Here is a 105,492-nt window from a genome sequence, read left to right as displayed (position 1 = left end):
GAAGGGGAAAGTAGGGGCATAAAGTATGTAAACAGATTTAAAATGAATATTAATAAATGTCTAAAAAAAACTAGAAAGGGAACAAATTAAAAATCCCCAGTTAAAAACTAAATTAGAGATTATAAAAATCAAAGGAGAAATCAATAAAATTACAAAAAAATAAATAAAATTGACAAAGTACTGATCAATCTAATTTTTAAAAGGGAAGAAGAAAACCAAATTATCAGTATCAAAGATGAAAAGGGAGACCTCACCTCTAAAGAAGAGGAAATCAAGGCAATCATTAAAAACTATTTTGCCCAATTATAAAGCAATAAATATAGCAATATAGATGATATGGATGAATATTTTTTAAATATATATATAAATATATAAATAGCCTCGATTATCAGTAAAAGAAATAATCTCATGTCAGAAAAAGAAATTGAACAAGTCAGCAAAGAACTCCCTAAGAAAAAATCCCCAGGACCAGATGGATTCACAAGTGAATTCTATCAAACCTTCAAAGAACAACTAATGCAAATACTATACAAACTATTTGACATAATAAGTGAAAACGAGGTTCTATCAAACTCCTTTTATGACATAAATGTGGTACTGATCCCAAAGCCAGGTAGAACAAAAACAGAGGAAGAAGATGATAGATCAATCTCCTTAATGAACATAGATGCAAAAATTTTAAACAGAATACTAGCAAAAAGACTCCAGCAAGTGATCATGAGAGTTATTCATTATGATCAGGTGGGATTTATACCAGGAATGCAAGGATGGTTCAATATCAGGAAAACCATTCAGATAATTGACCATATCAACAAGCAAACCAACAAAAATCACATGATTATCTCAATAGATGCTGAAAAAGCCTTTAGCAAAATACAACACCCATTCCTATTGAAAACACTAGAAAGTATAGGAATAGAAGGGCCTTTCCTAAAAATGATAAATGGTATATATCTAAAACCATCAAAAACATCATCTGCAATGAGGATAAATTAGAAGCCTTCCCAATAAGATCAGGAGTGAAACAAGGATGCCCATTGTCACCTCTATTATTTAACATCGTACTAGAAACACTAGCAGTTGCAATTAGAGAAGAAAAAAAATTGAAGGTATTAAAATAGGCAGTTAGGAGACCAAGCTATCCCTCTTTGCAGATGATATGATGGTCTACTTAAAAAATCCTAGAGAATCAACTAAAAAGTTAGTGGAAATAATCAACAACTTTAGCAAAGTGGCAGGATACAAAATAAATGCACATAAATCATCAGCATTTCTATATATTTCCAACACATCACAGCAGCAAGAGTTAGAGAGAGAAATTCCATTTAAAATCACCCTGGACAATATAAAATACTTAGGAATCTATCTGCCAAGACAAACAGAGGAATTATACGAAAAAAACTACAAAACACTTTCCAAACAATTAAAACTAGATCTAAACAAATGGAAAAACATTGATTGCTCATGGTTAGGATGAGCTAACATAATAAAAATGACCATCCTATCCAAATTAATTTACTTATTTAGTGCTATACCTATCAAACTACCAAAAAAACTTTTTTACTGAATTAGAAAAAACTATAACAAAGTTCATTTGGAAGAACAAAAGACCAAGAATATCAAGGGAAATAATGAAAAATAAAAATGAAGGAAGGTGGCCTATTAGTACCAGATCTTAAACAGTACTATAAAGCAGTAGTCATCAAAGCAAAATAGTATTGGGGGCAGTTGGGTAGCTCAGTGGATTGAGAGTAAGGCCTAGAGACGGGAGGTCCTAGGTTCAAATCTGTCCTCAGACACTTCCTAGCTGTGTGACCCTGGGCAAGTCACTTGACCCCCACTGCCTACCCTTACCACTCTTCTGCCTTGGAACCAATGTGCAGTATTAACTCCAAGAAAGAAGGTAAGGGTTAAAAAACAACAACAACAAAAAACAAACAACATGGTACTGGCAAAGAGACAGAAGAGAGGATCAGTGGAATATACTAAGGGTAAGTGACCTCAGCAAATAGTATGGTAGAATGCAAAGGATTCAGTCTGGGACAGCTGGATCTATAAAGATTTCAACACAATTTCATCCAATCAACAAATATTTATTAGGCGCTTCCTGTGTGCAAAGCACTATGTTAGATGTTGAACGAGAAACACATTTTAGAGAAGACACAACCCCTGCCCTGTATCAGGCTCACAATCTAATAGTGTGATATGTCACACACAAAAAAATCAACGTGTGCCTCTTAGTCTGGTTGATCTCAAATCTTCCATCAAAACAGAAACAGGTGTGTCTTCTCTATGACGACACACCAATTGACTCCCAACTGGTCTCTTTTGATGAATGGTAAAGGCCAAACTTGAATAGAACTGGAGGAAAGAGAAAATTGACTCCCAGGCATTGGAGTCTTTAAGAACCAAGCCATTTGGAGCCACAAAATTAGGCATTTATATAATGCTTTAAATTTCACAAAGGGCTCTACATGTTATTTCATTTGATCCACAACCCTGTGAGGTAGATGCTTATTATTCCCATTTTACAGATGAGGAAACTGAGGGTAACCGAGGTTAACTGACTTGCCCAGAGTCACACAGTTAGTTAAAAATCCGAGGATGTATTTAAACTCAAGTCTTCCTGACTCTGAGTCCAGCACTTTATCCATTGTGCCACAAAGGGTAGGAAAAAACATTCTTCCCACACTCTCTATTCCCCCACCCTCATCAAGTAGCCCAGAAGGGTCAACTCAGTGAATATGGGGAAAGAGAAAGTGTTCAAAGTATTCTTCAGCAGAGACCTTGGACTTCCTACCTAGAGAGGGGCATCTCCAAAACTTCTCTCTTAAATAAACGGAACTTTCAAGGGCTTTAGGAAATACTTCATAGGCTAAAGATTCCCAATTCCCTTTGGCATGACTACCCAACCGGATACTACTGACCTAAGATTAAAGATCTCTAAGTCAACAAATCTCAAGCAAATGAGGAACTCTCAACTTGCTCAGGTTCTTTCAATTTGAGCTAGTGGCTTCAGTATTAGCGAGTTAGACAGCCTAGCACAGGGGTCGGCAACGTATGGCTCTCAAGCCATATCTGGCTCTTTTGAAGACCAGATATGGCTCTTTCTGCAGGAGCCATAAAGTCAATTTTTCTTCAGGCGCTGTTAGAGGAGCGCACACTGTGAGCACTGTACGGCTCTCACGAAATTACATTTTAAAAAATGTGGCGTTTATGGCTCTCACGGCCAAAAAGGTTGCCGACCCCTGGCCTAGCAGAAGGAAATTTCAGGTCTCTTTCTTCCACCATCTCTTCCAGATTTCCTGGGAGGCTTGTTGAAAGGAAGCCACAAATATGGGCTGTGTTCTCTCCACACAACCCAATCAGGGGGGCAGCTGGGTAGCTCAGTGGATCGAGAGCCAGGCCTAGAGACGGGAGGTCCTAGGTTCAAATCCGGCCTCAGACACTTCCCAGCTGTGTGACCCTGGGCAAGTCACTTGACCCCCATTGCCTACCCTTACCACTCTTCCACCTATAAGTCAATACACAGAAGTTAAGGGTTTAAAATAAAAATTAAAAAAAAAAAAAAAAAAAAAAAAAACACAACCCAATCAGAACATAAAGCCATATCATTCTAGGCAGCTAAGGCTCAAAGTTATTAAAATCCACAAGCATAGAAAGGCAGGATCTCTTTCACCATTCTCAGTAAATACCAATGACCCAAAACTCACTGGAAAAATAAAAAGACATGGTGTCATCACGAGAGCACTGCAGTTTAGGTCCCAGTTTGGCCACTCAGTTAGCTGAGTTTGATTTTGAGAAAAGACACCAAGCCTTTCAGAGCTTCAGTTTCCTCCTTTGTAAAATAGAGGCAATGTTTGTACTACCTACCACTTTATAAGGTTATCATGAAGTCGTGTTAAATCAACAAATATTAATGAAGTTCTTACTATTTGTCAGGCACAATGCTAAGCACTGAGGATATGAGTAAAAGCAAAAGACAGTAAAAGAGTTTAGTAAGCCTTAAATGACTATTTAAACACAAGATTTTATTAAAATGCACTTCTGTGGGCACCTAGCTGAGATATCTCTTTTCACATGTCCTCTTCCTGAAGCTGCTCACAAAGAGAACACTCACACCTAAGAGATTCTGAGAACGCCTGAGCCTGAGATTCTGCCTAATTAGAGCTGCACCTGCCAATGGGTCATGTTTGGAAAAACACTGAAGGGGGGGCTGCCAGCTTAACCAAGGAACATGAATCACATGAAGGCTTCCTGGTATGCCCAATCACGCTAGCCTGAAAGTCACAGAACCCAGATTCTAGCCTCAGTCCTTGCCCTATTGAGCTGTCTGACCTAGGATTTCTTCATCTGAAAAATGGAAGGATTGTATTAGATGAGCAAGTTTCTTTGTAGTTGTACAAAAGTCCTGGGATTTTAAGAAGGAGTGGTCTCCTTCCAGCTGCCACGACTCAGCATATTCTATGGGTCAAACAAGCTAAAAGGAATGTGTTGTTTGGATTGGTTTTTAATTTTAACAAAAAAGAAAAAAAAAACCCTGAATTTTGGCAGCACGATACAATGTATTTGGGTCCTGACTCCTCTGAATTGCAGTTTAACTAATGTAACCCATTTTATTCCTCTCTAAAATGAAGAGGATATTGGTCAGTCTCTTCTAATTCCAATATTCTAAACACACACCACAGTATAAAACAGAATTAAGTTTTGGGGGCATGCTATTCCAGATACAGAAGGGAGAAATCAAAGAAATCTCTGGAGATGTCTTTATAAGCTCCAAAGTGGCCCATTTAGGACCCCTCTGTCAAAGGAAAGAGCAGCAGCCCAGGTGATCTCAAAAAGGATGGGAAGTGGAACCTGATTGTGGCCACTAGGTGGGGCATATCCATTAAAAACTTAGCTAAGCGAAAAAGACAAAAAAGGAAAATGATAAATGCTGAAGAAAATGGGGAGGTGTGAACTGATTCAACCATTCTGGAGAGCAATTTGGAACCAGGCTGAAAGGGTCATAAAATTAGGTATACCTTTGGACCCAGCAATACCACTAATAGATCTATATCCCAAAGAGCACATATAAAGGAAGGAAAAGGACCTACATATACAAAAATATTTATAGCAACTCTCTTTGTGGTGGCAAAAAATTGGAAAGGGATGGCCATACATTGAGAAATGGCTGATCAAGATGTGATATATGGTTATAATGGATCCAAAAGATCCAGTCAACAGGATGTTTTCAGAAAAACTTGGAGAGACTATTTTTTTAAGTTACTCAAGGAGGGGATAGCTAGGTGGCTCAGTAGATTGAGAGCCAGGCCTAGAGATGAGAAGTCCTAGGTTCAAATCTGGCCTCAGACACTTCCTAGCTGTGTGACCCTGGGCAAGTCACTTGACCCTCATTGCCTATCCCTTACCACTTTTCTGCCTTAGAACCAATACATGGTATTGATTCCAAGATGGAAGGTAAGGGCTCATAAAAAAATAAATAAAATAAAAAATAAAGTTACCCAAGAAGGGGGGGGGGGGGGGGGAAAGGAGGAAGCCAGAAATTGTTAGATGTATGATTCTTCTCTGTTTATAAGAGGATTCTGAATCACACCAACATCATTATCACTGAGTTAGGCTAAACTTGATGGGCCATGGGGCTTGTCCCCATTAAATATGATCCAGCTACATGTGGGAGCCTGAAGCCAAAAAAATCTATAAGGCATCATAAAAAGGAATTAAACAAAATGTACATAGGCATGGAGTCCTGAGTGCAAATATTGGCATTGGGACAGTACTGTAATGAAAATAAGGGTGTAGAAAGTGGAAGGTGGAAGGAGGAAGGGAATATGCATTTAACTTAGTGCCTGTTATGCACTATGCTAAGGGCTAAAAATATGCATATATGAAAATACATATTTCCATTTGACTCTCATAACAACCCTGCCACTAGCAGAACCATTGTAAATGTCGCTCAATATGAAGCCCCCCACATATCTCAAGTGTGACATATAGCTCCAAATAAACTTAAAAATAAGGTTTTGAGGGTTTTATTGTTTTTAATCACATTGATGCATCTATTTTAGCATTCTAGTCTTCACCAGTTCTGCTGCTTAATACCCAAAATCATAGCTTCTTATTAGGAACAAAAATTTGATTTAAAATCAGAAAAGCCTTGGGAGGTAATCTCACCAAATCTCTAATTTTACAGAGAATAACACTGAAGCTCAAGGTTACACAAATTATAGTTTGGCATTCAAACCCAGGTCCTCTCTAATTCATCCTCCACAAAGCTGCCAGTGAGTTTCTTAAAGCACTAGTCTCACCACGTTACCCCTTCAATAAATAATTCAATAAATTCCAATGGTTCCATATTGTTTCCAGGAACATATATAAAATTCTCTGCTTGGCATTTTAGGTTTTTGATATCCTGGTCCCTCCCTATCTTTCCAGTCATCTTAGAACCTGTACCCTCCTTCACAAAGGGATTCTATGATAGCTGTATTGACCTATACTTGCTGTTCATAGCACCTGCCATCACTAACCCTTCCCTCTCTGTGCCTAGACTACTTTCCCTCCCCCATCTCTGTCTTTTGAATCCCTGGCTTCCTTCAGGAGTAAATTTGAAAGGCCACCTTCTGCAGGAGTCCTTTTTGTATCCACCCAAGATGCTAGAGCCTTCCCCTCTTTTAAGTTTTGTCATTCATCTATTGTGTGTGTGTGTGCGTGCACGTATATCTTGACCAGACGTATTTATATCATCTCACCCCTGAGACCTTAAACTTCTTGAGAACAAGCACTGCCTTTGCCTTTCCTCAAATCCTCATCGGTTAGTCCAGCACAAGCACCTGATAAAAAGCATGGTTATTTTAACTTGTGAACCCCAGCACCAAGCATAGTAGATTGTATGAGGTAGGTACTTAGTTTTTAAATTGAAGTAAAACAATTTTAGAAGCCCTTGATGGACTAGAGATGGAAAACTAGCACCCAGGAAAGTCAAGTGATTTTTCTAAGGTCACACAGGTACGATGTTGACATGAATGGGATTAGAAGTCAGTAATTTTTTTATTGTTGTTGCTGCCTCCAATATCTGGATCTTGTTCAAATTCCTTGCACTTAGAGTTATGTTTTTTTAACTCAATCTTGGGTGTATCTGTGTGTCTGTGCTTACACATATGCATACACATACACATATAGACATACATGACTATTTGGGTAGAATCCAAAGTTCAGAAAATTAGTGTGATTCTCAATGGTTTGGAGTTACTTGCTGGGTTCATGCCAAGTGTTCATGGTAGACTCAGCACCATAATCTAAGCAACTTCCTTTTTACTATTTCTTTAATCCAAGAGATTCTTGACTCTTTGGGGTCAGACTCCCTTCACAGGCTGGGAAAGTCTATAGATCTTTACGTAGAAGCATGTCTTATATTTTTATTTATTTGTTTGTTTGTTGGGTTCAGAAGCTTACCTTCCATCTTGGAATTTATTCTGTATATTGGTTCTAAAGCAGAAAGAAGAGTGGTAAGGGCTAGGGTTTAAGTGACTTGCCCAGGGTCACACAGCTGGGAAGTGTCTGAGGCCAGATTTGAACCTAGGACCTCCCGTCTCTAGGCCTGGCTCTCAATCCACTGACCTACCCAGCTGCCCCCTAGAAGCATGCTGGATTACAAAAGAAACTATACTGAAATAGTCATCCAAAATTTTTTTTTTAGAAAATTGTGTCCTTCTTGGGGGGTACCTAAACCCTCAGGTTAAGAATGTCTGCTTTAACTCAAAGCTTCATGGAGGGACCAACAAGTTTCTAAGTGGCACCGATTCTTGCTGTTTGATTGAAGTAGCACCCAGGCAAATGGTAAACACCAGAAATTAACTCTGAGGAATTATCTTAAGTAGGAAAAATGAGTTCTATGGTTCCAGTAGAAACTCAAGAATTGAAATAAAGGTTGAGAATCATAAGCAAAGGGGTTGGCTTGGCTTAGATTTGCAAAAGAACATCCTAAGCCAAGAGTAGGAAGAGCTGGTTTCTTCCCATTTAGCAGCATGTGGGTTTGAAAAAGCCCCTTAATCTCTTTGGGCCACAGATTGCAATTTGGTCAAGGGACCACCTTGCCCTGCCTACCTCAAAGGGTTGGCATGAAGCTCAAAAGAGATGTCTGTGAAATCTCTTTACAAACCTGTGATGTTAAGGGAGAGGACATTCATACCTCTCCTGTCTTCTCTATGAGAGCTCAGATCTGCTAAGGTCACTCTCACACTCACACAGAGGTTTAATTACTGCTTCTCTGAACACAACCAATATAAAGGCAAAGGAAAGGGTCGATTCCTTTTGATCACATCTTTATTTACAGGGAAGGACAGAATACGCATAGGCAAGAGTATTTCATCACTAATAACAAACAGAAAAGGCAAATGTATAAATTTAAAACAAACAAACAAAAAAAATCTAACCCCTCATCGAAAACCCAACCCTAATTCTGAGGAGATACTGGCAGCTACTGCCTCTATCACTTACATAAAGGCAGAGAGTTCTTGAATTAGCAAGGGCAGGTTTTTAACTATTTGCCCCATACAGAGGAAAGTGACCACTCACTTTCCCTCACCAATGGGTAAAGAGAACTTCAAGCTCTCAATTCATTTCAACAAGTTTCTCTCCTGACCAGAAACTGCTTGTCACCACCATTCCTGCTAATAAAACATGCTTTGCCTAGTGGAACCAAAAAAAAAATTTTAGGAGGGTCAATTAAGATGGCAGGCATTCAATAAGTCCTTTTTGTAAAGAGGTCCAAACGTTATGGACTCAGCTTATAGTCTTCATGGGCTAAAATATATCCAACCCATTTTGGGGATTGGAAGATTTGATGTGCAAAAGGTGGGGTGCTGAGCTGTAGGACACGGAAGAACACTTGCTACTTACTAACCTCCCATTAACTGAGGTCTTTGTTGCCAGACCAAGAGGGTTCTTACCAAGAGGTTGCTTATTTGTGTACAATACTGAATGGATTTAAGGAGTCTAGATTTCCTTTTGAGCAAACAAAGACATTCCAAATCCCCCAGGCAATTGTCTGATCTAGAACCCATTAAGGGGCAGAAAAACATGTTCCTGAGGATCAACCACCCCCACCAGAGACCAGGTGGCTATAGTGAACCCTTGGTAGTACTTTGGAGGTACAACTGCTACTTTTAGTTGGGTTGGACCCAACTACATTCCCAATAGCATCCAGTAGTTCTCCTACTAATCCTTAGCCCACAATTCATCTTTCCTTGGGTTAACTGGGATATGAATGATGGAGGAGGCAGTTCTGTTTCAGGGGTTAGGGTGAAGCCAGATTTTCCTTGCATTATATAATCCTGGCTACCTGAGTTTCAAGGCAGAAATTTAGCACCTTCTAGTGGTGAATCTGAAGGAACCCTCCATGGATGCTCATCTTTGTCCACATCCTAAGATCCACATGGGCACAAGAGTTCAAGAGAAGGTCAATGAGGGAATCTGCTATGCCTATAGATGATGGCACACCATGCCCAGGACACTCAGGGACCTTGACCATGCCCCTGAACTTCCTGATTTGCTCCAATATGGCAATCCCTGCTCTGTGCTATTGTTTGGGGGAGGTCCTCTTTGGATCCTGCTCAACCCTGGGAAATACTGCCATCAAGTGACAAGGAAAGGCCAGCGGCCATTGTCAAACTGGTGGAAGGTAGAGCAGTAGTGGAGAGAGAAGGACTGCAGGGATGAAGGAAGGGGGAATTATGTGGGTTGTGTGGAGAAAAGAACCTTCTCAGGGGATGGCCTTGGTCCCAATACCACAAGTAGATGAAGAAGCAACTAAGTAAAAGGGTTGGTGACAACAGAAGAATCTGTCTTACAAGGCAGTGGGATAGGCAGCCAAGGCACTAAATGGTTTGGCACCTGGGAGCTTCAAGTAAAGGTAAGCATGATACCCGCTGCAAGGCAAAGACTCTGAGACAGACACTACCCATGGGCAGAGCCTGCCCTCACCTAGGGATAAGGCTCTGCCTGTCCCGAGGCTCCTGGGCCTCTACTTTTCCTCTTCTCCCAAGCCTCAGAGCTCTTTGAGGTGTGGTATAAAGGAATGTGACTGAATCTAAGGATAAAGATTCCAGAACTTCTACATACAAAGGCATGTCATTCTCTTTCAAAGGGGACACTTCAGAGGCTAACACAATGAATCATTGACACTTCCATGGCTTAAAACATTCTGGGAGCTCCTCTCTCTTCATCTGCCCCCAGGGAGCCCTTCTCTCCAGAGAAAATGGATTTTTTCTTTTCTTTTCTTTTCTTTTTTTTTTTAAAGTGGCACCTTTTTGGAGGACTAGCAGATCTGTGTCCTTGGGAGTAAGTTCAGTTTTGAGAAGTATCAAAGTCCCTTGGAGCCAAGTCTGGTGAATAAGACAGGGTGGGGTAGACTGAGTCGGATGATACCATCTGGGGTTAAAGGACAAGTTGTGGCCAAGTGATGAGACTAGTTTTGTTCTGTGACTGATGACCACTTACAGAGTTCCCAGAATGCCAGAATAGTCTTCCCCCTATCCTGATCCACCCCAATACCGCCAGGTGATTACTTAGAAAGATCATACAAATTTTGGATAAAGACAATCAGGCAAGTATAAAAAAAAAAAAAACCAAAATCAAATCAAATCAGTCATGTTACTTTAAAATCATATCTCATAAATCCAGTAGTTCTGATCCCCTACCCCCCACCCCAAGAAGTCAGCTGGGAATCTCTGTTGCAGGAAAGAAGGCATCACTAAGAGAATCTTTAGGGGATTGCCTGGTTGGGATTTACCTCTCTGTAATTGAAAGGGAATTCCATTTATTAATGATGGAAATACATTGTCCCCTCCTAGCACCTCTAAGGCACAGGATGGAGCTGTACCTTTTTCTGTGGTAACAGCAATTTTATCCTAGTTGTCACATGGTAAATGAAAATCATTGATGGGAAGGAATCTGGTTTTAGCATCCTTTTTTGGGGAGAAGAGAAAGGAAACAAAGCTAACCCCTCTGTCAGAGAGGGAAATGGTTTAAGTTTCTTGTACTGGCTCTCCTATCACTGAGATCATTGAGAGCCCAAGTCATTAATCAAAAAGGAAATTCACAGAAGCCTAGATCTTTTCCTTGCTGTTTAACAATAGGATGCGGGTACCATCACTCAATTCTTTCCAGAAAGCCATCTGAAACCAGTATCTAAAGAGATCCCACACACAGTAACAAACCTGCTCCTGTTCTACACTTGCTCTGCCTCTATGATAATAACAATCTCAAAAAATTTCTACTTCATTGGCAGGAGCCAGAAGCAACCTTGTCCTCACTAAGAAGACTGAAAAAGAAAAAATAAAGGGAAATAGAAAGACCAAATGGATGTAGGGTAAGGGGAGAGCAAAGAGAACGTTCAAGATTTACTCTCTTCTGCAGGTCACTTCCTTCCCTGAGTATGATTTTGGGGTCTTCCCTCATTCCCAACCAAAACAGAGTGAGCCTAAACAAACTAAAACTTCTCATATCCTTAAGGACTAGCCCCAGAAGATGGCATCTGTCAGAAGAGAGCAGCACTGGGCAGGAAAGAAAGGGGGAAATATGAGAAGCCAATCCTTTCCAGAAATCCTCCAGAACCTGGGACAATTTATCAGCTGTCCTTCTCTCTGCATCTCCCCTCCTTGACAGAATCTGGAACTACTGGCTTTTTCTATCTGGAAATGTAAGAAATAAATGCCCACTGCCAGGGCTAAAGCACCTACCCCAGAAAATACAAGCACGAGCTCTCACAATATCCCCTTGGAAAATACTCACGGCAAACAGCTTTACATTATTCTACATTTACACAAAAATAGATTTTTATATATATATGTATATATTTATAACTGGTTACACGATGGACTCATAAATTCAGCATCACCGGTATCTCTTGGCACAGTTTGTCACCTAAACTCGGGTCATCTTCCATCTCATCCTGCCCATTCCAAAAGTACAAAAAAATCAAAGGCATTTCCTCTCCAAGGGTAGTTTCTTAAATACAGTCCTGTCACTGGAAACACTATATACACAGATCAGCGATGCCTCCTCCTCCTTGTCATCGTCTCCCATGTGAGTAAGGGATAGGATTCGGGGCATGGATGCCGCATCGGGCACAGGAGGTCAGTGGGGTCGGCTGCTGGACTCTGAGGCCTGCCTCTTGCGGGAGGGGGTGTAACCATTGAGACAGTTGTTGGTCTGGCGCTTGGTGAGGCCTCCATTCAGGATGTCTTGGATGTGCTGAACGATGAGGTTGATGGCCACTGGAGGGGCAGAGAGGATAATAAAAAAGATCAGGAAGCTCAGAACAGTGTCTAAAGCAACATGGCAGCATATCCTGAAAACTGTTATGTGTGATTGGGAAAATAAAATATCTTTGAATTTTTTAAGTTAAAATTTTTAATTTAATTTTAGTTAAATTTTAATTTAGTAAAATTTTTAAAATTGGGGATTATAAAATCTTGGAATGTTTTAAAAAGTTAAATTTTAATTTAATTTAGTAAAAATTAAAAAATTTGGAAGAGTAAAATATCTTGTTTTAATTTAATTTTTTAAATAAAAATTAATTCAATACAATTTTTAAAATTAAAAAAATATGTCTCCTCCCTTTACCCCTCTGTCTCTTGTCTCAAAGGACATGACTCACCTATGTTATCCACACCTCTGGGAATAATCACATCAGCATATTTCTTGGTCTATGAAAAAGATTTTTAAAAATTAGCATGATGGAAGAATTCAGAATCATATTATGGAACATGACTTACTCTCTGAGCATAGAATGTAGAGATTCCAGAGTCTATGGACTTCCACTTCTTAATACCTGTGTAGTATTGAGTAAATGCATTCCTTAATTTCTCTGGGCCTTGGTTTTAACATCTGTGAAATGAGGGACCAGGTGATCTTCCAGCTTTATAACCCATGACCTTATAATGAGTTCTTAGGCAATAGTTTCTTTGCTGCAAACTAAGAATTTTACAGTTTAAAACCCTAAGCTTTATACAGGCAAATTCTGGCCACTCATATTATATTAACTGATTCCAGAGGAAAACATACATTTTGAATGGACTTTATAAATAGATCAATGCTGATGGGAGTGAAAACATTGGTTTTAAGTGCTCTGTCGATGCAATTTGCATTGTAAGCAACTCATTTCACTGAGGACATTGTGAAATATCACTGGTTGTACATAAATTATGTCTATAATTTTAAAAGTTTATGGCAGACTGCTGGGTTTATACCCCAAAGAGATCACAAGGAAAAAGACTTGTACAAAAATATTTATAGCTGCACTCTTTGTGGTGGCAAAAAATTGGGAAAATGAAGGGATGCCCTTCGATTTGAGAATGGCTGAACAAATTGTGGTATCTATTGGTGATGGAATACTATTGTGCTCAAAGGAATAATGAACTGGTGGAATTCCATGTGAACTGGAAAGACCTCCAGGAATTGATGCAGAGCGAAAGGAGCAGAGCCAGGAGAACATTGTATACAGAGACTGATACACTGTGGTACAATCGAACATAAGGACTTCTCTACTAGCAGCAATGCAAGGATCCAGAGCAAGGCTGAAGGACTTATGAAAAAGAAAACAAGCTACATTCAGAGGAAGAACTGTGGGAGCAGAAACACAGAAGAAAAACAACTGCTTGATCACGTGGGTTGATGTGGATATGATTTGGGATGTAGACTCTAAGCGATCACCCTTGTGCAAATATCAATAATATGGAAATAGGTCTTAATAGATGACACGCATAAAACCCAGTGGAATTGCACGTAGGCTATGGGAAGGGGAGGAGGGGAGGGAAAGAACATGAATAATATAGCCATGGGAAATTTTTCTTAATCAATAAAAATTTTTCAAGAAAAAAGTTTATGGCAGAAAAAATCAAGGTAGCTCAGTGGATTGAAAGTCAAGCCTCAAGACAGGAGGTCCCAGGTTAAATTTGGATTCAAGATTTGTCCCTAGCTGAGTGACTTTGGGAAAGTTACTTAACCCCCATTGCTTAGCCCTTACCACTCTTCTGACTTAGAATCAGTACATAGTATTAATTCTAAGACAGAAGGTAAGCATTTAAAAAGACCTCTCTAAAAGTTAAAAAAAATGTCATGCTTGGTAGAAACTGATTGATAGGAGGTAATTTAGAAATAAACAGTGGCTGAACAAAGAATTAAGAATTTCATTTGATTTTATCTGGCTGCCCCAATCAATGAGATAGCTTTATATAAAATACAAGTGATTGATTTTTTTTTTAAGTTACTTTGGGGAAAGTATGAGAGAGAGAGAGAGAATATGGAAGACAAAAAAATTTAAACGAATGGATTATTGTTTACATAATTGAGAAAAGAATAAAATACAAATTAAAACTAAAAAAAAGTCAAGTTTAATGACCTATACTCAAATCGGCTAATTGGCAATCTCTTGATTTCAAGTTAATTTGGCCCAATCTCTTACTCTCAAATTAATTATTGACATTTAACACTGTTTACACATTCATTTGCTATGCACATTAGAATTCAGCATAGAAAGACAAATATTTATCTCACTAACAGATGATTTGTGGCCAAAGAAAAATGTATAAACTGTCCAGTAAAAAAAAAAAAAAAAGGACAAACAAGGGGTGAACCATTTTGCTTAGGATTTCACAATGCAAGAAGAAAACAGAAATAACAGTTTCTTCTCTTAAGGCAAGAAATAGTAGGAAGTGGGGGACAAGGCTGTGAATAAGGGCTGTGAACATGAAATATTGTATTCATCTGGAAGCTCTAAAGCATATTCTGAAACTAAGTATCAGTGATTTTAGGTTTTTACCTGCCCCCAAACCCTTCTAGTTTTGTGGATGGCTATAAGACAATTATTTTAACAGGAGATTTATGTTCCCAATTACTTTCTGCTCAGACTCACACAAAATTCAACAGGGAACAAAAAGAAAAAAAAGAAAAAAATGCTAATTTCCTAATTGAAAAATTAATTATGTTTTATCTGAGTTCCAAAACTAAACAGAAATACACTTTCTCTGTGTGTTTTAACTCAACAACAAGGATCCATCCAAGCAATAACAGCATCATCTTTTCTCCATAGACTAGACCATAAGTTCTTGAGGGATGGAACTATACACCCTTCAGTACATATGTTGTTCTTTACACATAATAAATAGCTACTGGTTGTAACTAATTGTACATTTGATGCTTGGACAAAAATGGAGAGTGAGGGTTGTCACGGTATAAAGATCAATGAGAAACTCCCTGAAAAACAATTTGAAGCAATAATCCTAAAAGGTCTACAATAGACTCTAAGACTGCTGAATTAGAATTATATTATATAAAAATCTTCGCCAGCCACTCTTGAACCAAATTCAACAGACATTCTATTTCCTTTCAGTCCCAGGCTTACAATAGAACATGCTGGCTTACCTTGAGTATTTAATAGCTAAATGGGAGGGAAAAAAGAGTTGGGTGGCTGGAGAAATGGACTCAACCAAATTCTAAATTTCACCCATGTGCCTGGCAAACAAAACAACCCAGAGTTTAACTCTACTCACGTTAAGAAATATAGCAGCTAGGCTGGCTCAGTGGATAGAGAGCCAGACCTAGAGACGGGAGGTCCTGGGTTCAAATCTGACCTAGACACTTCCTAGCTGTGAGACCCTGGGTAAGTCACTAAACTCCCATTGCCTAGCCCTTATCCCTCTTCTGCCTTAGAACCAATATGCAGTATTAATTCTAATTAATTCTAAGACTGACGATAAGTCAAAAGGGAAAAAAAAATGTGGTCAATTTATGGAGGAGAAAGGAACAAATATTCCCATGGGCTTCAGTTATTACATCTGTAAAATATGGGCCTAGGTGTCCTCTCTTAGCTTTATAACCACAATCCTATAATGAGTTTGTGTGTAATATTTCTTTTGCTGCTAAGAATTCTACAGCTTAAAAACAAAAGGCTTATACAGGCAAAACTCTGGCCAGCCATGTTAAATGATTCCTTGAGATTTTCCCTATTTCTGATCTGACACTGGAAATTACAACTGGTTTGTGGTGATTTTCTAGAAGTTAACTGGTATCTCTTTAATCAAACTTTAAAAACAAGATTTTTTTTTAAACAAAGTTTTATGAAAGGGAAGTGAGGGTAAAGATAAAGACTTTGTGATTCATTCTCTAAAGGGATAAATAAATAATAAAGAGTCACAAATATTGGCTTCACAGATCAAACAGCTTCATCACTCTTTAGAAGGATGGATGCCTTTCAATTAGCTCCCAAGAGATGTCACTCAGGAGCTAGGCCAAATTGCCATCCCAAAACGGATTGAATAAAATAGAGCTAGAATGGTTAGAAACAAAATTTTATGGGTTTGTTTTTTGTTTTTCCTCCAAAGCCAATCAATATCTCTACTAGGATGGATAGGGGAAATCTCTTACACCAAATACTTGTCTTTCCAGATCACTCTCATCCCATCACTCCCTTGTGTACCAGGAAGGTGAGTACACCTCCAGGGTTGAGTTCCAGTTCTACAGAAAAAAAAAAAAAAAAAAAAAAGACTTTCTTCTTGAATGCTTTAGTCAGTTCCTTCACTGCCTAGTTGGAGAATTCACAGGACTTGTCCACGGCTAGAATTGCCAAAGGACTAGTCAATGGCTCTGTGCCAAGGGGGAAGCAGGGAAATTTTTGAAGCAAGCCCCATGGTACAAAGCTTATTTCTCCTTCCCAAATTTAAACCATCTGCTTTAGAACATCAAGTCAGAACCAAAGAAAAACAAACCTGCAGAACTCATTAGGGAAACAGATCAATATGAAACTGAGGAGTTTAATGTAATTATCCTACTGATCTTCAACTGAGTGAATAGAAGAATACCAGATCCCCCGCCAAAGAGGTGAGAGATCAAGTGACACCCAAAATTCCTCTTGGGGTGGATACATTCAGCCTTGCCAGTCAAGAAACTGGTGGAGAGAGAGGCCAGCATGTGAGTGGCTTTGTTTGCATTATTAAACTGTAATTCATAATTCAGAGAAGGGAGAAGGAGAAAGCAAGAACTTACTGGCAAGCAGAATTCCTCAAAGGCAGGTTTGACGAATGTAATGTACTGAGATAAGATCTGTTCAAGGTCCCTCCCTCTTTCGCTGATGTCCCTTAACACTACAAGAGAAAGGAAAAACAACATAATCAAGTCAATGCTGCACTGGCCAACCCTTCCCTCCCTTCTCCCTCCCTTCTCTGTGAGGCCGGATGGGCTCTGGCACATGGGGAACATTAGTGTTCAAAGAATAATCCAGGTGCAATTTGAGAAAAACTAAATTTGCATTTGATGTCTTAGAACCAAGAAAATCCCCAAATAATAATAAAAGAGACCTCCCAAGGTGGAACAAGCAGCCAAGTGTATTTCTGCAACATTCTTCATAGTTTGCAATATCAAAAATGACCCGTTTCAGACAGTTGGGACTCTGTTCTGCTAGAAAAGTAAAGAGCTACTCCTGCCTGCACATGAAAGCCAGGCAAAGGGGCAGAGAGAGAAGCTGTGACACACACTTTCTGTCTCTCTCTTTCCTCTCTCCCTCCATTTCCTCTTCTTCCCAGCCCATCCCCAGCCTGGCCCCATAGAAATCATTCATCCTCAACAACCCCTCCTCCAAGAATTTCCTGACACCAATGACAAATCCATCACTATTCTGCCCTCCCATCAACACCATCATGGGCAGTTTATAATATCTTGTCACACAACACAAGCTTTGCTCAAAGGAAGCAATTTTTGACACCCCAACATCATTCCTTCTGAGGGGGCATGTTATAAAAACAAGCTTTCAGCTATCCACATATAAGAAAGAAATATAGGAGTCGAAATCCAGAAGAAAACATGATATATCACTTGTTTATATGGGTATATGATTTGGGGTTTTGATTTTAAAAGATGACTACTACAAAAATGAATAATATGAAAAAAGAATGAGTGATGATAATATATGTATAACCCAGTGGAATTGCTTGTCAGCTCTGGGAAGGGGACGGAGGAGGAGGGGGGAGACAACCAGAAATCATGTAATAATGGAAAAAAGATTTTAAATAAAATTAAATTTAAAAAAAAAGCAAATGTTCACAAATATACTTGATAAAGGAAAAATTTAAGAGAACTAAGTCAGGTGAACCTGTGGCTGGGGGGCATTGGGAAAGGAAAAGATAAGGCAGGGAGAGAAAAAATGCTTTTTTATTAGAAAATAAAATAAAATGAGAAACTGATGCATTAAAAAGATCCTCGATGGATAGAGGATGGGATTAGGGTGGGGGCACACTAGTCTAAACTTTACTTTTGCTAAATTGCTTTTCTCTCTTTATTCCAGGAATTATTCTAGGGATACAATGGGAAATGAAGGCAACTTTATTTTTTATTTTATTAAAACCCTACCTTCTGTCTTAGAATCAATCCTGGGTATCAGTTCCCAGGCAGAAAAGTGGTAAGGGCTAGGCAACGGCGGTTAAGTGGTTTGCCCAGAGTGACTCAAAGCTGGGAAGTATCTGAAGTCACATTTGAACCCCAAGACCTCCCATCTCTTTGTCTGGCTCTGAGCTGTGTTATTTTTTAAAAAGGAAGTATGAACTGTTCAGAACTGCCGACACTGCCAAATACAACTATGATAAAGCAAATGACACTTTCCCATACCAATTAAATGTTTACAAAATCCTTTTTCCTTATAACAATCCTGTGAAATAAGAGGACTTCCCCCATTAGAAGCATGAGAACACAAAACTGGCACAATCACTTGCTGCTCAATATGCCCCTTCCACCTTCTTGTTCTAACTAATCTGACTAAATTTGAAGCATCCTGAGGTCACCAAGTAGTGAAAAGAGTAGACTCAGTAAATGTTTGTTGAATAAAAGAATCCTACAAGGAAACTTTATCTCATTCTCAAGTCTAGATCCCCAAATGGTTGGAGGGTGAGGGCACTTTAAGCCCTGGGTTCATCAAAATGTCAATTCATATGCTTTCCCTGACTACCTTATTAAGTCAGCTTTCATGGAGGAAAAGAAAATTGGGAGGGAGAGAGAAAAGAGGTGGAAAAGATCAAAGAATAAGATTGGTTTGTGTTGCTCTTTGGTCCTCCTTTTTCCCATAGATTAAAGGTAGCATAGAGAAGACCACAGAAAATTTTTGATGAGAGTCCCAAGGCACCTCTGACTAAACCTAAACAAACTTCTCTTTTATTTAAGGGATTCATTACCTTCTGTATATGTTTTCATATTGATATTTCACTGAAATCCACTATCACTTAACAAGATATCTAATTTCTCCCAATAAACGCCTATAAGGCACCACTCTTATTGTAGAGCTCAAAGTCAGGCTGTGTTTCACTGGAAACAAACCCATGTAAGAGTTAAATAAAAACAGAAATGCATCTGAATGATCCTGTATGGAGAATGGGAGACATAGAACAGAAGCGTGAGGGAAGAAAGGATAAAATGTCCCCATGTATCACTTTTGAATTCCTACAAAAAAAAATTTTTTTTCCTAGCTCAAGATGGAAGGTAACAGGGAGCTAGATTACTCAGTGAATAGAACTCAGTCTAGAGAGAGGAAATCCTGGGTTCAAATCTGGTCTAAAATATTTTCTAGTTGTGTGACCCTGGGCAAGTAATTTAACCCCAGTTGCCTAACCCTTACATCACTCCTCTGCTTTGGAACCAATACTTAATATTGATTCTAAGACAGAAGGTAACAGTTTAAAAAAAGGGGTGGAGGGGTAAAGTGATTTGTCCAGTTGCATACAGTCAGAATAGAAGATGCAGGGCTTGAATCTAGATCTCTGTGGCCACATAGTATAGATTCTAAGAGAGAAGGTAAAGGTTTAGAGTTAAAAAAAGAAGAAAGGTTAACAGACCCAGAAATATCCATGAAATGTAGCAATTTTCCTGGCAGAATTCAACAGCCAAGAAGAAGAGGAATGAATAACTGCATCTGCTGTTTGGACCCAGTCCTTTCTGGTCTGATAAAATGTACAAGATTTAAAACATGAGATGGCCATCAAGAAAGTCAACATATACCCTCAAAAAGGTTGTCATTTTCTAGGTCTTTCCAGATTTGTCCTCAACTCTTCTTTATCACATCTTCAAAGTATAGGACATCCACATAAAAACTGAATCCTCTCTAGAATTTCATTCTGGAACTTCCCTCATCCTCAAATATTCCACCACTCCTGCTGCCTCCTCACTGGAATATTCCTCTATCCCTGCTTCCTCCTCACCCTCATCCTTCCATCCCTGCTGCCTGCTGAACCTGGTATATCTCACTATATCTCCTGCCTGGAAATATCCCCCTACCAAGTGATGCTTCTTCATCCCTCCTCTTTCTGGTGAGTTCTAGTCTATTTTCATTCTTCTCCTAACCCTGTTTCTGATTTCCTGGACTTCAAGCCATGCTATGTTCCCACAAAGTACTTTCATCTTACTCCCCTTGACAGAATGTCATCTTCTTCCATTAGAATATAAACTCTCAAGGGCAGAGACTTTTTTTTTTCTCTTGTATTTGTATACTCAGCATACTGACTGGCATAGAGTTCATATTCAATAAGTACCTGGTTCTCTCCTTTTTCTAGAATTAATAGATTCATAAAGAGTAAATGCTTTGAACACAGCAAGAGGATGTCAGGGAGAATACAGCAGAGAGAATCAGTCAAGTCATGATGAGTATCCTGTTCATTGTAAAAATATTCTGTGTTACTTGGGATATGGCATTCAAGCTTTCAATGACTTCCTCCAAACAGCTATTCATTCATTCAAATATTTAATAAGAGGTTACTCTCTACAGAAAGAGAGTAAATATAAAGAGAGATATAAAGCTTGAAGACATGAGCTTTGCTTACATTCATTCGAGTAGGAGAATAAGACATAAAAACAGTTAACTACAATATAGAAGAATAAAGTTTTTTCAGGTCCAAAAAAGAGGGCTGTTATAGACAGAGGGATCAGGAGAGGTTTTATATGAGTAGTATTTGAAACAGGCTTTAAAAGTTAACAGAGGCTGCATGAAAAGAAGGTAAGTCTGGGAGTCAGAGAACATGAGTTCAAATACTGGCTCTGTCATTTACTAATATTGTCTATACCAGTGATGGGCAAACTATGACCCGCGGGCCAGACAGGGTCGCCTAAAATGTTCTATCTGGCATTATTTCTAATCTGATGAATATAATTAGTAGGATACAATACAATGAAACTTCGAAAGAGTTGCCTTAGAAATAGACTGACCGATGAGCATTTCCTTTCCTTTGGTTCCCTCTTTAAAAGTTTGCCCATCACTGGTCTATACCAATGGCAAATTACTTTATTTCTCTGAGTCTCCATTTTCTCATCAGTAAAATCAGAGGGTTGGACTAGATGACCTCATGTCCTGGAAGCTCCATACATGTGCACAGTCCTGCTTATGATTCTCATTCTGTCCCATTCAAGATGGCAAAGGAAGAGAAAAGTAAAAAGAAATAGTAGAATATGTAACAAATTTTATATTTATGAAGTCAGTAGTTCGAGAAAAAATACTACAAGAATTGGATCCAATTCCATGCCTTGCATTCTGGGGAAGGGTTCAGAAAGAGTCAGATTATTATTAGTTTCTTTAAGTCTAATTTGGCTCTATTCATATATCCTTAGACAAGAGATATCAAGGCAAGAAAGTAGAAATACAATTGCAAAATCATTAGACAACAAAGACTGTCACTAGACAACAAAGACTGGAATCAAGTTACAAGTTCCCTATGAGTTTGTTTCATGTAAATTCTGAAAAGTTATTGAGAGATATTCTAATAGGTTGATGTGAGAAATTTAACTATATTTGATACTGTATTAGGAACAGGTTAACCTGAATTAAATGTTAAATACTTTCAAGTATTTGCTTTTAATAAAAGGTGCAATTAAATATTGTCCTCTTATGATTTTTAAAAAACCTCAGGTCTTTCTTTGGAAGTCTAGGAAAACACACGGTTAGGTTTAAAAACAAAAAAAGAAAAATGGAGGAAGAAAGTGAACTGCTTCTTCCCGCCCTGTAAACACTCCTACACATACCTTCTATCCTATGTTGCAAAAGGCTGTTTCAGAAACAATAAGCTGGAAAATATCACGTACACACTGGAAAGATATTGTGCCAATGGATGAATCATAAAAACTATGTGCAAAGGGAAGGATTAAAGAAAGGGATCCAAAGTCTATTCAAAGAATAAGCTAGATGAGGAAGGAAAAATTCTCAGTTGTCTCACTCAGACAATTAAGAGCTGGAGGTAACTCAAGATATTGTCATTTTCAGGCTACTCCATCATTTTAACAAATAAAAAAAGTAAGCCCTGAAGAAATTATGAGATTTGACCAGACTCATGTGACTAAGATGGCACAGAATTGGAGATTCCAGATTTCTTGCTTCCAAATCCAGACTCTGCTTAAGACTGAATGGAGACATCCAGAAAAGGCAACAGATACAAAATTTAGTCAAAGAGAGCCTAGAAAGAATAAAAAAAAGAGGAATAACAGATGAAACAACATTTTTCAGATATATTTCTCTAAGGAAACATGCAGGAGGTGGAAACCTAGAAAGCATCAAGGAATCATTTTACAAGATAACTTGGGAAGAAAAGAATACCAAAAGAAACTAAAAAATAAATTGGGGGGGGGGGGGGGGGACGGGCAAAATCATTATCCTCTTACCTCACAAAAGGAAACTGGAAAGACACTACACTGCCAGCTGTACTCCCCTTACCAAATCAGTTTGAGTAAAACAACAAAAAAAGATTTGACTCAAGAGGACAAGGTAGCTTTAGAGTTCTCCTCCAACACTGGATCTCTTGTGCGTGTTAAGCTCATACAAGATTCCTTGCTACTTGTCAACAGAAATTATCCTGTTCAGTGACCTGATTATTCCTTTCAAGTATAGCATAAAAGAGATCTGGGTCTGTTGGACAGCATGCTCACATGGTTATCTGCTCTTTGAATGGAAACGCTAAGGTCACTTTCACCTCTAACATTGGGTAACCCTATGATTATTCTTCATTCATCCCCTTCTCTGAGGCTTTGACTTCAGCTCCAACCGCATGGGCTGGGCTGGCAATGACATCAGCCAGAGCCCATGGTCACCCAGCCCAATATTATGTTCGGTAACATAAGGGAATTTACCCTGGTGACAAATCCAATGACCTCAGGACATAGCAGGGTGGGGAGACAGACAGGCACATCTATACATGCAAGTTTGCAAACACACACACACACACACACACACACACACACACACACACACACACACGACTTCTTAAACTGCATGTTCTCTTTTAGCAGAAGAGACCCAAAACATGGCACCATCAACCATCAGGAAAGATATAACTCAAGAAACTTTCTAACTCTCCTGCTAGGTAGTAGCATCACTAAGAAAGGGCACCTTCTCTTCCCCCTAAGCAGTATGGCTTTAAAATCAGCAAATGTTAAAGTCAGAAATACCTCATTTTACAGATAAGGAAACTGAGGCTCAATAAAAGCTAAAGAGTAGCAGAGCCACGACTAGAACCCACGGCTCCCAACTCTTGCTATAGCACACTGCTTCCTCTGGAGAGTCACCTATTCCTGATTCTAATGCAGGGGAAAATCATGTATTTATTTCCCTATAATCCTCTATCCTTCTTCCCCACCCCACATTTGGCTACTAAATTTAATAATCTTTGCAAAAGCAGGCAGCATGGCTCAGGGATAAAAAACATGGGCTATCTCTTAAATACCTAGATTCACATACCCCTGATGCGTGCAGTATTTGGGAGACCTTAAGGTTTCCTCGTGTGCAAAATGAATGGGTTAGACTGAATCCCCTTCTAGCTGGAGGGCTATGATTCTCTCCACATTTCATCTGCCTAAAAAGCAAACTGAATAGACCCTGAGAACTAGAATGACAGATTCAGGGGCTACCGACAACTCGGTGCCTGGAATTATTAAACTCATAGAAAGCACTTTAAAAATCAACAAACAAACAACACACATCCACTACATGCCAGGCATTTGTGCAAGGTGTGAGGATACAGAGGGGAAAAGGCAAATTTTTTCCCAAAATAGCAAAAGAAAAGTGTACATGTAGTTAATGCAAGATCATTTTTGAAGAGTGGGGCACTAGCAGCTGAGGGGAAAACCAGAAAAGACCTAACATAAGAGATGGTAAGCACACAGAAGAAAAAAAAAGGGGGGGACTAAACTATCCATACCCCATACAAAGAATATCTCAATTACACCAAAATATTTATAGCAGCATTTCTGTTGTAGAAAAACAAAATAACAGAAATAAAGCTGATTAGTAATAGCTAAATAAATTGTAGCATATAAATGTAATGGAATATTACTGTATGTTTTAAAATGATAATTATAAAGGCTACAAAGAAGCAAAAGATAATTTCTAGGAAATGATACAAGCACAGCCATGGAAACATCCATTTATTACAACAATGTAAATTGAAAGAATAACTTAAAAAAACCTTTTATATTATGTAATTATAAAGACTAAGCTTCGTGCCAAAGAAGAAGTGCAAAGAAGGGTGTGCCTCCCTCCTCTTCTTTATAGAATTGTGAAGCACTCCTGGATTTGGCTGATTTATCAATCTGTATTGCTTAACTCTACTTCCCAACCCTTGGACCCTTCTTTGTTGTTGTTGTTGTTTGTTTGTTTGTTTGTTTGTTTGTTTGTTTTTAAAAGATGATTTGGAAAAAAAATTGATATAGGAGAAAACTTGCAGAACTTCTCTCTAGTCAATGTTTAGGGGACAAACTGTTCTTGATTCAAAACACCCTGAAGCTAAATGTGCTGATCTTACTCTGATATTCCCATTAAGGACACTATTGGGAATGGACTATTTAGCACAACCCCTTTCTTGTAGGCCCAAATGCCAGCTTCTTATGTTACCAGGCAATGACCTCACAGGGGATTTATCATTCTGTACAGAATGACTGATTAATCTCATCTCTAATGTCACCAGAACCATTTCCCCACAAGGACACTCTGGAATAAAGAAGGCTCTTCTGCCTGCAGGTGAGCACATCCAAGCTATGCACTCCTGGAGGGAAGAAAATAGGTTCCTTAAGTCTATAACCCTTATACTCAGTATGAAGGAGAGGCTTTCAGACCTACCTCTGCGGGAGAGTCGAGTATCTGCATCTGTGTCCACAAAGAGCTTCATCTGGAAAAGGTCTCGTACCTCCTGGGAATAGAAAGCCAGGATCCCTTCAAAGAGCACCACATCAGCAGGATACACAGTCACTGTCTCCTCTTTCCTGCCAGGCACAAGGCAGACCATGAAGCAAGGTTAGACAAAAAGAGAGAATCAAGAAAAGGGTATTACAGGATCTAACTAGGAGTTGAGACCCTACATTTGGTGACTGTTCAATTGCTCAAGTTGTGTCTTGACTCTTCATGGCCCCATTTGGAGTTTTCTTAGCAAAGATACTAGAATGGTTTGTCATTTCCTTCTCCAGCTCATTTTACAAATGTGGAATCTGAGGCAAACAGGGTTAAGGGATTTGCTCAGGATCACACAGCTATTAAGTGTCAGAAACCAGATTTGAACTCATGAAGATGAATCTTCCTAGTCTCAGTACAATCTACTGAACCCACCTAGTTACCCAGTCTGACATGTATAATTTAAGAGAAGGAAATATACTTTCAGTAATTCAATAATCAATACACAAACAGCAATAGAACCAATATAATTGTGAAGATGTTTGTAGCTTGAAAATCATACAGTATATGTACTACCTTAGTGGTACATGACACTATATAACCCACCTTAGAGATCAGATAAACTTAACTCGCAAATTTTATGGAGCTCATAGACATTAAGTGACTTCCAAAAGATCACAACATCAAGGTAACAGCTTCAAGAATGGAACCACCAATTATTAACTCAACATACTTTCTGTCACTCTCCACTATAAGACTACTGCTTCATTGCTAATAACTAGTTGCAGTAGCTAAGCATTAAACACTGTAAATTAGCAATCAACAGTTCAATGAGAAGGATTCAAAAGGAACAAACTAATCCATAAAATTTTAAATTAGGAATTCATTTCATGTTAGCATATAGGGAATGCTAGTCAGATTTGGCAAAGGAAGGATATCAATCATCTACACATCATCTGATTTAATCCCTTTATTTTACAGATGAGGAAAGAGATGAGACTCAGAGAAAGTAATGACTTACTTGCCCAAAATCATTCAGGTAGTAATGAAGTTGGAATTCAATCAGTTAATTATAGTTTTGGAGCAAAAGGAAAAAAAAAAAGACTTCAGCAGCCATCTAGTCTAACCCTATCACTTTTATAGATGGAAAATTAAGGAACTTGCTCCTCAAAGTCAAAGGATCCCTTCAAAGATAGACAAAGAAATGGCAGAAATAGGATTCAAAGTCTCCCAAATGGAGTGTTATTTCCACTGAACAATACTGCCGCAAGTTTTAAGAAATTTAGTCTAGATAAATGAATGATATCAGCTCCCATAGATTTAATTATCATCTCTCTGCAGATAAACCACAAATCTATATAGAGCCCCACTCTTTTAAAACCTGAGTTTCAATCCTGTATCACAAAATGCTTTTTGGTCATTTCAAAACAGAAGTCTATTACCATCTTCCTCAAAGCCACTTACATTTCAAAGTCATTGATATCTATCTATCTATCTATCTATCTATCTATCTATCTATCTATCTATCTATCTATCTATCTAAGGTTTATCCTACCTCTCCTTCTTGCTTACAATCCTAAACCTTGTTCTTTGTCTGTGACCCTCAATCCTTCCACTCCTCAGTTCTTTCCCAGATTAACAACCCTGTACTGGCTATGCCATCTTCTCTTGAGTGCCATGCCCCCCCTCCCTGTCAATTCCAAAGTTTTAGATTAGTCTCACTATCCATTGCCTTTATTCCTACTTATACATTGACAAGCAAAGCTGAAGAAAATCATGAAACCAAATTGACTGGGTCCACTACAAATTGATACATAATCTCAACTGGGCTTTCACCATGGCAAAGCTTCCTAAGTGATTCACTATCCCATTGAACAAAGAAGCTCTTATAAAACTTAAAATCATCCCTCAAACCTCCCATATCCCTTGCCCATATAGCTAGGAATCTTGCCTCAGGGGGGCAGCTAGGTGGCTCAGTGAATTGAAAGCCAGGTCTAGAGATAGGAGATCTTGGGTTCAAATGTGATCCCAGACACTTCCTAGCTGTGTGACCCTGAACAAGTCATATAACCCCTACTACCCTAGACCTTAGCCATCTTCTGCCTTGGAGCCAATAAACAATATTGATTCTAAGACAGAAGAGTTAAGGGTTTTATAAATAATAATAAAAAATAAATGTTTGAACTAGAATAGTGATTCCCAAAGTGGGCACTACTGCCCCCTGGTGGGTGCTGCAGCGATCCAGGGAAGCGGTGATGGACACAGGTGCATTTATCTTTCCTATTAATTGCTATTAAAATTAAAATTAATTGCTATGGGGGCAGCTGGGTAGCTCAGTGGATTGAGAGCCAGGCCTAGAGACGGGAGGTCCTAGGTTCAAATCTGGCCTCAGACACTTCCCAGCTGTGTGACCCTGGGTAAGTCACTTGACCCCCATTGCCCACCCTTACCACTCTTCCACCTAATAAGTCAATACACAGAAGTTAAGGGTTTAAAATTAAAAAAAAAAAATTAATTGCTATTAAAATTTCCAGGGGTCTAAGTAATATTTTTTCTGGAAACCACTGGTTCCCAAGCTTTTTTGGTCTACCGCCCCCTTTCCAGAAAAAATATTACTTAGCTCCCCCTGTTACATACTATCACCATCCCCTTACAGTTATTCACCACCCCCAAATGCACCTGTGGTCATCACCGCCCCCCTGGATCGCTGCAGCACCCACCCTGGGGTGGTGGAGCCCACTTTGGGAATCACTGAAGTAAGTTTTAACTAGGGAAATGTTCCACCTGGGTAGTGTTATTAGGCTGCCGGTGGCCAGAAAACTAATTACTTAGCGAACTAAAATAAAAAGCTCTTATTGATTTAAGAGTTTATATGGTGACCCTATGCTTTGGAACAGCTAAAAAAATCAAAAGAATTAAGTCCCTAATCTGATTAGGAACTCTATAGTTCTTAATCAGATAATTAAGGACATGTTACTTTCATTGAATAGATAGGACAAGCCCAAGAAACTAATTATTATTATTAATAAAATATTTATAGTTTACTAATGCTTGCTATGTGCCAGATACAATTCTAAGTGCTTTATACATATTACTCAATCCCCATACCAATCCTAGGGGGTAGAGATTGTTATTATCTCCCCCCCCCCTTTTTTTTTAACCCTTAACTTCTGCGTATTGGCTCCTAAGTGGAAGAGTGGTAAGAGCTAGGCAATGGGGGTCAAGTGACTTGCCCAGGGTCACACAGCTGGGAAGTGTCTTGAGGCTGAATTTGAACCCAGGACCTCCCGTCTCTAGGCCTGACTCTCAATCCACTGAGCTACCCAGCTGCCCCCTATCTCCACTTTTTAGATGAGAAAACGGAGGCAGACGAATTGCAGGTCTTAGGAATAAATGTTCATTTCTATGACCCCACCACCATACACACACACACCAGTTTTAGGCAGAGACAGATGAGGTCCATTGCTAATGTGCCCACAGCAAACAATGAATATGTCCCATTAAAAACCCACCCATGAACCCTTTGTTTCTCATTCTTAAACTCAACCCACAGGAGGCAGTACAGGTCCAAGAACTGCTTGCCCACTGGGTACTCGGAGGAAGGGCAGAAATCCCCTGCCAATCAAGGGCTAGAAGCAGGAGGACGAAGTCTCTTACCGGGAATGGGAAACAAAGTCGTACACAGGAATCTGCACTGTCTTTCCTTCTGTAATTTCTTTGAGAGTTTTGAAGATGAGCTCATTGTCGAAGGCATCTAAGGAAAGAGAGGTGCTCCTGGCTCAGCCCCACACTCCCATTAAGCCTTAATCATATTTTAAAATGTTATGGATACCCACAAGTGTTGGGCATTTACTGACTCTTCTCCCCATGAGGTGCTCAGGAGACAAGCATGCAATAACCAACACTGAAAAGAGGGGCCTGGCTGTATCCCTCTCCCCCACCCTGCTTCTGGGCAGGTGCCGTGAGTGTGGAAACTGCAGAAGAACATCAGACTTCAGGGATACACCAGTTAATCTGGAACATTTCGTTGCTCTTTTTAAAATTCCAGCTTTTCTTCCCTTCTCTACCAGCTAGGAAATAGGGACATTGGTGTGGCTAGATAGCAATGGGAGGGAGGCCTTTGAGCACCTCTGATCTGGAAGAAATCTGGATGTCTGCTTTGCTAATCAATTCTTTTCTATCCTGGTCTGCTGGGGTAAGACTTATTGGAGGGCCTGAATGTGGCTATGAGCACATAGGTAACACAGGGTTCTTCCCAACCAACCTCACACATGTGGGAGAGGGACTCTCTCTCTCTTTCTCTCTCTCTCTTTCTCTCTCTTCCTCCTTCCCACTTTCTCCTCCCATCTCATCCCTCCCTCTCCTTCTCTGTCCCTCCCTCCCTCCCTCTTCTCCCCACCCCAACTCCAAACTAACCAATGCCACTCCCTTACCTGGGTGGTCAAAGTTGAACTGGCCCTTCAGGGCTTTGGCCTTCTGTTCCATGGTCAGCACCCGGTAAAAGCTGTCCTGACTCAGGATAACCACCTGCTTCTGGTGATAATCTACCTCATTCTGACCCAGCAGCTGCACAATTTTGGAGCACACTGAAGACTGCAAAAGGAGAACAAAAATGTGCTGGTTAGGTCACAGAGGAGAAAATTTACAAAGGATGAGAGAATCTCATCTCATTTAGCTGGAAAGCAAACTAAAGGGTGCCAAGAGGATCTTTGTGGATGCTTCTAATTCTCTACTTCATTAGTTTATACAGATCTCAATAACCCATAACAAAGGTGGAATAGGTTAAAAGCATAAAAATTTTTAAATTTTCATTTTGGCTTGATTGACTTCCTTTTATCTTTGTTATCTCCTCAGCCCTGGTGTAAGATATAAAGACAATGAAGCTGTACAACAGAGGGCAAAGGCAATAATTTACACGCTGCTTTGAGATTTGCAAAACAGTTTTTCCTCATAAGAATTTGGCTGTTCTATGGTCCCATTTTTCTAGGTGAAGAAATTAAGAGGTCTAGACTTTCTTGGGTTAAAGTGACCTGATATGACAAGTCAATTATTAAATTCTAAGGCAGAGTTTAAAACCCTAGATCTTTTGACTTCCCGTTCAGTATTCACTGACAGTATGCTACTTCTTTCCCAGAAGGGAGGGATGGGCAAACTCCCAAATAATGTGCTAACTGAATAATCGACCCTAGGTAACCAGGAAATATAGACCCCTCTCTGGAACATTTTTACTCTTCTCCTTGATAATGCAGCTGGATGATTCTTTTATGCTGTTAAAAGCCCTGTGTTTGTGAGGTCTAACCCACAATGTCATCCTCTATTTAAGCCTATTCCTTTTTTTTTTTTTTTTAAACTCTACCTTCTGTCTGCCAATACACAGTATTGACTCCAAGATGGAAGGTAAGGTTTTTAAATTTAAAAAAAAAAAAAAAAAAAAAAAAAAAAAAAAAGGCATTTTAAGCTTTGTTTTCTGTTTCCTTGAATTTATGAATCAATGACCTCACAGCCAACCCCACTAGCCCCCCCAAACCCTAATTAGGAACCAGAGCAAAGTAAAAAGAACCACTGCATCTACAGAGTTGGAAGATATAAGATTGGATTAGGGATCTGCTAACAGTGTGCCTGAAGGAGAGCCACTCACCTAACTGGCCCTTAGTTTAGTTCCTTGGTTACATACATAAAGGGGATGACTGAGCAAAACTTTGGGGAATTGGACTAAACAGAAGTCCACTGAGCCTGCCTTCAAATCAGTGACTAAAAACCTGAGTGAAATAAAAGGAGAGAAAGAGAAACCTGCAAAAAATCAAGTAAAGTGTTTTATTAACATCTTTCCACTAATATATGCACATTCTTGCCTGTAAATTTTTACATTGGGTATCTCCCTATGTATTTAATTCATTTAATTATTCTCCTCTATAATGTACATAGAGGACTATGTTATTTTGAAGGTAAAAAGAAGCAAAAACCACATAGTTCAGTGTCTATTAGTAAGGGGAGCTTTTTAAGTAAGATATTTTATCAGACTCCTCTAAACAATAAATGGAGAAAATATAGAATATTTATCTCCCAAAGTCTTAAGCAAAGTTTTAAACTTTCAATACCACCTCTTCTCTCCCACCCACCAAATATTCCATTTAGTTGTTGGGATGCCCTATATAAATGATTATCTAATAAGCCTATGCTACCTGACCCTTGCTCTCTAGAGGATACTTGAAAAGACAAACTTCCTCATTTTGCATACAAGGAAATTTGAGTCTCAGAGAAGTTACTCAACTTATCCAATATCACAAAAAGGTAGTTGTTGGAAGGGTGAAAATTTTAACTCAGATCTTCAAATCTATATATTCTATGTCTGTGGTTTTTTTAAGAACCAAATGTAAACTTGTATATACTAAGAGTCAACTTCTTTGAAGAACATGGATTCATAGTTTAATAGTCTCTATTTCTAGGATGCCAGGATGGAGAGAATGGAGACAGTATGAATATAGTAACCCTCTAGAACTTTTAATTTTATCCCTTTTCTAAATGAAATTAAGAATGGAACAATATTATTTTAATTAATGAAAAAGTTCAGTTCAGTCCACAAATGTGAAATTCAAAAAGTGTTTTTAGATTAGTTCTCTTGCTACAACTGGAATGCCACCAATGAAATTCACTTTTTTATTAGTAAGTTAATCAATCAAATGTTTAAAGGCATCCCTGAAAGACAGGAGTTATTCTCAGAATTGTATCATAAATTGAAGAGAGAGAGAGAGAGACAGAGAGAGAGAGAGAGAGAGAGAGAGAGAGAGAGAGAGACAGCATTTTATAGTGAGGAAAGTAATAGGCACACATACAGCCCCCAGAGAGGTCAAAAGAAAGAAAGAATGGCCCTAAATATCAAAGTATTTCTAGAAGGACTTTTTGTGGTTGCCCTTTACTTGGGAATAGCTGAACAAATCATGATTAAAGGTCATGGCATATTACTATGCTGTAAGAAATGCCAAATATGAGAAATTCTAAGAAATACAATGACACTTTCATGAACTAATACAGAGTAAAATAAAGATGAGAATATGAACCTCAATGACTACACTAATGATAAAAGGAAGCCAAATTCTGAGTAACTGTCATAAACAATTTTGATTCTAGATAACAATGAAGCATGGACTCCTCAATAGAAATATGAGGATCAACAAGTTTCATAATGATAACTTTCATGTTTCATAATGAACACTGCCAAACATGGTCACTTTTTATGAATTTCTTAACTTTCTCTTTATTATAAGAATTCCTTTCTAGGCTGGGGTAGAGAAGAGGCTCTCCTAAACTAGATCTGAAGCTCCATGTGTGTTTAAATCTCTACTTTGCCTGTGATCTGTGCTTCATCTGTAAATAGATGAGATGAATACTACAGTGACTTCCCATTCTTCTATCACAATTCAATCATCAGTTCCACTTTATAGACAGAAAGTTTAATGACACAAACATTACCCAAAGAAAGACAAATAAAGGCTAGGAGAGGATGAATTATGAGATCTCTAGCTACATGTTGAAGATGTCAGTATACCCTCTATCCTCTGCTGTACCAATGAAATTAAAAAGTCCAAATCAATTTCATATATTAATATATGGTTAAATACATATTCGTACACAGACCAGTAGTAGTTAGGCAGCTTGATATATAGTGAAGACCTGAATTCAAAATTGGACCTTTTAGACACTTATTAGCTATGTGACCCTGAACAAATCATTTAACCTTTGTTTGTCTTAATCCAGTGGATTAAGTTCCATGGGCAACATTAGGGTATTATGTCCAAAAGGTAATGAAGAGTTGGACACACCTGAATGGCGGAACTATATGTATAATTATTTATAAAGCCATTATATTATAATATCATATATACAATAATGTTATTTATAGTATACATATATAAACACATTCAGACAGAAACACATACATTCCCATAAATGATATGAAATATATGCATACTTTTGGTATCATACACATAAAAATGCTATGTTTGTCCACAGTGGCTAGTACTACCTGGAAACACAAAGAAGCCAATTTTCACAATGTGTACCAAGCAAGGAACACAAATTGCTGTTCCGTTCCAAGTGTCAAGCCTTTGTAAATGACAAAAGAACCTTTATTGTCCCCTAAGCAGTATTGTTTCTGCCAGGTTCTTATTCTATTTGTTGAATAAGGATCATTATCTCACAATCCAAAGTAGTTTCCTCTAGGGAACCAAATTCAAACACCTTTACTTGGCCAGCAAGGCATTCCAAAACACCTTTCTGGCTTTATTTCACCTAGCACTCTCCCCTGACTCCAAGGAATGTCTCCCCTCTCCCTTTCCACCTGTTCAATGCCACCTCCTCCACAGACCTTCTTGATCTCCCTTTTCAATACATGTCTCTTGACAGTTTGGACTTCCCAAAGAACTTTTGTTTGGTTTCTCTGTTGTAATGTATCCTGTGGCCCTATACATCATTGTCCTGAAGCCCAATACTCTACCTCCATGATGACAGAGGACACTATGGTTTAAGTATTACATAAGCAACTGAATCCCGTTGCTAATATTTCTTGACTCAAATGCTAATTTTACTCTAAGGTACTTTTTTGGTTTGATTCTTAGTTTTCTGTTGCTTCATTTTAACTAACAAAGTATTTAGATATTAAATCTATAAATATATAATTTTATAAATTAAATAAATTAAATAGGTTAGGTAAAGCAGAGGATGGAGTGATGGGCCAAGAATCAGGAAGACTACTCTTCAGGAAAATGAGTTTTTTCTAGGATCAGGCCCTGTTCTCTATCCACTCTGTCACCTCGCTAGTCTAAACCTTAAAGGCATTATATAAAAGATCTGTTAGGTACTGTATACCCAGATAACAGTGCCAGGCCTGGAGTCAATGAGTTCTGAGTACAAATCTGTATCAGATGCGTACCAGCGATGTGACCCTGGGCAAGCCCTGTTTACTTCCTCAGTTTTCTCACCTGTAAAATGAGCTGGAGAAAGAAATGGGAACTACTCCGGTATCTTTGCCAAGAAAAATGACTCCCAAATGGAGTCATGAAGAGTAGAAATGATGCAAAACAAACAATCCACCTATTTTCTGGCTCCTCAGGAGAATGTAAGCTCCCTGAAGACAATAGTTATGTCATTTTAGTTTTTTCATCCTTAATAACTTACATAAAGTAGGTGCTTAATAAATGCTTGTTAAGTGAATTAAAGAGACCTCAGTTATTCTCAAAAAGATCTAAAGGGTGGTGGTTATCAAGAACACAGAGGAGATCTTGAACTATACTGAACTATATTCACAAGAAGGGTAACCAAGATTGCAGAGAAATAGGGAGAACATCAAGGAATCTTCTGTCACCCACCCTCCAAAAAGATCTAAAAAATACACCAGATGAAATTCTTATCAGGAAATCCAAGGGGGGAAAATCACACTAAGTCATATTTCCAGCATAGTCTCAGTTCCAAATTGCTGCCTAGCCTGAAGAGTAAAGGGAAACCACAAAGACAGGAATCTCAGATCAAAGGGAAGTATCCATTTCTATTACTCTGAGCCAAAAGAACCTTTCCAGTTGGCTGTTAGGGGCTGAGTCCAATAGTGATTTAGAGGAACTCCAAATAGAGCAAACCCACAGATATGTAGTTCAGAACCAAACCCAGATCAGGAAATCTTAAAGCTCAGATGCAAGGGTAAGGGGTGGGAATAAGACTTCCACACCACTTTGGAAGTACTTAAAATTTACAAAATTTCCAGCCTAAGTTGTCCCTGAAATCCTGAAATAACACTTTATGCCCTGAGGAAAGCAGCAGGAGGGTCAGCCCTTTCAGATCCAAAAGAATTGTACAGAACTCAGCACTAACAAAGTCCAAAGTCAGGAAGCAGGCTGGAGGAATGATAAGGCAAAAAAAGAATCCTACTACAGAAAGTTATTATGCTCAAGAGAGAAACTCAGAAAAGAATTACTCCAAAACATCTACAAGCAAAACCTCTAAAGAAATCATAGTTTGGGCACAAATTCAATTAGAATTCCTGGAAAAGATGAAACAAAGAATTAGAAGAGTTTAAGATGTTTTATCGATGAACTGAGAGTGCTTGAGGAAAAAAAAACTGAGAAGGAAATAAGAATTATGAAAGAAAAAACGGAAAGAGAATTAATGGCTTAGAACAAGAAGTACAAAATCTTGCCCAAACATCAAACTCCCTAAAAACCAGAATGGACCAAATGGAAGTCAATGATTCCATGAAGCAATAAGAAAATTCAAAGTCTAGAAGAACAGAATGCAAAACAGAAAAAATTAGTCACTTCCTAAAAGAAATCCCCTAATGAAAAAAAAAAAAAAACTCCCAGAAACACTGTAGCAAAAATCTAGTTTCCATAGCAAAGAAATAAATGGTACAAGCAATTGAAAATAAAGAATTACAAGTAGTAAGGATCCACAAGTAAGACTACACATGACTTAGCAGCTACAACTATATGGTTATGGAGAACTTGCAATATATTCTAGAAAGCAAAGAATATAGGCTTACAACAAAACTGAGGATATTCCTCCAGGGAAAAATGGACCCTTAATGAAATGAATGACTTCCAAATATTGCTGATTAAAAAAACCAGAGAGCTGTGGAGACACTGTAAAGTTCAAATACAGGAATGAAGAGAAACAAAAAAGATAAACAAAAATGATAAATATAAGGATAATGTTTATATTCTAATACAGGAAGATGATATATGTATCTCCTCTGAACCCTATCACTATCAGCAATCATAAAAGGAAGTCTAATTAGAGGGCCAGGGAGTGGCTCAGTTATGTCTTGATGGCCTTAAAAAAAATAGAATTAAAAAGGAGGAAAAGAGGAATACACTGGGAATTGGGGAAAGAAAGGGTAAGGTTAGGGGAAAAAGATCTTACATAATCAAATGCCTAAGTAGAAATCTATACAAACAAGGAAGTTGTGGGAAGAATCAGTGGCATCTGAACCACTCTCATCTCAACTGGTCAAAAGCAGGACAAACACAAACACACACACTCACCCATAAAGTCAGGTTAAAAATACAGGAAACAGGAGAGAAAGGATAGGAGGAAAAAGAGAAGATAAAGGGAAGGATTTGTCCTAACAAAAAAACAGTGTATAAAATATTTTTTGCAGCTCTTTTTAAGGTGATAAATTGGAAACTGAAGGAGTACCCATTAATTAAGTAATGGCTTTGAATTATAGTACATTAAAGAGAAGGAATATTCACTATGTGGTTAAGAAATGATAAAAGAAAAAAAGAAATGATAAAGACAAGGTAATGATAAAGAGAAAGATGGAAAGACCTGTGAACAAATAGAAAATTGGAGCAGCTAAGTTTTTGCTTTGCATACTAAAAAGCTAAAGCATTCTCTAAAATCCAAAAACTTGTCATCATCTGATGTGCCTTTCTAAAAAATGAATAAGCAGAGATATAGACAGATCAGATTCCAGCTCTTAGTGTAAACACTGTATGTAAAGAAGCATCATTTTTCATTTCGTGCAACCTGGATTTTTACTAAGTTCAGAAAAATCCAGCTGCTGGGAATTAATGTAACAAAAGAGAAGGTATCATTTGGTTGCAAAAATCTTACAGGAGGGAGACAACAAAATCTTAACAATCACAGTGTATTACTAGAAGAAAGGGAATGAGTTTTGATATTAAAAAAAGATAAAATTTGTGTTTCATAGTATACTGTGAATGTACTAAAACTAGGTACTGAGCCATGGGATGCCACACTGATGGATCAATGCTTTTCTCCATTAAGAACTTGGGAACCAGAGATCTAGATTTAGAAGATTCATTTCAAAATCAACTTCCTCATTTTACATACACTATATACCATGGAGGCAACAGAGAAGTTAACTTGCCCAAAGTTGGGGCAACTAGGTGACTCCTCTTCATGAGTTCAAATCTGGCTTCAGACACTTCCTAGCTGTCTGACTCTGGACAAGTCACTTAACCCCCATTGCCTAGTCCAATACACAGTATTGAGTCTAAGACGGAAGGTAAGGGTTAAAAAAAAAAAAAAAAAAAAACCTACCTAGGTCACAGGAACCCGCCAGTTTAGACTCAGTGTTGCTAAAGAGAACCAGAAAGAGATATGGTTGATTCAGCTTGCAGCCCTAGTGGCCTTCTTCAGTACACATGCTCTGCTAGTTACTGCTCAAGAGTGCTGACAAGGGAATCAAGTTAGCCCAGCTCAGGCATCATACCCTCAAGGGATTGTAGCCCAAGTCTGACTGTGGGAGAACTGAGTTGGCATCTCCCCTGGGCAGGCAAGGAGAGGGGAGGGGTGAGAGCTATCTAGGGCAAGGGCCAGTTTCTCTTTCAAGTGGGCATTTTCAGGATTCTGCCTGGTTGTCACACCCAGAGGGAGTTAGATCAACAGCAAGAGCTCTGTCTGATGGAGAAAAACCTTGCAACAGCATGGCTCAGGGCTTAAAATAGCCAGCCACTGTGTCGTGCTCACTTACTCTGGCTCCTTATGCCACAGATTGCAGCTTCGAATGCTGAATCGTGCCAGGCAGCCTCCTTCTTTAACCCCATCATCTGTCCTGCTGGTGGAAATGTCTCTAGATAACACCTTTACCTTGTAGCCCACTAACCCAGGTTATGCAGATATGGGGATTATGTACAAACACCTTAAGTGCAAACTAGCACTCCCTTTCTTGACTGACTATTGATTTACATAGTTACTATCTCAAAGGAAATTCAAGCCATGCTTTTTAGACATTACTTCATTCTGGCAAAGTGGGGCTATGAGGAACTTATGTGAAACTCTTATTTTACAGACACAGGGAAAAGGAGTCACCCAAAATATATGTAACTCACCAGGATCTCAAACTGCTTATCAAACATTTGTCAGCGATCAGTCCTTCCCTCCCTCCTTTTCCTTCCTTCCTTTCCTTCCATCCATCCTTCCTTCTTTTCCTTCCTTCCATCCACCCATCCTGCCTTCCTTTCCTTCTTCTCATCCATCCATTCATCACCTGCTAAGCCTTCCTAGAATAGTGACTAAACCTCTCTAGGGTTCAACTATCTTATCTTTATATGCCCCTTGTTGTGAGGAAGATTATTTATTATTAGTTACATATAGTTTCTATGGACCTAGCAGGAAAGGCTGGAGGATTCGAAGATGGAATGAAGGAGCAGGAAGTAGGGCTTGTGCTCTGAGAGAGACTCCATTAGTGGTTGGCACAAACTGTTGCTAGCCCTGGGAGATCTCTGAGTTAAGGAAACCCAGCATCCTAATTCCCTAGGATCCTGAGAGGTGGAGGCTTTCAGCAAGTGAACAAGACCTGCAGAGCTGCACCAAGTGGGAAGTGGTTTGGGATCTGGTGGACGACAACTCAAGCACACTCTCTCTACCTGGGTACCTTGGACCACCTTGGCTCTTGGCATCCTGTGATCATCCTTGGATAACCGTGAGCCCCAAAGCCACCCTCAGGCCCTTTAGCTGTGCTGGCCATGTTTGAAGCAGCCTTCCCAGTGACTCCAGTACTGTTCCTTTGGGCCCTGCCTGGCTTAGGTCAATTAGATTTAGAGTAGTCAAGTCCTCCCCTTGCCCCTGTGTTTTGCCCTTTAGGTTTTCTAGTGTAGAATTCCCTATCCCATCTTTTATTTAGTTATCCATAATTAAACTGTTAAAAACTTTTACCTTTGCCTGCTGGTTCCATAGACCCTGGCCTAGGGTGAGCTGGGTGTCCGTTGGGGCCAACTGGCATTCCTGTCAGTTAAAAATAGTGAACTCTGGTCTCCCTATCCTGGTTGGTCCTGTCTCTCCTTCAACCCAATGTGTGTACCCACAAACCATTTAAGTCACATTTTAACATCCCTGGTGCTCCATCTTTTACACCCTTCAAGGACCCTTCCAGTGAACATTCTATGATCTTGGGACCCACCCTCCCTTTTATCAGAGAGGATGGCTATTTCCTGTGAATAGCAACCAATACACCATAGCAACTTAACAGAATCATTATAAGAATATTTAATTGCTCCATACTCTTCCATATCAAGTCACCTTGTATCTATTTGGAATATGGTTTGTATCTAATGAGGGAAGATCTTACATTTGTAGTCCAGTCGTGTTTGATCCCCATTGGGGTATTCTTAGCAAAAGTACTGGAGTGGTTTCCATTTCCTTCTCTAGCTCATTTTATAGATAAGGAAACTGAGGCAAACAGGCAAAAAAAGACTTGTTTCTCTTCAAAGCTTTCCTAAGAGGTTTATTTTCCCTTGGCACCTCTCATATACATACTAAATTAAGCTAACTTTAGAACTACTGAAGTAAATTTGGACAAATTACTTAACTCATCTAGACCTAGAATGAGGAGTGGGTTCAAATGATTTCTAAGATTCTTTCAGTTCAACATGCCAGAAATCTTTAGTTGATGACAACTTAGATAGGCAAAAGGAGTTATAACAGAAAATAATAATAGATTACATTTTAGTTTTAAAATGTACAAGAACTTCCCTTATGTTACCTTTTTTTTTCCTTTTATGTGACACTAAGACCTAAAAGGATACAAGCATGATGGGGGTAAAATTCTAGAGTCACAAGTCCCTCTATCAAACTCATAAACCAGGAAAGTACTTGTTGTCTTAGTGAGTTACAGGAAACTAAATTAGAACCAAAAGGAATAACCTCCTTCAGATTACATCCCATTGTTACCCAGACTCCATTCTGCCCCTCACTCTACAGCTCTGTACTAAGGAATAATTGCTGCAATTGGTGGTATGGGTGGATTGTCCTGCCACCATGACCAAACACAGCTAGTGCAATGCTATCATGCCAAAAAAAAAAAAAAAAAACCAGGAACTCCAAGCAAACCATATTCCTGAGGCCAGACCTAACTCTCACTGTCTTGCTCACCATGTCCAATGCCACCAAGCCCTGAAACTTTCCTCTGAATTCATCTACAGCCAACCAGCTTTCAGAGACCACCAGTGGGAAATCTTTTTCTTCCTTTCCAAAAAAACAGTAGGAGAGCCCCAAGTAGGTCAGTGTTTTTGAAGTGCCTGTAGTGCTGAATTCAATATTCACTTTCAGCACACTGACTTATGATCTTTTAATGCAACATCTATGCCCAAACAGTAAAAAGTACACACACACACACACACACACACACACACACACACACACACACACAATTTCCCAAAAATGATCAAAACTGCTCACTCTGAAGTCTCAAACTCTAGACTGGTCAGCAATTACATCTGCCCAGGTTTTTTTCCTCCAAAAATCCCCTCTGGGCTCCTGGGAAAACTATCCAGCAGGCTCGTCTCTAGAAGGCAGCTAGGTGATGCTGTGGCTAGAGCCCTGCGCTTATGTCAGAAGACACAAATCCAGAGTCAGGTGCCCCTGTCTGCCTCAGTTTCCTTAATTATAAAAAAAAAAAGGAGGGAATAAAAATAGCGCCTACCTTCTAGGGATATTGTGAGGATCAAATGAGAGATTTGTTGAGGGCTTAGAAAAGACCCTGGCATATCGAAGGTACTTGTTTCCTTCTCTCCTTAACACTTAATAAGACTCCTATTATTTCCTATTTATTAATCAGTCAAAACTCCATGTAGTACAACAGGAGGTAAGGCTTTATTGTTTCTAATCCCTTACTTTAACTAAGGTAATTAATTGATTTATTTAATTGAAAAATGAATTAACTTTTATTTTATTTTTTAAATAGCCCATACCTTTATATCTTAGAATCAATACTAAGTATCAGTTCCAAGGCTAGGCTTAGGCTACTCAGGGAAGAAGTATCTGAGGCTGGATTTGAACTTGACCATCCTTTCCCCAGGCCTGGCTCTCTATGTACTGAGCCACCCAAAGAAAAGGCTTCTTAATAATTGTTGCTGATATTTAGAGGATGGTTTAAAGGTTCAGTCAAATGCTCACAGCAGCTGATCCTGCTTCCCAAACTTTTCCTCCATTTTTTTTTTCATTTTCTCCGCAACCTGAGCTACTCTACTCCCTGCCCCCTTAGTTTTGGCCCAAACAATCACAAAAGCCTCCTTCATTGGTCTCCCTTCAAGGTTTGTCACTCTCCAACTCATTTTATAGCTCATTGTTAAATTGATCTGACCCCAAAACTACCACCTGCCTCCCCAACTTAAATCTTCTCATTTGTCTGTTATGAAGCTTTGGAATAAAACACAAAATCCTCAACCTGATATTCAAAACTTGCTATGGAAACAATGGCATAGCCCTAAAACTGTGTCTTTCTGGAAATTAAATAAAAAACAAAATATATTTGTGTTTTATTTCCACTGCGTTTGGGGTTTTTTGAGAGTAAATAAGATTTAAGGTGAGGAACCCCACAATGTTTCAACTAGCTATCCAGTGAATATTTCCAAAGAGGTTAGATAAAAGCCAATGAAGGCCTTTCTAATTTCTTTCCCAGTTATTAGCATTTTCTCCCTCTTGAAATGTACTTTGTACATATATTCTAATTACCGATTTGTCAGTAGAACCATAATGCAGGGGTTCTAAACCTGGGATCTGGGAATCATTTAAAAAACATGTTTTGGACAACTATTTCAATATAACTGAATAATCCTATGTACTTAAAGTACTTTACAATCCTATATATTGTTTTTATATACAGTGTATCTTGAGAAGGATATCCATAAGCTTTACCCGGCTGCTGTGATATAACTATTATTTTTTGAGAGAGGAGACAGCCACTAAAAAATCCCTAATAGCTATAAAAAAACCTCTTTGCTGAGCTTTTTTTGCTTCCTTCCCCTAGAGTCTCCTAGCCTGCCTAATAATGCTGAACTAGTAGAGTTGTCGTTAGTTGAGGAGCCCAAAGCTATTTTTGGTGCATCTCTTTCACAGTCAGTCTTTGAAAAAAAAAAAAAGCAAAGTATTCCTCCCATTCCTGCCCTCTTCAATGATTCCAATCCTCTGCAACTTTTTTCGCCTCCATCCCCCTGGCTTTTTTTTTTTTTTCTTCTTCACTTTCTACCTCAGGCTTCCTTGCTAATCATTGCTTCCTGACCTGAAAATTTTCCCCTTGGAATTGCGAAAAGGTTGTTTTGTGATCTCCACACAGGTCTGCTCCAGAAACAATTTATCCATGAAGGCTGGTGGGTCTTCTACAAAATGGAGGTTTCATAAATGATATGGGCTAATTCATTTTTTTTTAAACCCTTAACTTCTGTGTATTGGCTCCTAGGTGGAAGAGTGGTAAGGGTGGGCAATGAGGGTCAAGTGACTTGCCCAGGGTCACACAGCTGGGAAATATCTGAGGCCGGATTTGAACCTAAGATGGACCTCCTGTCTCTAGACTTGACTCTCAATCCATTGAGTTACCCAGCTGCCCCGGGCTAATTCGTTTTTGCCAAGATGAAAGTCATAAATGGAGCCTCCATCTGCCCAAATGTATCCCCCCTGATAACTGGTAAAAGGTGAATAGTGGTCAGGCTTTCTTTTTCAGAGGTATCAAACCGCTGTTATTTTCTTCGTAGTGTTTTTGGAAGGCTTAATCTTTATGATCTTTCTCGTTTCATTCTGCTGGTCCAAAGCTTTAAGGATCTAAAATTCCTGTTCTCTATGAACTTGGGGGAAGAGTCAATCTATTTCTTCCCTTTCTGATTGCTGCGTACTTTTTTTTTTACAAAAACTCCAGTGTTTTATGTAGTGAGTGGAAAGTCCCAGGTTTTGGACCCAGGAAACTTGGGTTCCAAACCACACTAGAAGCCTACTAGCTGTGTGATCATAGACAATTTCATAACATGCATATCCATTTCCCTATCAATAAAATGCTTGTACCACAGTGAGGAAACTGTGAGAAAAGGGCTTTATAAGCTTTATAAATGCTATAGAAATAAGAAATTGTTTTTTATTATTAAAGGTAAATCTCAGAAAGATGCTTTCACCACCTCTTGCAACCTATCAACCAGAAGTTATTTGCATTTACTATGTGAGATGCATTTGAATCTCCAAATCCTAACACCATCCCTGGAATATAGTAGACGCTTAATAAATGGGATTTTGGTTTGTATTAAACATTGCATTAAATATTCCTGTTAATAAAGCAAATACAGATTACTTCCTCCAAGAATTTGCCTACATTTTAATATTTTACTTAATTAGAAACAAGATTGAACATAATTCCTTTCTTTAAGGATTCCAAAAGTCTTTTAAGGAGCATCTAGGTAGCTCAGTAGATTGAGAGTCAGACACAGAGGCAAGTGGTGGGTGGGGCATGGGTCCTGGGTTCAAACCCAGCTTCAGACCCTTCCCAGCTGGGTGACCCTGTGTCAATCACTTAAGCCCCCATTGTCTAGCCTTTACCACAGTATTTACAGTATTGATTCTAAGGAGGTAAAGGTTTTGGGTTTTTTTAAGGCATTTCAGAATATTGCAGTGTTTTATTCTCTATAATGGGACAGCTAAGCAGGCAGAGGATGGAATTCCAGGCTTGGAATCAGGAAGACCTAAATTCCAGCCAAACTAGATGACTTGCTGTCTTCTTCATCCTCCTCTACCACCATCATTCTGTCCCCCATATGGAATGGACTCCTATCCACAATTCTACTCTCTGAAGTCACTCCATGTATTACTGGAAAAAAGCATTTATTAAAAGTGTTTTCTATGGGACAGCTGGGTAGCTCAGTGGATTGAGAGTCAGGCCTAGAGATGGGAGGTCCTGGTTTCAAATCCGACCTCAGACACTTCCCAGCTGTGTGATCCTGGGCAAGTCACTTGACTCCCATTGCCCACCCTTACTGCTCTTCCACCTAAGAACCAATACACAGAAGTTAAGGGTTTAAAAAAAGTGTTTTCTATGTTCCAGGGGATACTATGTCTTTAAGTACTGGGAATACAAATGTGAAAGGGATATATGTATGTGTATGTATGCATATATATATATATATATTTTTTTTTTTCTCCCTTTATCTTCAAAGGGTCTTAACATGGAGTACATGGAGTACTTTGATTTCAAGCTATGGAAAAAAATTACATCTTTATTTGCACTAAGCTCTAACCCAAATGTAGAGTTTCCTTTATTAATTATAACAAGACATTATTTTGAGGCTTTTCCAGATTGTCCAAGGATCCACAACACACATAACTGATTTAGAATCTCTGTAATAGCAGTCAACATTTAAGAAATGATGGCTGGGAAGAGAAATTCTTTTCTGGAGAGTCATGAGATTGGGAGAGTTAATTCTTTGCAAAGTGGTTAATATTCCTTTTCCAGGAGCAAAGGTATACTGATTACTGTGCCTAGAATAAAAGGCAGAGTGGGGACGGAGGTGAGTCTGAAAGGACAGATGTTAAGTGGTGGCCAGGGGAAAAGACAAAAAAGAAGAGCTAGACAAGACACTTGGCAGAGGGGGCTAAGGAATATTTGTACTCAGTCGCATCAAGGCAGCCCTAGAGTCCCAAAGGAAGGTGGGTTAAGTGAGCAGCAGCATGAATCTAGCAAGATGGCCCCCCTAGCTACATATACATATCTACCACTTCCCCAATATTCAGCTGCAAGTGAACTTGCTTTCCCATCTGTTCCTCAAAACTCTCTCTCCTTGGCACCCGGCACATTTCGATTCACATGACAATTACTGATGCAAGTATCTCAACTTCACCTTTATAGTTCCAGGACCTAAGACAATACTTTAATAAATGTCTGCTAAATTAAGGAGCTACAGCATTGACTAGACCACTGGGTCTGGAGTCTCAGTCTCAGATACTAACTGGACCATTGGCAAGTCATTTACCCTCTGTTTGCCTCAGTCAATGATAAAAGAGGGATAATAATGGTACCCCTCTTCCAGGGTTTTTGTGAGAATTAAATGAGATAATATTTATTAGGCACTTAGCACAGTACCTGATACCTAGTACCCTTCCCTTTCCCCCTAATATGAACGGGGTGGGGTGGTAAAAACTAAAGAATTGAAGAAAACCATTTAAAAAACATTGGGAAATTTCAAGCAGTAAAAATTCCAATTTTTAAAACAATAATTATGTAAGTGATAATTTGCATCATGGAATTAGGTCCTGCTCAAAATTCTCTGGTATAATGAAAACAAGATTCCCTTTACAAAAATTCCATTTACATACGTACAATTTTCTAAATTAACCACATAATTCAAGTTGGTTTTTTTAATCCCAATTTAAAACTCATAAAAGATGTCTATTAATTTCTTTCAAAAAGGTAACCACCAAATGCACCCAAGAAACCTATACTACATGATAAAAACAAAAATAATGAACATTTTGTTCCAAAAAGCATTACTATTTATTATACTGCTTCATAGCCAGTGTTCTCAGTGTAGCTGAGAGTACCTTCAAGAAAGATGCCAAATAGCCACGTTCAATTTAGCATCCTCTACTTTTTTCTTGTCCATAATCTATTATCAGGGAGGAACATACAGGTGACAGACATACTTCTAATCTAAAATCACCATGGTGACCAATGAACTCAAAATGGTGTAGAAACATATAGATGATAGCCACCTGCCTCAGGGTAACTTCCTCCAGTGTATCCCTAAGGAAAGGAACATGCTAAAAAGCTCTGCCTCCATTCTCATTCCAGGATGAAGAAAACAGAAAACTCCCTGCCAAGGAAACTGGAGGAAGATGAAGAAAAATACCAAATAATTCCCAATTCAGCTAATACTCAGAAAAAATAAATCCTAAGTAATACCTCCAAGAAATATATTAACAGATATTTCCAAAAGTGGTTTGGTGAGGTGTGTGTGTGTCGGTGTGTGTGTGTGTGTGTGTGTGTGTGTGTGTGTGTGTGTGTGCGCGCAGATTTTACCTTCAGCTCCATTCAGATTCTCAAAGTCATTTTTACTTAGCTACAACCTTGATGCTTCTGTGTGCCCAACTGTTGATCCTAGAACAATGATGATCTAGATTCTCGAAGAACTCTTTAGGCTATGTGGAGAGAGATTAGCACAAGACTTACTGCACAGCATGGACTCAATAGTCAGTTAAGACAGACCCCCCAAAATTTGTTCCATCTGCTCCCTGTCTCTCTTCCCCTTCCCTTATCCTCTGGATGAGCAACAGTATTTTTTCCCAATCTAGAGAATAGGAAAAAACATATTACATTATATTAAATATGAAACATAGGCTAGTAGAAAGGGGTTCTCAAGTTCCATATACCCTTTTCCTTCCTCCTAAATTAGTACAGCTTTCTCACATTTAGAAAATCTAAAATTGAGGCAAGAGTAACAGCTTCAAAGCCCTGACCCCTATGGGTTACCCAAGTTAGACTTTTTGCTTTGAGATTTCTGTTAAACAAGAAATGGGAGAACCTGTTCATCTTGTGGAACCATGTTTAAGAATGGTGTTGACAATCAGGAATCATGGAATTTCTTCTATCTAATCTCAGCCATAGAATGTGCTGATGGCTAACTCAGATTCCATAAGGAGAATCTCTTGAACTGTCCATGACAAATGTTTTCTGGTATTCATGATACTCTCTGCATTGTCCATTGGTTTTTCCATAGCACTTGTGCTAGATGGGTAGGCCAAATGGTTCCCAACAGGCTAAATCTCCTGGGATGAACTTAATAAGAATAAATGAAAGATCCTAAATATCACAAAAACCAAACGCACAAACAAGTACTGGGCTATAACAATTTGTATGAGAAGACAAACGGTTTCACGGAACCATTTTATAAACTGAGAGCATGCCATGACATAGACCTTAATGCTTATGTTAAGAAAAGCAAAGACCCAGAAATATTAAGGAATCTGCCTTAAGGACACAGATAGTATCTGGGATCTGAACCAAGGTACCTCTGATGCCAAATCCAGAACTCTGCATTATTGATAATTTTATCCCCTGGAACTTAACAAAATAATCCCAATTTCTTTTTCTTCGATCTAGCAACCCTTCCAGACTAAACTTCCCCAGTTCCTTTGACCAATCTTTATATGGCATGCTCTCGGACCTTCTTTACCATTCCAGTTACCATCATCTAGACATTCTCTTTGTTTATCAATGTCCTTCCTGAAAGGTGGGAGTCCAGAACTGAACAAAATACTCAGGACATGGTATGATCAAGGCCTTGAACTGAAAGGGAGGTTAGAGCAGCTACCCTCTTATTTAGGAGAGTATTTTCCCATTGTATACATTTATCAGTGTCTTGCTTTCTGATTAATACAATGAACCAAAAAAGGAAAAAAGGAAAAGATGTTGTACCATGTAACCATAGGCAAGTTACTTAAACTAACCAGAACTCCTGGAAAAAAGAAAAGATCTTGGAGGTCATCTAGTCTAATCTATATATCAAAAGAAATACTTTCAGGGGCAGCTAGGAGGCTAAGTGGATAGAGAGCCATGCTTGGAGATGGGGGGAAATCCTGAGTTCAAATCTAAGCTCAGCTATTTCCTAGCTGGGTGACCCAGAGCTAATCACTTAACCCCAATTGCCTAAGCCTTACAGCTCTTTTCCTTGGAATGATGCTTACAATCAATTCTAAGAAGGTGAGGGTTTGAAAGAAAGAATGAATTTCAGCAGTCCCAGATTACACAACCTCCTCAATGATGGGACAACTCAGTTTCCTCATTTTACAAATGAGCCATTTGGACCAGAGCAATTGTTTACTGTGTGTCCTAGATCCCACTGACAGTCAATCTTGCAAAGCCTAGAGACTCCTTCTCAGAATCATGTTTTTAGTGCATAGGAAAGGAATATATTGGATTTCAAAAGGTGATGTACTTATCAAAAAAGACCCCAAGTTAAGAACTGTTAGAACAGCAAATTTTTAAGGTCCTGGTCTAACTCTAAATCCTGCTAGGCAGTTAGTGAAAGAAAAGAGCAAAGACTTTTGAAGTCTTTGAATCCCAATACAGTTTTTGTTTTTGTTTGTCTTAAAGAGGAAAGCCCTTGGAGTAATCTGCCCTAGGACTAAAAGGTTAAAGCCATAGCAAGAATGGTGCTGACAATTGTGAATCATGGCATTGCCTCTGGTGACCAGTCATGAATCTGCCTAAACAAGGACATGGGGTCTATCACAAATTGGACTGATGGCAAATTCAGATGTAAATTGTTACATGGGCAAATTGTTGCCCATCAGCGAGGAGAAATTGCAAGGTCTGGGACCCTGTACAAAGTTTTTCTTTTGTGGCTTGGAGCAGATGACCAGAGGTCCTTTCCATAATAACCTGCCTTAGGACATATAGTAAAGATAGAATTAGCTCTCCCTTTCACTTCCCCTTTTTTGCTCATCCTCATAAAATAGGCTAATTGTAGAAATTTCACTGAGAAACATTGCCTGAAGTCAGAGCTGAGTCCTAGAATTCTTATGGTTATCTGCCAAAAGCTAACATAAAATTAACTAGGCAGTAGCAAGAAATAGCCCTGAACTGAACTTGGGCACCCAAATTTAGAAGTGCCAAAGAAGCCAAAAATAACATGATTTTTTGACACTTGTTTTTTAATTTTTATTTTTAAATATTTTCCCGTGTTTACATGATTCATTCTTTCCCTCTCCTCTTCCCCCCTCCCAGAGCTGACAAACAATTCCACTGGGTTGCACAAATGCAAAAATAACATTTTTTTTAAAAAGGAGATTGTAAAATTTTGACTTTTACAAAACAAAAGCAAAATTTATTCTTATAGAAGAAAGCCTACTAAAGGGACAAAAGGAAATTATTAAATAGATGAAATTTTTAAATAAATGAAATAAACAAATGAGATATCAACAACCACCAGGACAGGAAAGGGGAAGAGGTAACAAGAATAAGAGATAAAAGTCTGGAACAACCGTTCCTTCAACTGCCACACTTTGTGCCAACACATATCACACTTCCCAGGGGAGCCACCCCCCATCCTAACCCTACTCCAACTGAACACAAACCACACCTGTGCAACAGCTGGCGCTGGTTCTCTCTAGGGCAAAAGTCAAGAATTCTATCCCACATGAAACCAGGTCTGTGCACCAGGCTGGCAGAATAGTAGTAACAGATTCTTGGGGCTGGAGGGGAGTGAGGAGCGAGGAAAATTGCATTATTGCATATACTGCCAAGCTAATCCAATAAATGGATCCAACATGGATAGAAATACAAACTATCCTCAACACCAAATGTAATTTCAAACTAGAAGACTACCACCCCTTAAAGTAGTATTTACCTTCTGAAAGATTTCATAGTTTAGCTTGGATTTCATTCAAACTAATCTTATCCTACCTCATTCATTATATTCTCTCATCCCCAACCATGAGAATGAAGTATATTTCATTATCTAAACAATGAAAATGGACTAGATGATCTCTTTAGTTCCTTCTAGCTCTAATCCTTCCATTTCCTAATTTTGCCCTTTAATTAGTTAGAATTCACCTAATCCCTCCTTCCACTTGACAGCCTTCCAAATAGTTAATGTCTTTCATCACTTTGTCTTCTTTTCTTCAGATTAAACATCCTTATTTTCTTTATATGATATTATTTCAAGATTCCCTTAGCATGGAGAGAACTTTCCTCTGGATATGGTCCAGTTTGTATTTCTAAACACTGGAGATGGGATCTGCCGGTGCAGAGTAGAGTGGTACTGTTATCTCCTTTGTTCTGGATACTATGCATGTACTAATGTGACAATCATATAAGCTTTGGAGCAGTCAAGTCACAATTGTTCACTCACATTAAACTCCCAACAGCCAACTTTTTAAAAGTATGATCCCAAAGAACTGATGAAGAATGCTGACTCAATATACAGAATGAAATATACGTTTTTTTAAAAACTTGTTTTCTTCTTTATTTATTGGTTACGTCAAAATTCCCAAGTAATTTCCCTTCCTCTCCTTCCCCCCCTCTCCAGTACTAGAGAAGGCCTCACTAGCCAAAAAAAAAAAAAAGATATGTAAACTTTGTGCTTCATGTTTCTGTTTACCAGTTCTTTCTCTGGAAGTAGGCATTGCCAAACTATTCTTCAAACATTAATTCAGTAGCTGTACATAATGCTCCCCTTGGTTCTACTTGTTTCACTTTTCATCATTTCATGTAGGTCTTTCCATGTTTTGTTTTAATTAACTGGCTTATCTTACAATGCGGTAGTATGGCTTGTGATGGGCATCCCCTCAATTTCCAGTTCTTTGCCACCATAAAGAGAACTGCTATAAATATTTTAGAAAATATGGTTCTTTTCCTTTTACCTTGATCACCTTGGGATACAGACCCAATAGGGGTACTGCTGGGTCTAAGGGTATATACAGTTTCATAGCTTTCTGGGTATAATACCAGATTGCAAGATACATATTTTTGGACAGAGTAAATATAGGAATTCTGTTTTCATTTGACAAATATTTGTTATAATTTTTGGTTCCTCATATTACAACCCTCTTTGGGAATGAGAAACTGATGAAAATTGATGAAGAATGCTGATTCACGAATGTAATGGACTTCTGTACTAGCAGCAATGCAATGACCCAGGACAATTCTGAGGGATTTATGGCAAAGACGCTGCCCACATTCAGAGGAAGAACTACAGGAGAGGAAACACAGAAGAAAAACAACTGCTTGAACACATGGGTTGATGCGGACATGATTGGATGTAGACTGGAAACGACCACACCAATGCAACTATCAATAATATGGAAATAGGTCTTGATAGATGAAACATGTTAAAACCAGTGGAAATGCACATTGGCTATGGGGTGAAGGGTATTGGGGGGGGGGGGTGAAGGGGAAAGTAAAAACATGAATCATAACCATGGAAATTTTTTCTAAAAAATAAAAATTTAAAAAAAGAATGCTGATTCAATACACAGAATAAAATAAACCTTTTTAAATTTTTATATGTGTGCTTATTTAAAACAAAAACAAATGAAATCCTTAATTTTCTCACATGAAATAACATTAAACTCCCCCTTTTGCCCTTTCCAATGTCTATAGTTATTCTTTTGTCTTAACCTAACACTTAACCTAAGTGTAAAATTACTCAATTCATTGAGCATTTATCAAGCAATTAATTAATTAATGATAGATAATAAGGTCATTAAGTAATTAATTAAGCATAATAACTAAGTAAGATTATGTTCAAAGGAGTATGCTAATATTGGATCTACAGAGAGAAAAATGGAAGTCTCTGCTCTCATGAGGTTTACATTTGCTTGAGGAGATATATCATGTAACAGATTAATACAATGCCACTTGATGATTGCTTATAGGACCCTATCACATCCAGATCTAGATGTCATTTGATGATGACATATGATGACAAAGAGGTTCTTAATCTGGATGGGATCCATGGAGGTTGCAGGAGGTCCATGACTTCAATGGAGAGGAAAAAAACAACAAACATTTCAATAAAACTGGTTTCCTTTGTAATTATTTTATTCTGTAGATTTAAAAATATTCTTCTGAGAAGGGATTTCCAGACTTTTTCATACTGCCCAAATAGGGAAGGGTTCATGGCACAAAAGAAAAAGGTTAAGAACTTCTGTAATAGAGGAACCTAGAAAAGCTTCTACTCCATAGCATGTATCGCCTGAGTTAAATACTAAAGGAAGGTATCATTGGTTTGAGGATTCCCCCTATAATGAGATTATTGAGTTTTTAGCATCCAAAATATCTTTGTACTATATACAATTTTAATAAGCATGCCATCCTTGCATTCCTCTATATCAGGTAAAAATGTTAAATTCAACAGGGTCAGAGACAGAAATCTCTTTTACCTTGATATCAATATATTAACTGACACATTTTGTATTTAGTCAAACCAACTATGAACTCACTTAGTTGTACCCTTTAGTCCATATTTTCCCCGCCTGGTCCTGTGAGTATCATGAAAAACTATATATTAACCAATGTAGGAAATTCTGATATAATCTAGTTAGAATCATTCCCCAGCCACCTTGCAAAATAGAGCAGAAACCATGTTCTACAGAGCATTTTACACCTTCACCCACAGAACTCCCATCCTGTGTCCTGACTGTTGGCTGCCTTACCACAATTTTCACTTCAGTCCCTCATTTTCTCTCTGACTCCCCACTCATCCCAGGTTGGACCTTTGCCTCATCCACATTCTCATCCACTTTCCAATCTCTGGAACCCAGATCAAATCAATAGTCATTTATTCTTCAATAGATGGATCACTCAATTACAGTGAAAGTTCCTTGGGCCTTTTATTCTTTCTCCTCAGCACTTGGCACAGTGTTCGCACAACTAAGCAAAGAATAAATGCTTTTTCATTCATTCATTCCTCAAGCCATGTCATCCCTTAGGGAAGAAGATGGTAAAATTCTTACTAAATATTGATTTAATAATAAAAAATGAGTGCTTGCCTTGCAACAAAGCAGTCAAGTAGGCAGTCCAAGGATTATGATATCCCTTCTTTACAGATGAGTAAACTAAGACCTAAAGAGGATGTATAACCTGTCTGTCAACCATGTGATGAGCCTCAGATCCAGGATTCAAACCTAAGTCTCCACATTCCAAGAATCTTTCCACTTCGCCCTCCAGACTGAATAGGAAATCATTTTAATTTATAATGAATGTTGATAAGCAGGAAACATGAATGTGTGGCACAGTGAAGTTTGGTGATCTTGACCTGTGGTCTGTCTCCCCCTGCCCCCAACCACCCTTACTACCAGGGAAGAATAAGTTAAGCCCTTTGGGATACCCTTTTCTCTGATTTCTTTCTTTCCCTCTGGAGTGCAGTAATAAAGTCAGGAATGTGGCCACAGGTAACAGAGATAGCAGAAAGAAGAGATTTGAAGAGTTAAATAAGAACCAATAATCCCACTGCTAGAAATGTGTCCTAAAAGTGCTACCATAAACAAGAGTTTCTTAACAGCTTTATTTGTAATTTAAAAAAGAAAACACTGAAGCAATTTAAATGGCCAGCAAAAGGAAAATGGCTAAATAAATTGTGATAATAGGATATACTAGAAAGACCCGAAGAAGGAACACATACAAAAATCTAAAAGTTCCTTTATGACATAATGCAAAAGTGAAAAGATGATTTAGGAAAATGGCATACGCAGTGAATACAATCATAAAAGAATGGGTAAAAAACTCTCAACAGGGACTTAGAGGGAATGAATTAGTTTTAATGTAAATAGTGACTAAGAAAGTTTAGTGGTCTATTCATGTTCAGTGTCAAGTCTAACAAAACATTTACTTTTTTTAAAAAAGAAGAGTCAATTCAGAAAATTCCCTAAAGCAATGACTAAATAGAGAAGACAATTTAGGCAGCAGAGGAGTAGGTTATTTCTACAGTCAGGTGAATAGAAAGAATCATAATAAGTTAAGAGGCAGGAAATCTTAAGTGTTCATCTAACCCACCCCCTCAGGCAGGTAAATCCTAACCAAAGTCACACAGCTAAGAGTTTATAATAGGGGAAGCTAGATGGGACACTTGCTAGCTGTGTGACCCTGGGCAAGTCATTTAATCCCCATTTCCTAACCCATTAGAACCAAATACTTAGTATTAATTCTAGGACAGAAGGTAAGAGTCTTTTTAAAAAAAAAAGTTTATTATAGTAGAGAAAGAGATTATCTAAATTCAGGCCAAAATGGCAATGCTACAGAATGGCACCATAAGAATTAGAGCCAGAAGGGTTTTAGGATAATTCTCTTGTGTTTTACAAATGAGGAAACTGAGGTCCAAAGTGTTTATGAAGTAACTTACTTGCTCAAGGTGTCTACCATAACTAGTAGAGTTGGGATTAATATCTTCTGGACTGCAAATCTATAGTATTCTTTCTATCATATTGCAGACCCTTTGCCCAGAAAAGATTACCATAGTGTGGCAGAACCATCAATTAGTTGTCTGTCTGATTAATGACAAGAAAAGAGTGGTGGCTCCAAAAGTTAAGCCTTTTTATTCAGTAGGTCATAGTGAGACCACCCAAACATAGTGACATGGTGACCCTCCCGAGGGGTCAGGAGCAGAGATGGCTGGCACCTACCTAGAAAGAACAAGGGATTCTAAGACTTCCCAGCATGCCAGTATAGGTATACCAGGGAAGTGGGAAGAGGGTGCTCCAGAAAGCAGAAATTGAGTCAATCTTTTCAAAACATCTGAGATGAGGTAGTTCAGTGATAGACCTGGAGACAGGAAGTCCAGGGTTCAAATTGAATGTCAGACACTTCCTAGTTATGTGACATAGGGAACTGTCACTCAACCCCTCCAAAAAAATATTTGGGGACCTGATAACCTGAGACTTGGGGGAGAGGGAGCAGTATCTTCCCCCATCCCAGGAAATCAGGCAGAGATTGAAAATTAAGTCCTCTCTTCTGCTTTCTTCGGCATTCTCAGTAATAGATTATAGTAGCAGTGCAGAAAACTTTCCCTGAGAAATTTAGAGTTCATAACGTCTTCTTTTTTTTTTTTTTTTAGATTTTTTTTTTTAAACCCTTGTATTTCGGTGTATTGTCTCATAGGTGGAAGAGTGGTAAGGGTGGGCAATGGGGGTCAAGTGACCTGCCCAGGGTCACACAGCTGTGAAGTGGCTGAGGCCGGGTTTGAACCTAGGACTTCCTGTCTCTAGGCCTGACTCTCACTCCACTGAGCTACCCAGCTGCCCCATAACGTGTCTTTTAAAAAATATATTAAGATTTTAATTATCATATCATATTGTATTATGCTATTATATTATTCCATTATATTGTATCATATTGCATCACATCATATCATATTACCATACATATTCTGTACAATAAAATTTTACAACTCATCAAACAGCCTTATCATTTTGTTCCCTTCAATACACATAATCAGGCATGTTGGAGCCACAGAGCACAGTCTCATGGGAAGATTGTGTAGCTCACAGATAGATGCCACCCTAGAGAACAGCAATGAGTGGCTTAGCTGAATCATTCATTCCTCATGTGGCTAGTCAAGACCTATGCATGGTAGATGCACCAAAGAATAATGCTGTCATCAAGACTGGCTGCTCAGAGATATGCTTAAACCTCAACCATTCCTCATAGAGGCAGCTGTTTGACATGGAAAGTGTCACTTATTCTCTTGTACAGATCACCTAGATTCTCTAAGTCTCTATTATCTTCATCTGCAAAATGGGGATAAAAATACTTGCTCTCTCATTGAGCAATTGTGAATTTAGACAAAAATCAATATTTGGTTCAAATATCAATCATTGTCCAGGAGAAAAACCATCTTTTGATAATGACAGAGAAAACACTAGGAGTTCAGCTCAGATCAAAAAGCTGAATAAAGATGTGCATTAACTTCTCAGAACCTAAATAATACTAGTAGTATCTACAGCAACCAGGTGGCACAATGGATATGGAGCAAGCCTGAAGTGAGGAAGTCCCAAGTTCAAATCTAGCCTCAGACAATTTCTAGCTGTGTGACCCTGAGCACTCTGTTGGCCTCAGTTTCTTCATCCGTAAAATGATCTGGAGAAGGAGAAATGATCTAGTGAAAACCACTCCAGTATCTCTGCCAAGAAAACTGCAGAAGCTCAAGAAGAGTTTGGCCTATGGCAGAAACACCTTCCTTCACCCAACCCAGTCCTTAGAAAATCTAGGATGCATAGAATTTTTTTGAATTTGTGAATTATTTGCCTCAGGATGAGATAAGGACCCAGCAGCAGAGCAGGAGAGAAAGTCTGGACTTCCAAATAGAGATTCTCTCAACAGGTTCTGGTGAGGGTTAGACCTCTTGGACTATTGCCACATACCCAACCCTTCCTTGCCTCAATGACCCTGAGGGCAGGAGCTCCCACAGCCACTCAGAATATGCATTTTCTTCCACTAAAGACAAAATAAAGAGGTCAGAGGGTGGGATGAGGAAGCAGGTGGTATGAAGCTTGCCCAGGCATCCATCCAAACAGATCTTAGGTCTTGACCCATTCCTTCCCCTCGTGGACAATCCATCCCAGAGACTCAACCTACTCACTATGGGCTACATCAAGATCTTCTATCTTTCCACTAAACAAAAACACGGGGGTCCCATTCTTTTCTGGGAAGGGGAAGGCAGTTAGATGGCTTAGTGGATTGAGAGTCAGACCTGGAGGTCCTAGTTTCAAATCCACCCTCATGACACTTCCTAGCTGGGTGACCCTGATCAAGTCATTTAACCCTCACTGTCTAGCCCTTCTAACCATGCTAGAAGGAATCAAAATCAATAGTACAAGTAGAAGTGCTTAGACTATAGTTTATAGCACAAATCTATAATCTGCAGGCTACAAATCTCTTCCTTTTTTTGAAAATAGATCTTTAATACTTCCCCAGTCCTCTGGTACGTTAAGTCAATAAACATTTTATTAAACAATACAATGTGCCGGGTACTGTGCTAGATGCTGGATATGGAAAGAAATGCAAAAATAATCTCTGATCATAATTAGCTCCCAAACTAATGAGGAAGAGAAAATGGACAAAACAATGGAGTAAACAAATCCTTCAGTTCTTTCAGAAGCTCAGGATGGAATTTATCTGGATTTGAGGATGTCAAAGGAAGCTGGATTCTTCATTACGATCTAATGTATTAATTTTTTCTTTTTTAATCCTGTTCAGACCAAATTTGATTATCCAAGCTAAGTACTTAATATCTCTGGGATTCAATGATATTATGGGGATCTGAAACATCAATTAATAGTTTTCTAAAATCTAAATGGAGAAGGCAACTAACCCACCCCAAACCCTGAGACAGCAATGTGTACAAGAAACAGCCCAATTAGGAGATATAATTTCATAGCCTCTTTGGCTCTGATATTACTGTGTGGCCATAGGCAATTCACTTAATCATTTAGGGTCTCAGTTTTTATCTGTAAATTGGAAATAACACCTTCACTACCTATTTTAGAGGGCTGTTTGTGGAGCCATGATTTTTAAAGCACTATAAAAATGTAAGTTATTATTTTAAAACTAAAGGAAATACCATCAAATAATATGGGCAACATTATAAAATTCCCTTCTTTCTATATCCATGCCCAGTGCCACTCACCTGACACTGCTTAATAGGATGAGGCAAAATGAAAACTGCAGGGCAATAAAAAAGTTAGGTGGACAGTTCAGTTAATAAATAATCTGGATATCATCTGAATTGAAATTTGCAATTGTAGAAAAACATTTTTATCTATTAAGCCTCTCTCCATCTTCCACTAGATAAACCAAGAGCTGGGGGGGGGGGCACACAGAACTGGATTTAAACCACCTCATAGGAAAACCCAACCCACTTTTAGTACCAGGTCCTAAGAAACTTGCTTCCAAGGCCCAAGAGTGATGGCCTTGGGAAGCCTAGAATAAAAACAAAGCTCAGAGTAGTTAAATGCAGAGGAGATAGGAAAAGGATTTCAAGACCTCCAGAACTTAAAGACTACAAGGTGAGGCACAAATTCCCAGCACACATTGCTGCTGGAAATAATTCACCAAATGTTCACACTTAAAAAGAATCAGAGAATGTTCACTCTGGTCAACTGATAGACCAAGATTCTGAGAATCGATCTATCAATGACAATCAATCAATTACCAACAGCACCGTGCTAAGCACTGAACAAACAAACTATGATTCCAACATCAGCTTTCCTGTAATTTCATCTCCTGCTTTATAGAATTTGAAACCCAATGAGTTCCTTTTCTATATATACAAACAGTTCTTTAAAAAAGATCCTAACCTTGGGGGTTCTCCTGCACCCAAGCTCTTTGGACATCAATTGGTATGACCAAACTAATAAAGAGAGAAGGCTAACTAATAAAAAGAATGGGCTTTCAGAAATTAGACAGAATCAAATGTGCAAATATTAAAAATGGCATAAGAGCAGGGATGTCTAATACATGCTATATTGGAGGAAAGAGGGCAGGAAATCTGCTTGTTTCCAAAATATTTGTATAAACAAAAGATGGTTAACAAGTTACCTTGATTTTAGGGTAATAGTTCAAATTTCTATAAGATTTCAACAGTTTAGAAAGCACTCTCCTAGGAACAGCACTATCATTTGGGTAGAACAAATATGAACATCCTCATTTTGCAAATGAGGAAATAGGATCTAAAAAGTTAAAATGATTTTGCTTAGCCAAGGTCACACAGTGGCAAAGGTGGAGCTTAAACTAAATGAACAAACGTGGAGTACCATACCTCACTGACTGTTATTCTTTCTATCCTTATAAATACAAAACAGTGAAACAGGAATTGTTTGTTCCTAGAAACCTCTCACACATGTAAATCATATGTATTTGCTCCAGGAGACAATGGGGAATCCCAAAAGTGATCTTATCTGTCAAAAATAGCATCTGAAAATTTAGAAAAAATAGTGGCTGACTCTATGGAGATTATTAAATGCTTACTGATTAGTAACTGCTAATTGATCAGACTTTGAGAGTAACTCTTCCAGCCAAAAAGATGCAGAATAATGTCCCTTTCCTTTACATGTTGAACACTTTTCCTGCAAAGGATTATTGTGTTTATACATTCCTATTCACATACCATGTGCATGCATATTAAAGAATAAAGAAAAAGATGGCAATTTTTTTCTAATAATACAAAAATATTTCATGTAGCATTTTAAGCAATCATAAAATGCCTTTCCTACAACAATCCTGTACATTAAGTTATATGTGAAGAAACTGAGGCTTGGGGGTCAAATGATGTGCCCACAAAGCTAGTAAGTGGAGATAGACCAACATCCATTCCTTTCTATAAGGCTGCTTATACCCACATACAAAGCTGAGGGAATGTGATGACACCTTCTCTTCCAAAAAGCATTGCAGTGGTGACAGGTTTGTCATCTCTCTAGTCAAAGGCCCTTGTGTATGATAAAAGTCAGGGAAATGACCACTCTTTCATAAGTATGGAGAATTTAATGTTTCCAAACCAATAAGCAATAAGGGAATTTAAAAAAGCCCTGTTCACACACACACACACACACACACACACACACACACACACACACACACAAAATGTCTTTTTTACAGTAGGACAGATAGCTAGAAAGAAAGACCAAGAATTAAAAAATATATAACTGATATTTAATATTCATTCTAAGATAGAAGGTAAGGGTTTTTTTTCATATAAATATAAAATGTAATGATAAATAGGGGAAAAGAAACTGAAAAACAGGATAGGAAGAAGACAGGCATTTATTAAGCACCTACTATATGCCAGATGCTATACTAAGCACTTCATAAAATATTGTCTCCTTAGAACCCTGGCTAACCAGCCAGGTCTAGTCGGACAAATCTCTAGCTTTCCAAAATCAGAATAGCACCATTGGAATTCTAGCCATAACAATACTTACCAGCTGTGTGACCCTGTACAATTTAATTAACCACTTTGTCTTATTTTCCTCATCTATAAGACACAACAATGACTTTTCAGGGCTATATGAAGACAGGATTTTGTAAAGCTTCAAGCATCACAGAAATGAGTCACCACAACCTCCTGAGCCTCAGTTTCTTTTTCTGTAAGATGGGAAGGTTATCTTTAGAGCACCTACCATATGCTTTATACCTCCTAAGGAAAATCCTGAGAAGGAATGAGGATAAGAGGATGCAAAATATACCACTTTATACCACTGCAAAGCTGTAGTACAGACCTGAAATGTCATCACTGATATAAGGAAGAAAGTTGATATGAAGGAGTACAAAGATATCCCTAAAGAAAGAGTACAAGTAGTCCATGCTGCAAGCATACCTGAATTAAGTGTCACAAAAGACAAAAGGAAAAAGGTCTAGGCACCAAGCTATTATCAGCAAGAAACATCTGGCATATTATTCTCTGTCTGTCTCCTGCTCTAATGTTAACAGAGAAACTAAGGAACGAAAGTCCAATGAAACCTAAAAGACCTAGCATTTACTTTATCAGGTGATGCTTCAGAATTACTGACACAGAAAGGTTAACATCCAAGGACCATGAGCAATTGGCCCATCCTTATATTATCACTAAACACAAGGCAGTCTTCCAGGGACAGGCTGTGGTGGGTGGAAGAACAAGGAATGAGACAGTTAGTCCCCTTGAGGCAGAGAAGAAAAGCCTTCCTTCACTTAGACCATCAAGAGCTGCCCTCCCTAACACAGGCTAACTAACTTGAATAAGAAAGTACTTTGTAGAGGACAGTTAGGTGACTCCCTGGACAAAGAGTAAGAGTTGGGGGCAAGAAGTTTGGGGTTCAAATCTGGCTTCAGACACTTCCTAGCCATGTGACCTTGGGCAAATCACTTAAACCCAATTGCCTAGTCCTTACTGTTCCTCTGCCTTGGGACCAATACATATAAGCTGCCCAGTTCAAGGCCACATCTATACTGACAAATTTTATAAAGGATCTTAGACAACCAGGATGGAGATTGGAGGATGGAGGAATGTTTGACCTAGAAAAAGGGCTGGTGTGGGTGTGGGCAGTGAGGGGCTGAGGAAGGTACCAAACAGGAAAGAATACAGAATTCGATGTCAAAGGAATTGGGTCAAAATCTCAGCTCTGACATTTCTCACAGGGCCTTGGGCAAGTCACAACCTCTCCAAGCCTTAGTTTCTCTTATTTACAAATAGAGAAGAGTTGGACTAGAGTGCCTCTAAGGTCTCTTCTGGCCCTGTAAACTTCTACTTGCTCCCATAGGGCAGAAGAAATGGGTAGAAGTTACAGAGAAGCAAATTTAGGCTCCTTTTTCATTAGGAAAAAATTATTTAAAATAAGAGTTAGGAAGAAGTGGAAAGAACTACCTTGGAAGCAACCATTTCTTTTAAATGGTTCAGCTAGGTAGCTTAGTGGATTGAGAGCCAGACCTAGAGACTGGAGGTCCTAGGTTCAAATATGGCCTCAGACACTTCTCCTAGCTGTGTGGCCCTGGGCAAGTCACTTTACCCCCATTGCCTAGCCCTTACCATTCTTCTGCCTTGGAGCCAATACACAGTATTGATGGGAGGTAAGGGTTTAAAAAATAAAATAGTAAATTAATTAAGTAAGTAAAGGGCTACAAGCAAAAGCTAATAACCACTAGTCTTAGGTGTTGGGAGAAGAATTTTTGTGCCAGAATGGATTGGATTAGTAGGCCTCTTCCAATTCAGATTGTGTCTCTCTAGTTCTAAATCCTATGAAAAACTCAACTTGCTGAAGATGAGGAAAAGCAATTTTTACCCTAAAAGCTGAAATGCCTGATTAGAGAAAGAAATACATGAATTAGAAACGAATTGAAAGCAATGAGTCCTGAGATTTATTCCTCCAGAGCCTTAAAAATCAGTCTTCCTCCAAACGCCTTTCTCTGACCATTAAGACGTATCTGCTTCAAATTATACCATCATTAGCATACTAAAGGAGACTAAAATAATGGGTTAAAATGCGAAGTGGAAGAAAATTTCCCCCAAATCCCAAACCTTCTCAAATAGGAGAATTTGGAAAATGTGTCAAAAGAAGGGGAAAAAAAGGTTCTTTCTGCAAAGTCCACTGAGACTGACTAGGAGACAGTTCTAATATCTGACTTATTTAAAAATATATTTGGGCTTTGGTGCAGATTTATGTATGTTTTTTAAAAAGTTAAAACTACTTAAGTAGAGATAAAGGAGGGAAAAAAAAGATAGAAAACCCTTAGTAAGCCAGCATGTCAATAAGAAAAAAAAACTTTTTTAAAAATAATTTTTAAATAAAAAAGGACATTAAAAATAATGGCCAACAAAGTCTATGCTGCATCAAGTTGGCATAACACAGTGTTCACGGGCACCTCAATCTTCCCAGTTCGCCACAGACTGCAGTTAGGCCTAGAAGAAAATAATGCCAGAGAAGAAAAAGCAGATGGCCCCTCCTGGTGCCTCCTGGCAGAAGACAAGGCCTGACACAGTAGGTCCCTGGTTCAGTAGCCCATGTTGTAAATGGGACATGTTGATCTAAGGGGCTTTTACTAAAGCTGGGGCCAAGATAAAACAATTCACATCAAGTGAAAACAAGGAACAGCAAAACCCACTGATAAAGAAGGAAATAAAAATCAGAAGCTATAGCAGGAGGAAGTTCAGTAAGCATTAGCACTCACTTCCAGAGAAATGTTTGATATGTATAAGATTTCTGACCTTTCCCAAAGCTTCAAAGCACTCAGGTGGCTGGCTATCAGCTATCAATTATCAGGATCCCTTTCAGAATTCTCCTTGCAGAATAAGTCACAAGCCCACCTGATTTCTCAAAGTTCCTTACATCCCTCTGTACTTCCCTCCTCAGATATAACAACTTATAATTTTAAAGTTTCCATCAAATAGGTTTTGAACAATGATATATGTATAACCCAGTGGAATTGCTTGTCAGCTCCAGGATGGGGGAGGGAATAGAGGAGGGGAAGAACATGAATCATGTAACCATGGAAAAAATTCTAAATTAATCAACAAAAAATTAATTTCTAAAAGAAAACAAATACATATTTTGAACTTCAAAAAATAAAATAAAATTTCCATCCCCAAATCACAATATTCATTTCCTTGGGCTTAACAGCACACAAGTACCAAAAAAAAAAAAAAAATTCTAAGGTAAAGTAGGGTGGGTGGGTGGAGAGAAAAGACAGAGACAGAGGAGACAGAGACCATGGGGAGAAGGGGAGAAGGGAAGGGAGAGACAGATACAGAGACAGAGTAGGAGAGAGGGGGGAGGAGCAGGGGCATGGAGAGACAGAGAGGGGAATGAAAGGGGGAAGGGTACACATGGAGGGATAGAGGGAACATATGTATGGATGATCTCCAAGATAATCAGTGTTCCACCAAAGGTCAATTGTAGCTAAAAGTAATTGCTGTGTCTTATATTCACCGGCATTAAGCCAGCCCACAACAACACTGTCCATCTTCCAAATGCTGGATGAAAGGTCAAGTACAAGTGGCTTCCTGGCCCCTGCTGTCAACCAGTTTATGCCCTGAATCATGGTGGCTGGCAAGGCTTTGAAGAGCACTGCAGGGTTATTAAATGACTACAGCTCCTTCCTGCTCACCTTGGTTTCTGACGTTTTCCTCTTGAAACTGGGAATATCATGACAAACACCTAAGGTACTTGCTAGGTTATGACAATGTCTTGTTTCCACTTAATTGCTCTTAGAATCAAAGGTCTGAGATACATAATAACACAGCTCCCCTCTTCTTTTTTTCTTTTTCCACTATCTTTCTGGATCAATAGTATCAAATGGCAGTAAAACTAAATTGCCATTCCAGCTCTGATAATCCTTACATAAAGCCCCTGCTGTGTCCACTTGCCTCAAATCTGGGCTCTCTGCTTTCACTCCCCTTTTCTGTTTACTTAACATAATATTCAATTTTTACTGTTCACACAGCCTGTTAATTAGCTGGTTCTCTGCCTATTCTTCTTCAAGGAAACCTAAGAACATCCCCATCTTCTGCCTTGAGTTTCCTCTAGATCCACAAAGTTTTCTGAATGGAATTAAGTAACATCTCTTCACCACAAGAGGAAGACAAGAAGAGTATAAGGGAAAGGTAAGAGAGCTGACAACAATGATGATGATGAGCTGCGGAGCCAGACAATAGCTCTCCATCTTTCTTTGGTCCTTCCATTAAGTACTGAGAAAAAGCCAAGCAAGAGACTCCTATCTTCAAAGGTCAAGCCAAAGGGCAGCCAAGTGGCTCAATGGATAGAGAGCCAGGTCTAGAAGTCCTGGGCTCAAACCTACTCTTCTTAACTATATGACCCTGGACAAGTCATTTAACCCCAAATGCCTAGCCCTTAATGCTTTTCTGCCTTAGAATGCATACTTAGTATTGAATCTGAAAAAAGAGATAACATTTTAAAAACATCAAGTTAAGTAAAGATTTGCTCTGCTTAACACAAATCTTGGTACTATTAATGAGCAGAAAGCCAGGCAAAATAAGAATGATATTAAAGTAATTTGAAAACACAAATAGATCCCAAAACTTGACTAAAACTTGATAATTTTTAAACCCCATTCCAATAGATAAACAGATGCTACTACCATTCCTTCCAGCAAGGAGAAGTTGCTTTGGACAGACCCCATTCTCAAGCCTACCTCTTCATCTTCTCCTTTCTTCAAGGACCATCTCTGCTACATATTCAATGAATAATTGATTACTTCCTTTTCCCCACTCATTTTGAATCCTTTAGTTCTTCTGCTTCTGAGTTCCACTCATTTGGCACTTGGCATAGTATGGGATGATTCATTATCTTTAGGACCATACTAAAGTCAAAGCATATAGTGAGCCCTTAAGAGGTCTTCTGATAATGAACAAAGGTGTAATATGAAGACTTCTTCCGGAAGCCTCAGACACTATGAAAAGCTGGTCCACAGCACTATATGCAACCCACACTAACCCCAATCTGCTATTCCTTGGCAGATGAGATTGCCTCCTCCATTTTCTCTGCCCCAGGCCCAATCAAGATCATGGTTCCCAAAAACAAATTATGTAACTCAGAACAAAAAATCCTAACTTAACTTTCTAAACAATTTTAAACAGTGCCTCAGAATTAAGCTTTAGACTGCTTTCAAAAGCTAAAATCCTGTGACTCTACTGTCAGTCTCCACAAACACTTAGGCACATAGATTCAGAAAACAAAAGTCTGACCCTTTTATTTTATAGATTAAAAAATATAAAGATAAATATTTTAAGATATAGATATTTTAAGAAACTGAGACCCAGAAAAGTAAATTCACTTGCTCAAAGTCATATAGCTAGTTCATGGAAGAAACTAAATAACTAAGTAAGAAGCAACTCACGAATCTGGTAAAATGAACACCACATTGCCTCATATTCCCTACTGGAGGGGTTAAAAAAAGGGGAGGGGGGAGGCGCATTTCTAAGTGGCCACAGATAACTATGCAGGCATGGTGTAAAGGAAAGAGTATTGGAATGGGACAGACAGAAGAGCCAGGTTCTTGTCCCTATTCTCTTATGGATTGAATAGACTGGTTTCCTTGCAAAAAGAATTAATTATGTGGACTACCTGCCCTAGAAAGAGCACAATAATTCATTGCAATCAACACCAAGGAGCTGTTTTCCATGAGCCTCTTGGAACTCCTTCCAGGCTCCCCTGATGGTCAAAAGATAACTAATTTGACAGATATTCTTAGGTTAGGTTATCGCCTTATGTTCAGTAAACCAAAAAGCACAAGATCATATGATCACAGATTTATGGTTGGGAAAGAACTCCATGGTCTTTTCTATTCTCTCTAAAAAGGATACAGATAGAGAAGATGTAATATAAAAGTAGTAGAAATAACCAAGGTGTGTCTCCCCTCTTTCCCCTTCCTGCTCTAGCGTCTTTACTTTTCTCAAAATCCTAAATAAGGGGGAGCTAGAGAAGAAAACATGAAAGTTAAGAGGTTAACCAACCACCACCATTCCAAGTCCCTCTCTCCCTCAATACCAGTACAATAAATTTCTGAATATCCTATTTGAATAATACAACTCTGGAATTAACTCAAAGAAGAGACTAAAATAAAAACTTAGGGGGGAGGGGCAGCTGGGTAGCTCAGTGGATTGAGAGCCAGGCCTAGAGACAGGAGGTCCTGGGTTCAAACCCGGCCTCAGACACTTCCCAGCTGTGTGACCCTGGGCAAGTCACTTGACCCCCATTGCCTACCCTTACCACTCTTCCACCTATAAGTCAATACACAGAAGTTAAGGGTTTAAAATAAAAAAAATAAAAAAATAAAACTTAGAGGGAAGCTGAGTAGCTCAGTGGATTGAGAGTCAGGTCTAGAGATGGGAAGTCCTAGGTTTAAATCCAGCCTCAGTCACTTCCCAGCTGTGTGACCCTGGGCAAGTCACTTGACCCCCATTGCCCACCCTTACCACTCTTCCACCTATGAGCCAATACACAGAAGTTAAGGGTTTTAAAAAATAAATAAAATAAACAACTTAGGCCCAACTCCAGATCACAAATTTAACAAAGGCAGAGATAATGTATTTTTTATCTAAAGGTCAGTACTCTTCCATTCCTTTTTAACAAATATCCATGCTAAACATTTTACTCAAGCTCTTCAAGAGAAAACTTGAGTTTTTGCTTGTCAGAAAGATTATTGAGGCAATTACTGTTGGAATACTGATTGGATGAGATGACCTTTATGGTCTCTTCCAATTCTAAAGTTCTATCTTTGCATACACCAATTTAGTGCCTGTCCCCAAAGCCACATTTAAATGCAGTTATTGGGATATGACTTAAACAAGCTTCTCTACCAATTTCCTCTTTCAGTACCTCAGTATGAAGGTATCTTGAAATTTCAAGTGATACCAGCAGAACCCAAGTACTAGGAGGCCCTACATCAAGATGGAAATGATTCAATTACAATCCCAGCAAATATATAGTCTATGTGGATCTGCCATTCCACATTCTTGGGTTTTTAAAAGACTGATAAATTTTACAACCAATCCCAGAAATTCACAAAGAGACCATCTATTAAGGTAGGAAAGAACTGTGACCTGTGTTCATGGAGGGAATAGCCATAATGATCATGATTTCAAAACTGTTTATAAACAGGTTAGGCATAAATTTACTCAGCCTCCTTATTGGGAAACAGTGTGAAACAACTGGAAAGAGTCCTGGATATTCAAATCCTGATTTGGCTATTTACTTACCTTCTGTGTGACCTACAACAAGTCACTTTATCTCTCAAGGCCTCAGTTTTCTCATCTGGAAAATGAATGTAGGCCAGATGAGCCTGCCCTACTGTTTACCTGAAAGAGAGCTAAAAAACCTAGTGAAACACAGCCCCTGGCTATCCTTCTTACAATTTGTTCACACCTCTGTGGGAGGGCAAGAAAATTCTTTTCTTTCTGAGGAGAAACCTTATCACTATGCAGAAAACAAAAACACTCATGCTAAAAAGGAAAGTTTCTCTTTGCCCCACAGGTAGATCTGGGCTTCAGTCTTCAAAAGGATCCTCTCTGGTTTGGGGAAGAAGGAACTAATTGCAGGGATTGAAGTGTCACCAGCTAAAAATTCTCAAATACAAAAAAGAAGCATTTTTTTCCCTGCAGAATGGTAAATGATGGGGGAATCGATTCTGACGTGGTCTGCTCAGTTTTGCCTCCCTCTGTCTTACACACTGCTAAAATATCAGAGGCAAAAAGATGCAAAGGCAGCAGAAGAGAAAAGCCAGCTTTCAGTTTCACATCATATTTGGTTAGAGAAGAAAGCAAGCTTCTTCAATCAAAGCTGAAACATCTTCAAATCTAAACACATCTGCTTGGGGATCAGTTCTTTAACACAAGACAGTTTATTTGTCTTTAAAAGACGACCGTATATGGCTTCTGTGATTTAGGTTAAAGAGCTCATAACTAGCAACCCAATCCTCTGACATTATCTGTTCATTAAGAAGATCTATCTTAAGCCCTTTCTCTTCTGATTCAAGCAATAGTTCCCAGTTATCCTTGAGATGGACATATCCCCTTGAGATGAAGGCAAATCTGCACTAGTCAAGAATCTAACTGAAGAATCATAGAAAGTTAGAAAAGATCTTCAAGTTGACAAATCCCTTTACTGAGGCACAGTTAAACTCTACAGTACTTTAAGTCAAGTGGTCTTTCAGTTTACGTGTGAAGACTTTTAGTGATGGAGAATTCATTATCCTAAGGCAGACCATTTCATTTTTGGATAACTGTAATTAATAGAAAACACAGATTGAGGGGGCAGCTGGGCAGCTCAGTGGATTGAGAGCCAGGCCTAGAGACAGGAGGTCCTGGGTTCAAATCTGGCCTCAGACACTTCCCAGCTGTGTGACCCTAGGCAAGTCACTTGACCCCCATTGCCCACCCTTACCACTCTTCTACCTAGGAGCCAATACACAGAAGTTAAGGATTTAAAAAAATGTCAAAAAATTAAAATAAAAGTAAATAAAAATAAAGAAAGAAAGAAAACACATATTGAGATGAAATCTGTCTCTCTATAATTTCCAACCATTGGTCCTGGGTTCTAAATGCCCCAAATAAAGCTAATCCCTTAAGCTTTTAATAACATTTTAAATATTGAGACATTATGTTTTCCCAACTCTTCTCTTCTCCAGGCTAAATGTATATAGATCCTTTATACCTATTTGTGCCTAACTATCTTGCTTACCCATTCTAAGAATTTATCAGTATCCTTTACAAAACTTCTAATTGTTTCAAAGATCATATCACTCTCCCCAAAAAGTAGTTAATGGTAGGCTTTCCCTCTTCCTTCAGAAAGGATGAATAAATGCCACAATTACTAACTGTGTTCCCTATATTCTCTGGACCTCTTTCCTTGCCTGTAAAATTATATGGTGGCCTAGATTATCTCTAAATTGCCTTCCAAATCTAAACCTAATGATCTTATAATCCTTTCCACTGTAAGCCTGTGGTTTCATATCTTTCACAAAGCATTTTATTTTATCAGATGACAGCAGCCAGGTGTAACACAGAGAACACTAAATTTTGATACTGGGTTGGAATTCTACCTGACAGGTGTGAACAGGAGCAAGTCATATGACCTTTCATAGCTACGGCTTTCTATCTACTAAGGAGGGATGCTAATGTCTGTGGTACTTTCTCAAAAGGCTATTTATCACATGGGAACATAATTAGTCTTTCTCTTCTTCCTTCGCCCCACCTTGGAGTGCCTGGCTCTTTTTTAAACTTAGTTATGATTAGTTTTATTATTGACTGGCTCTTTTCAAGGCTCAATCTAAGTGCCACCTCCTGATCACCACATGTGAGGGGCTTTCCCACAACCTTCAGAAATTACTTTGTATATGTTGTATTTTCTCACATGTGTATGTTGTCATCCATCCACTCCTCATTAGAATTGATGACAGGAACTCTAGTTTTTTATTTTACGTCCCTTTCCTAGGACACCCTGCCTGGTACATAGAACAGATGTTTAAATGCTTGAAGTGAACTGAAGTTAATTCTATGAAATGCTGTGCAAACATTAAAATGCTTTATAACTGTCTGTTAAGCTTTTTCACCTCCACAAAGACCATCAGGAATCATGGATCTCTAATTATAAGTGACATCAGAGGTCCTCTGATTCAGACCAGAAGAAGGAAGTGGCTTACAAATGGCTTGCCCACAAATCACTCAGCAGAAATCAGAAGAATGAGAATTTAACTGTGCACTCTTTCTATGCTACAGTTGTAGACAGATAGATAGATAGACAGATAGATAGATAGATAGATAGATAGATAGATAGATAGATAGATAGANATAGATAGACAGATAGATAGATAGATAGATAGATAGATAGATAGATAGATAGATAGATAGATGGATAGATGGATGGATGGATGGATGGATGGATATAGATAGTGTTGCTTCAAGGCAACACAAGATTTTCTCTTCCACCTTTTATAAAAAAGTCAATATTTTCTTGCCTCTAACTTCAACTACACAATTCAACTCAACATATAATCACAACCAACTACTGCTGATGTTTTAAGCTTTAAGGTTTGCACATTTCTTAGATTATTAGCCAAGTATTTGCTAGGCACCACAAGATACAAAAAGGAAAGCAAGTCAGGGGCCCAGTCCTAAAAGAATTTGCTATCTAATATGGAAGGGAAAAAAATGGAAGTAAAAAGAGACTCCTTCTGTTTTTAGTTAAGGGTTATCTCTTCTTGATTCTTCTTACCCCATAAAATTAAATTATTCTCTCCTCAGAACTTTCCTAGAGAGTTTTGACTCTTTCCTACTTAGTCCTGGATAGCTTACAGTAGCATAATTATTTGTAAACAAATCCTCTGGGCAAGGACTTGATTTGATCCTTTTATCCTTTGATCCTTTTATCCCAACCTAGTATAGTAGTTACAACCTAGTAGCAGCTTAATAAATGTTTGTGAAATGGGATAGCTCCTGCTTCCTCAAAGAAGCAAAGTTGCTCAATTAGCAGAATCAAAAGGGCATGGAATCCACAGACAACTGTGGAATTTCAGCTCTGGTCAGGTATTTTGCCCAGCTACTGGAATCCAAGAGGCCTTTGTGGCACAGTGATTAAAGTGCCTGGAGTGAGGAAGAGCTGAGTTCAAATGCTGCCTCAGACATAAGCTGTGTGTCTAGCTCCCAGAGCTGTTGTTGAATAACAAATGAGAATAATTTGTAAATAGTTTAGCCCAGTACCTGGTACATAGTAGGTTAAGTTTGTTTTTTTTTTTAAAGCCTGTTTTTTCTGTGAAATCAGCATTTTAAGACAGGAATGTTTTACAAAGCTATAGAGCATATTTGTTAACCTGAAAGATTGACAATTAGCAAGTTGTGCTGAAGGGAACATATCAGAAGAAATGGCAAGGTGTGGAGGAAAAGTCATCAACTTCTTTGAAACTCAGTCACATGTTTCCAACAAACTCCCATTTTTCTTCACCATATAAAATTTCTTTGCATCAGTAACTCCAAAATCAGAATCATAGACCAGAGGAGCTCAGAAACTTCAAAATGATCACTGTACAGTAACGAAGAAGAGACCCAGGCACAGCAAGCATCCACAATGTTAGTTAGTAGCAAAGTGGTAACTATAGCCCAGATTTCTTGATATCATCTTGCATTTTCACTGCACAGGAAACACTATAAATATACTCAAGCATTATGTAATGAGAGCTCTCAAGGATCCTAACACATACCCCCTCCCCTTCAAAAAAAATCTAAAATATCCAAAAAATCCAAAAAGTTTAATAGATGGATTCTGAATTGACTGGCTAGACTTATTATTATTATTAGAATTAATTATCTCAATGTCAACTTGGAAGAAGGGTTCTAATGGAGTGCCCAAAGGCTCCTGCTTGGCCAGATACTATTTAACTTTTTTTTTAACATTTCTGTAAGAGTTTCCTAATTAAAGCATAAATGAATTGCTTAGCTAACCTGCAGATAACACAGAGAGCAAAGACATCAGATTCAAGTTCCAAAAAGATACCAAGAGGCTAGAACATTGGGTTAAGTGTAATAAGACCAAATTCAACAGGGATAAATGTAAAGTTTTTTACCTTGGTTCAAAAAAAAGTCTGAGTACAAGGTGGAAGAGGTAAAACTAGGTAGCAATATAACTAAAAAGGAATTGAGGGACTTTAGTAGAATGCAAGTCCACTGAGTAGACAACATGAGACAGTAGCCAAGAAAGGTAAGCTGTCAATTAATAAATCAACACTCATGAAACACTTACTGGATGCCAGGTGCTATGCTAAGAACACAAAGACAAAAAATAAAATAATTCCTTCTTTCAAGCTTACATTCTAAGAAAAATGACATGGAGGTAACATCTCCTGAGAGTCAGGGGACATGAAGTATTTTTTTTTTTAAACCCTTACCTTCAGTCTTGGAGTCAATACTGTGTACCGGCTCCAGGGCAGAAGAGTGCCATGGGCTAGGCAATGGGGGGTTAAGTGACTTGCCCAGGGTCACACAGCTAGGAAGTATCTGAGGCCAGATTTAAACCTAGGACCTCCTGTCTCTCAATCCACTGGCTCTCAATCCACTGAGCCACCCAGCTGCCCTGGGGACATGAGGTCTTAACCAATGTTCTGTTCAGTACTAGGTACCACATTTTGAGAAGGATGCTGATTAGCTTCAGAACATCTAGAGTTAAGAGAAATCGGATATCAAAGGGCCTTGAGATCATGTGAGATATAGGAAGACACAAGTGAAGGGACTGGGGATGTTTAATCTGAAAGATACAGGGTCCAAAAACTTGGAACTGAAGGAGACCTTGGACGTTATTAGTCCAAATCCTTTGTTTTACATATGAGGACCTCTGGTCTTCACCCTGCATAAAAATTAGAATTTGAACCCACTTTATCTCAAATCTGATGTTTTATCCACTGTACTAGGGCAAAATTACTACTTCAAATATGATGGCATGTGGAAAGTTCTAGCTGAAAAAAAATACTCATTTTGCTACCAAGGGGATGGATAAAAAGATTTCCCTTGCCCTAACTCTACTAGAAGTAGAGTTTAGGGTATTCCTCATCAAGGAGAAGCATGAAGTCTTAACCAGCAGCTTGTATACCTAGGAAGGAACAAGGAGTAATGGCTATAAATCAGCCTAGCAAAATAGCTACACATTGTTTGATTAGTACACCCAGAAAGGTTAATTGGAGGAGATTTCTACAGAGGGCACTGACTCAGCTGAGACATGAGCCAGTAAGAGCAGCAGCTCAGGGCAGTGGCAAAAGGAAGCTTAGAAATCCAAAGAAGATCAACAGCCAAGATAAGCCGGGGAACCCTGATGATGATGCTTTGAAGCATTCTAGTCTAGGAATAGCCTCGAAGTACTGACAACTGAAGTACTGACAACTTCAGAAGGCACTGGAGGGGGCGGGGAGAAGGGGAAAATCTAAGCCCCCTATTCCCCTTCAAGACATCTCATTTTCCAATGGACTTCCCCTATTTGGGGCTTCTTTGGCTTCTCCCTCTTTTCTTCCCTTCCCCACATTTTTGAGGTTTCTCTTGTGTGCTCTTTCTTCTTTGTGCAGTTAAGTTTCTTGAGGAAAGGGACTCTGTGTGTGTGTGTGTGTGTGTGTGTGTGTGTGTGTGTGTGTGTGTGTGTGTTTTCATATCTGTAACCCCAGCCCTTTAGAACAATGCCAGGCACATAGTAGGTACCTTAATAAATGTTTATTGACTATCACTATGGCACAGGTCTCTGTCCTCCTTTATAAAGAAAAACTAGGAATGACTAGGTAGCACAGTGGATAGAGGACCAAGTCTGGAGTCTGGAAAACCTGGGTTCAAATTTAACATTCCTCACTGTATGACCTTGGGCAAGTCACTTAAGCCCAAATGCCTAGCCCTTGCCCCTGTTTTGTCTTAGAACTGAGGATAAAGTAAAGGTTTAAAAAAAATTATATGGAAATAGGTTTTGAGTGATAATATTGGTATAAACCCAGTGGAATTGCTTGTTAACTCCAGGAAGGGGGAGGCAAGAGGGGAGGGAAGACAACAAGAACATTTTTTTTGGAACATTTTTAAAGTAAAACTTAAAATAACTTAAAAAAAAACACCCAAAAGTGGAATGGGTTGGTTGCCTCTAGAAAGATTAAAAGTATATATTGTATCCAAAATCAAATATAAAATCCTGTTTGGCTTTTAAAGGCTTTGAAGAAAATGATGCAGAGTTTAAGCAACTTATAGTTAGGGTAAAGTGTCAGAGGTAGAAAGTGAACCCAGGTCTTCCTGCATCCAAGTCCTACTGTGCCATACTCCTTTCTCCCTATGCCCTATCTACCAGTAGGCAAAAGAAAACTATGAAAAGTCCAGGAAGTGCCAGGACCCGGGGGGGGGGGGGCGGCGGTATATATAAGAGTAAGGACACACTAGAAAAGGAAAGGAATGATGGATTGGGAGGGAGGAAGCATTGGTAGAAATTTCGATGAGTGGGACTATTTGTAATTATCTAGTAATGAACTAATTCCCAAATCAAGTTGAGAATATAGAAAAAGGAATGAATGTTGCTAAGGCAGAATATGATCAGACTTAAATTGGGAGAAGACTGGGGAAGAAGGAAAAGGGGGAAACAATAGGGGCCTAATACCACTGCCAAGAACCAGGAAACCAGAAGGGTAGCTTGGTAGACTTTAAGTTCCTTGGGGTCAAGGGCTGTTCCATTTTTGTATCTTTGGTGCCTGGCACAATGCTTGGTATATAGTGAGTGCTTAATAAATGCTTGCTGATTGAGGATAGTGTTAACTTGTAGGCACAGATAAGGTACCAACCAAGGGGATGATATTTGTAAGGCGTTTTGAGACATGAGTCTGCAGCTATGGACTGTAGGGTCAAGACAGGAGCTATTTGGGAATCATCCAGAGACAGTCTCTTCCCTCAAGAAGCTTCCACACAAAGGGGAAAGACAGCACATAGAAGGCTGAAAAGTGTGGGGAAGAGAAGAAGAGAGAGACCTGACACAGGGGGGACCTGGTAGAGAACAAAAAGAAGTCCAAAATGAGTGAAGCCTGATGGGAAATGAGATGTCTCAGAGGTAACAGCTGAAGCTGTATGAGTCTGCTAGCTTTCAGGTCTGGCAAAACAGATATTTTTAACATACTACCACATTACTCATGAGCAAGTTAAGAAGAATGTAGCATGTGTCCAGTACTGGAAAGATCCTGAGCACATCTAAGATTAACCCTGTCAAAGGATAGGGAACTGAGGTCCAGGAACTTAGCCTCGATCCCACAGCTAATAGAAGTAATGAAAAGCCAGACCTACCCAAATACAAAGGAAAAAAATAAACCTTTGGAATCTGTTCTCTAGGACCCTCAACTCTCCTACAACATCCAAAGTCCATGATGCTGAAAGGGAAACAGTTTTTCTAAGGAAAACAGTAACCTGGGTACCAGCCCTGAAGAGCCCGAAGAGGAAGGATGAAAACAATATGATGCTCTCATGAGGGTAAGCAATAGGAAGGTAACTAGAAGTCTGGCAAAAACACCCTGAGGCACAATGCCATGCCCAAATTAGAAAATTTATGTGGCGTCTAAAGTCGAAAACTTAAAATTCCAGATCTACAAGTGTCTTGCCAAGCTGAAGCAATAGACAGATCTAGGGAGTCAAGTCTAAAAGATTCTCTACCTGGTTTGTTTGCAGTCTGACCCCAGAGAGGGCAGTAAGAGGACTTAACCTACCAATACTACTCAGCCTTCCTCATTCAACCTAAGATGAAAAAGGGCAGGAAATTAAAATGAAATTCAACAGGTCCCTGAAAAACTTATTTCTTAAGTACAAATAAAATAAAAAGCTGAATATAACTGTATATACATACACACCCACCCACAAGATTTAGAGCATTCTCAAAAATTAACAAAGATTAAAGAGGCCTCAGCCATGTAGGATAAAACAGGAAGATTTGGTATACAAACAATTCTATTTTATACTAAATCAAAACAGGGAAGCAATATAATACCATGAAAAGAGCACTGAATTTTAAGACCTCTACAACCCGGAACAGTTCCTTGAATAAAGGTAATATAAAGGAGTTGGTCCTTATCCACTCTAGATCTATAATCCTCTGTCCAGTCTCAATCAGGCAGCACTGGAAACACCAATAAACTGTAGAATGGTGATGGCAAACCTATGGCAGGCGTGTCAGCACTGACACGCGTAGCCATTTTCGATGACACACAGCCAAGTATGGAGGCCGCATGCTGAGGATGAAACATTTGCTGTAGTGTAATATAGACACTCTGTGCACTATAGATGACAATACCTATTTTGGTTTACTAAATAGTTTAAAATTAAATATTACAATTATACATTTTTGTTATTTAAACTATAAATATCATGAAATTGTGTTTTTTTTTCCCTCAGTGACACACCACCTGAGTTATGTTCATTTTTTTGGTGAATTTTGACACACCATACTGCCCATCACTGCTATAGAATGTCACCTTTCAATTTAGTTTGCCTAAAATACCAGAGCCCACTCTTCCAGCAAGTCACTTTGGCCTTTTCTGCTATTCCTAAAGTTACCAGTCAATATTCTATTTCTTACTGTAAGGAGAGTGTGTGTGTGTGTGTGTGTGTGTGTGTGTGTGTGTGTGTGTGTGTGATAAACCCCTTTGGTAATCAGGTAAAATCTGGAGATTTCTCAGACTATTTATTGAAGGAACTTCTAAATTCTAGTTGAAGGTATTATATCCTTCCCATCCAAGTTTCCAAACCCTTGGAATCTAGAAGGGATTTAGGAGTCATCTTATGAAGAGATCTATGGAGCCCAAGTTAAAAATTCCTGCCTTACAACCATCTCACTCTCTCTAGCAGCCCACTTCTCTTAAGAGTTCTCTGAAGGAAGGCCAAAGTATAGTTTCCAAAGCCAGTCATAGGATGCAGCATTAGGGTAGGTGAACAGAGTATGCAGCTGATGACAGGATTAGAGAGGGAACTGAGGTGCCAGGAACAGGGAAGTGAGATCCAAGGGGCTCTGGCACTAAGGAGCTTCAGGAAGTGACTATTAATTCATGGTCAACTAGAGACAGTGACAAAGTGCACACATCAGTGCACCATTATTCCTTTTGTCCTGTGCAAGTCACAATATCTAGATTTGGATACACACAGCAGTTCACTTAAGAAAGTTTGTTTTTTTATAAATCCAACAAGTCTAGGGCATAACACAGCCACCAAAATAAGTGAATGTGGTATCAGATTTCATGAACAGAAACATGGGGTCCAGAATAAAGGCAATGAAAGCTCTATTTTGGTTTTAATCTGGCTCTGATCAAAGCAAATATGTTATATCCTGTTTAGTACTGAGACCTGAAATTTAAAAATACTGACAAAAATAAAGCATATCAAGAAGAGGGACTAAATAGCAATAGACCCTAAAACCCTTGCCACACTCCCTAATATTGGTTGAAAAGACTGAATGTTTAGCCTAAAGAGAAAATTCACGGGAAAAAAAAAAAAGCTGTCTCTAAGTATGTCAAAGCTCACCATATGGAAGAGAGAAATTAAAACTGTTTTGCTTGGCCCTAAAAAAGTCAGTCAGTCAGTCAGTCTATATCAGTCAATAGAACAAGAAACAACAGGTCTAAGTTAGGACTTGGCAGAATGAAAAGAAAAACTTCCTACTATTAAAACTATTTCTAAGTGGAAGGGACTTTGCCTTTGGAGGTATTGAGCTCCTGTCTGAGATCTTCAGAGGTTGAAAAATCTCTGGTAAGGATGTAGCATTTTTGTTAAGGGGCAGGGTTGACTCATTTGTCTCCTTACCCTTTCTAATTCTGAGATTCTTCTACTGAGATTAGCAGGATCTAGCAGAAAGAGAGCTGGCTAGTCTGGGAGTCAGGGAGGCCCAGGTTCCCATCAATGCCCAGCCCCTCCTAGTTGTGTAACAGGGGTCAAGTCATTTAATCTGCCTTCTTTTTCTCACTCATTAAATGTAGATTAATACCTCATAGGCTAAGAAGAGGCTCAAATGAAAGTCTATATTAAACTCTTTAAAGCTAGAAGTTACATAAATGCTATTATCAGTCACTTTTTTTTTAACTTTTATTACTGAATTTAAACACAAAGAACATTTACATTAAGTAAACCAGGCCAACAAAAAATTGGATTCTATAAGAATTTTTTTATACTATTTACTGTAGGTATATAAATCCTGTGCTTTCATTTAAAAACAGTTCTGCTTGTCCATGCCCCTAATTTGAACTTCCTTTTATTCCCTTGTGTGAATTTAAAATACTACAATGGTCCTCTTTAAGGCATCATGTTACTAACTCCATCCCCCACACCACTCCTTCTCTAACCTACCTCTCTTCCCTCCAACTAAAAACAAAGTAGTAGAGGGGTTTGTAACACACAATTAATCTAACAGTGGTCATGTCCAAAAACATAAGTCTCTTTTTCATCCTGAATTCATCCCCTCCTGCTGGAAACTTAGTTGTTCAATTGTATTCATTAGTTACGAATTTGTTTCTCTTCATATTGTTTTTATACTAGTTTAGATTATTCTAAATCTGGGATGATTTCAGAAAAACCTAAAAAGACTGGCATGAACAGGTGTGCAGTAAAGTGAGCAGAACCAGAGGAACATTGTATACAGTAACAAAAATAATGTAGGATGATCAACTGTAAAGGACTCTTCAGGAAAAAGAACAAAAGCTGCTTCTACTCTCACTTTCTGACTCCAGGTTTGTCACTGTGATTTGATTCTTTTATCCCACACAGAACTAAACTATTATCAGCAATGCAAGGATCCAAGACCACCCCAAGAGATGTATGATGAAAAATGCTATCCACATCCATAGAAAGAACTATAAAGAGTATGACTGCAGATCAAAGCATACAATTTTTTTTCACTTTATTCCTTTGTATTCTTGTATGTGCAATATGTTCTTTCATGGCATAAGGAATATGGAAATATATTGCATGACAGACCTGGTATAATCTATGTCAGATTATTTACTGTTTTGGGGAGGGAGAGAATTTGAATCATAAAATGTCAAAAAAAAAAAGCTATTGCTAAAAATTGTTTCTACATGTAATTAAAAATAAATAAAAACATAAAATTTTCTGATGCAGTTCGTTTCACTCAGCTTCAGTTCATACTACCCAGGATTCCATAAAATCATCTCTGATCTCCTATGGTGGAGTAATATTCCATTAAATCCAACTTAGTACATTTAGCATTTAGCACCTTGCCTGGCACAACATAATTGGCTGATCTCTAGTCATTCAGTTATAGTTTTAGTGCTATTTCTAGAAGGGATCTGTGTTCCACTCCTGATCTTTTTCACTGTTTCCCTAAGAGATTGTTTGTTCTCTTCTCTACTGTGGAGCTTAGAAGCAAATACTATACCAACTGCTGTTTGCCTTTACAGAGGTATTCTAGTTATGTTCCTATTTCAGGCCCAGACTCCCAACTTGCTCTTCTCCAGCATGAAGCCTAATGTTCCAAAAACACCATTTTGATTGTGTGGCTTCCATGCTGAAATTTTTTTTTTTTTCCAAAACCTTTACCTTCCTTCCTGGAGTCAATACTGTGTATTGGCTCCATGGCAGAAGAATGGTAAGGGTAGGCAATGGGGGTCAAGTGACTAGCCCAGGGTCACACAGCTGGGAAGTGTCTGAGGCCAGATTTGAACCTAGGACCTCCTGTCTCTAGGCCTGGCTCTCAATCCACTGAGGTACCCAGCTGCCCCCACCATGCCGAAAATCTTATATCCTACAAGATCATGTCCAAACACTTTAGCCTGACATCCAGGGATTAGAGTTTGGTCTCAACTTATATTATTAAAGATGCACTCCTGAACGTGGGTCCTAATCCCACCAATGACTATTTGTAGTGATCCATAAACAAATCTAACCTCTAAGTCTGTTTTCTCATCTTTAAATTGGTGATAATTCCTCCATGTGAAGATCAAATAAGAAAAGATATTTAAGTCCCTGGCAAAACCTTAGAGCATTCTATAAATGATAGCTATTGTTATTAAAGCAGCTAGGTGGTACAGTACAGTACAGTAGATCCTGGGGTCAGAAAGATTCATCTTCTTGAGTTTCAAATACAGCCTCAGACATGTTATAGTTGTGTGATCCTGGGCAAGTCACTTTAGTCTGTTTGTCTCAGTTCCCTTGGCTGGAAAATGAACTAGAGAAGGAAATGACAAAGTACTTCAGTATCTTTGCCAAGACTCTACCTGGGGTCAAAGAATCAGACAGGAAACAACTGAACAAAAACCCTATTCTCACTTACTACACAATCCCTCTAACTCAAAACTTTCACTTGGATTGTTGGTGATAGTCTCCTACCTCAAGGGTCCCCTCTCCAACTCAATTCCACAGTTCTAAAAGACAAGTCTGACTCTGTCACTTTACTCCCTCACCCTCTCTTCACTCCTTAAATTCCAGTAGCTCCCTAGTACTTCTAGTATCAAATATGAACTCCTCTGATATTGAAAACTCTTCACAGCCTGGGCACGTCCTACCTTTCTGGCTTATTGCACACAATTCCTCTCTCTAAGCAGCCAGTGGTCTAGGTCTTCTTGATATTCCATCCTCCATTTCTGTACTTTTAATATTGTCTGTCTTCCATTCTTGAAATAAAATCCTTACCTTCACCTCTTGGCATCATCCCTGGTTTCTTTGGAGTCAACTCAAGCACCGCCTTCTCCAGGAGACATATATCCATTGCATATCCCACCCCCACCCCCATCTATTCTGTGTCTATGTGTTATATCCATATATATTCATTTGTTGTTTAAATCATTTCAGTCCTACTCTTCCTGATCTCATTTGGGGTTTTCTTGGCAGAAAGAGTGGAGTGGTTTGCCTCTTTGCTGCCCGTATATTCATGTAAACAATAACTATATATCCAGGTTGGTTTTTTTCTAGCTCCCCTGAGAGCAGGGCTTTGTTGAGGTTTGCCTAACACCTAGAAAGTACTTAATAATTCCTTATTGATTCAGGAGCATTTTCTTTAAACTCCACTCCAAGTGTCTTCTTAGTACTCTCTCAAAGAACTATTCTTCCAGAATACCTACCTCTACCCATGATTTACCTCTGCCCACCACTACCACCTACTCAGGTTTCTAAGAGATTAAATAAGACATCTTCCAGGCAGTCTTCCCAGATTCTTCCCCCACCTTACTAGAAGAGACCTGTCTTAGATATTTATATATACATATCTATTTTAATTCAAAGAACATTTATGAAGGGTTCTAAATGTATCAAAAACTAATTATCTGGGTAAAAAGAGAAAAAAGCAAAAATAATCCTTGTCCTCAAAAAATACATATACAACATACATGCATATGTAGATAGAGGGCAGATATATACACACACGTGTACACATTTATATCAAAATATACATATATAGCTATGTATAAGATGGAGACAGGTGGCATAGTGGATAGGATAGGATACAAGTCCTGGAGTCATGAAAACTCATCTCTCTCATATAACTAACACACTAACTGTGTGATCCTGGGCAAGTCCATTAACCCTGTTTGCCTCAGTTTCTTCAGTTGTAAAAGGAATTGGAGAAGGAAATGTCAAACCACTGCAGTAGTATTTATTGATGAATGAACAAATGTATGAAGATATACAAAGTAAATACAAGAGTTAAGGCACCAAGCACTAGCTGCTTAGAAGACTGTTGGTTGAACTGAGTTTTGGAAAAACACCAAAAGTAAGGAGGGAGAACATGGAAAACAGCCAATGGAAAGCCATGGAAATGGAAGGTGGAATGGAGGAAACTCAAGAAGACCAGGATGGCCGGACCCTGGAATGCGAGTGTGAATGAATCTTCAAAAGCCAAAATTGTGTCTTGTCCAACAGAGGAGTTTGTATGATACTAGAAGCACTGGGGAGTTACTAGAATTTTAAATAGGGAAGGAGGTGTTGGATCAGAACTACAGTTAAGGAAGATATTGGCAGCCATATAGAAGGATGAATTAGAGAAGGGAGCCTTGATGCAGGATGCCCAATTATCAACCAGTTCAGAGTCTGAAAATGAAAATTCTAGTGATAGCTGTGAGTGGAATGCAGGGGCCATGTGAGACTGAAAAAGAGAAAAGAAATGACAAGATTTAGCAACTCATTGGATATGGATGATGAGAAGATTGCCACTGAGGGACTAGGAGGTATGTAGTGCCTTGGAGAGTAAAAAGGAAATTCAGGAGAGTGAGTGGGATTTCTGGGAAAGAAAATGAAGTCTGTTTTGGTCAGGCAATATAGTCTGCTGCAGGATTTGCAGAGCCTGCCTGGAGGCTCTCCCCACTCTAATCCATCCTCCATTCAACCACCAAAGGGAATTTCCTATGGTGAAGGTAGGGCCATATCACTTCCCTACTCAACTACAGAGGCTCCCTATTGCTTCCAAGATCAAACATAAAACTCTTGACCCTCAAAGCCCTTTATGACTTATTTTTCCCAGCCTCCCAACCCCCAACCTTTCCAGGCTTATTTCACTATATACATTATATATATGCACATTCTCTTGAATCCAGGGATACTGGCTTCCTGGCTCTTTCTGAAACAAGACACTTATCTCTCGGCCCCATAACTGCAATGCTCTTCTCCACCCCACCCCCATCTTTGCCTACCAGCTTCCTTTAATGCCATTTTCTACAATAAAGCCTTTCCCAACCCCTCTTAATTCTAGGGTCTTCCCTCTATCATTTCCTATTTATCTAGTACATAGTCTCTCTGATTAGATTGTGAGCTCCTTAAATTCTTTTTTCTTTTTGGAGGGTTATCCCTAACACTTATCATGGTTCCTGGCACATCAGACCTTTTGTTCACTCATTGACTCTCTTGGCAAGCTTAAGATGCCTACTGAAATCTAGTTATGTATGTGTAATAGGCAGTTGATGAGGCAGGACTGGAGGGTGGGCTGGACATATAGATATGAGAATCATTTACAGAGATAATAATTTAACTCATGGAAACTAATGGATTTACCAAGTGAGATAGAGTATAGAGGAAAGCTTAACTAAACCAGTGCCTTGAGAAAAAAAAAAGAACCATCAGGAGAGAGGTGAGAGACAAAGACACAGAGAGAGAGAATCAGAAAGGTTATCAGATCATCAGTAGAAATACAAATAAAACAGGAGAAGAACTGAGTAAAGGACAAGATTTGGCAATTAAGAGATCATTGGTGACTTTAAAGTGGAGTTTCACTTCACTGACAGGACCAAATGCAGACTTCAAGAGTTTAGAAAAGGACAGGAAGTAGATAAACCAAAGGTAGGGAGCCTTTTCAAGTTTAGTTGAGAAGGGGAGGAAAACTGGAGGACTGTAATAGTAGGAATGGCATGATCTGGAGAGGATTTTACCTCTTAATTCTACCAAGGCTGAAATTAAGAAGGAAAGAGTAGGGGATGTGAGATGAGAAGGGGAGAAGTGGAAGCTCATAGTGAATGGGATCTATTATCTTAGTGAAGTGTGAGGTGGCTTGAACAGAGGTTTAAAACAGCAATTGTGGTGAGCAGAATAGAAAATCAATAATGGAAAAGTAGAACTAATGTGGCTGTAGTGAAGCTCCAGGTGAAATTAAATAATATAAATCTGTAGTAGACTCAGCATGGTTTTATAATTTCCTCTGGCTCTCTTCAATATCCATAAGTCCTGAGAGCAGAAGAATCTGATGTGATCTAGTTTCAAAGACAGAAACAGCAATAGAACCCAAGAAACTTGGCTTTTTATTTTCTCTTCTGCTGAAAATGTAACAGGGCAGTTAGGTGGTACAATGGATAAAGTGCTAGGAGGGGAGTCAGGTAGATTCATCTTCCTGAGTTCAAATCTGGCTTCAGATACTAGCTGTGTGACCTTGGGCAAACAAAATCTTTGCCTCAGTTTCCTTATCTGTAAAATGAGCTGAAGAAGACAGTGGCAAATCACTTCAGTATCTTTGCCAAGAAAATCTCAAATGGGTCATGACTGGAACTAAACAATCACTCCATTTCTCTATGGCTCAATTTTCCCATCTGCAAAATGAACACAGTATCTGTCCTTCCCTTCCTCACAAGGTTATTGCAAATGTCAGTTCTTTTAAAGAGACCTACAAATGTAAAATAGTGACTAGTATCACCTTAAACTGTGTTCCTAGACTTTTAAAAAATTATTTAGGAGGGGCAACTGGGTAGCTCAGTGGATTGAGAGCCAGGCTTAAAAACAGGAGAGGTCCTAGGTTTAAATCTGGCCTCAGACACTTCCCAGCTGTGTGACTCTGGGCAAGTCACTTGACTCCCATTGCCTAGTCCTTACCACTCTTCTGCCTTGACTCCAAGACAGAAGGTAAGGGTTTAAAAAAAAATTATGGGGCATCTAAGTGGCACTGTGGATAGAGTACCAGTTCTGGAATCAAAAGGACCTGGGTTCAAGTTTGACCACAGATACTTCCTAGCTGTATGATCCCAAGGTAGTCACTTAGCCCCAATTACCTAGCCCTTACCTTTGGGTCTTAGAGTTGTTTTACTAGCATAGAAAGTAAGGTTTTGTTTGTTTAATAACTACCTATCTGCAGGATTTAGCATAGTGCTGAATTTTTGTCACCTTTAGTAACCTGTGATCTGTGGTCTGTTGACAAACACTTTTGAGATTCTGATTCATAAATTTATAAAATAAGGGAGAATGGAGGGAGGAGAAGGGCATGGGCATTTCCTTTACATTCCAAAACAGTTTAGTGCAAGATAAAATACTTGCATCCTAGACAGTCAAAACATTGAGGTATGAGCACAACAAAGCCTGAAAAAGACCAAATCAATTCATAGTTGAGGAGGGATACTTTTTTTCTCCTTTTTTTTAAAGTAGCCTAGATAAGGATAGGGACCAATAAAATAGTGCTACACTGTTGCATATCAGACTCTCTTACACAACTTTCTTTAGAACTCCCTTGTTTATAGGAGAAGCTTCCTTTCTGCCCCGTTCCTGCCCCATTCTCAGCCAAGAGAATTCCTGCCCTAGCAGCTCCTCCAGGAAGCCTTCCCCCAATGCTCCCATTCCTTCCACATTCTAGGATCCTCTCTCCAACCTTCATTTCAAACCTCATATAGCGCTTGGTTTTACAAATCTCTTCTCCCTCTTATGTGGTAACATTTCACTTTTCCAAAGCTCAAAACAAGCATATAAGAGTTTATTTTACCCAAGTTTGTATCTTTTTCTATTGCCTATTTCACTAGATAAAGGAAGGCAGGTACTAAATCATGTGCACTTTCCACTCTCCTGCAGACCCTGCATACAATACAGTTTTAAAGTTTTTACAATGAGTTTTACAAAGGTTCTCAAAAAAACACCCTGCAGCCAAGGCTTCCACCAGACCCTCCTAATAGATGCTTTCATTCCTCTTTATTCTTCCAAATTCCACAACTAGACCAAGAGGCCAATTGGAGAGCCTTAAGCCTATATTCCAGACTTTTCTTTACTCCTTCCAAGTTCACCTCTAGAAATCCTCAAATAAGACCCATCAGATCCAACTAGATGATTCAGAAAATGCATACTTGATAAATATCTTGGAATTCCCCAGCAGAAAAGTACAAAGGCAAAAATAAATGTAAACTAGGAATTTAAAATACAACATAATGAAGAAAATTTGATAAATCTATAAAATAAAATGTTATAAAGATCTCCATCTGCTCGAGCTAGTTTCAATCACTTTTTTAGTGCTTTTTAACACTTTTAACAGAGTTTATTCTCTGGCTTGGCTTTGCCTGCCTTCTCTTGGTATAATTTTCCCATTACAATTCCATAAAGATTCAATTATAAACCAAAAACTATATTCTAATAATGACAATAAATTCTCCTTCCTATAATACCTTAAAGACAATTCTAAGTGTTTTCCCTTACAATAGCTTTCTGAGGGGACACTTATTTTACTCAATTTAAAGAATTTATAGAGACTGAGAGATAAAAATAACTATTTGGACCAGGATTCCAAATGAGTTGCTCCAGTGGAGGTCTTTACCCTGACACTATGCTGTCTCCCACTATACCAAGCCAAATGATCTGTCATAAAAGCAAAACTAAGTTTGGGAGGAAGCTTCAGAACAAAGGAGGCCATTGCCCCCTCTCTGAATCTCAGTTTCCTCATCTGTAAAATGAGAGAGGGTTAGACTGAAAAATCTCTAAGAACCCTTCCTAACTCTGACTATGAGTATTTATAAAGTCCCTAGTGAAAATAGAGTACAAATGTTCCTTTCAACCCAGTGGGGCTGGGCCCTAGGGTTGGTTTAAATAGTGGCTGCAATAAATGTAGTCTTGGGGAAGCTCAGAGACCAGCAGAACCCACCAGCAATTTCTTGATCAAAGCTCCTTATCTAGGTGCCCCAATTCCAAAGAAATCTACCTCCAAGCTTGGAAGGAAAAATGAAAGACCAAAATGGTGGGAGGAGGGGTTACTGGTGAAGCATACCACGGAGTGACACCCTCATTGCCAGCACATGGCGCCAAACAAAGTCCGGCGTCCAGCCCCCACCCAAACTGGAACCCCGCACTCGCATGGAACAGGCTCTCATTTGAGGTTTTATTGTTGCCAAGAAGTTGGGAGGTAGTTAAAAATTGTGGAGGAAACTAGTAGCTACATCTTAAAAGACAGTTAGGCGGACAAATTGTGAGCCATCTGTAAATGAACCACTCCCCCCACCTGCAGGACACGCAACCCGGTGGCCACGTCTGGGGAACTGCCGTTTCCCATAAGTCTTTTAGACCTTTTGGATAAAACAAAGCCAGCTGCTGGCCTTTCGCGGGGATTTTGGAGCCCTATGAAACCGATGACCTCCTCCTAAGAGAACACAGTGAGCTGGAAGAGCATCTCCGGGACAAAACAGACCGAACAGTGGCGTGTCCAACTTTACCCCCTAGAGCCCACTACGTTTCCTCTAAAATTAGGAGAAAAAAGCAGCGAACACTAAACACAATTTCTCATCTGCCATTGCAAGCACGAGCGCGCACATCTGGATCCGTGGATATTTTACCTCAAAATCTGCAATCACACCCAGATAAAAAACCGAACCTTCCCACTCCCCTGCCCCCATTCCCGCCACTACGGCAGCTTTCCTAGGCGAGCTTCCTGCCTTACTCCGCCCATGGCACCAGGGGCTCTGGCGCGTGGATTAATGCAAGGCCCAGAGAAAAGGAACATGTGAGGGGCGCAAACAAGATCTCCCCTAGAGAGATTCCCTCTCCGACCCACAGAAAAACCTAAAGGGAGTGAGGGGGAAGTAGGGTCTACTTCAATACTGTCCCCATAAGAAGGGCCCCCGGCCGGAGTTACCGCCGTTAGGGAAAAGGGCATGTGCTCAAGTGGCCCCTACACCACTTCCAGGGGTCTTTCTCTGAACCTTTTCCCGATAGCGGGGGCGCAAAAGGGAGCTTCCGATGAGAATGGAAGCCAAAGTATCTCTTTTGGAACGTGGCCGGGAAACAGATACACAGCGTTTGGTAGAGCCACGCGGTCCCTGCTGCAACTGACACAGCACAGCTCCCCTCCCCCAGCCACACGCGCAGCCGGGGGGAGGGGAAGCGAGCCCAAAGGGGTCCTTAAGTAGGGGTTGGAAACAGGAGGGGGAAAAGCCAAAACAAGAAAATCTCCTTACTTTGCCGCTGGCTGTGCCGCCGCTGACGCCGATCAGGAAAGGCTCTGCTCCGTTGGGCTGCTGGTGGTTCTGAAGGGTCTGATCGCTGTCTCCGGCCATGGCTCAAGCCAGTCCCTTCCTTCCTGCCCGCCTGACTGCTGTTGGGTTGCTTGCTTGCCTGCTTGTGCCTGACTGCCTCTCCCTCTCTCTCACTCTGTCCCTCTCCCAGTCTGATTCTTCCTATTCTCTCTCAGACACCACTTGGTGTTAATTGATGTTATTGTTCTGCCCCTGCTGGTGCTGCTGGTGGTGCTGGTGCTGCTGCTGCTGCTGCTGCAATTGCTGCTGCTGGTGGTACTGCTGCCTTCTGCTGCTGCTTCTACGGCTGCTGCTGCTATTGCTATTGCTATTGCTGTTGCTGTTGCTGTTGCTGCTGCTGCTGCTGCTGCTGCTCCTCCTCCTCCTCCTCCTCCTCCTTCTCCTCCTCTTCTAGGTCTTTTTTGAACCTTCCAGCTAGGCTGGCTTTATCTGAGTCAAAAGCCTTCCTCTCCCACCACCCGCCCCTGCCTAGTTTACATCCTAGCCAGAGGTCATCGCGATACATTCTCTCCAATCCAGAAGAAAATCTTATCTGTTTATTCGCCTAGAGAAAGGCTTCCCAGTCCTGTGGGTTCCAGGCTTGAGTCCTTCCCCGGGTTCCCCGCGGGCTGGCTGGCGGAGGTCTCGGAGAAAGGTGTTTGTTTGACGCCTCGTCTGAAAGCCCGAGATAATTTAATTAACCCTTTCTTAACAAGAGGAGAGAACTAGGAAAAGGAATAAACGTTTTATTTTCTTGTCCTGGATGTAAGGGGGTAAAGGGAGAGCTAGAAAGGCACTGTATGTGTATAGCACTTTTATGGTGCATACATTGTTGGTATAATGAAAAACAATGCAGGTAATTCCAAAGACCACGACCCTTTAATCTGGTTATTTAAATCCAATCTAACTGCTGGGACCTAAGTCAGGTCAATGTACAAGAACAATACAAATCTAAGAGTTAGTATGAATACCTGGAGCATCCAGGACAAAGTCTCAATTGCCTTCTGAAAATATTTGTTTTTGTTTAGTGTTTGCCAAGTTATGTGTGTCTTGACATTTTCCCCTCACCCTTATAAACCCTCAATAGAACTGGCTGTAGGAAGGTTCTATTAAAGTCCCTCTCCCTCACCAAAAAAAAAAAAAAAATCTTCCAATCTACCTATAACATGGAATTTCCACTATTGATATTCCTTTGGTTAATAGCAATGCTGGCCTGCAAGGACTCTTTTGCCACTGTCAATCATCCTCTTCTTGATTCTCTCTTCTCTTGATGCTTTCTTGACAGCATTTATTCTTAGTTCTCCTGTCCTACCCATTGTCTTTCTCCTTCACTAGATCTTCATCAACCTCATGGCAGATAATAGTGAGAATCCTCCAAGGCTCTAAACTAGATCCTTTTCTCTTCTTCCTCTACTCTACCCAATTATCTCTCATCAACATCCATGCTTTCTTATTTTTTTCCCCAATGACTTTCAAATATCTACATGTCCAGGCCTAACATCTCACAGGTGGTGACTCAGTAGGTTAAGAGCTTGGAGAGTGGTTCAAGTTTAGCCTCAGAAACTTCTTAGCTGTGTGATCCTGGGCAATTCACTTAATACCCATTGCCTAGACCTTACTGCTCTTACCACTACAGAGTATTGATCCTAAGAGGAAGATAAGGGTTAAAAAAAAAAAAAAAGATACCCTATAGACATCTTAAACTCAACATATCCAAAACTGAATTCATCACCTGAGGGGATCATCCATCTCCCAATCACCTAGGCTAGAAACCTAAGTGTCATCCTTGACTCCTCATTGTCTCTCCCCCAATATCCAATCTCTTGCCACCTCCTGTCAACTTTACCTTACACCAAACAAGACATAGAGAACATCATGAGAAGTAAAATGGATAGTTTTTATTAAGTTTAAGAAGGTTTAAACAAACAAAACAGTATAACTAAGATTAGAAGAGAAACAAAAAAAACTGGGGAAAAAACCTTCATAGCAAGTGTCTCTGACAAAGGCTTCATTTTTCAAATATATAGATAATGAAGAGAAATTTATAAGAATACAAGTCATCCCCAATTGACAGTCAAAGGATAGGAACAGACAGTTCTCAGATGAAAAAATCAAAACTATGTATGGTCATATGAAAAAATGCTCCAAATCTCTATTAATTAGAGAAATGCACATTAAAACAACTCACAACTACCAAATTGGGTCCTATGACTAAAAATGAAAATGAAAAATATGGGAAGGGATGCAGGAAAATTGGGACACATACATTATTGGTGGAGCTGTGAACTGATATAACCTTTCTGGAGAGCAATCCAGAACTATACTCAAAGGGCCATGAAATTATGCATACCCTTTGACCTAGCCATATCACTTCTAATCACTCCTAGGTCTGAATCCCAAAGAGATCAAAGAAAAAGAAAAAGGATGTTATATACAAAAATATTTGTAGCAGCTCTTTTTGAATGGCAAAGAAGTAGAAACTGGGGAAATATTCATCAGTTGGGGAATGGCTGAACAAGTTGTGGTATATGGTGGTGATGAAATACTATTGTGCCATAAGAAAGGATAAACAGGATGATTTCAGAAAAACCTGGATTTATATGAAGAGATGAAAAGTGAAGGGAAAAGAAGCAGAAGAATAGCACTAAAAGAAATATTGTAGGATGATCAACTCTGAAGGACTAAAACTATTATCAGCAAAGCAAGAATCCAAGACAGAAAACTCAATGGACAAATGATGAAAAATACTATCCACAGTCATTGGAAGTAACTGTAGCAAGATGGAAGTATACCATTTTTCATTTTATTTCCTTTATGATTCTTTCCTTATATGCTTGATTTGTGTCCTTTCACAACATAAAAAATATGGAAATATGTATTGCAATGACAGCATTGGTATAAGCTATATCAGATGATTTATGATCTCAAGAAGGGGGTGGGGGTGGAGTGAAAGAGAGAATTTGGAAGGTGGCATATCAGAAAACAAATGTTAAAAATTTATTTCTAAATGTAATTGAAAAAAATTAAATTACTATTTTTTGCCATCATAGTATCTCTCCTATACATCCCTTTCTCTTTTCTGTCATTGCACCTCCGCCACCACCAGTGTGAAGTTCTCACCTTATGCCTAGACTATTGGAATATCCTGTTGGTTGGTCTCTCTGATTCAAGTCTCATCCCATTTCAGTCTATCCTCCATTAAGTTGTCAAATTGATCTTAAAGCACATGTCTAACCATATCACTCTCTTCTCCTATAATTCCAGTAGTCTCTATTGCCTCCAGAGTATAAAATATAAAATCTTGTTTTTAAAATCCTTCAAAGCCTTCTCAGACGTGTGCCTGGTTATGCTCATTTTGACCTTCCATGGCTTCTCCACCATGCCCATCCCTTCATCCAATCCACTACCTTTCCCCCCACCTCCCCTTTTAGTTTTCATTTGTATGTAGTATTCCCCAATTAGATTGTAAGCTCCTTGAGGGCAGGGCTTCATTTTCCATATTTGTTTCCCCAGTGTTTAAGCACAGTGCCTGGCAAATAGTAGATACTTAATGAATTATTACTGACTTGTTTAGACCTAGACATGTGACTGGGCACATTGAGAACAAGGACTGTCTTTTGCCTTTCTTTGTATACTTAGCAGCTAGCAGAGTGCCTAGCACAGAGCAGGGTTAATGTTAACTGACTGATTGACATCTGTTAACATTCTAGCTAGAACAGGAAAGAACAGAAGGAAGACCAGAAAGAATCCCAGTCAAGCTGAATAGCTTTGAAAATTATATGCTGAGTATATTGTACGTTTCAATAGAAAAGCAAGCTGCATGTATATCTATGATAGACAATCACAATTTTATGTATAGTCCTCTTTTTTGATTCTAGTCAACAAGTATTTTTTTTTTAAACCCTTGTACTTCGGTGTATTGTCTCATAGGTGGAAGAGTGGTAAGGGTGGGCAATGGGGGTCAAGTGACTTGCCCAGGGTCACACAGCTGGGAAGTGGCTGAGGCCGGGTTTGAACCTAGGACCTCCTGTCTCTAGGCCTGACTCTCACTCCACTGAGCTACCCAGCTGCCCCTCAACAAGTATTTATTAAGCATTTACTATATGCTAGGCTGTGTGCTAAGAGCTGGGAATACAAAGTCGGCACTATCAAAGAAAGCAACAACAAAAAAGTCCAGTCTCTGCTCTGAAGAAACTCACAGTCTAACAGAAAAGACAATATGTAAACAGCTTTTGTACTGTACAAACACGATATGCCTAGAGTTTCATATGATGTTTGTTAAATTCAGAATAACTTTTAAAAAGTATGTTAGCAGTTATTAATCAGAAATCAGAACATTAATATTCCAGCCAGGCTATTGTGATTGAAAGCAAATTGGGAAATTTTTAAGATTAGAAAATTATAACCTTGGCTTTCAACTTTTTCTCTGTAGCAAAAATATCAAACATAATGGGGTCCCAATTGCCCCCCAACATTCTCAAGTGCAGCCTGAATCTGATGAAAATGTCATTGATAAATAGGCAACAAAATAAATTAAAAGTACAACAGAACACAGATAATGTTGATATGTGGTTTTTCTATGGGAATATATGGCCTGCAATTATCTTTATGTGCAGTTTAGTAGCCATGTCTTTTTGAGTTTGACATCACTATTCAGAAGAATCCTAAAATGAACATTAATAAGGTTTTGTGATTTGGAAAGTCTAAAAAAGAACTAAAATACTTGTTAAATGTGAATTAAGGGGCACATAAAAGTGACACAGTGGAAAGAGTGTCAGATCTGAGGCCTAGAGGTTCTGGGTCCAAATCTGACCTCAAGATACTTTCTAGCAGGGGCAGCTGGGTAGCTCAGTGGATTGAGAGCCAGGCCTAGAGATGGAAGGTCCTAGGTTCAAATCCAGCCTCAGACACTTCCCAGCTGTGTGACCCTGGGCAAGTCACTTGACTCCCATTGCCTACCCTTACCACTCTTCCACCTATAAGTCACAGAAGTTAAGGGTTTAAAATTAAAAAAAAAAAAAAAAAAAAAAAAAAAAATACTTCCTAGCTGTGTGACTTTGGGCAAGTTACTTAACCTCAATTGCCTCTTCAGCCTTGGAACTGATTCTTAGTGTTGATTCTAAGACAGAAAGTAAGGGAAAAAGAAAAAGGAGGAGGAGGGGGGAAAAAAAGAGGGGGTGGAAGTAAGGTGGAAGCAGAGGAAGAAGAAGAAGAAATTTACAATATACATTTGGATGTCAATCAAAATACAGAAACAGCAATTTTAAGCAACAAGGAAGGAAATGTAAAAAGGAAGAAAGGAAGAGAGAGAGGAAGAGAGAAAAGGAAGAGGAAGGAAGGAAGGAAGCAAGGAAGGAAGGAAGGAAGGGTTTAATATCAGATTCCACAACTAGGAAAGTACAAGTCACTTTTCAATCTATGGCAGCAATGATTGCTGATTTATGAGAGAGAGAGAGTATGTGTGTGAGAGAGAGTATATATGTGCTTACATATATACATATATATACAAAGTAAATCAAATTCATTTAGCATGAACCAGAATCATACTAGCAATAAAGCAAATTATTTTTCCTTGTTCCCTTTTACAAATTATTTCTCTTATAATATATGGACTTTATTGCCTGCATTTCAAACTGAACAAGATCATAATATTAATTTGGAACATGACAAAAGACTATGGTCCAGTGATCTAAACTAGCGTGTCTCAACCATTTGTCTGTGAACTATTTAAGGTTAGGACAAATTTTTACCTATCAACAAAACTGTTATTATAAAAACTCTACTTTTTAAGAGCTATGCATTCTTTTAAAAACTGGCTTAATGTACAAAATCAATAATCCTTTAAATCAATAGAGATGTGTAGAAGCTTGACCATTGGAGCTCAAGCTCCTTTTGATGGATTTAGAGAGTGGTGAGTTTTTGATTGGGACTTTGGAAAGCATTTCCCTATGAAGGCCATGGATATGCCCCATTGGTACCTTATTGAGAAGTCTACAGACAGCTCTTGATTAAATTTCCCAGATTATATATTCTATTGGGGATAATAACATGTACACATATAAGGAGATACAAAATATATACCAGGTGGGGACACTAGTGTCAGAAGAGATCAGAAAAGATTTCATGTAGCATTGGTACTCGACTTTGAAGAAGTTAGGGATTATAGGAAGCAAGGTAAATAGGAAGGTCATTCCTAGCCAGGAAGAAAGTCTATACAAAGGGATCAATCAGTTCATGAAATTCACTAAATGGATAACATTTTAAAGTAAGAAATGATACAGATAATGGTAACTTTGACTTTCATACCCTCCTCTGAGGAATTCTAAGCTGATGGTCCAATGAGAGGCAATATGATAAGGGAAGAGGTTTTTGGCCCTCTTCCCAAACATGGATACATCCTTTGCTTTTTCATTTTATGTGAAGGAGATTAATCCTGTGACTATAACCCCATGAGTTTTGAAAGATCATAACTGAGAGCCCAGGTAAAGTCCAAGAGACTGAGAGTCTCTTGATGAGTCCATGATGAGTTTTGCAGTCAACCCAGCACCAAAACCCACAAAGAAGAATAATTAGAACTTAGGAGACATCATCTTGTCCTTAGATTTAAAATAAGATAATAATGGTAACCTGGTGATTCTAGTGTTATGCGGATTAGGAGAGAGTGCTGGTGAATGAGCCAAAAGTGAATGTTGATTGTTTTTATTGAATTGTTTTGCTTGTATAGAGATCATGTTATTGCTTTTTTGCTTCTCTTTTTCAAGATTGTCCTTTATTTCATTATATTTGTATTCCTCATCTATTCTTCTCTAATATCTTTTGAGTTTTTACATGAAGATCTTTAAATGCTAAACAGAAGATCTTATATTTGGTCCTAAAATAAGTAGCAAAACACTAGTACTTTTTGATCAGGAGAGGAAAATAGATAGATCTGTACTTCAGGGTTGGTGGTGGTGGTGATTTTTTTTTTTTTTTTGGCTGTTATGTGAAGAACAAATTAGGGAAGAGAAAGGCAAGGCAGGGAAACTAGTTAGAAAGCTATTTCAAGACTACAATTGATAGGTAATGAGGGCCTGAATTGGGACAATGGCCATAGAAGTAGAGAGAAGCTAATATGGATGTGAAAGGTGCTCTGGTAGAAATAAAAATATTTAGTAAATGACTAGATATGGGTAAGAGAGCTAACATAAAACATTACTCAAAAAAAAATGTAAAAATGTAAGAGGAGTTAGACTGATTCTGTAAAGAGATTGGTTGGCTGGATAGTTTTCATCCTTCATTTTTGAGGAGACCCAGTGACATGGGGTGATGTCTTGACTTGCCCATGAATTGGATTTAAGTGAAGCAGAGTTACACAAAGTCATAGGTCTCACTCTCTTTCAGTGTCATGGAAGTTCAGTGGAAAGACTATTGGTGATGGCCTGGGATGCAATGTATGACTTTGGCATCTTTGATGCCTGATAAAGTGTTAGGTACTCCACAGAACCTGCTCCAGCTGCCTTCATGGCCATTGGAACAAATTATTCTCATCCACTCATTCTACTGGAGAAAGTCTTCAGATGCTTTAGACATTTCCCTAACTCACTCATGTGTTTGAGGCTTGTTGTTGCCCTCAACCTCATTTATCCCAGATATTGAAATGAATTTATTGGAGTGTGGCTGCTATTCCTGTTTTTTGAAGCCATAGGTAAAAGTTAGACCGCAGGTTGGACACAAAAGGAGGATGAGTACTCTGAAAAGGACTCAGCAACCCCTTATACCAGAGGTGTGATTCCTTCCGAAACACCCTCTGCTCCCCAGTAGAGTGTAAGATAATATGGAAAGCCCAAATGCTTCACTGCTACCAACAACATTTGAAAGATACCTAGAAGAAACCTTTCTATGTTTTTGTTAGGTACTCAAAGTAAATTTTTTGAAAGTCCAAATCATATGAACAAGAAGATAGAGAACTACAACTTTCTCCAAGCTCTACTGACTCTTAAACGCAAACATACACACACACACACACACACACACACACACACACACACACACACACGAGTTATATGACAAACATGGAACAATTATACCTAACTCCAAAGAACAAATATGAAGCCCAACAAAGTAATAAAATTATAAATTAATAGTGGAGTAGAGAACATTAATCCATCATAGCCTCACTCAGAACCTCAAACTTGCTAACCTATATACTCTGGCAGAGCGTACAAATTGACCTAAAGGATCTAAACTTTAAACTTTAGATTTAGATTCTTAAGGATTGTGCTTTGGGGCCCAGCTACACAGAGACTCTAATGGTCCACTTCACTCTTTCCCTGTCCTCATCATTTTGTGGCAACAATAAGCAAACATTGACTTTGCCCATCCACGTGAATGAGGGTAAGGGGGAAAGGAATTTGGAGGAGGGAAATGTCATGCTGCTATCAAATAAACACCAGCAGCTCACTATTACCTTCAGGATCAAAAGTAAAATCTTCTATTTAGTTTTAAATTTTTTCCGCAACCTGATACTTTCCTACCTTTCCAGTCTTTTTATGTCTTATTCCCCTCCATGTACTCTGTGATTCAGTAACATTGACCTCCTTGCTTGAACAAAACACTCATTTCTCAAATTTATGCATTTTCACTGGCTGTCCCTCATGTCTGGAATTCTCTCCAACTTCAACTCCATCTCCCGACTTCCCTAAAGCCCTAACTAAAATATCACCTTCTGCAAGAAATCTTTCCCAATCCCCCTTAATGCTAGTGCATTCTCTAAGATTATGTCCAAGTTAATGTCTATTTTACTTATACATTTGTCTCTTTCATTAGAATGTGAGCTCCTTGAGTGGGAACTACCTGGGTTTAGATTTGTTTGCCTTTTCTTTGTATCCACAGAGCTTAGTACATAGATAGATTCAGGAGCCCTAAGAATGGCTGCATCCTCTAGACCACCAATCCAGCCTCTAATCCTGGAGAAGCATCTCTTGTGGAGAAGAGGCCAGCTATTCCCTTCAGCCATCAACTAATTGCAACCCACAGGGCAGGCAAGTTGCCTAACAAAAACAGTAAGACATTGTGAAGGAAAATGAGGAGGCAGCATGTACTAGACAAGTCTAACTACCACCAACAATTTAACCACCATCTCCTCACAGACTTCATTGGAACTAGTACAGACCCCTGGACCCAAGAGCCTTGGGAAAGGCAGTGCTTCCAGCCCAGCACCTGCAGCCATCTACCCAAGAGATGCAGCCTAATAGTTACTCTTAAAGATGCTATAGGCATAATTACTAAAGATCCAGAAAGGAAAGTTCTCACCACCAAAGTTCTTGGCCTTGTTCAGCATCAGAAACTGAAATGATTTTACCATGTGAAATTACAATAAAGAAGAGGCTATATGCTTCAAAACAGAATTCTAAGGACCATAGGACGTTTCCACCTTACTCACAGCTAAAATCTTCCTGTACCCTCCATTAGAATGGGAGCCCCTTGAGAGCAAGGACTTTTCTTGTTTGTATCCTCAGCTCTTAGCAAAATATTTTGCACATACTAAGTGCTTAATACATTTATTTTTCATTCATTCATTGTAAGTGCTTAAATTATTCTTTATTTCACCTGATTTGGGTAAGGGAACAGTCAGGGACAAATTCACCAGTTAGAGATGAAGTCAAGATATCTTTGATTTGGTAGTTGAGTGGAAAATGAATTAGAGTTAGGAGAGACTTGAAACTTATAGTCCAGCATCAGGAATAAAGTCATTATAAGCAAGAAATGAGAAAGTAATCAAAGGGGAAATATAAGGAGAAAAAGTTTAAAATTCCAAAGTTTTCAAAAGGAAGAAAATTCAAATAAAATTCTAGAGCACATGTAGATAAATCAAAAGAGAAAATAATAATCTTAGAAGAGATGAATATCAAAATATTCAAAAGATAACAAACTTTCTAAATAAATATAACATGACAAAGAAACTGAACCAAGATCTAATGAAAAACAAAACCCTATTGATTTCCAAGAAAGAGCACATAGTTGGATGTTCCTCAGTGGTTTAAAAGAGAAAAAAGAATCTTGAAAGAAGAAGAAAACATATAGCAAAATTGATGCCTTCCGGGGGCAGCTGGGTAGCTCAGTGAATTGAGAGTCAGGCCCAGAAACGGGAGGTCCTAGGTCCAAATCTGGCCTCAGACACTTCCCAGCTGTGTGACCCTGGGCAAGTCACTTGACCCCCATTGCCCACCCTTCCATCTAGGAGCCAATACATAGAAGTTAAGGATTTAAAAAAAATTTTTTTGATGCCTTCCAAAGCAGAACTAATTAACAGGAAAGAAAAACTTTAATTGGAGCAGCTAAGTGGCTCAATAGATAGGGAGTCTGGCCTGGACCCAGGAGGTCCTGAGTTCAAGGTAGCCTCAGACTCTTCCTAGCTGTGTGACCCTGGGCAAGTCACTTAGCCCAATCGCCTAGATCTTCTGCTCTTCTGCCTTGAAACCAACACTTAGTATTAGTTTTAAGACAGAAGGTAAGGGTTATTTTTTTTTAAGAAAAAAAGGAAGGAAGGAAGGAAGGAAGGAAGGAAGGAAGGAAGGAAGGAAGGAAGGAAGGAAGGGAGGGAGGGAGGGAAGGAGGGAGGGATAGAAGAAGGAAGAACAGAAGGAAGAAAGGAAGGAAAGAAGAAAGGAAGGAACGAAGAAAGGAAGGGAGGGAGGAGAAGGAAGGAAGAAAGAAAGAAAATCCATAATGGGAAGAAGTGAATCCACAATGGAAAGTTTGTCCAAAGGAAAAAAAAAAAGAGAAAAGGACATATTTAGACTATAAATACCTTGAAATGAAAGACTATTTCAAAGAAGAGAAGCAAAAGCAATGACTTTTTTTTTTTAAACCCTTGTACTTTCGGTGTATTGTCTCATAGGTGGAAGAGTGGTAAGGGTGGGCAATGGGGGTCAAGTGACCTGCCCAGGGTCACACAGCTGGGAAGTGGCTGAAGCCGGGTTTGAACCTAGGACCTCCTGTTTCTAGGCCTGACTCTCACTCCACTGAGCTACCCAGCTGCCCCCCAAAAGCAATGACTTTTTAAAAAAGACATGATCTCTGTATAAATAAAACACATTGATCTCAAAGACAAGATACAGTGATAACTCAGCAATGATAAATCTCTCTGAAAGTTAATAAAAAAAATCTAAATATCATAATTCAAGAAATTATTCTCCCTCCAAAAAACTACCTAGAACTGTGGAAAACACAGTAGACTGTGGAAAACAGCTAACTGAAAGAAACCATGAATTGCCTCCAGGAAAAAAAAAAAGCAAAATTTTATATTTCAAACTGTAAGACCTATAATGGCTAAATTAAATTAATTCAATGACAAATAGCCAATTCTGTAAGAAAGATCTTCAAATATGTCATCCTGGAAAAATACAGAACCACTAAAGTAGTCAGCAAAACCAAATCTTTAATCAGGAAAGAGATAATGCTCAATAATTGGCCACCACATAGAGTCAAGTATCTAAAAACTACACAGAACCAAGGGCTCTGAGACTCTGGGAATAGTATCTCTGAGAGAATCACCGGCAAGATAATTCTCTGAAGAAGAAAAAAAATCATAGGGATCTTATATACCTTGTGGGGAATTAAGCACAGCAAATATACACTGACAGGTTGTAAGCAGACTTGGGAAAGAGGCTTTAGCCAGAGGCTGGGGTATCAGGGAGTGATCTACTACAATGGACTAAAAGGATGGTTCCTGGACAAGTGTTGGTCTTCTTGGGAACTGGATCTCTGATATAACAGGGGAAACTTCTAAGACTAAAAGGGTGATTATTTGAGCATTTCTATTACTCCTATTCAGGACACTTAATGGATGCTGGGAGATTCCTTATTCAGTCTAAGACAAAGTCACTTTGGGACTTCCCTTAAGGTAAGTTGTGAAGGGAAATGAGCAAACTTGGGACTTCCAAAAACCAAGCTGACAAATATAAAAGAAAGGAAGATTTGTGGCACTAGACAAGAATCATACAGAAAGAAGAGGTGTGGTTGGGTTATGAACTGAACCTTTAGGTGTCAGAAGGAATGCCCATATTGAGAACTTCATGGAGTCACCAAAGAGTGTAAAGATTTATTCAGTGTATTTTCTAGATTTATATATTGGTTTTCCAAAACTTACACTGCTTCTGGGAAATATACAATTCTTTTAATGATGCCAAGCTTCTCCCTGAAATCATAAAAGTTCTTTAAAAAAAAACAGATTTTTATTAACATCTTTTGTTTTTACATCATCTAGATTTTCCCCTGTATCTCTTCTTTTTTGTCATTACTCAGAATTTTTTTCAGTTATGTCTGATTCTTTATGACTCCATTTGGGGTTTTGTTAGCAAAGATACTGGAGTGGTTTGCTATTTCTTTCTCCAGCTAATTCTACAGATGAGGAAATGGAGGCAAATAGGGTTAAATGACTTGCCTTAGGTCACACAGGGAATAAGCAAGATTTAAACTGAGGAAGATGAGTTTTTTCAACTCTAGGTCCAGCACTCTATCCACTATGCCACCTAGCTACCTATTCTTTACGCTCACAGAGAACCATTCCTTAGAACAAAGATTTTTTAAGAAAGAAAGGGGAAGATTAATAAATCAATAAAACTAAATAACATATCATAGAAAAAAAATGGACATTATATGTAACACTTGTAAATCCTTCCCTCTGATGGCTTCATTTTTAGGTAAGCCCATTAGTGACTCCCAGAGTTTTAAAACAAAGAACTCAAAAGGAGAAAAATATTGAATTAACTGTGGATTGGTTTTGTCTCTTTCCCAGGAATGATTTAAAGACAATCAGACCTTAAGTACCTTTCCAAACATCCTAGCCTCTGGCTTTTGCATCTTTCCCAAATTTCAATAAACTCTATGCAACCTTGATATTGCTCTGCCTTGCTCCCATAAATTTATATAAACACTTCTTTTTCTTTACTTCAATGGGAAGTCCTGGTGCTGAGGTTCTATGTGGTTCCCCCATACTATAATCCCACGGTTTCAGCTTTGTGTGGTTTTCTCTATTAAAATCTCCTTGTCTGGGTTAAAGAACCACTTTTACAAGTATTTTGGTAGTTCTATATTTTTTCAGGTTGACATATACAAATAACTAGGTAAACAGAAGATATATACAAAGCAGATAGAAGAAAGTTTCAGAAGGGAAGATACTAACCACTGGAGTGACCAGGAAAGGTCTGTAGAAGACAGAGTTGGAGTCGTTAAAGGAAGCCAGGGAAGCAAAGAGGTAGAAGTGAGGGAGTAGAGCATTTCAGGTATGGGTCTTAGTTAATGCAAAGGCCTGGGAGTTAGGAAAAGGAGTGCTGTGTGAGAGAAAATGGGAATAGGCCTACATTCTAGGAAGATTGATCTGGTAGCTGAATGGACAATAGATTGGAATGGGGAGAGACTTGAGACAGAGAGAGTCTATTTAAGAGGCTGTTATAATAATTCAGGCAAAAAGTAGTGGCTTTTTTTGTGACTTGTTGAGTATAAGATGCCAACCCAATATCCTGCAATTTGTAAAGAATTGGAAGAAGCTCCTGCCACAAGTTTCTGCCCACTCCAGTCCATCTCCCACTCAGTTACCAAAGCAATCTTCCAAAAGTGCATTTCTGACCAAGTCACCTCCATTACTCACTCTTTGTTCCTCCTTTGTTTTTGAAAAGGACCAATGACATTCCTGGAGTGATATCTTGACTTGCCCATAAATTAGATTTAAGTGAGGCAGAATTACACAAAGTCACCAGCCTCATTCTCTCTTCCAGTCATGGAAATCCAGTGGCAAGACAAAAATCAGGATTATTGGTGATGACCTGGAATGCAATAGATGAATTTAGCAACTTCTATATCTGACCAAGTTCTAAGTGCTCCACAGAGCCTGCTTCAGCTGCCTTTCTGGCCATTGGAATAAGTTGTTCTCATCTACTCATTCTGCTAGGGAAAGTCTTCAGATGGTTGGGGTAGACATCCCCTAAACTCACCCATGGATTTGAGGCCTATATCAAACTCAGCCCAAATGCTGAAACGGTTTTATTGGGGCATAACTGCTCTACGTGTTACAGTTTTTTGGAGCTACAAGTTAGAGTTGGGTGAAAGATGGACCCCAAAGGTGGCTGAGCACCTCTGAAAAGGACTCAGCAAACCCTTACAGAGGAATAACAAGACCATATCTTTATTAGATAGATTATTCTAAATTAAAGCCAATTTAATTCAGCAAATATCTATGTAGTAGCTACTATTTACAAAGTATTATATGACCACAGAGTGTCCCAGACTCTTCTCTTAGGGAGTTTAAAATCTAAAAGAGAGGAAGAAGCAAAATAAACAGCAGTGGCACAAGAGTGAGAATGATAAGTGCACCAGTGGCACAAGAGAGCATGTTGAGCTTGTTGGGGGCTGGGGAGAATGGAGAAAAGGAAAAGAAGAATATCAGAGAAGACTTTATGGTTATATCCCAGTCAGGATTCTGGTAGCTGTTATGTACTGATCTCCAGGACAGTCTTTGTTCCTCAATGAATTCAGCATCCAGTTCATTGTTTTTCTTTCTTCCCCAACTCCTGCCCTCTTTCTAGCTTTAAAATACAGATTGATACTCCCTTAAACATTTCAGCTTCCCAGTTCCTGAACTTACTCATTTCCAGTGACTTATTCTTTTACTCTACCTCAGCTACTCACAGAAATGGTAATGCCCTTGTCCTTGCTATCACCCACAAGTGTTCTACTTCCATGTTCTTGAACTCTGAAATTCCTTTATCTGATCATAATCTTTTGTCATTCCATCTTTCCCTTTGCCTTGAAACCCCTAAACTTCATCCATGACTTCCACCCCTAAATCTTTCCCAGGGTATCTTCCTTGCCCTAGATAACCTTTACTCCCTTCACTAATCTTGTCTCCTTACTGAACTTGTTCAACTATATATACACTGTCATCTTCTCTCTAGTTTATTTGTCCTGCCAAGCCAAAGCCTTAGATTACTCCCACCATTTACTGCCTTCACTCCTACTCACATGCTGCTGAACAAAGGCACAAAACAATTATGAGACCATTCTGGCTAGATCCACTGACAATTTATATTACATAATCTGAACTGGGCTTTCAATGCAGCAAGGCAATCCTTTTATAGCTCCCTAATGGATTTACTTTTCCACACTCCACCATGACTTTTCCAAATATTTTCATGTTCTTGAACTCCCCCATAGCTCCCTTTTCTTCTAAACTGATGTAACGCAAGGTGGCTAACAGAAACTTCTTGATAACACTGAGAACATTTCACTGAAAAAAATGAAGTCATTCTGAGAGCTCCCTCTTTTCCTCTCTTCCTTGTCTCACAATACTCACATTCCTTCCCCCACTCCTCACTTGTATTTACTCCTTCCTCTCTGTCTCACATGTAGTGAGATCCTTCTCCTTGCCAAGCCAAATCCCTCTACATGCACAAGTAATCCATCTTCCTCAGAAGGTTGCTTCCTTATCAGCCTCACTCTCTTAAAAATCTTCAATCTTTCCCTCTCTTCTGGCAATTTCACTTAATAAATACTTGTTGACTTGACAGAAAGAAAAAAAGAAAGAAAGAAAGAAAGAAAGAAAGAAAGAAAGAAAGAAAGAAAGGAGTTTTTAAAAAGATGAAGATTAGAGGTAAGGAGTGGGGTGGAATTGAAAATCAGCTGAATGATCTTGGACAAGTCTTGGATCCTCAGTTTCTCCTATAAAATAAGAATAATAACACTTGTATTATTTACCTCACTGACTTGTTGTAAAAAAAAGAATCTTGGTAATTTTGCATTGTATAAATGTGCTTTGTTATTGTTATTACCTCACTACTATTATACAATCTAGGATGTGAAGTAAAGGAATCTGAGAAATGATATGAATATAAGAGGAGGCAGGCCAAGTATGAGAAAAAGAGAAAGTAGTCCAATTTGAGATAAGAATAGAAATGGAACTGGAGCCATACTGTGATGAGGTATAAGGAAAGTACCTTTGAGATACAGACTATGAAGCTGGCAAAAACATTCTAGGGCTAACCACGTGAAGAGGAGATTTTTTTGATCGGCTGTGGAGATATTTTAAAAGCTCTGTCAACTTCAGTTTTGAATTTTTTTGCTTCAATGTATTAGCTCCAAGACTAGTCAAAGGAGTAGAGGTTATGCCTTTGTGAGTTTGAAAAGTGCGGAGGGATCCAGAAATTGGGTTTTGTAGACAACATAGCATTGATTCCCTGAGGTTTGTCATTCAGTCATCTCAGTCCTAGCAGTCTCTTCACAACCTCATTTGGAGTTTTCCTAGCGAAAATACCCAAACAGTTTCCCATTTTCTTCTCTAGCTCATTCTATAGATGGGAAATAGTGTCTAAAGATATATTTGAACTCAGAGGTCAGGAAGACCTATCTTTCTGAGTTCAAAACTGTCCTCAGATACTAGTTGTGTGATTCTGGGCAAGTCACTTGACCCTGTTTGCCTCAGTATCTTCATCTATAAAATGAACTGGAGAAAGAAATGGCAAACCAGTCTAGTACTTTTTTTTTTTTAAACCCTTACCTTCCATCTTGAAGTCAATACTGTATATTGGCTCCAAGGCAGAAGAGTGGTAAGGGTAGGCAATGGGGGTCAAGTGACTTGCCCAGGGTCACACAACTGGGCCAGTCTAGTACTTTTGCCAAGAAAACTCCAAGTGGAGTCACAAGAAGCTAGATAAAAATGACTGAAAATAAAATTTAAGAATAGTTAAGGGACATAATAAATAGAGAAGCAGGGCTAGAATCAGGAAGACATCTCCCTGACCCCAAACTGGTTGTTCACAGAGGTACAAATAATACTACCAAAAGCAATCTAGAATGCAATCCTAAAGAATAAAAAGGACCAGGCAAGAAACTAATTGATGGGGGCAGCTGGGTAGGTCAGTGGATGGAGAGTCAGGCCTAGAGATGGGAGGTCCTAGGTTCAAATCCGGCCTCAGACACTTCCCAGCTGTGTGACCCTGGGCAAGTCACTTGACCCCCATTGCCCACCCTTACCACTCTTCCACCAAGGAGCCAATACACAGAAGTTAAGGGTTAAAAAAAAAGAAAGAAAGAAAAGGCAAGACAAAAAAGAAGAAGGGAGACAGAGAAGGAATTGAGGGGAGGAACAGTTGAAAAAACAGGACAAATGAAGACATAAAAATATTAGAAAGAAATTTTATGAAGAGAATGAGAGTTAGAGTTAGTTCGTCTCTGTACTGCAAATCTAGGAGTTACTTAAGTCAGAAGCCTGACTATATTCCTTTGGGAATTCTGGGAAAACCAAAGTGGTGCAAAGTAACCTCTTGGAATTGGGACTTTTTAGGACTTGTTCTTTCTAGAGCCCAGGGCCACAGAACTAGATATCAGACTTGACTGTAGTTAATTGTAGGACTCAACTCCCTATTTTATCTCAAGGCCCAAGGGAGAAGAGGCTGCTATGAGTTAAGGAGCTGAACTGGTGCTCACATTCCGGGAGGGAGGGAAAGAGCGAGGGGTAGCAGTAGCAAGTTCAATCCTTGCCTTTCCCCTCCCCCCACCACCTAGGGTCGGAGGTCGCCATAGCCGCAGGTTCCTACGCTGTAGCAGTGCCTTAAGGCTCAGACCAATTGTTCCTTTAGAAAATTTCTGTCCTGAGAGGAGGAAGGACTCTGAACTCCGGGGTTCACTGAATCCTCAACAACATTAGTGGCTAATTAAGGCAATTCCTTGGATAATTGAGTCAGATGCTGGATTATGTATGTATGTATGTATGTTTGCATGTGTGGATAATTGTGCCACTGTTCAGTCTAAGCCTAGCGCTTACCTGATCCTCGAAGGCTGCAATATAAAGATAATTATGCACCTGTATATGCATATATGTATATATATAATATAAAACCGACCCGAGAACTCTTTTTCAATGAAAAACCCCATAGAAGAAAGGATTTATTTCAGAAGGGGAGCAGTGTAGGTTAACTCTGTTCATGCAGGCCTAAAGCTGAGAAAGATTCTGTCCCAAGAGGGAAGGGGGGAAAAATGTGAGGAAGAAGCCAGAGAAAAGTTTTTTTGTTTGTTTGGTGTTGGCTTAAATCCCCCTGGGTTTTGCAGCTGTAATACGTCTTTGAGAGTCACAGAATCATGGCGCATCTGAGCCGCAAGGAAACAATTAGTACAACCCTTTAATTTTACAGGTTAGGAAACTGAGTCCCAAAGGAGGGGAAAGACTTTTCTCGCGGCACTAAAGTAGCAGTCAGATTCAGACACAGGTCCTCTGGCTTCAGATTTGCTTCTCTTTCCACCAAAATACGAATGAAATCCTTTGGATCAAAGAAATGGAAGACCGTGGGTAACAGAGAACCCGCTCGCAGCAGGTGGGGTGTTTCGGGGTCGGGGAAAATCTCGGAGGTTGTGACCGCTCTTCCGAGCTCCCTAGCTTCTTTTCCTTGAATCCGCACTGCAAGAACCCCAAGCTGCTGGCTGTGCCAGGGTCAGCAGGACTGGGTAGAGGGCCGGTTTCTGCTTCACGGCTTTGAATCTCATACTTCGGGGCCCCACTCCCCCCGACAAGCACTGGTCCTTTCTGGCTGCAGGGTTGTCTAGGGATCCGCACAGTTTAGAGAAAGGTAGATTTCTCCACCCAGAGGATTACTCAACTCCGGGTCTGGGGAAGCCCGGTGGGCCACGGAGAAGGTGCTTTCCCTCACCCCCGATCATGCACTTGTTTTCTCTTTGGGATTTTACAGAAGCATAGAATGACAGGGCGGGAAGGGACCTTGGAAAGTATCCAATCCTATTTCCCTTATTTGGCAGGAGAGGAAACTGAGGCCCATAGAGAAGTGACTTGACTAAGGTCACATGCTAGTAAGCTACAAAAACATTTAAAAACATTACAAATCCTTATTTACACACACACACACACACACACACACACACACACACACACACA

At 39.1% G+C, this 105,492-nt stretch overlaps 1 protein-coding gene across 1 annotated transcript; it reads right to left on the bottom strand.

Moving 5' to 3' along the window:
- Positions 1-11,933: 11,933 nt before the first annotated feature.
- Positions 11,934-86,790, bottom strand: UCK2 (uridine-cytidine kinase 2). Its single transcript, XM_044672556.1, has 7 exons — positions 86,517-86,790; positions 29,611-29,770; positions 28,835-28,931; positions 25,130-25,272; positions 17,044-17,141; positions 12,659-12,707; positions 11,934-12,275 (listed from the first exon to the last, which is right to left on the bottom strand). Exons 1-7 carry the CDS (start codon positions 86,613-86,615, stop codon positions 12,136-12,138), a joined length of 786 nt encoding a protein of 261 aa, XP_044528491.1. The 5' UTR covers positions 86,616-86,790; the 3' UTR covers positions 11,934-12,135.
- Between the last annotated feature and the right edge of the window lie 18,702 nt (positions 86,791-105,492).

The sequence above is a fragment of the Gracilinanus agilis genome, chromosome 4 (assembly GCF_016433145.1).
Source record: "Gracilinanus agilis isolate LMUSP501 chromosome 4, AgileGrace, whole genome shotgun sequence".
Taxonomy (NCBI): domain Eukaryota; kingdom Metazoa; phylum Chordata; class Mammalia; order Didelphimorphia; family Didelphidae; genus Gracilinanus; species Gracilinanus agilis.
Note: the sequence above shows the minus strand (reverse complement) of the source record. Positions and strands in the feature narration are given on the sequence as shown.

What these genes read in the sequence shown, in the direction of transcription:
- UCK2 (XM_044672556.1), bottom strand. Translation starts at nt 86,615, where the DNA reads ATGGCCGGAGACAGCGATCAGACCCTTCAGAACCACCAGCAGCCCAAC. An exon ending in GACTTTGTTTCCCATTCCCG is followed by an intron (nt 25,273 to 28,834) that starts GTAAGAGACTTC and finishes TGTGCCTGGCAG; the next exon opens with GAAAGAGGAGACAGTGACTG. An exon ending in CAGAGGTGTGGATAACATAG is followed by an intron (nt 12,276 to 12,658) that starts GTGAGTCATGTC and finishes CTGCCCCTCCAG; the next exon opens with TGGCCATCAACCTCATCGTT.